Source organism: Mercurialis annua, linkage group LG4 (assembly GCF_937616625.2).
Source record: "Mercurialis annua linkage group LG4, ddMerAnnu1.2, whole genome shotgun sequence".
NCBI classification, from domain to species: Eukaryota; Viridiplantae; Streptophyta; class Magnoliopsida; order Malpighiales; family Euphorbiaceae; genus Mercurialis; species Mercurialis annua.
In genome coordinates, this window is record NC_065573.1 from 23612462 (window position 1) to 23754384 (window position 141923).

The following is a 141923-nucleotide window of genomic DNA, read 5'->3' on the forward strand; positions in this document are numbered from 1 at the left end:
TTAATATATAATTTAACCTCTGAATTTGTACTATTTTTCTCCATCTAATCTCTAAATTTAACGTCTCACTTATCGAATTTCTGAATTTGTTAAGTAATTTAATTTGACCCCTGAACTTGATAAGTACGTAAACATTAAATCCTCCCATGTCCACCCGACACTTGAAACATTCTAGAAGAATTTATGTACGGAGAGATTCAATGTTTACGTATTTATCAATTTTAGGGGTTAAATCAGATTATTTAACAAGTTTAGAGGTTCGACAAGTGAAACGTTTAGTGTAGAAGTTAGATGGATAAAAAAATATAAATCCAAGAGGTCAAATTATATATTCAGCCAATGAGTAAAAGTATCTTGCTTATTTGGTATACATTATTTGAAAAATATTGAATATAAAAATATGGAATTGCATTTTCTAAGAGAAATTCACTTTGTAAAAGCATAGGGTATCTGTGGAATTGCATTTTCTACCATGAGTATATTAAAAACTATTTTATCCTTTAACTTTTTTTAGTTTAGTTTTTAAATTTATATCTGATATAAATATAAATATAAATTATATTTTTTATGAAATTAGTTGACTTAATAAATTCAATTTTTAAGTTTTTCTTTTTGCTTTTAATTTTTTTTCTCTTTCTTTTGAAATTTAAATACTTACAAATTTAGATTAAAAAAATAAAAACATGAATAAAGATATAAAATAAATAAATTGAATTCGCCAATTCATAAAATTTCATAAAAATACAATTGTATATATGCTTACAATAAAAATAAGTTTAACAACTAACTGAAATTTAATTTTGTAAATTTGATTTTTTTGACTTAACCGACTAACATCAAAATAAACAGAAAGACTAAAATATTGATGGAAATGCAATTTAAAACACGTATTGTCTGATTTTCTAATAGGTGTATTGCACAATAAATTATGGTAAATATTATAGTAAACACGTATTGTCTAATTATCTCTTAAGTAAAAGGTGTAAAATATGCCCTTAAATTTTTATGAAAAAAATATATATACATCAAAATATATAGAAGGACTAAAAATATTGATGAAAATATGTGAAATCTCAAAGGCTCATCAATATAATTTAAGTTCTTGTTCTCTGATTTACAATAATAAATATATATATATATATATATATATGTGTATATGTATGTATGTTTGTATATATATATGTATATGTATGTATGTTTGTATATATATATATATGTATATATATATGTATGTTTTGATGTATGTATGTATATGTATGTATGTTTTGATGTATGTATAATGAATATATATGTAGTGAGAGAGTAATTAATATTGGTGGGCCCTCATGTATTCATCTCCACTTGGATGATTGTCTTTCCCAATTGCATCTACATCATTTATTTATGCTCAAGAAAAAATCTGCATTACAAAAACATTAAATTTTCCTTTTGTAGTTGATGAGAATTTGAAGTCACATGTAGTGAAAGGGCCAACAAGAATGTCTCAATACCTTTTCTTTAGCTTCCACTTTAATACAAATCTGTTTTTTGACTCCAACTATTTGCATCTTGAACTAATGGCCAATTGGAATGTGACATGTGTACTAACAATTACATGATTTGAGAACGACAACACATTCCATGCCATGTGACTTATGTATAAGATTGCAATAGTTCCACGATGTTAGAATTATGTAAAATTACCTAAAATACCAACACCCATAATATTTGACATCACAAATTGATAGCTCTGTTGTTTCTCAAGAAACAAACAGAAACAGACTCATACCAGCTAAAAATGAATTGATAGAAGAAGAAATTATAGAAGTATGAAGATTAAATTTGAGAAAGAAAAAAAAATTGAATTAAAAAGAAACAAAATTTGAGAGAACTAGAAAATTCAACCACTAACAAAGATAGAAGAATCAAATAGAAATCCAGAACATTGAGAAGTCGAGAAATAGAAAATCAAATCGAACATTGACTAAAAGAGATATTTAATGAGACAGAACCTGAAATAAGAGATAGAATCTGAAATCGAAATCAATCGGCAATGAACTAAAACTTCAAGAATCGTCGAATAGGAATCTAAAATTGAAATCGTTGATAGCAACGTTTCAACACAGAGATAAAATTTGACTCACCGTGTGATGATCAAACCATAAAACTGAACATGAACTAGGAAGGATCAAATTGATCCAATCAATTAGCCTCCATTAATGCAGCTCCAAACAAGAACATTGAACATAACCGATGAACCTCAAATTGAAGGTAGAACTGATCCAATCAAATCTCCAAATTATCATAAAATCATCTCCATAAACTAAACTGCTGAATTTGAATTTGAAATTTTCAGCCGATACTAAAAGCGATAGAAAATCACCGATAGCGATGAACGAGAAATTGGAGTCACCGATAGCGATGCTCAACAACAAACTGAATCTGAAATCAATCCGGACTGGTGGGACTGGACATCCAGTTCAGTACAACGGAGAAGAAACGATAAAACTGAAACGCGGCGGCAACACCGGAGGCAACGCCTGATCCCGGGCTCGGACCAGCTCTGATACCATATTGTAAATCAGAGAACAAGAATTTGAATTATATTGATGAGTCTTTGAGATTATAAAAACTGAATTAAAACTACTAATCTAAAGCTATTTATAGACAACAAAATGAAGATAAAAAGCTTCCTAATCCAGCTACTGATGAGCTGTATTACAACTGTTATACAGCTGTAATCCAGCTATAATCCAGCTGCCAAGAACACATCAGCAAGTAGCTGTTGGGTTTTATTGGTTCATAACGCAGCGGAATTTCAAAAATTTATCTAAAAACCCAAACCAAGATCCATGTAATTCGAATTAAACAGAACAATTACTTACTTGTATGTCGAATTCAACAGCAATGTAGGAAGGAAGGAGGTGGTTCACTTTGGTGATACCTGGCCTCGGATCAGAAACGCCTCCAAAAGAACGCGTCCTCTACGAGTATCCACACGAACAGACCTTAGCCAAAACTAGTGCTTGTGTGCTAGCACTATTGCTTCACAAGCAATTTCGAATTTTAGTGATTTAGTGAATAATGAATTTCGTCATTCTCAAACCAACTGCTTAATGAGTATTTATAGTGATAAATAACACTAGGGTTTGAGACAAATTCGAATTTCAATCTCATTGCAATTTTACAAGTTTATGTTTATCAAAAACTCCTTTTTTGATAATTATCCATATATATTAATTACTATATTTATTATCTTCCAAAAATAATAAATTAAGGAAAACACTTATCCTTAAATTTCAAATTAATATATATTTATTAATATATATATATTACGAATTATATATATATATATAATTAATCACTTAATCACATTGGGCTTGTACAACCCATAACTGTTTTGGGCCTGTTCTTAGTGTGCGACCCTGTAGGTTCATATAACGTTGGCAGTAGGCTCGAAATCCCTATTTCAGCCCACAAGTCATAAGTGGCCTCTAGCAAGACATTATGACTACCCAAGTTATATGAATATCGATAATCCGATTTAACCATTTACAATAATATTTTAATCCCTTTGTCTCTCGATATCCAGATTGAATATAAGGCATAGTTATGTCATCCTTATAACATTCAATCGTTAGTTTCTTGACTCTAAGTAGACTGAAAATGATAACTTCTTATCAATTAGCATGGCCATGCATTTACTTCAGTCTATCTTCTTCAAGGGGCCCATAGATATCTTACTCAAATAAATGAGGGACAAATTCCTTCTCAGTCACTCACATTTCTCACATAGTTACTTTCATATCCAATGACAATCTATTCCATTATCCTGTTAAAGATAATGTAAGACTGTATCAAAATATGAAATAGCTATGTAGAAATCCATGATGATTTCAAGGTCAAAGGATTATACTAATAGAACTGTAATGAGAATTACTTATGACAGTGATCTATGTAGTATTCTCACAGTGGGTCATCCAGTGTCTTATTTCTCAAATAGCACCTATGATTTGACTTAATATCTCATATACATGATTAGTAAAACATAATCATCAGTCAACATCATACTAGTCTCAATGTTCTATTAAGACTAGGGATAGATGGTATATAATTCTTTTATTAAACCTAAGGGTTCTACTATCAAGTCACATACTCGATGACCTTAGAAAGAATTAACCATTCAAGTATTTTAATCATTAATATAAAATGATAAAAAACTGCCAATCAATAAATAATAAAATGATAAAGTCAAAACATGGTCAAACATGATTGACCTAGTGCATATCACTAACAGTAGCAACAAGAAGAACAACACAGCAGCTCATAAGCAGTAGCAGATATAGAATAGAGAAGCTGCAGTTTGGATATACTCTATTATACATACATATATATATATATATATATATATATATATATATATATATATACGTGTGTATATGTACGTATATATATGTACGTATACATACATACACATACATACATACATATATATATAAATATATATAGATGTATATATATACATATATATATATGTGTGTATGTATGTATATATACATATGTACATACATATATGTGTGTATGTATATATACATATATACATATATATACATATATAATTTCTTTTAATTAAGGTTACATTAATTTTTAATTTTTAATTATTTTATTTTATTCACCTTCTCTGATTATCATTAATCCTTTACCTTTCTTTATTTTCTAATTTAACCTATAATTGTATATAAATAATTTTCTTTTTGATAATTGGATAGAAGGAGCAGTTGTGAAATGAACTCACAACCTAACACTTTGTTGTCCAGTGTTTATATGTTGAACTATAGTTTATAAGTAGTACACAATTAATTAATTTTAAAAGTTACTGAAATTTTGTACTAATTTTTTTAATCATTATACTTTGTTTTAGATCATGACACTTTTACAATAATTCAACATTGATTGCCACGCAAGTGACATCTAATTAGAAATTATATAAAATCTTTCAGTTATAAACAAAAATAAAATTTAATTAAAAAATAAAACTAGATATCATTAATTAATAATAAATAATATAAAAGTTCAATAACTCACAAAATTAAATATTTGATCGCATGTATAATCTCTCAATGCTCACTAGTTGTTTTTTTATTAATTTGTTTTTTTATTTTTGCCCACTATCATACTTATATCCTATCAACCATAGTCTATGCATACTACTAAAAATCTATTCATCATATATTACATACTTTAAATCATTTTCCAACACATTTATAGTTATATAAGTCGGGACTAGTTAGTTCTTGCTATGATGATGATGATGATGATTCGAAATGGGTTTAAATAACTATTTAGCTATCAAATGTTAGGATAGCTATTGAAACTCCTTAAGAGTTAAGAGAGTTGATGGGTATATGATCATTGTTGTCTGAAAATTAGGGTTTGGACCACATAAGGGAACGAGACATCTTTTCAGATGTTGCATTAACAATGTGGGCGCATTTTAAGTTGTGTTATAGCTTTGGTCCCTTTCCTTTTTTTGTATATATTAATATGTATGTCATTTTTGTATTATTCGATCAAAATTTGATATAATCACATTATTAATTATAAGTTTTGTTAGCCCATTCCTAAGTTTAATTTTCTCAATCTAACAATATATATACCTAAGAATTTTAGAATTAAATAAGCTATCAACGATTACTTATAATCCTTATGGAAATCAAAATTTGTTACTAATCCCAATCATTGTAATTTTGTCGATATTTTTTACAAATTTATAAAAACAGTGGGATTTTTTAATAGGTCTAATGGTAAAAAAAACCCAAACCTTTACGACTTGTTGCAATTATATCCAAACCTTTTAATTTTTACAATAATATCCAAATTGCATTTTTTTGTTGCAATAATATCCAAATTGCATTTTTTGTAGCAATAATAGTCAAATTGATGGCTAAACTTGTTGTTTTCAATTAAGATATTAAGCTATTATTATGTTTTGATGTATAATAATATAGTAAAAGTCCCAAAAAATAGCAAAAAACTCAAAAAAATTCACATAAAAAGTGCAATTTGGATATTATTGCAACAAAATAATACAATTTGGATATTATTGCAAAAATTAAAAGGTTTGGATATAATTGCAATAAGTCGTAAAGGTTTGGGTTTTTTTTGCTATTAAGCCTTTTTAATAAAATTTAAGCTATTTTACTAATATACAGATTTTATTAATTAATTGTTTTTTATCGATCAACATCCTTACACAAGTGGATTGGTGGCTAGTGTATTTATATGTATATATATTGACAGAATTTCACACTCAAGCATTCTACATATGAATTATCATGAAAAGGATTGATCTTCTAATTATTGTTATAATTGGATTTACATGGAATTGCAACCATAGATCTATTATGTGTTCTCCATGCCATTATCTTTTCACATGATTAAATTGTGAAATCAAAGTTTCGAGTAGTACCCGTCGTCATCTACTTACATTTCACATTATTAAGTTGTGAAACTAAATTTTCCTTTAGTACCCATCATCATTTACTTCGTTTTTTTTGGTAATTGATTTCGAAAATTATTATACTTTACTTATTTATTTTTGATTCTTTTTATAATTTTATTTTAATAAAAGAAAATATTTTGTCACTGAAAAAATCGAATTGAGTTTTAGTTGATTAGATATGTATAAAAAATATAAAGTATAATTTGCCATAAATACAAACATATGGATAAATGATTGATATATTAGCTCATTCACAAATGAATGAATGGTAAAAGGCGAAAATCAAAAAAAAAATTACAAAATAGAACGATCACAAAATTAAGCAAACTATTAGCAAACATCGTTGCATGAATATGGAAATTCTTTGTTGTAAGCCTTATAAAAATCCACCGCATTGACACATCCATAAACCATAGAAATAATAACCATCTCATTATCGAAGATTCTCTGTTTTTTTTTTTATATTTTCACAACTCCCAAATACAGAAAAATCAAATGATCTTCCATAATTTTTTGAATTTTCTATCGGTAAGAAACAACCATTGACAACAAAAATCTTCCAAAAATATGGGGCAATATAATAAATATTTCACAAAGATGAAATCAACGACCAAGAACACCAAGCATATTGACAATGGATCACAATGTGCATACTCGTTTCCTTCTCTGAACATAGTTGACAAAGAGATTGATTTTAATATAAAATACCTCGCCTTACCAAGGTAGCGTTTGAAGAAATTATATCTTTCGCAAGAAGCCAAGTGAAAAATTAAATATAAGGTGGGATCTTAATCTTCCAAACCTAGCTACACATAAATGGATGACCTATAGATGATGAGTTTTACTGTTGCAATTGAAGAATGAAAGTAGCTGGTTTGCCCAACCACTTGATGTTGTCTCGCCTCTCGAGGAGCTGCTCGACAAGTTCCCCAAGATCGACGAGATGTTGTTTGGCAGAAAGGGAAGTAGTTGAAGCATGGAGGAAAATTGCTGCTTTTCCGAGATTTAAGACGACGATTCAACAAAAATCTATTAGTACAAATGAAAACAAGATATCCACTAGAAAATCTGAAACCATGTCGTTCTTATTTCTGGAAATCTCGAACAAATTACTAAAAAGATATTGAAGCGGTTTATTCATAATCCAAATATATTTCTAAAATCGAATATTTTTACAATTTTGCAAATACATAGTAAGGTTAGCAACAGAACAACTCTGGAATGTATCTTTTCTCACACAACAAGCAACAATTCATTTCCACAAATTAGAAAGTTTCTAGACATTGATGGTTTACAAATTGAACCAAGCATCAATAGACGAGCTATTAGAAATCATAATAGACCATAAAGAGGAGGAATCAGCGTTCAAAAGTTTCCAAATCTACTTAAACAAGAGGCTTTGATTCTTCTTCCCTAAAGGGGTGATATATTAAGACCACCTAAGGAGTGAAAGACATAAATATTTTTCCAAGCTACTTTGATAAAACCCAGGTAATCGGTTGAGCTAGACTAGAGAAAACGATTGAGGAATGTGAAAAGATCACATATAATTAGAGAAATTCTTAGGTAGACTCAGTCCACCACGTCATCCGTGGACTAAGCCTATAATATAATGACACGTCATTAAAATGATGGCAATCTTGTAATATTATTATTCAAATGTGTAAATAAGTAATAAACGAATTTACAAGATTGCCATTATTTTAATGACGTGTCATTATGTTATAGGTTTATTCTACGGATGATGTGGTGAACTGAGTCTACCTAAGAATCTCTCCATATAATTAATAGGTAAATTGTCGAGGACAAAGTTAATTAAAGTAAGCCTTCATGTTGAAGATAGCAAGTTAACTTTCCTTGTATATAAGTGAGAAGAGAAGCTGAAAATAACAAGATCCCCCATTTTAATAGTAACTGATCGATAACAAAGAGATAACCCAAGATAAGTAATCGAAAATTCTTTAATATGATAGTTAAAAATTTCAGAAGCCGCTGTCAGAGCTGCACTATCAACAATGATATCAACAATGGAGGATTTTTAGTAGTTGATTTGTAGACCAAAAACAAGCTCAAAACATTTGAAAATTCTAAGATGACTTTGTAACATGCCTAGATCATTAGATATAAACAAGAGAACATCGCCAGCAAAATTATAAAAGAGAAATTGGATCACTCAACCATCCTATTCAATTCCAAAGATCAACCTCATACTACAAGCCTGTGTAAAAAATGCTTTAAGCCACTCAACCGCTAAAACAAATAGCATAGGAGATAGCGGATCACCCTGAAGAACCTCATTCTCCATTTTGAAGTTCTTCGATGGACTGTCATTTATCAACATTGAGAGTTGTGTTGACTTAAAGAAAACTTCAATTCAATTAATCCATTTAAAATTAAAATTCATGCAACACAATATGTGGATAATGAAATCCCAAGAAATCATTTCAAAAACCTTACAAAAATCAAGCTTCAGAAGAAAAACCTATTTTTTCTGTGTTTGATAAGGTGAATGAGCTCAAATGCTATCATAAGGCAATCATGGATATTACAATCTTGCCAAGCTGGTCTTAGAGATAATTGCAGGCAAATTAGGTGAGAGTCTATTAGCCAAAGCTTCGACATTAATTTGAATACCCAATTAATCAGACTATTGAGTCTAAAATCATAGAAGACTTTGACAATTTTAATATTTGGAATAAGCGGTATTAAGACTATGAGAAAAATTACGATATTGATGAAGAATATGGAACAACTCCATAAAATCGTGCTTCAAAAATTTCCAAGCTTTCTCTTATAAAAAAAGTTGTTGAAACCATCGGGGCTTGTGGTTTTGTTATCATTACTATGTAAAATAGCCAAATGAATTTCTTCTTATTTAAATGGCTTCAAGAGAGTCGAAATTTGCTCAAAAGTAAGATGCAGAATGGACAGGCCATCAAAGAAAAGCTGATTTGTGGCCGCTTCTTGTAAAATTTAGAAAAATAAAAGTAAACATGACGCTTAATATCATCCGGGACTGTAGCACATATTAATATTCACCAACTCAGATATTGAGATTAAAATAGTGCATAGGAGCTACTGTATGACAAAAACTCATATTCTTGTCACCAAAAATATGTCAATTAATTCTTGATTTTTGTTGCCACAACGATTCCAAAGTCTTAGACTGTTTGGAGAACACAACATTAAGAAAAACAACTGAGTTAAATCTGAGTCAGAGAGAATAGGAAAATTAGTTCTACCTTTAAAAGTTGCAATGTCATATTGTATTTTTTTCAACTTCACATTAATGTCACCAAAAGATTCCCGATTTCAAGCTGAAATAATACAACATAGCTCTCTCAACTCAACAATCATATTAGCCTCATAGTCTAAAATGAAAAGAATGAAGTCAAGTGTTCTCAATTAGAGAGGAAAATTCAAATGTTGCCACCAAACATTAATCGATTTAAAAGATTTAGGGTCCTTATTTAAAATAAATGTAAAATATGGAAACCTCGAAATCAATTATTTGGTTTGTCAAATGATTAAATTGTAAAATTAAAATTTCTTAAAGTACACATTATCATCAGGTTATAGTGCTCTTGCAGCTTGAAGTCGTAAATTGTAGTTGTGGCTAAGTTTATCAATGGCTTCTTATGGTCGGGGGATCTAGGGGGGTCAAGGTTGGCCAACCCTCCTCGCCGGAATTGTTTCTAAAGATGCAAATATTTTCTCGTAGAGACGGTTATACTTGCCAAACCGTCCCTACAAGTGTTAGGGGCGGTTTTTTCCTTGTATGGGCCCTACAGGTGTAAGTTACCTCATTTACACCTTGTTTACTATCGTTTAATTTTATAAAATAACTGAATGCATCGACCCTGCCAAGTTGGAGTCTTGGTTCCGCCTCTGTTTATGATGATGTATACTTTAAAATGAATTGAGTGGTAATATTTGAAAATGAAAACGATGCCACAAACAAAGTATGTTTATAATTTTACACAAAAAAAATTGGATTGGGATTCTCTCAAGTTCATTTTGAACTTGAGGGGGTCATGTTCATGATCTACACCGCTCATTATAAAATGAACGGTGTAGATCAAAAAGGTATAATTTTAATCAAATTAATCTACACCGTTCATTTTATAATGAACGGTGTAAATAGTGAACATGACCCCTCAAGTTCATTTTGAACTTGAGAGAATACCTATCCAAAAAAATTTCATTTATTTCATATGCACTTTGAGTAGTTGAGTGGATATAAAGTTACTACAAGGTTTAAGGAAAAATTGATTTTGATACTTCTACATCTAAATAATTCCAATTTTTCACATGCATATTAATTCAGTTTTTAAAATGTATTAAAAATCAATCAAATCATGTAAATATTTTATACTAATATTTCATTTATTTAACCATTGAATAAATATAATTATGACAGTAATCCAAAACTATAAATAAAATATTTTATAGGGTTATTGCTACTATATATCCTCACCTTTCACGTTTTGTTTTTCTTCGGTTTAAACACAATTTAAAAAATAAGGTACTATAAATCTCAATCTTCTATTTTATGTCATATGTAGTTTAAGTGTCTTATACGACATCGTTTTGTTAACTCACACGGCCAAAAACGACATCATTTTTACGGAAATAACGCATAAAACACAAATCGGAGATATATGATGAAAAGATTGAAACAAAAAGTTAGACGTTATAAAATTGTACTTCAATTAAAAAAAAGGCCAAAGATGCGGGTATATAGTGATTAAGGCTGAATCGAGCCGAGCTGAGTTTTAAAGTGTTCATGTTCAACTCGTTCAATAAACAAGGTGTTCATATTCGGTTCATATTCGTTCGAATTTTCATTTAAAATTTATAGTCTTCATTTCGGGTTCAGTTCATTTAACTGTTAAACGAAAAGGCACGCGAACGAGCTCGATTAGTGCTTAACGAACTTGTTTATTTAGCAGCTAAACAAACAACACAAGCTTCGCTCATTTAGCACTTAAAAAAACGAATACTAGCACGAGGGCCGAACAAATGTAAAAAATTATACCTAATAATAAATTTTTAAACACACACTACTTATCCAAAGAAACAAATTTTAAAGTAAAACTGATATACATTATTTTATTTTTATTTGGTTTGTTCGGTTTTCAAAATGTTCAAATCGAACCGAAAACTGAATATTAAACTTTTATCTAATTAACCAAGATCAAAATAACCATTTTCACCGAATAACCGAACTCATAAAATGAACTTTGACTCCCACATGCAAAGCTTTATAGCATACCTCTTAGTAAGGTGGTAAACATAATCAGCCAATTTTAATTATTTTAGTTAAATCAGATTAAATGTTTTTCTATACATGATTTTTTATTTTAAAAACTGTAAAATGTAAATCAAACCAATCATATTAGTTTTCGAATTTATTATATAGCTTTTTTTGGGTTAGTTATTATATATCTTAAATGTTAGATTGTTAAAATGTGACATTGAATGAATGAGTTCAACATTAAAAGCAAAAACTAGCCGTAGTATCTGAACTTGGTAGTTGTAAGTTAACGACGTTCACATGAAAACTGTTCCCTCATTTACTTCTATCACTCGAAATAATTGGTCCACTTCCTGTTATTTTTGATGCTGACACATAATAATACCCATTCTTTTGATTCCATCTCTTTAATTTGTTTTAAAGTAATTACTTTCGAAAATATTATACAACACAACCGTTAGGCCATGTCATCCGTACAACAAACTAATTAATAGTGCGTTAACCACGTAGAGAATTAAATAATAAAAAAAATTAAAAATTTTCTAACGCAAACACTCATTTACTTGTTGTAAAGATGACGTGGCGCAACGGTTGTATGTGATAAATGCTCTTACTTTCAACCTCCTGACGTTTAACATATGACTTAAGTAGCAATTTGTCCCCTCGACTTATAAGTAATGAGAAAATATTTTTTTATTTTTTATTATAATTAATATGTCATGTTGTAATTTATTTTTCATGTAAAATAAATATAAATCGTGCTGTAATAAATATGTATTAATTTTTTTTCGTAGTGCTTTCTATTCCATTTTACATCACATCTAAGAGACTTCTTGGTTCCGGCCGAAATCACAAGACAACAAATATAGTTTTAACCTTTTTTTTATTAAGATATAACTTCTTTAAATTTTATATTATTCGTAAGATAATTATTTTCAATTTATTTTAATATATAAAAATTTATAAATATATTAGTATCATTAATGCAATATTTATTACTATTACTATTTATTTTATATTAAAAATAAATTACAATGCAATACATTAATCATAATTAAAAATAAAAAAAATGTTTGTTCTATTATTTATGTGTTTTTTATGTTATCAAATTTTAAATATTAAACATTTTAAAAAATATGTAAAGGTAAAGTGTATAATATTATAAAATAAAAGGGCCGATTAATATAATATATAAAACTTTAGAAGGCATAGTGTATATTATTTTTCTTGACTAACAGTTGACTAACGAAAAATTTAACGGAAAGATGTTTTAGTATAATATTATAAGACTAGAGGGTGGTTTAATATAATTTTAAAATGTCAGGATCTAACTAGTGTAATATGTCAAATGTCAAGGGTTTGAAAGTAATTGTCTCTATTTTTTTAACTTCAACCGTCTAAGCGAAAATATAATTTGAATTGATTATTTTAATTTAGTGAATTGGACTTAAAAATTAATTTAATTCAGTTAAAATTCAATTATTGCAGGTGGTATCATAGCCGACTCGTGTTTATTTTGAACCGAATATGAAAAAAAGAAATGAAGCATCGATGAACCACAATATTCGGAGTGCAATAAGACTCAACCTGTAGCTAATCGTGATGAATACGTTATAAATTTGAACATTAACAGACAAATTCCCACTACATATATATATTCAATACTCTATTTTAAATTTTTAATTGGAATTAATTTAATTAATAAATTTTTAATAAATTTTACAAAATTAGATTGATTGGAAAATTGATGTAAGGGGATTTATTATTTATGAGAAATGAAATTATGAAACAACCATTTGATGTAAGCCTCCTATATATAAAATGGTTATAAGTCGTGATATAAATCGGGCTGGAACTTCTCTAATATATAGAAATCATGAACTGAAATTATGAAACACATGTTTGACTCTCATATTACCATTTCATATAAGATGCTTACAAACATATAAAAATTGCTTCATATGCATAAATTTAAATAACTCCACAAATAATCCTGCAAAGGTGTAATGCATATATATATATATATATATATGTATTATATGCTTACAAACATATAAAAATTGCTTCATATGCATAAATTTAAATAACTCCACAAATAATCCTGCAAAGGTGTAATGCATATATATATATATATATATATATATATATATATATAATATATATATATATATATATATATATATATATATATATATATATATATATATATATATATACAATTTGCCAATTTGAAGAAGGAGAGTTAATTGCAAATTGATACATAAACTTTATCTTTTTTTTTGATAAATACATAAACTTTATCTTGATTTGCAATTATAACATGAACTTTAAAACTTGGCAAATTAGTATGTTAATTTTTATTTTTTTGGTAAATTAGTACACCGAATTAGAAAAATACTAACGTGAACATTATTATTAGAATATACTATTGCCATAATTAGTTATTCTGTAAATGTGAATGTAATTAGAATGGTTTAGTCAAATATTTGTAATTAATGTTGATTGATCATAGGCTTGATCATAGGCTAGATTACCTACTACTGGGTTGTATTTATATTGATAGTGATCAATGAGAAAAGGCAACAGATTAAACTCTTTCATGGTATCAGAGCAAATTCTGATCTGAGGAAATTTTCTTTCACTTCTTCCGCTATCTCTCTCCTTTTCTTTTTTTGGCAATTACATTGCCTCACACTGGCAGCAGCCCTTTGCTGGCCATTCCCTTCTCCTTGTCTCCAATCTGTTCATCTCTTCTACTATGGCGGACACAAAATTCCATCCCGCCCTTGGTGTTTCTAACATCAAAAATCATATTCAAATCACTCTAGAATTTGAAAATGTGCAATACTCTACATGGGCAGAATTATTCAAGATTTGTGCTCGCTCTCACAAGGTTCTTCACCACATCATTCCTTCGGAGAAGGAAAAGGCTCATAGTGAACCCAAGAATGAAACCGAAGAAGAGTTATGGTCGACCCTTGACGCGACTGTTCTTGGTTGGATTTATTCAACTATTTCCACCGATTTACTTCAAACAATCATTGTTCCCGGATCCACGGCAATGGAGGCGTGGAATCGATTACGAGACCTCTTTGAAGACAATAAGCACTCTCGTGCCGTGGCCCTTGAGCAAGAGTTCTCCCATACCCTTATGGAGGATTTTCCTAATGTTTCGACGTATTGTCAACGCCTCAAAGAGCTTTCCGATCAACTTAAAAATGTTGATGCACCGGTCTCCAACGATCGCTTAGTCCTTCAAATGGTCTCAGGCTTAACTGAAGCTTTTAATGGGATTGGAACTCTTCTCCGACAAAGTAATCCCCTTCCTCCATTTTACCAAGCTCGGTCTATGCTCACTCTTGAAGAAGCAGGTTTGGCGAAAAAGGCTGCTACGGCTTCTAACTCGGCTTTGGTTGCACAACCTCCAGTGGAAGTTTCTGGAAATCCTATGCATGGAAATGGTGGCAGGAGAAATTTAGGGGGACGTAATGGAGGAAAATCTCGCGGCAGTGACCGTGGGAAAAACAAAACCGGCGGTAGAGGAAACAACGGAGGCGGCAGCAACGCTGGTGATCGTCGCCGGCTGCAGCAGTCACCGACGGCAGCCCCATGGCTCTTCCCCATGTACGGCAGAGGTGGTGGTGGAGTCAATAGTTGGGGGTATCCTTCACCTCCTTCATGGCCTTGGCCACCTTGTCCATACCCTTCAACATGGGCCAGCCCCAACTACAACAACAGCAATGGCAGGAAAGGAGAAGGAGTCTTGGGCCCAAGACCACAACAGGCCCAGCAGCAGGCCTTTTCAGCCACTTCTGAATTTGCTTCAACGGACATCGAATCTGCCATGTATACTATGAGCCTCAATCCACCCGTTTCCCCATGGATCATGGACACTGGAGCTTCTTCACATGTCACATCAGATAAAGGTACACTCTCCTCTATTTTTAATTCGAGCAAAAATAATGGTATTTTAGTCGGAAATGGTCAATTTATTCCTATTATTGGATATGGACACACTAAAATGCCTCACTCACATCCACCTTTAGCCTTGAATAATGTTTTGTATGCACCACATATTATCAAGAATTTAATTTCTGTCCGAAAATTCACAACTGATAACTCTGTATCTGTGGAATTTGATCCTTTTGGATTTTCTGTGAAGGATTTTCGGACGGGGAAATGTTTAATAAGATGTGAAAGTAAGGGCGATCTATATCCGGTCACTTCAAGAGAACCTTTAAAAGATGTGTCACAATCTAGTTTTGCTGTGTTAGCTCCTTCTTTATGGCATGATCGGTTGGGTCATCCGGGTGAACCGGTGTTTGAGTCTCTTAGAAGAAATAAAATTATTGAGTGTGGTTTGAATGATAAATCGTCAATTTGTCGTTCTTGTGTTCTAGGAAAACATATTAAATTGCCATTTGTTGCTTCTCCGAATAATTCAAAATTTCCATTTGATATTATTCATTGTGATTTATGGACTTCTCCGGTCTTGAGTAACATGGGTCACCGTTATTATGTTTTATTCTTGGATGATTATTCCAATTTTTTATGGACTTACCCCTTAGCTAAAAAAATCCGATGTTTTCTCTGTGTTTGTGAGATTTAATACCTTTATCCAAACCCAATTTGAACGAAAAATTAAAAATTTTCAATGTGATAATGGTAAAGAATTTGACAACAAATGTTTTTGGGATTTTTGTAACAAAAATGGTTTATCATTTCAATTCTCATGTCCTTACACTTCCTCACAAAACGGTAAAGCCGAACGGAAAATCCGCTCAATTAATAACATGATTCGTACCCTTTTATCCCATGCCTCTTTACCTCCTTCTTTTTGGACTCATGCTTTACAAATGACGACATATCTCCAAAATATTCTTCCTAGCAAGGTTTTAGATTTTCAATCACCACTAAAAATCTTATATCAAAAAGACCCAATCTTCTCTCATCTCCGGGTATTTGGATGTTTATGTTATCCTCTCTTTCCTTCTACTACGATACATAAACTCCAAGCAAGGTCTACACCGTGCGTGTTCTTGGGTTATCCAAATAATCATCGTGGGTATAAGTGTTATGACATGTCCTCAAAGAAAATCATTTTATGTAGACATGTTATTTTTGATGAAACACAATTTCCATTTGCTCATGATATTCCCTCTCCTACGTATGATTTTTTGGATGATGGTGCAAACAAATATGTGCAAAACTTTATTCAAAACCAAATTGTTACACCCACTGCTCCACCTCACACAATTGAGCCCAATCCACCTTTATCAGACCCAACTAGCTCTACTCCTTCGCCTCAACAGCCCTCACACGACCCTCTACCACAACACCAGCTCACTACAAGTCCCAACCCGCCACCACCACCTCCTATTCTGAATAGACCAGTAACCCGCAGCCAACTTGGAATTTATAAGCATAAAATTCCATTTAATCTCCATGTCCAACATAACAAATCTCCCCTACCTCGCAATCCGGTGTCTGCCCTTCGCGATCCAAATTGGAAAATGGCCATGGATGACGAATACAATGCTCTTATTAAAAATAGGACGTGGGAGATTGTACCTCGTCCTTCTAATGTGAATATAATTCGTTCTATGTGGATTTTTGCTCATAAAGAGCGGTCTGATGGTTCTTTTGAGAGGCATAAAGCCCGTCTTGTAGGTGATGGAAAAACTCAACAGGTTGGCGTGGATTGCGGCGATACTTTCAGTCCGGTGGTGAAACCTGCTACTATTCGCACTGTTCTCAGCTTGGCACTCTCCAAATCCTGGCCTATTCATCAGTTGGATGTTAAAAATGCATTCTTACATGGTGAACTAAATGAAACAGTTTACATGCATCAACCTTTGGGGTACCGCGATCCTTCTCGCCCAGATCATGTATGCCTGCTCAAAAAGTCTCTCTATGGCTTAAAGCAAGCACCTCGGGCATGGTACAAAAGGTTTGCAGATTTTGTTTCTACCATTGGCTTCTCTCATAGCATCTCTGATCATTCTTTATTCATCTACAAACAAGGAACCAATGTTGCTTATCTCCTTTTATATGTTGATGATATAATTCTCACTACATCTTCTGAAGATCTTCGGCAGAAAATTATTTCTCTTCTTAGCTCAGAATTTGCAATGAAGGATCTGGGAGCTTTGAGTTATTTTTTGGGGATTTCTGTGACACGCAATTCTAATAGTTTATTTCTCTCACAAAAGAAGTATGCCATGGAGATAGTTGAACGGGCCGGCATGTCCTCTTGCAAACCTGCTGCTACTCCCGTTGACACAAAGCCCAAGTTAAGTGCGACAACTAGCCCTTCATGTGGTGACCCCTCTCTTTACCGAAGTCTTGAAGGTGCTCTTCAATACCTCACTTTTACAAGACCAGATATCTCTTATGCAGTTCAACAAGTTTGCTTGTTCATGCACGATCCAAAAGAAACACACATGCAGGCTCTCAAAAGAATTGTGAGGTATCTTCAAGGGACTCTTGATTATGGTTTGCATTTACACAAGTCTCCGACTTCAAGCCTTATATCATATACGGACGCCGATTGGGGGGGCTATCAAGACACTAGAAGATCTACATCAGGTTATTGTGTCTATCTGGGAGATAACTTGATTTCTTGGTCCGCTAAAAGACAGCCTACTTTGTCCCGCTCAAGTGCCGAGGCTGAGTATCGAGGTGTGGCAAACGTTGTTGCCGAATCCTGTTGGCTCCGGAATCTGCTACTTGAACTACATTGTCCTCTTCAGAAAGCTACGTTGGTCTACTGTGACAATATTAGTGCCATTTATCTTACAGGTAACCCTGTTCAACATCAACGGACCAAACACATAGAGATGGATATCCATTTTGTTCGGGAAAAAGTTGCTCGCGGGCAAGTTCGAGTTTTACATGTTCCATCTCGCTACCAAATTGCAGATATCTTCACCAAAAGCCTTCCATTGGTTCTTTTTGAAGATTTTTGCAACAGTCTCAGTGTTCGACCTTCTCCTGCTTCGACTGCGGGGGAGTATTAGAATATACTATTGCCATAATTAGTTATTCTGTAAATGTGAATGTAATTAGAATGGTTTAGTCAAATATTTGTAATTAATGTTGATTGATCATAGGCTTGATCATAGGCTAGATTACCTACTACTGGGTTGTATTTATATTGATAGTGATCAATGAGAAAAGGCAACAGATTAAACTCTTTCAATTATAATATATAGCTACGTAATGCTGCAATTGTTTTTTTCTCTAAGTTATGGAAATTTAAACTTTCTCCTCGAATTATCTTCTTTTCCTGGCTGCTGTCGAGAGGCAGAATTTCGTCGAATGTCAGTTTAGCTAACAGGCATTATTTCTTGGGAGAATACGGGTTCCTCTTTGTGCTCTATAGAAGAAAATAACCAGCATATTATCATGCACTGCCAATTTGCATGGAAGGTTCGGAACAAGCTTCTATATATGTGCAGTATTAGCTCGGCAATGCCACATTCATTGATTGATTTTTTCAATTTCTAGGAATCGTATTTTATGGAAGACAATTTGATTTTATTGTATTTGGGATTTATGAAAGGTGAGAACTAGAAGGGTTTTTAATGACGAGATTATTGAGGCGGACTTTGTGGTTTTCATGTCGATTTGTAAGGCGGTGGAATTTTTCAAAGTGACAAATCAAGGATTTGCTTATTCCGGAAATGATGTTTATCACAATTTAGTATTTTTTTTGTTAATTTGCATGACTTTCTTTGCCCTTTTATAGGCTTTTGCCAATCACGGCTTTGTGATTGAGCTAATAAACTCATAATTTATCTAAAAAATAAATATACCCATGTGTTGCTACATGATTGGTCGGTGTATCAATTTACCAAAAAACTGAAAGTTGGTGTACCAATTTACCAAGTTTCAAAATTCATGTTGTAGTTACAAATCAGATAAAGTTCGTGTATTAATTTACAATTAACCCAAAAAGTATTGTTACAATTTGATGTATTTATTGTATACATTTAACATAAATAAATATTTAAGAATGTGTATTAGTAGTGAGCAACCAAAAACTAATTTATTAATTGCATGTAAAATTTATTTAATGATAAAAACTTATAAATTAATTTAAAAATAAAAAAAATCAAATCTCGTTTTTTTGATTATAAAAAAAAATTCAAGATCAAATATTTCTTGCAATTGATTCAAATTTTTAATAATTAGTTTGATAGAGATATAAATTCATTTACTTGAAATCTTAAAAAAAATATGGTCCAGAAAATGCCAATATTTCTATTTTATTCTTGTATGTGATTTTAATTTTGGGCAACTGATTAAAATATACAAAAAAGAATTATGAAAATTTCGCAAAAGTCACAAATTTTCAATTTTATCCAATTTATCCTGAAACGTATCATTTCATCTCAATTATATCCAACTATGCAATTTTATTTATGTGGCGCTGATATATGGCATATGTCATATCAGCGCCATATAGACGCACATGAGCAATATCATGTAGTTGGACGTTATTGAAATAAAATCGTACATTTTATGACAAATTGGATAAAATTAAAAAATTATAATTTTTGTGAATTTTTTTAAAAGATTTGGCCTTTTTTAATCATTTGACCTTTACTTTTTGATGTAGCGAGAGTTAATCGAAATAGTTTTTTTCTTAATACCACGACTATGTTTCCTTTCCTAAATCCTTTAAATCCTAACCCATCCTAACTTAAACACATTCAACTCAGCTACAAAACCCAACCAATCAATCCCATCTTCTTTTCAGATTCTTGGTTAATCATCACCCATAATCTTTGACTTTTGGATTTGCGATCACTAAACCCCCTGATATTAAAAAATGACCATTAAACTCTCCGACGTTTATGGCGGGACTTGCTAAATTTCCTGAAAATTGCCGATTTGAAAAAGGTGACTTGGCGGCGGCTTTTTCATATCAGACCCAACAAAAACCTGCTCCCATATCAGGTGTCAGCTAACTCTTCACCACAAACTCAAAAAATTCCAAAAAACCCTAAAATTTAATTTAAAAAAATACCCAGTCCAACAAAACTCAACCTAATTAAATCCAATCCAGTCACTCCACCCCTAACCATCGGCCACCGTCGCCGGGCACCACCACCACCAGCGCACAACCGCCTCAACGGCCAGAAAAACATTTCCGCTTGTTACGGTGGCGGCGGGATGATGGTGGTGGCGGTGGTGCCCGGAAAGCGGTAGAGATAGTAGCCGGAGATCGGTGACGGAGATGGCCGGAGAACGACGGCGGTGGCTGGCGGTTAAGGGTTGAGTATTTGGGTTGGATTTAATTGGGTTTGGTTGGGTTGGGTGTTGTTATTTTATTTTTTAAAATTTAATTTTGAGGTATTTTGGTTTTTTTGGATTTATGGGGAGGTGTCAGCTGACAAAAAATTGTTGGCTCTGACATGAGAAAGTTACCTCCATGTCACCTTTTTAGAAAACAAATCGGCAATTTTTTTGGTTCAAGGGGTTGAGCGCGCGTCGACACTATGATCAGGGGGTTTAGTGATCGTTTTTAAACATCATGGTGTTTAGTAATCACATAATCAAAAGTTCATGGGTGAATATTAGCCCAGTTTCTTCTTCCACTTTTACATTTTTCTAAAGGTATTTATTTAATTAAATCTCTCAAAAAAGCTTTGTAATTGATGGGGTCTTCGGTAGTGCTACCATTATTAAGTGATAAACCATGAACCGAACTGCTTTATAAAGACCTAGAGACAATGACCAAACAGGTCAAAAAGAACACCGGTGGTGTTATCGGCTATCCATTCCGACGCTCAAGTGAGTTTAAGTGTGGGCAAGAAGAGAAAATAATTAAAAAAAAAAATTAAGTGTGAAAGAAAGTAGTTATTTAGAATTTGCACATAAGTTGATTTATACAGTCACATGTACAAACATTCTCCTCCTCCCTCTCTTTTTAGTCCCCATTTTTCTATTTGCCTTAGGTGGATAATTTAATTACACTTCGAGTGGTGTGTCATTGAAATAATCAGCCTAGTTTGCATTGCTAAATAAAATAATTTGAGAATTCAAGCACTTGGAAATTTGAAAACTCATCAATTTGGAACTTTGTAAATAAAAATATTTATAAATAAAACGTTTTTTTAGACTAAAAGATCAATAGGGAGTAATATGTTCTTAGACCTAAATAATAAGATTATATTTATTTATTTTTTTCATAAATAAACAGCCTTTTGATATCCAAAATTCCTCATTTTTTTCAAAGGTAGAATCCATCGATGAAAATTAAATTACAAAAGAAAAGTCATATGATAAGAGTAATATATGATCTTTCAATTTTTAATTTAAAACTAACAAATAAAACAAGACACAAGCGATAAGTAAACAAAGGAACGACAAATCTAGACATAGATTTCGTATATTTTGACCGAACGAGAAATATGAGTTCCGTTGGAGCGGGTACTTGGATTTGTCCTTTTTTCCGATAGACCGGCTACACACACGACCCGCTTGATTCGTTGAAACTTAGTACTTCCCTCATCTTTGTCAATAGATTCTTGGAAGTTAGATCGACAAATTTTAAATTTACAAGAAACTGACCTTAAAGGCCGAACAATCACTAGAGATTCTTGATCGATCTAAGAAAACAAACCACAAAATAAACATACAATCATAAAAAATTCTTTCAGAAAAAAGATAATTCATAACAATATATAAAATTCATATCAAATATATTTTATTAAAAAGAAGATCAAAACTATAAATTATATTATTTATGGGCGGAGAGGAGGTGGTTCCCGATTAAAATCGAAAAATCACCTTCTCCCACCTTTCAAATTACGAAAATGAAGAAAAGTTTTTTAGAGAGAAGAGTAAAATTTTTAAAGAAAATAGAGAGCAAAATTTTTAGAGAGAGAAGAAGTTAAAGAAATTTATATTTTTTTTTTACAATCGAACAATCTTTCATTAATAATAAAGAGCAGGTGTAATAATTCAGAAAGGGTATAACCGTTTCTAATGACCTGACATGTAACAAGATATAAACATTGATTCGCATATCTCCTTATAAAATAAAACCAAAATTACATAACTGCTCTAACACAATAAGATCCAATCCTTTTCTGTTTAACAGAAAACTCACAAACTCTTCATAAAAAAACAACAAATCTTTCATATAGAAAGAACAGCAAAACTTTCAAAAAAAAAAGACAATCGCTGTAAAATAGTTATAAAAAAAATTAATATAACCTATAACGATTTCATCTTCAATCTTGAAAGGTCTTGATCCATCTCTGATTTTTTATTTGTATATATATTGAAATTGATGCGTCTCGTCGATAGATTTACCAACCAAAATAAAAAAGATGAAAAGGTGTCGGTCATTTATTTTATTCTAAAGCAATAAAAAAGAAATGGCTACCGCCAACAGCAAAAATAAACCATTGACGGTAGCCGAAGCGAAAAACAAAAGGAAAAACGCTTGACGGCTAGGGTTTTCTATTTGAGAAAGAGGAGAAATCAATTGAGTGAGGTTAATAAATTTATAGTTTATATTTTATAAATCAATGGATTTCAAAGAAAATGCGATTTTCTTTTTTTGAAATATAGAGGAATACAAATTGTAGCACTTGGCAGGGTCTATATCTATATATGTATAGTAGTTGTCCTTAATTGCACAATGCTCTTTCTTTGGCATCATCATCAAACTATTAAGTGGTCCTAAGTTCTGAAACAAAGTACTCTCTTTTAATTACATGTCTTGTGTTTTTATCTTTTTTTGCACTACTTCCTCCACACATAAACTTTCTTGACTTTTCTTTCCAAATGTTAACTCTTGTAGGCCCTTCGATTGCTACTATTTGATGGAAAAGCATTCAAAACCTTATTATTTTTCTTCTTTTTTCTTTACATTACAATATAAATTCTTAAATAAATTTTAGTTACCATGTCATTAATAAAAATCAACTAAATTCCAGCAAGTCATGCTAGATAAAAACAAATCACTTTCTCTAGTCCGTTTAAGAAAGAATATATTGCATTTTAGAAATTCATATCATATTTTTAGAGTCATTTTATATAAAACTTCCTCTTCTACTCCTTTTATTTTAAAAATTAATTACTATAACTCTAAACATAATTTATAAAATTATTATTAATAAAGGTAAAATAAAAAAAATATAGAACTCACAACTCCATATAATACTATGAGAAAATATTGTTAATAATATGAGATAATCTATATACAAAAGGCACTTGTTCATTCTTAAACGGAATGGAGAAAGTATTGTTAATAATATGAGATAAAAAAATGTATTGATATTATTCACGAATAACGCACATATATGTCTAAAAAATTAAATAATAATAATAATAATAATAATAATAATAATAATAATAAATAAATAAATTAACTAGATAGGTCCTTTTAATACGTCATCCGTAAATATATCTAATAATATTACTTGTGAAGAAATTAAATTCACGGTCTAACAGAGTACTGCTTAGCGCTTAAACCATTTGACCAATAACTGATTGGTTATGATGTAATATAGTTATCTAAAATTTTGACATATTCAATGAATTGGTAAAATATTACTACCTCTAGGATGACATGATGGAAATAGTTTATATAGACACTTTGCTAAATCAATTCTAAAGTTCATGTACTTGACAAGTTTTTTTACTTGCAGTTTCTATACAAAACTATAGCACTCGAGATCTCTGCACTTAGAACTTTCACCTTTCGAGATTTTTCTGTTTAGTGTGTATATTATATTTGCTGTTACTGAGAGTGAAAATAATATTCTATATTTTTATGTATATTTAATGGCACTTTTTTTTATTAAAAAACGGTCCCAATGCTTCTATTTTTATTAAAATAGGACCAACATAAATTTTCTTTTTATCACTATTTAGTCCTTGATATTTTTTTTTTACTTTTTAAAATAGAAATTTAATCTAATCTAAATAGAAATCAAAATTGACAATCCTAATAAAATTGATATTAAATCAACTTAAATTTTTTAATCTAATAATTTCTATATATTCATCACAAGTTTAATAATTTAATTTTATAAATATAATGCAATAATCTCATGTTGCACGTGAATAAATGATAAAACATATAAAATTAAATTGTAAAAATGCATAAATTTGTGATCAAATTACAAAAACGTATAAATTTAATAGTAATTTATATTTATTGTTTGTTGGAAGGCAAGAAGATGAAAAATAAGATTAAGAGTATTTTTAGTTCTTTTATCTTTTTGACTAAAGTTTTAATATGAATAAATTATTCCCTTATAAGTATAATTCTAAAATTTTAAAAATATATAAATATAAAATTTAACATTAATTATATAAATAAATTAAATATGTAAATTTATTAAAATATATTATTATGTATTTTATGCTGTAGTCCATATATTATTAATTAATATATAATAGAATATTATCAAAATAAATGAGATATTTTAGTTTTTTAATAAAAAATATTTAATTGGTTAAGAATAAACTACAAGAATGTCATAGTAAAAAACCATAAAATTTAAGAATCAAATTGGATATTTTTTCAGTATAAATTTAGCACGGTTACTATTTGCATATATGAAAAGATTTTGAGAGGTGAAAGTTCCAACATGCAGGGACCTCGAGTGCTATAACTTTTAAATAGAGATCGCAAGTGAAAAATTTGTCAAATACAAGGACCTGAACGGGTTTGGCCTAGAAACTTCTCTAATAACAAAACTTTACATGAGTACTAATTATAGAAACTAACCCTTTTAATGGCAAATCTTATGTTTTGAGACCCCTCCTTTCTTTTTGCAGGTATTCTTAAGTTTGCTTTTAAAAGTTGGGCATGAAAATTATTATATGCATAGCTCTCAAACTTGTAAACTGCCACTGTCATGCTCATTATCTTGCCTCCTAACTATACCTTTATTCATCACAATAAAATTTTAAAAGTAAGGTTTCATGGGGTCCTTGATATTGATATTCTTATGGTTGAGCAATTCTATCAATTATTACTTACTTTTTTTAGGCATCTCTTAGTTTTATAAGATAACCTAAATCAAGGTACTTTGATTTGGAATGTTAACTAATACCCATTAATCATAAACTTATCCTAGTACAATATGACAAAATAATTTCTAAAAGAGTTTAGGAATATAAAAATAAATTATTTTGTTGGGGAAAGGTTATTTTTGGTATTTTTTACAGCTGGATTATAATTTTTGATGGTTTCAATTTTGCAAAATTTGTGCAATCTTTTGTAGTCCTTGTTGGATTTGAGGAAATACTTAGGATGTTACTAAGAAAAAAAAAAGGTGACCCATCAATTATTGGAATTAAGTGAAGAAAATTTTGATTTGGGAATGACTTATTTCTCACTAATTAAGAGTAATGCCAAAGATTACTTGCACAAACCATATTGTCAGCTGAGCTACTAATTGAAAGTAAGATACATTTAGGACAAAATAATAAATATTACAATTTTTTTTAAAAAAAAAAATCTCCTCATACATGATTTGAATATTTTTAGGATTAAATCATTTGATTAGTATGCAAATTATTTTATCTTCCACCAAACTGAAAATAAAAATTCAGTAAGTAAGTATAACTCATATGTGAAAAACAGGTGACAGTGAAAGGATTAGAACTCATTATTTGTTAACATTAATGATTTTTTTCTTCTAGCATTTACTTAGAATTAATAATTTGATACAATTCTTGAAAAATCAAATAAATAATTTTGGCTTGATTTCATTAAGGGGCCGTTTGGTTCAAGGTTGAGAATGGGAATCGGAATGGGAATGGGAATGAGAAGGAATGGGAATGGGAATGATTGTTTTCATTTTTTGTTTGATTCAAAATTAGTGTAGGAATGGGAATGGATAAAGTTTAATAAAAAAATTATTTATTGTTTATTAAAAATACTTTTTTTAAATATTTTTTTATATAAAAAAATAAAAAAATTTAAAAAAAATAAAAAATATTTAAAAAAAAATAAAAAAAAATTTAAAAAATTAAAAAAAATTTAAAAAAATATTTTAAAAAAATAAAAAATATTTTCGAAAAAATAAAAAAAATTATTTTCGAATTAAAAAAATTATTTTTATAAAATAAAAGTTATTTTTTAAAAAAATTAAAAAATTATTTTTAAAAAAAAATAAAAAATTATTATTTTTTAAATAAAAATTATTAAAAAATTATTAAAAAAATAATTTTAAAAAAATATTAAAAACGTTTTTTTTATTATTTTAAGTATATTTTTTTAAAATAAATATTTTAAAATAGTTTTTTTAATAATTATATATTTATTATCTATTATTAAAATATTTGTAAAATTTTGATTCCCATTCCCAAAAGTTCATTCCCATGGGGTAAGGGGGGAATGGGTGATTCCCATTGAGGGGGTAATCACATTTCCATTCCCTATTACAATTTGACAAAACAAACATAAACAATGGGAATCATTCCCATACCCATTCCCATTCCCCCCTTTTTATGGCGAACCAAACGGCCCCTTAGTATTTTCTTTCAAATGCCTTGTTCCTTTTTTTTAATAGAAGTAGATCATGTTGGAAAAAAGAGCAAATATCAAGGGCCTAGAAGCCCAATGACAGCAATTTTAAAGAATTAGCCCAAATTGTGTAGATAATGCATATAGCTATGTGAAGCATTGCCCATTAAAGCAACCCAATCAAGGTTACCAACTCTTTCATAAAGATTGAAGCCACTAGATATATAGGCCCATTATTTATAGCTAGTTAAAATTGAATGGACCAATTGGAAAGTTGTAGTGTTTGGTAAATATGCATGCCAACAGATTATGCCCCCTCAGTTAATAAAAAATGGGAACCAAAGAAGAGAAGGAGAACTTTAGCAAGGTTTGCCCGGATTGGCCTATAAAGGCTATTTTACATGCAAATTCTAAATGTACTTCCTGTTAAAAAAAAATGTACTTCTTTTTTTCACCATTTTACTGCTTTTCTCTCCTCTCTTCTGCGTCGGAGCAAATAGTCGATAACCCTACCAGCGTTTCTCCTAACCGCTATTTTCTTCTTTTGCCAGTCTATTTGGAGGAGAGTTCATTCGTAATTTATGAATAAGTATCACAACAGTATTATCAACAATACGCCGAAAAAGACATTCAAAAAAAAATTCACACCTCTTGATCCATAAACCATAAATAGAACCACTAAAAATACAGTAATAATTAGATGAGTCACATAAGAAGAATTATCTGAAATAGTTATTGAGACATTCCAAAAATAAATAAGAAAATAGTGTGGAATCCAAGAAAAGAAGAGGCAAAATTAAACAAAAATTGCTTAACAAATAAATTTATTAGGGTTAAAAAACGGCCCGAATTGTAATAAAAATGACAAAAAAATATTTCGCTCAACCCAGCATCTTCATAATCTCAAACTACAAGAGGCCAATTGTTTACAGTCTTCAAACCATCTTCCTCGTGCCCCCGATTGGCATCACAGGCCTCATCCATCTCATATTCCATCTCAGCCTCAAACTGCTTCTCTCTCTCTTAGCAACCATCTTCATCGTATCAAAGTTAAACACAAATATAAAACTGTTTAATACAATCTAGGTTATCACTATTGACTAATGCATCTCTAGATACGAACATAAGTTTTCCATAAATACTTTAAATGAGACTTCTGAAATAAAAGATGGAAACTCGACCATTTCATAATACTATAAACCTGAAAGGTGGAAAAGATTGTGGGTTCAGTTAACACTGAGTGAGTTCACAAGTGATTAATAATATTATATATAATAAGATCGCACATTCACAAGCCACTAGTGTTAATAGTTTGCAGAAGGGGTTTTGCTAGGACTCGTGCAGCGAAAAGCTTATTAGAGATGTCTTCATCAGGCATGTCGAGGGTCGGTATAAAGATACTCTCCACGGGATGAGGCCAGATAAAGGAAGTGTTAGTGATTCTATCTGGGAGTCCTAGAAGGCAGACTGGGGTACGGAGGCAGCAATGAAGAAATCCAAAATAGCGTGGGCTAATTGCATGAGTGAGCCGTCAGGACCTGGTACCGGACTGGTTTGCCATACCGGAGGATCGAGGTCAGGCGCGAGGCACAAGGAAGTAATGGTATGTCTTATAATCTTTATTAAATATAATCGTGTTATTTTGATTGTCTACTAATTGAATTCTCTTATTTTGTCTCCTAGACTGCGGAGCTCGGTCGTGAACCCATTATGGCTGAGTTACATGTTCGTTTGCATTTAACTAAAGTTGATCGGACAGTCATTGTTGATAAGAGATCGAAAGATAAGATTGTAAGTCTATTCTAACTTAAAAAGAAAATACATAGTGTACATGATATCCACGTTTAACCCAATATAATAGAGATGTATAGTTATTTTTGGGTTGGTGATGTGATTGTTGGTGTGTATGAATGTATACATGTTTGCTGGGGGTTATACTAATATAATAGTTCTTATAGATTTTTATAGAGTTATACTAATATATATATTTTTCACTTGTTATTTCAGGACAGTTTCGAAGCGAAGCTTGCCGCTGCGACCTAGTCTCAGACGGCCTGAGAGGGTAGTTCGTCGAAAAGGGGGGAAATTGACGAGAACGAGATGTTTTTGTCTCTCGAGAGGGGTCAAGAAGCAGCGGATCTACGACATTGTATCTAAATAAAAGCCTAACCATTATCTAAATCCAAATCTTTGCGTTATTATCAATTACGGCCAATTGTTTTTAAATTTTTATAATTATATTCAATTTGAAAGTTTTATTTTTTGCAATTATGAACGAAACTTTAAATTTTATTTTTTAAATCCAAAGCTTTCAATTTTTTTATCAATTGCGACCAGACGTTTGTATTAAGAGAAATTCTTAGGTAAACTCAGTCCACCACGTCATCCGTGGACCAAGCCTATCACATAATGACACGTCATTAAAATAATGGTCTTGTAATATTATTATTCAAAAGTGTAAATAAGTAATAAACGAATTTACAAGAGTGCCATTATTTTAATGACGTGTCATTATATAATAGGCTAGTCCACGGATGACGTGGTAGACTGAGTCTACCTAATAATCTCTCTTGTATTAATTCTTTTCAGCAGTTAGACAATCTTATAAAATCTCATCGTAATAGGTAAAAGATATAAATGTTTGAATTTTAAAACAAAATTTAAAAATTGGGTTACAATTATAAAAAAAAACTTTTAAATTGAACATAATTGTAAAAATTAAAAAAATTTAGTCATAATTGATAAAAAATATACAAATGTTTGGATTTAAAAAAATGATTACCTAAATAAAGTGTTGCAGTGCAAAAAATGAATTATTTGTGCTAATACATCCATTATTTATCTAAAATATTTTTTTGGATGAATATCTTAAAGAAAGTTTAGAAAAGAATTTGTATCAATTATGTGTCACACTAAAAAATCTCAATATTTATTTATGTTCAAAGACTTTATTTAAATTAGAAATATGGAATATAATATAATATTTTAAACTACATATGCAAGTATATCATTAGTAACTAAAAAAATTACATTAACACATTCTTAAAATACATTTAACCCGGTAGAAAAGGTTAAAAATGATGAGAGAAATACACCATTTGCTATATTTTAAAATTTATTTATAAAAATATTATAAAATTTAAAAAATTATACTCATACTTTAAAAAAATTACACTTTTAATTTTAGTTTTATTACAAAAGTACTGCATTGAAAAAAAACAACTAAGTCATCTAAAAAAACACTAAAGAAACACTGTTGGAAACACTGTTGGACTCTAGCCGGTTGGCGGAGGTGAATGCCGATCAACACACGATCATTATGTGGTACGCTCACCGTTGACCAATAGATTGTTGGTTTTTGTGACTTTTTATGTACGCTCACTCTTTTAAAATATTTAAATATTTTTAAAGTTGAAGGACTTATTAATATTTTTTCAACAGAAAAAATATACCATAGCCCTTCTATTTAGGTACTGTTTTTAATATTTTCATCCTCAACTTAATTAAATCGTTAATTGTATTCTTATCTGGAGTAGAGGTGAAACCTAAAAACCCAAAAAGGGTACAAACAGTTTTTTCCAACGTCGGGGTATAAATAAAAAAATTAACGTGGGTGGTTTTTAAATAATTAGACCATTCAATTATATGATAGATGAAATCATTTTGCCTATGAGAATTAGGCAAAGAAATTACCAACAATTTTTGTTTATGCACTAAATGATAACAAAATTAAGCAAACATAACAATATAAAAAACTCAAAGTATTGCATAAAAAGTAACAAAAGGCAATATTACATATATAATCAACGTCATCAACATTCACAACATGCAATAAATAAATCAAGAAACCAAAATACATAAATAATCAATAATGGAAGACATAAACATTATACTCAACAATGGCATTATTAGTCTTGAGATCAATGGTGTGTGTCTTTGCCTGAGCATAACCGCGAGCAAATCTGAAAACTTTGCTTCCACCAACAATAGTCATCTCTCTCACTCCTGAAAATATAGCATTATGCCCTAACAGACTCAAAGTGCTGCCATTAAATTTTCCTTCGGTGAACACAAAATTAAAAACCATAAAAAATTCAACATCAGTTTGCGACGCTGAACCGTACATCCCTTGCGCTTTTCCGACAAGCTTCGAGTTTATGTCGGGCTCCACAGTTAATGGATCATCGGCCACGAATATAGTTCCGAAGAGTGTGGATGAGTTTGTTTCTGGTTTGGTGACAGGGATTGCAGTAGGGTTTTTGCTTGTAATTATGTCATGGAAGTAGAAGTGAAGGTGGGTTAATTTCTCTTTTTTGAGGCCTATTGTGTCTGGAGATAATCTCTTTGAGAAACTGTGAGATTGTGCTGGTGAAAGAAATAAGAAAATGAGTACGGTGGATGTGAGAAAATGAATTAGGGTTTCGGCCATTGTGAAGATGATGAAGAAAATTCTTGGAGAATTACTTATATATATGAATGGTATCAGTAATTTAATATGTTTGGATCTGAAAAATAATTGGTTGATCTGTGCACGATTCCTAAGCTTGGAATAAAGTATAATATTTGAGTTTTGAAAGACAAACGAAAAGATTTATATCATTAATACAAATATTTAGAGATTATTTGGAGAAGAAAATGAATAATAGTAGTATATATTATGGGTAGGTAGCTATTGTGGAAATTCAACTATAGTACAGTGAAAATTCTAGTCAATATCTGTGGCTATTTTCCATTCGTTTAATAGTGTCAAAAATTCAAACATTTATATGTTTTTATAATTAAAACTAAATTTGAATTAAAAAAGATTAAAACTAAATTTTTAATTTTTAAAAATATTCTAATTTTGTATTTTCGCTGCAAATTCATTAAATTTTTCAAAATCAATTTAATTTTGCCTACATAGCATGTCACATTGGAATTTACTTACCAAAAAGCCAAATATTTTAGTTGATAGTTTTGTTGCAATTTTTTCCTAATCAATATAATTGTTCTATTTTAGTTGACTTTATATATTAATTCCGTAATTAACAAAAATCATTTTTTAAAATATAAAACCCTAATTTAAAATAAATCAAAAACAAAGTCAAAATCTATATCTATATTTTCTAATTTTTGGCAGTTTAAAAAAAGAAGCAGTTTTTACTGAAGTGGAAGATTGACATAATTAAATTAATTGAAAAAATGGATAAAACTATAATAAAAAAAATTGACAAATCGGATAGATTTACAAATTTTGAAAGTTTGGATGAATTTATAAAAAGTTAAGAAAAAGACTTTTCACTGTTAGACCGATGACTGGAATGCTGTATAATTGGATAAACTTCAGTGTGTCATGTTACGTGGAAAAAATTAAATTAATTTTAAAAATTGAATAAATCGTAAAAAGAAAATGAAATTTAAAAATTTGATTTAAATTTCAAAAGGAAGAACGCACAGTTTTGAATTTTTGGCACTATTGGACATTTTCCATTTAGGGGAAAAACAATTTTAAAATTCTTCATTTAGTGATTTCAAAATTACTTTTCTTATTATTAGAGATATAATTATCTTTTTATTTTCCTCTATCACAAATTACAACGTAGGCTCTGGCTCTCCCAACTTGGGGAGACCTTAGACGAGCACCCTCCTAAGTGCAATAGATCTAGGCCATAAATGATTGGCGAATTATTATTTTTATAATCGAAATTTAATAGCTAGATTATGCCCGCCAGGAAAAAAAACGACGGACATAATTGTTTTTTGCAGTAAACTTTTTTAAAATTCATGAAAACAAATCTTATAATAACATAAAAAAAAACTGAATATCATAGGAACTGGCTGTTTGCCAAAACAATATCTAGCGAACATGAAAAAATCCTGACTGCAGCCCGACGTTATTTGGAGGACAGATTTAGAAAAGAGTATATAAAATTCAGGCCACTATTCTGTTTTGCAGAGTGAAAATTAAAGAATGTGAAAAATAATTTTAATAATCCATAAATACGGAATTTTAAAACTATTTTTTCTAAGTTGGAAAAAAATGCTAATTGCTGTATGAAAGTCAATGAATTCAAACAGAGTGTATATATATTTGATCATGCTACGCGAGGAAGAGTTGTCAGTTGTTATGTGTTGAATAATGAATTGTTTTAGGGTTTGCATGTACTTAAATTTAGTTAAAATCTAATAATTTCAGGAAGCATTTCAAATGACGCCGACCAGGAAAAGTTATTTAAAAATGACAGATTTGAAAGTAAATTTAAATGAATTGACGGGTCCTACAATTATTCTTTTTTTTTAACAAAGGCTAATTTTCATTGATAAAAGAGAAAATAACAAAATTGCCAAAAAATAGCTTCTATTTTCACATAATATCATGTCATTATAAGAAATTTCACCTGTGCCATTTTTTTACAAAAATATTTCAACAGTACCATTAATCTGACGTCAGTGTGCGTCACGTCAGCGCGCCAGCTGGCCTGATCAGGCCAGCTGACGCATTTTAATCTGGTGCACCTGCTGGAGCAGGTGCACCAGATTAAAATACACTGACCCGCGCATGACGCGCGGGTCAGTGTATGAATTGGCCCAGTTCAGCAAGCTGAATTGGGTCCAATTCATTTTGTATCCCAATTCAGCTTGCTGCTGAATTGGGTACTCATTTTTTTAATAAAATAAATAATTTTTTTTATATATTTATTTAAATTTTAAAATATTAATTTTAAAAATATAAAAATACACAAATGATATAATTTTATAAATTATGCATCAGATGTATAGTTGATACAAATCGAATACGGATTCAATGTATAAATATTATATCTACCATGTATATTATGTATCAGAGTGTATTTATTAAATATAATAAAAAAAATATATTATGTATAAATTATTTATCAACGACATATTATTTAATTGTAAAAATTGTATAAATCATGTATAAATCATGTATCATTTATGTATCTATTAGGTGATTTTTTTTATCTATCATGTATAAATTATAAAGTAAAAAATGTTACTATCATGTATAAATTATGTATCAACCATGTATCTATTAATTACATTTGAAATGTATTTATCATGTATAAATTATGTATTGAAGATGTATCTATTATACATTTAAAATGTATCTATTATGTATAAATTATGTATCAGAGTTGTATTGAATAATGTATCGGAAATGTATCAAGTATTTATATCAAGGAGCAAAGATGCATTCCATGAGCATCAAATATATATTAGAGATGTGTTAAATAATATATAAAAAATATATGTAATAAAACTACAAATAAGAAGACGTATAAAAAAACAAGAAAGAGAGTTCGAACGGTCAAATATGTATCAAATATGTATCGTAAAATGTATCAGATATGTATCAAATATATATTGGAGATATATCCGTTATATAAAATTTGACAATGATCTATTTAAATATATTTTTCAAATACCTTGTTTTATATTTGATTATTTCTTAATAAATATATCATGCATGTATCTAATACATCAACCTTTAATTAAGCTCTTAAATATAAGAATGTAACATTATAATAAAAAAAACATTAATAAGTGTTTGCTTTAGAAAAAATCCTACTCCTAAAATGGCAGCAGCTGCATACCACGGGTCCTAGTTATATTTTCATATTTGTCCACTTAACACATTAGAGATCTAATTTTTTTTAATTGAGTTTTCTAAATATTTTCAAGTCTCGGTACCTAAATTCAGTATCTTCAAACTGAAATTGAAACCACTAATTTTTCTCTGTGAATGGATCCAATTTATAATTTAATTAGCTCGCAAAAAAGTTAAATGAAAATAAATATCAAAAAAGTGAAAATAAATGACAAATAGTTTACATCTTTTTTATGGGAATAAAAAAATATATCTTGTGAGGGGTTGATTTTTAAAATGAAAAATCATAGAAATATCCAAAAAGTAGTACAGAGTTGGAAAAAAAAAAAGAATTGTTGGCCGGCCATGTGACTTCCACCTCACAAAAGGAATAGAAGCTATATATATATATATATGTAAGAAGATGGAACAGTTAATGAGTGTGGAGGTTTGGACATATATAAGTTTGAGAAAGATGGCATTAAATGAAAACTAAATGAGTTTTGTGCTATTAATTGAAATAATAATGATAACAAAGAAATACCTTTATCTAAGATGGCAATTGGTGAAAAGCAATTGTGATTTATAAGTTTTCTTGTTATTTTCTCTTGATAAAATTGTCAGAATTACAAAAATATGTGACTTCTCAACAAGCTGAGTGAGCCAGTCTAAAATAAATGATGATACTGCAAAACAGTCATCCACAAGGGCTTATTTAACCGAGTGTTTATCCCACACAACGGATGTGGCACGTCATTTTTACAACAAACCAATAATAATTTGCGATAGGAAATCTTTATTTATTGTTTATTTTTTTATCATTAAACATTTGCACATGGCTAACGCCTCATTAGTTTGTTGCATGAATGACGTGGCGCAACCGTTGCGTTGTATAATTATTTTATTTAACCACTAATGGGTCACCCAATCATAGTAATAACGTATTAAAAAAAAACTATCCCCAAATAAATTTATCATCATTAAAAGAAGAACTTATTTACCATAGTTATAACTTTTTTTTAAATATATCATAATTTTTGAATTTTGTCAACTTAATTCGGCGACATTTATTTATTTTTTGCTAAATATATCAAGACTTATTTGATTTCGCCTAACATATCCAAATATATTCAAGGCTTGGATATATTTGGCATAAATCAAATAAATGAAGGACAAATTGACAAAGACGTTATAGTTATGAATAAATAAGTTTATTTTGTTTTTATTAGGCCATATAATAAAGATACAATTCAAGATATATATTAAATTATGTTTATGTTAAATTAGTCTATATTTAGAGAATGTTTTTATAAAATATCTATAGTAATAATAAAAAAAACAACAAATAAATTTTCATAAAATTAAATACATAATTTTATAGTTTTTCTTCAGTTATGGGCCATTTTATCATAAAAATAAAATTATTAAAACTAAAATATATTTTATGTTTAGATCTTTCATCTTTTTTATTTGTTGTTCGGATATAATTGATATAAACTACAAAATTGCTGAATCAGACTGTCAAATTTGTTTACAATATATTTAATAAATCCAATATAGTTTTAAATATGTGAATTCATTTTTTTCTTTAGAAAACTCAAAATACTACATAATATATATATAAAAATACATTACATCACAGAAAACAAAAAACTAGAAAGAAACACGCAAAAAAAAATCAATTATTAATTAAACAAATTAATAATCATTCATGAATTATCAATAATGAAAAACATAAACATTATACTCCACAATGGCATTATTAGTTTTGGGGTCAAAGGTATGTGTTTTGGCCTGAGCATACCCACGAGCAAATCTGAAAACTCTGCTTCCACCAAGAATAGGCATTTCTCGGACGCCGGAAAGCACCGCATTATGCCCTAATAGACTTAATGTGCTACCGTTGAACTTTCCTTCCGTGAACACGAAGTTAAAAACCATTAGCAACCCAATTTCGGTATGCGACGCCGATGCATACATCCCTTGAGCCTTTCCGATAAGCTTCGAGTTTATGTCGGGCTTCGCAGTCAAAGGCTCATCGGCCATGAATATAGTTCCAAATAGCGTGGAAGAGTTCGTGGCGGGTTTAGTGATAGGGATTGCGGTGATGTTTTTGCCTGAGACAATGTCATGGAAGTAGAAATGGAGGTGGGTTAGTTTCTCTTTTTTGAGGCCTATTGCATTGGGAGATAATCTTTTTGAGAAACTATGAGATTGTGATGGGGAAATGAATAAGAGAATGAGTACGGTGGATATGAGAATATTAAGAGTTTTGGCCATTTTTTAGCGTTTTGATTGAGATGGTGAAAGAAATTAATGAAACATTTTGTGAATTACAAATATATAATGTTGGAAAATTTATTGTTTATTGTCTTTAAATTTTATGTAACTTGATTTTGTTAATATATTTGGTTTGGAATTATATGACAACTCATAACACATTGACTATGTCCATCTCCTAATAAAAGAAAAAGATTCGCTTTATATTTGCACGATCTCAGCAAGAAACTTTAATATATGGAAAATACAGCTAGGGACATATAATTGATACATGTAACGAATCAATACAAAATAATTGGTTTGAAATAGAATAGGATTTGTTTGTTCATAATTTCTACGATTAGCTAGTCTGTCAATTTCGAAAGTCAAATTACAAAAATCTATCCATGAGGGGTGGAACTAAAAAATTTAGTATTGAGGAACATGACTGTATGAAAAAATATATTTTAAAAGATTAATTGTAAGAACATAAAAATATTTTTTACAAAAATCAAAAGGGTATTTAAAAAGGGGGGCTTAGGCCTCAGTCCCAAAGACGTGCATGCACATGGCATCAACTAATTGACTTTTGTTGCCTATAACCCTTAAATTAACACCGTCGCATAGCTTAGAAATAGGCCAGATATCGTAAAAAAGCCAAACTTTTTATAAAAGTTTCACAAAAGTTATGACCTTTTAATTTTGTCGATTTTGGCCAAAAACAAATTATTTGGTTTCAATTGTGGCCAACTCTCAATTTGATTTCAATTTGCCTATGTGACGCCTATGTGGCGCCTATGTGGCATGTCAAATATTGAAAGGTCAGGACTTTTGTGAAACCAAATAATACATTTTTGGCCAAAATCGACAAAATTGAAAGGTCAGAACTTTTGTGAAACCAAATAATCAGTTTTTGGCCAAAATCGACAAAATTGAAAGGTCAGAACTTTTATGAAACTTTTGTGAAAAGTTTGGCCTTTTTACAACATTTGGCCTTAGGTATACATATTTCTAAACCAATTATTGAGGGAAAAAACAACAACGTAAGATGGTGTCAAAAACTCAAGTTTCACTTGTGTTTCTTCTCGCGCTCAGCCTGCTTTGCTTCAGCATAACGACTGGTGCCACAACTTGCCCTAGTGGCGCCTACTCAAAGATCAAATTATGTGCTGATTTTCTTGGCATTATTACACCAAGTGTTCAATGCTGTGCAATTCTCGACCCTCTTGCTGATGCTAATGCTGCTGCTTGCATTTGCGCTGGTATTAAAGATAAAATCTTGCGCTTGCCGGTGCCCGTCAATCTTAATGTTGCTGTTGATTTGTTGCTTCATACCTGTGGCAAGGCTCTTCCTGCTGGATACGTTTGCGCTGCCGTAAATAAATTTACAAGTTGAATAAGAAATAAATATTAAGTATTTCTAATTGTGTACTTTTAATTAACATGGGTTTGAGACTAGAAGTACTAGATGTTTTTTTCTTGATCGCTATGTACTCTGCAATTGGTTTATAAATGATGTCGCTTTGCAATTTATAAGATATTTGGATTGAAAATTTGAATAATGGTATATCTATAATTTGGACATGATGTAATATAATTTAATTCATAATAGAACAACATATAAGCTTAAAAATAGTAACTGATAACAGAGTGATAACGTTTCTTAGAGGATAACGTCTCTTAGAGGCGAAGCAACTTCACTAAAAAAAATATTACTAAGTCAAACGAATAACCAGACCATCACTTAGATACCATGCACAACATAGCATCTCAGTCGGTGCTACCCAGGATATAGTCTAAAGATCTACCTAAACAAATACAAAAATGTCGGACTGAAAGACAGCTCAGAGGTGCTGTGCCAAGCAAAAGAGCATGATGCTCGATCTATGATTATACGAAGAAATATAACTCGGACCTCAGAACATTCATGAAGCGGGTCGGTCGAGATGTAACGCTCGATCTATGATTCAACAGAGAATCATAACTCGGATAACATTCACGTCTAACAGATTTTTGGGACCACAGAAGATTCTTTGACACACGAAGGAAATGTCCCCCGCGCAATGCGCACCTAACCGCCCGCTCTAAACATAGTAGAACAAGACACCTCAACATAACAAAAATGTGGATTTCAAATTAGATTTAAATTAGTTTTACGGAAAAAGAACGCTGAATTTTAACGAGAGCGGAGGTAAGTTTGTTTTTTTTCAACATAATATTAGTACATATTAATTTAATTATTATTAATTTAATTTTTTTAGGGAAGATAGTATTTTTATTTTAATAATAACATTAAGGGCTATTTAAAATATTTGCTAAATTTTAAATATTAGAAAAAAGGTCAATTTGATGCTTGAGAGTGTAATTGAAATCAAAAGCTGTGAATTTTTAAATTTGAGGGTGCAATTTGAAAGTGAAAGATCGTAATTTTAGTATATTTGGTGGTTTTACAACGTGAGAGTGCAATTGAATTGGGCTAAAAGGTGGGAGGTTTTTAAAGAGATTGGCCAAAAAGACTATGAGATATATTATTAAGAGAAAATGTCACATATTTCCTCAAAATTCAAAAAGTTTACTTTATTGACTCATAAAAATATTTTAATCAAAAATCCCCCTTTTCTAAGATTTCCTTTTCACCTCTACCTTTTTAAAATATATGTTACTAATTTACCCCTAGTCCACATTCTTATTGTGTTCTTCATTTATTTAAACATTTGTCCCACTTCTTCTTCTTCCATCTGCGATTTTATTTAATTTTCTACTACTCAACCAAGCTTTCTCATTCACTCCATTATCTCACTCTAACTTCATTTATTCTAGCCCTAAAAATAGTTGCTACTCGTACTGCTAAAGAAAAACGAGCTCCAACAACAACTACCTCCATGAAGAAAAAAGTAACGAAGAAGAAGAAGGCTGAAGTACGAAAGGTTACAACAAAAGCGAAGCAACAAACTGTCCAGTGAACCTTCGATTATCCAATCTTCTTTGTCTCTTAATAAGGGACATGCGGAAGATGTCGCAAGGCCACATAAGAAGCATAAAGGGATTTCAAATTCAGTCCCTGAACCAAATCAGTTCATAGCTAAGGTTATAATACACAATTTAATTTCAATTTGTAGGGTTTAAAGTTTGTAAGTTATATGATTTCTCTTAAATTGATTGAGTATTTGTTTGCATTTGTGTTTTTGTTTGTTTTTTCCTATTCATGCTGTTATATGATCATGATTTTTATTTTTGCTGTAATTAATTTCAAGTTTTTATTTTCTTAATTTATTGTTTAATCCAGTGATTTAACTTCCTTTTATTGTCATTAGGATTTTTTATGTTTCAATTTCAATTTGAGTATCTAGTGTATTTTTCTGTCATACACTGCTGATTTTGTATTATATTGAAAATGACAGTTTGCATTTTAAATTAAAATTAGAATGGTAGAGATAGGGATAAGACGTATACTGCTGGTAAAACACCTGAAGATCCCATTTTATATGATGAATCTAAGCTAGTTTTAAAAGTTAATAATATCTAACTTTTTGCTATTTCAGATTATGCATTTGGAACCTAATATGAACTGTATTTTGTTAAGCAGGTTATCAATCAAAAATAACAACTATTTGGTAGTAGGTAGACATCAAGTGTTGTGAAAGGAGAAAAAGTTGAGTTGCCTGCTGAGGATAGTTTGAAGAAGAAAAACTTTAATGCTAGCTTCATTGGAATTGGACATGTCGATGCGGCCGATAACAAGGTTGTTAATGAAGGCGCAATTGATGGTGACGGTTCTTTATTTAAGCCTACGATTTTGGAGAAGGTTGATGTCATACCATCTGCTCATACTTAATATGCTCCAGCAGATAATGTTGCTAATTATGAAGCTCATGGTTGCTCTAGTGATGTTAGAACTTCTACTAGGATTAATATCTTGCTGATGTTGCGACTCAGATGAATACAGATGTTTGATCTAACAGTTAAGGATATTAAATTTGCGACTCAAATGAATATCTCTTTTAAGTGAATGTATTTAATAGTCTATAAAACCAATAATCAACTTGATGTGAACTTGATATGAACCTATATCAACTGAACTATCTTAATTTTTTTTATATAAAATTAGTCGTGCTGATCATTATAATCTTATCTGATATTTTATATAGAGAGAATTTGGAGATATAGTCTATTATAAAAATTGAATAACTATTTTAAGTGAAATGTAATTGGCAGTCTATAAAACTGAAAAGTAACCTGATGTGAACCGTATGTGAACCTGATTTAACACCACAAACTGAACTTTGATACTACAAAGATGAATAATGGAATTCAAATCAAACCTTCACTTACTTAACGCAGGATTCCAAGCACAAGTCAATAACAGATATTATATATGTGCTTATGCCTTACTTTTTCTTATTCCATCAAATAAATCTTTTATCATACATTTGGATTCAAGCCAATTTTCTATTTTGTCATTCGTATTTCAGTTTTTTATAATTTTAAGAATTGAATAACTATTTTTAAGTGAAATGTAATTAACAGTTTATAAAACTGAAAATCAACTTGATATGAATCGGATGTGAACTTATATCAACTGAACTAGTTTAATTCAATTTTTAATAAAATTTGTCTTATTACTCTTTACAATCTTAAATGACATTTTAAATGAGAGAATTTTAAAATTTAGTGTAATGTATAAATTGAATATCACTTTTAACTGTATTGTAGTTGACAGTATATAAAATCAAAAATCAACCTGATGTTAACCTGCTGTGAACCTATATCAATTGAACTATCTTAATTCATTTTTTTATAAAAATTGTTTTACTGATCTTTCCAATCTTAACTGACATTTTATATTGATAAAATTTTGAGATTTAGTGTAATATACAAATTGAATACCTTTTTTAAGTGAAATGTATTTAATAGTCTATAAAACTAAATATCAACCTGTAATACCCCGTATGCCTGACGTTGCCAAAGTAAGCAACGTGTCTAAATTTAAACAGTTAAAGCAGCCAGAAAAGGAATTATCGGAAAATAATTAAATAAAAAAAAGAGACCCGAGTAGGTCGATATTGAGATTTTAATAAGAAAATCTCAATATTAAAATTCCATAAATGAAATGGAATTATACTCAAAAAGGAAAATATGAAAAGGTGGATAAATTGCACTTAAACTCGAAAATTGGAAAATAAGGCTTTAATTCCCGGAAAATAGAAATTTAATATATTTTTGACGGGAATTAGTATTTATAAAAATAATGTCGATAAATTGATTATCGGTAAGTATTAAAATGAGATTTGGACAAAAAAGTTGGAAAAAGTGCGTTTTAGCTCAAAATTGAATTTTGAGTGTTTTTAGCCGGAAATTGCTAAAATAAACTTACGGAAATAGAATTATGAGATATTAAGGTGATATTATTTATTTGGACATAAATAATATGAAATTTATGAAGATCAAATGATTAAGCGATTAATGGGTTAAATTGGACGAAAGAAAAGTTGGAAATTGAAAGGTATGGAGGTGGCAACTTTAAGGATTAAAAGAGATACTTTGCCATTAATATAAAAGCCTATTTTATGTGATTTAAACTCAGAATAATTCCATTTTCAGCTTCCAAAAACGAGCTCATCTCCTTCCTTAGAGAAATCAACATGAAAAAATTTTCAAAACTCCATAACTTCTTCGTTTTTGATCCGATTGGAGTGATTCTTGCGGCAACGGAAAGAGGAAAACGATACCTACTGATTGAGATCATCAAATCAAGGTAAAAATCTCAGCTATTGGTTAGGGTTTTGCTGTAAAAATTCTGCTTAGATTGAGCTTAGTATTGATGATGATTTAAAGCTTTAAAATGATGATTAATAAGTTAGAATGGATGGTTTATGGCATGAATTATTAATTATGAGCTGAGTTTGATGTTTTGTTGTGAGATATGAGGGTTGTCATATGTATGGGTATGGTGTATGTTAGGATTTCATGTAGGATGAAGATGAATTGGTGGTTGTTTTGGGGTTTTGATGGCCGGAAGTAATGAACCACCGTGATTCGCACGGTGGGGCTGCGTTTCAGCAGCCATGGTGCGTTGCACCATGGCTGGAGCAGCCCCTCCCTGGCCAAAACAGGGGAGGGCTGAGAGATAGTGAAGTGGGGGCTGATGCCACCCTTCCCCGATGGTTGTATCGCTTAAAATCGACGCAAATGCTAAGTGTTACGTAACTAGTTTCGAGCGTAACATAAAAACTGTTTTGAATTAAACTTTGAACTAAGATTTTAATGAGTTTAAGGTGGTGATAATGACATGATTAAAGGCTGTAGTAATTGGTGTAATGTTGAGTATATAGGCTGTTTTAGTCGACCGAAACGTTAAAGAGATAACTTGAGAATTTGACGATGTTGCTGGAAATTTTACGCTGCGAAACAGCCATGTTGCAAGGGCAATATCTCGAGCTATTTAGCTCCAAATTAAGTTCCGTTTGTTGGTACGGAAACTTAAGGATGTCGTCTATAAATGTCTAAGTATAAGTTTCTGCTATTTCGGCCTCTAAGTGGCTCAAATAAATCAGAATATTATGTCGCGCATAGCAGTTTTGAAATTTAGGACAGCCCTAAGTTGTTAACTTCGGGGCCAAATTCCGACACCTTCGGGTACTTATCTCAGTCCGAGACCTAAATGAAAGTTGTAGGCGACGTTCTGAACATTAAGAATGTCAATTTTATTTAGTGGTCGGACTGTTTTAAGTAAACGGTTTCAATAGCCGAAGTTGGCTAGAAACCTAGTTTTGGATTAATTAATTATAGTTAGATTGTAATTAATTCGAGTTATTATCGAAATTGTGTAGACTTGACGAGGCGACTACCAATGGAATCCGAAACTTACAGAACGCGAGATCGCTAGGTATTATCGAAGATTATGGATAGCAAGCGGTGAGTATATTTTACTCACTTTTATTATCGTATTAAAAATTATTTCATATATACTATATATTATTATTATTGTTATTATTAAATGCATCGCATAAATTATATTGTTTGATTTTATTGAGTTGTTCTTATTGGATTGAATTATATTTGAATTGTTTGTTTATGGAATGATTGTTTTGTATAGGGCTGATTGTATTGTTTTGTATATGACATCGATGATTATTTGCCAATGTGAATTTGTATATGATCCGAAGAAACGAGCTACCTATTGGGCGTCAATAGGCCGTGTGATCACCGGAGTTTATGAAAGTCTAGATATTCGTACATAGATACGTTTGATATGAGCTCATTAAATGTTGATCATATTTATAATTATGAAATGGAATATGTTTGGGTATCGGAAAGGAGGATTATAATTATGGCAGATACGAGGTAACTCGGTCGAACTATCTCGGGACCCGTATCTGGTGGGTAACTCGGTCGAACTATCTCGGGACCCACAACTTGGGATTAAGTAGTGGCATGATGTAACTCGGTTGAATTATCTCGGGACTATGCCACGTGGTAGCGGGTAACTCGGTCGAACTATCTCGGGACCCGGCCACTCGGACGATATGATTCGAATATGAAACGGATTAAGAGAGGTTAAGGAGTTTAAGATTAAGGTTTCGATCGGATCAAATACTTGTCTTAAGTGAATTGTTTGCAAATCGCTGTGATTGTATATGTTGGAATTATTTGAAAATGTGATTGTATATATATATTTTAAAAAATGTTTTAAATGCGATGCTTATTTTGATAATATGGTAAGTAAAGTATAACTCACTCAGCTTAATAGCTGACCCCCCAATAGTGTGTTTTCAGGTACCTAGATTCTGAACTTGGCTAGAAGTCCGTCTTTGACCGGAAGTCCCTTTGGCTATGTACAGTCCCGACTTCCATAATTGCTGCAGTAGTATAATGTTTGACTAGTGTCGTAGCCTAGTAAATTAATATGTTTTTCCTTGTTTACAGTTGTTGACAATGTGTTTATGTTTGTTTTGGCTACGATTGTCATATTTATTCCACGGAGGTAAATTCCCGTGAGGTGTATGTAACACTAGTATTGTACGCCGGGTTAGTACGTACAAGGTACAGAAACGATAGGCCCGAGCAAGTTGTAATGTTTTGCTAGTGTATATAAATGCTTCCGTTTGTAAAGTCTTTGTATGATTGTTATTTGCGAAAAAGTTTTAGCGATTTTCAGGCTTGCTACGGGTTTTGGAACTACAATTCCCATTCCCTAGCGCCGGTCGCGGCTCGAGATTTCGGGTCGTGACAAAGGTGGTATCAGAGCAGTTGGTCCAGTTACCACTGCCAGTCTATGAAAACTGTCTGTTTGACCTTAAGTACCTAGGAACTACTGCAGCGTATAGAGTCGAGCCTTATTGACTATATATGTTTGATTGAATTTTGTTAGATGGTATAAGCTGGATATTGCCGAGTAGAACGTGTGTGTGTGAGATTGCTTACGTGTTTAAGTGACTGTGATATGCTTAGATAGTTAGTCAAGCTTTAAGTTAGATAGTGCATATCATATATTAAATTATTGGATATTGTAAAAAGTGATTTGGACAGTATCACATGATTAAGAATTGTTCCTGTTCAGCATATCTGGGCAAAATGGAGCTCAGCTACTTGCTGTATCAGAAGAGGAGGAAGCGTCTCCTATTTATCAAATGAATTTCATGTAAATACTGACAGACTATCGGAGATACACCAGAACAAGTGCTTATCAGACATTGAAGGATCTTTTGTAACTCGAAGTGGGACCATTTTCCCAGAGATGGAAGTTAGTAAGGAGAGTGAGGAAAACCCATCTGAAGAGGAAGCATCAGAAGAGGTTAATTGTCGGTACATTAGGAATTTAGGACCCGACTTTGTTGAGCTATACAACGATGCACCTGAGTATTTTGGAATGTTATTCGCTAGACCTCGTCAGATAGCCAACGATCATGAGTGGAATGACGATTCCATTCCACCTTTCTTCTTTCGACGTGAGAGACCGAAATTCCCTTTTCGTAGGAGTACTGCTCCTAGTATTTGGCATTACCCTGCAATTATGCATAGAGGTAGAGGCAGTGCTAGACGCGCTAGAGGATGCGGATGTGGCATTGCGACCCGAGAAGGGTGAGTCCAGTGAGACGCCCTCAAGTACGAAATGCTTTCTATGCTTATGTGCCAAACATGTTTATGTGATTGAAATGTTTGTATTGCTTTGTTTATTTTGTGATCGATTGATATGGCATGCATTGATAGAATTGTGTATTGTTAGGATAATGCCTATAGAGATAGATTGAGAAACCTGCGCATATAGACTTTATTCTAAACATATACGATACTTGAAAATTAAGAATGCATAAAATACATAACATACATAATATATATAGCGTGAAATGTAATCCCCTATATTACGTTTCCATTACCACAAGGATGGTAAACGATTTTAAAGAAAGTACGCTATGAAAGATTGACACGTGAGCCTAAGGACTACGTGAGATAAGAATATGATTGAGATGGCGAAGATGGGTGAGTATCGAAGACGGGGAAACAAAATATTTGTTGAGCAATGCTAAAAGAGGATGGCATTGACATAAAACACTTAGATAAGTGTTAAAGGATGACGAAAATTCCAATAATCGAAAATCATAATAAACCCCAATAAATAATAATGAAAAGCCATTTATGTCGCAGAGTGTGTAATCTGAAGGGACTTACGATTTTTCAAAAAGATACAAAAATCTTATGATTTTAATAGTGCAATTGTGCTCAGACATCGCATATGGCATATCATGATCACGTTAGGAATGCATAAAAAAAAATGATTTTCAAAAATATAGATCATGCATCATATTTGTATAAACATCAAAGAAAACGTGATTTTATCGAGCAACTCTTTAGTGATGAGAGGTGTCATCACTCTGAGCTACAATTGTACCAATGTTTTCAAACAATTTAAAGTAAAAGTATTTGAATCGAAAGAAAAGTTTGAAAGACTGGTCGACCAGCAATGTTTGAAATGTATCTGTTTTGTAAGAAACTCAGATGTAAAGCCCTGCGACAATAATAATAAAAGATTCTTGACTAACAAGAATGAATATATGTGATAAAATACACCCCAATATAAGAAATGAGCCCTAATAATAATAAGAAAATATTGATATTTATCGATGCGAGACGTGTAAGATATCAGTGAGACACCTATGATTGGTACTTACCCAGGAATGAGATGGGGTAAACATAGAAAGTGTGCATCAAAAAGAAAAGAAAACATAAAAGACCCGAAAAACATACGGGCCACGGGAAAGACCATGGAAGGATGAGAAGAATCGAACAGTAAGTGTATAACGCATAGTACTCGATAAGAACAAACGGGGAAATAGCAGATCATAGTGAGGTAGTCTGACAGAAAGACACCTAAGATGAAGAGTAAAGAAATAAGTTAAGAGGATATGAATTTGGAATAGCCGCAAACAAAAAGAGTCAAATGTAAGAGTTCGACATAAGCCTAAGATCGACCTTACTGATAGATTAGATGTCAGTAAGAGTCCGATATAAAGATGTACGGACGATCCAGAGTGTAATACGTCGACAGGCTCGAAAGAGGAATAGTTTTACCTCCTATTGATAGTTGATATTGGAAATATCAAAACAAAAGTGCAAGAGGATCGGGAAAATGATAAGACAAAGATAAAGAACTTAAATGGACGATAATAAAGGAATTATCGGTCTTGCGTACATTAGGACCAAGAGAGGTCATGTACAATAGGCACATTGGAATAAGAGATAGGGAGATCGGAAAGCATTGGGTTAAGATAGACAAAGGATCAAGAAGTATTGGAATGGGATCGATGATATAATCGAGAAACATAATAAAAAAAAAAGAAAGGATTACGTCGGACGATGGTAAAGACGCTACCAATCCGATATAGACGAGTAAAGTTAAATGATTGAGAGATAAGAAGTACAAAAAAAAATGGATGTGAAACACAAGGAGTAATGCTTAGTGAGTATTCAACTTCATGAGATTCAATATTAGGACACCACAGAGTATGATATTGGTATAAAAGGAAAGATTTCCTATATACCATTAGGCTTTAATAAGGATATCAGACGAATAATCGTCTAATTCTAACTGTTGACTAAGTTAGTAAATAATTAAGTTAGAGTGTCGCATCAAAAACGTGAAAGGAAAAGATAAGCATAGACATGACCGGATACGTGAAAGACACGAGGAACGTCAAGGAAAGATGACATTAGATTTCGATAAACTCGGAAGTTTATGTGATGCGAAACAAAGGTAGAGACTATCAAGAATAGTAACACCTAACAAGAAAATGTTAGGATTAAGATTAAGATTTGAGAAACGATTAAAAGGAAATCGATAGAATTATTATGGAATAATAATTCATCATGAATATCGAAGAATACAAACAACTAAAGGACAAGGAAAAACATTAATTTGGAATAAGAAGTGCCTAATGGTCATAACATATCGAGAGATAAATCGAGATTAAGAAAGGAAAATAAAGGAACGACGTTAGTCGAGTGTAAGATAATAAGTTACGCATTGTTTGGTCCAGAAAAACATGGTAACCCGAAAATCAAGGACTAAGATGCGAGATAAAATAAAGGATAAACCTTATACTTAGTATGAACAATATAAATGCATGTTAAGTGGAGATGTTAAGAAGGAATTTCCAAAGCAAGGTATATTGGGATTGGCAACGATATAACGCAATTCCAAATTAGCTCATGAAGCTATCTTTCGGACCCCGAAACGTCAGTGGTTTTTTTTTAAAATCAAAATCAATGGATATAAGTAAATGATATTGCATAGATAAAATTTGGATAATCTAATCATGGCATTATTCAATTGGATTAGTTGTTTTTCAAGCTCAAAGATGAGCCAAAAACATGAGTTAACCTAAGGGTAAAAGTATGGCTAGTAGCCAATTTTGAGGACGATTTCAGACATTAAGGGATTGTCGAAAGGGAATTTGGTCTTAATGAAAGTTGTAGACGGGATAGCAAAATATAAGGATACTGAATTTAATTTAGAGTTAAACGTTTTTAAACGCTTGGTTCATCGACTTGAATAACGGCCTATAAGACCTACAAGTGCAGTCTCAAAACTACCTCAAGAAGGCGGTTTCAGCGCAAGTTTTTGACTTCATCGAGCATTATTTTGACTCGATGTTCAAATAAAAGTTGGAGATAGCATTGCGGTCTATAAGTTTATCAATTTTATTTGACAAACGAGCTACTCGATATAAGTGATTTTAAGGGTCAAAATTGACCAGAAGAGCAATTTTGGATAAATAACTTAAAATATTAAGTTATTTAATTAAACTATTTTAAATTAATCAAATACGATTTTGATTAATAAATAAAGGTATTAAAAGGACGTCTTAAGGTTGTATCAAGTATGATACAATACAAATACGACATGCAGAGTAATGAGGAAAGAACGATGAACATGAGCATATTCAAACGAGACATTAGCAGATGGCGGGAATAAATTTCCAACCTATAATAAGTGAGATCCGTTTATAACGGAAAGTGTGTGTGAAGCAGTTACGTGAGAACGCAGGAGTTATGCAATAGTTGTAGTGACAAGCATACACGCCACTAATGTGATAAAGCGGACAATATAAGGAGATGGTAAAATCTTTACCAGAATAAAATAATTTAGCTATAAGAAAATTCGAGGACGAATTTTTATAAGGGGGGAAGAATGTAATACCCCGTATGCCTGACGTTGCCAAAGTAAGCAACGTGTCTAAATTTAAACAGTTAAAGCAGCCAGAAAAGGAATTATCGGAAAATAATTAAATAAAAAAAAGAGACCCGAGTAGGTCGATATTGAGATTTTAATAAGAAAATCTCAATATTAAAATTCCATAAATGAAATGGAATTATACTCAAAAAGGAAAATATGAAAAGGTGGATAAATTGCACTTAAACTCGAAAATTGGAAAATAAGGCTTTAATTCCCGGAAAATAGAAATTTAATATATTTTTGACGGGAATTAGTATTTATAAAAATAATGTCGATAAATTGATTATCGGTAAGTATTAAAATGAGATTTGGACAAAAAAGTTGGAAAAAGTGCGTTTTAGCTCAAAATTGAATTTTGAGCGTTTTTAGCCGGAAATTGCTAAAATAAACTTACGGAAATAGAATTATGAGATATTAAGGTGATATTATTTATTTGGACATAAATAATATGAAATTTATGAAGATCAAATGATTAAGCGATTAATGGGTTAAATTGGACGAAAGAAAAGTTGGAAATTGAAAGGTATGGAGGTGGCAACTTTAAGGATTAAAAGAGATACTTTGCCATTAATGTAAAAGCCTATTTTATGTGATTTAAACTCAGAATAATTCCATTTTCAGCTTCCAAAAACGAGCTCATCTCCTTCCTTAGAGAAATCAACATGAAAAAAATTTCAAAACTCCATAACTTCTTCGTTTTTGATCCGATTGGAGTGATTCTTGCGGCAACGGAAAGAGGAAAACGATACCTACTGATTGAGATCATCAAATCAAGGTAAAAATCTCAGCTATTGGTTAGGGTTTTGCTGTAAAAATTCTGCTTAGATTGAGCTTAGTATTGATGATGATTTAAAGCTTTAAAATGATGATTAATAAGTTAGAATGGATGGTTTATGGCATGAATTATTAATTATGAGCTGAGTTTGATATTTTGTTGTGAGATATGAGGGTTGTCATATGTATGGGTATGGTGTATGTTAGGATTTCATGTAGGATGAAGATGAATTGGTGGTTGTTTTGGGGTTTTGATGGCCGGAAGTAATGAACCACCGTGATTCGCACGGTGGGGCTGCGTTTCAGCAGCCATGGTGCGTTGCACCATGGCTGGAGCAGCCCCTCCCTGGCCAAAACAGGGGAGGGCTGAGAGATAGTGAAGTGGGGGCTGATGCCACCCTTCCCCGATGGTTGTATCGCTTAAAATCGACGCAAATGCTAAGTGTTACGTAACTAGTTTCGAGCGTAACATAAAAACTGTTTTGAATTAAACTTTGAACTAAGATTTTAATGAGTTTAAGGTGGTGATAATGACATGATTAAAGGCTGTAGTAATTGGTGTAATGTTGAGTATATAGGCTGTTTTAGTCGACCGAAACGTTAAAGAGATAACTTGAGAATTTGACGATGTTGCTGGAAATTTTACGCTGCGAAACAGCCATGTTGCAAGGGCAATATCTCGAGCTATTTAGCTCCAAATTAAGTTCCGTTTGTTGGTACGGAAACTTAAGGATGTCGTCTATAAATGTCTAAGTATAAGTTTCTGCTATTTCGGCCTCTAAGTGGCTCAAATAAATCAGAATATTATGTCGCGCATAGCAGTTTTGAAATTTAGGACAGCCCTAAGTTGTTAACTTCGGGGCCAAATTCCGACACCTTCGGGTACTTATCTCAGTCCGAGACCTAAATGAAAGTTGTAGGCGACGTTCTGAACATTAAGAATGTCAATTTTATTTAGTGGTCGGACTGTTTTAAGTAAACGGTTTCAATAGCCGAAGTTGGCTAGAAACCTAGTTTTGGATTAATTAATTATAGTTAGATTGTAATTAATTCGAGTTATTATCGAAATTGTGTAGACTTGACGAGGCGACTACCAATGGAATCCGAAACTTACAGAACGCGAGATCGCTAGGTATTATCGAAGATTATGGATAGCAAGCGGTGAGTATATTTTACTCACTTTTATTATCGTATTAAAAATTATTTCATATATACTATATATTATTATTATTGTTATTATTAAATGCATCGCATAAATTATATTGTTTGATTTTATTGAGTTGTTCTTATTGGATTGAATTATATTTGAATTGTTTGTTTATGGAATGATTGTTTTGTATAGGGCTGATTGTATTGTTTTGTATATGACATCGATGATTATTTGCCAATGTGAATTTGTATATGATCCGAAGAAACGAGCTACCTATTGGGCGTCAATAGGCCGTGTGATCACCGGAGTTTATGAAAGTCTAGATATTCGTACATAGATACGTTTGATATGAGCTCATTAAATGTTGATCATATTTATAATTATGAAATGGAATATGTTTGGGTATCGGAAAGGAGGATTATAATTATGGCAGATACGAGGTAACTCGGTCGAACTATCTCGGGACCCGTATCTGGTGGGTAACTCGGTCGAACTATCTCGGGACCCACAACTTGGGATTAAGTAGTGGCATGATGTAACTCGGTTGAATTATCTCGGGACTATGCCACGTGGTAGCGGGTAACTCGGTCGAACTATCTCGGGACCCGGCCACTCGGACGATATGATTCGAATATGAAACGGATTAGGAGAGGTTAAGGAGTTTAAGATTAAGGTTTCGATCGGATCAAATACTTGTCTTAAGTGAATTGTTTGCAAATCGCTGTGATTGTATATGTTGGAATTATTTAAAAATGTGATTGTATATATATATTTTAAAAAATGTTTTAAATGCGATGCTTATTTTGATAATATGGTAAGTAAAGTATAACTCACTCAGCTTAATAGCTGACCCCCCAATAGTGTGTTTTCAGGTACCTAGATTCTGAACTTGGCTAGAAGTCCGTCTTTGACCGGAAGTCCCTTTGGCTATGTACAGTCCCGACTTCCATAATTGCTGCAGTAGTATAATGTTTGACTAGTGTCGTAGCCTAGTAAATTAATATGTTTTTCCTTGTTTACAGTTGTTGACAATGTGTTTATGTTTGTTTTGGCTACGATTGTCATATTTATTCCACGGAGGTAAATTCCCGTGAGGTGTATGTAACACTAGTATTGTACGCCGGGTTAGTACGTACAAGGTACAGAAACGATAGGCCCGAGCAAGTTGTAATGTTTTGCTAGTGTATATAAATGCTTCCGTTTGTAAAGTCTTTGTATGATTGTTATTTGCGAAAAAGTTTTAGCGATTTTCAGGCTTGCTACGGGTTTTGGAACTACAATTTCCATTCCCTAGCGCCGGTCGCGGCTCGAGATTTCGGGTCGTGACACAACCTAATGTGAACTTGATGTGAACCTATATCAACTGAATAGCTTTAATTCATTTTTTTTTATGAAAATTGTCTTGTTATTCTTTATAATCTTATCTGATACTTTATATTGAGATAATTTTAACATATAATCTATAATAAGAATTGAATAACTATTTTTAAGTAAAATGTAATTGACAGTTTATAAAACTGAAAAGCAACCTGACGTGAACCATATGTGAACCTGAAATAATACCACATAGGGTTTAGAGGATTCAGAATTTAATATTTTTTTAAAAAATTATTTTTAGAAAAATTTATACCATCAAAAATAAACTAATAGTAGTTTGAAAATAATTTTTCAAGTTTTTTCATGGAGTTTTGCACAAATTTAATGTAAATTCAAATGTCGACTCAATGTCAACTCAATATAACCTAAAGTAAATTAATAATTTTTAGTAAATTGATTATAAAATTAAAATTAATTTATTATAATTAATAATGTATTTAAAACTATATTATAACTTATAACAACACGATTACTTTTTTTTGAAATGCAAAATGATGCCAATCATTCATCAAATAAGTAGAGAAAATCATAATGTTCATAGCAGTCACTATTGTCATCTCCTTCGCCACTACAATCCACCACTGTCACCTATTTCCACCACTACCCAGCACCGTTCCCTCCATCGCCACACAAGCCCATCACCATCGCTTCCATTTCTGTCACAGCTCAAATTTGTCGTCTCTTTCATCGTCGCCTCCATCGCCACTGCTTTTTGTGCAACACCAACCACCTGCAATATTATAAACACCACATGCAAGAATTGCAACCACCATTAATCCCAAATTTTCTTTCCAATTTCTTGCAAAATATTACAATTTAGGCTTAATTACTTAAAAACCACCCACCTTATAACTTTTTTTCATTTATACCATGACCTAGGAAAATTTTTAATTGTACCCTATTTTTGATTTTTATGTTTCATCTCTACCCTAATGAGTTGAATTGACCTATTTTTTTTTGAAAAGAGTTTAAATTAGTCCTTTATTTTTAACCTATATTCTAATAAAATGTTAATGTTAATCATTTATGTATCTTATTTTTAATATTTTCATCTTTAAATTAATTAAATAATCAAAAAATTTACTCTTGGGGGGTACAAACGAAACATAAAAATCGAAAATAGGGTACAATTGAAAATTTTCCTAGGTCGTGGTATAAATGAAAAAAAATTACAAGGTGAGTGGTTTTTAAGTAATTAGGCCTATAATTTAAGCATCTGTTTACACTTTCTTGCAATAACAATCATTAGCATATCAAAGTTTATCAAACTGGACAAGATCATTTACACTAACCAACACAATCATAAACAACAAAATGAGAAATACAATTAGATTGACAAATTAGAATAATTAAATCATCGCCGCCAATAGTCCGTCAATTTCTTCTCTGGTTAGTGGAATATTGAAAAGAAGGGACATAAGTGCCGAGGACATAATTGTCCTATTTTCTCTTAGTTTGAGTTAATTTTGGGTTATGGGGGATTTGTGAAAAGTTTTCAATTTTTTTGAGAGATTATTGCCAAAATCAATATTGTGAGGTAAAAATATAACACCTAAATGATTCCGACATTTCAATTATGCGTTCCACAAAATCAAGGTAATATTTATATTATTTTTGTCGTTATTAACAGTAAGCAATTTTTATTTTTATGTTTTATCATTCTATATTGCTACCGTTCGTTTGACAAATTATCCACATATGGATACTTTAATTTGTTAAACGAATGTGTATTTAGATGGCTCAATGAGTAGCTGCTAACTCCATTTTTATTTTTTTCGCCTAAGACTGATTATCACCTTCATGAGATGGTCTTTCTTTTTATATATTTATATATTGTTATCTCTGGCAAAAAAAAAATGAAAAAAAGGCTCATTTTTTTAGAGATTTGTGTAAAGGTGAAACGAGGGGCCTTGTTTAGAAAGCCCAGACCCATATGAATCCCAACTCATGTAATTTTGACTGTTAGTTGTCAATTTCATTCTTCCTCTCGCGAAACAATAACAACTCAACTGCTCAAACTTTCTTTTGTTTTTCTTGGAATCCAAACAGACCATCAAAACTTTGGAAGAAACAAATTTTTTAATCCTCCTAATGCTCGATTCTCCAGGTATATACTTTCTTTTGCGTTCTTGATAAAATTCCTCGCTGTGATTGTTTTTTGAAGAATAATTCTACTCCTTTTCTGTTTGTGCATGTTTTTTTGTTTTACTAGATTGAAAATCACACTGAATTATTGAATCATAGCTCATCCTGTTAATTTTTTTCAATTTCGTAGTTATTGTTGAGACTTTCTATGAACTTAAAATTGTGAGAAGTTGATTGTATAGAATCTGATTAATTTTGTATCTTACTGAGGATGGGGATTTTCTTTATCAGTTAGGGTTTAGTAGTCATTCAAATTGGAAATATTTCTATCAATTTGATTCACAATGATTGTTATTTGTTTATGTGAAAATGATTTATTTGTTAATATATTCTTCTAAGTTTGTTTCGGTACGCTTGTTTTTAGGCATTAGTTGTATAGTCTGGTAAGATATGAAAGAAAAGAACACTACTTCAACACTCAAGCGCATTTTAGTGAACTGTACTGCCCAGGTTTGTTTCTTAAGCTTTAACATAGTCTTTTGCTAATGGCCGAAAATACTATTGAAATTAATTTGAAGTTACAATGACCAATTATGTTTTCTTCTTTCCATTGGATTTGGAAGCATACCACTTGATGGATCCAAACTTGTAGCTTTTTTTTAGCTTGTTCAGCTGAATTTTGGAGAAGAGATGTTCAGGACTTGCTATTTGATACATGTGAATTTTGCTTGTCTCCATGATGCAGTTTTTTTTGGTTAAATTCCTATATTGCAGGCAAAAGATTATGGGGGATGTGTTGCAGCTAAGGTTCCGGAAATTGAGCGTGATATGTGCCTGAAAGAATTTCTTGCATTGAAGAACTGCATGCAGAATACGGTAGCGTTCTTTTCTGGTTGATAAGAAAATAAAATATTGCAAGAGTATTTAAAACGAAAGATAAAATGATTTGATGGAGGAGAAGAAGAACGAATGAAATTTAATGTTTGTATTCATTTGAGTATGATTTGATGTTCTAAGACCTTTCTTTTTTTTACTTTTTGTTGACAGCTTCGTGGAAAGGTTTAAGCATTTATCTTCAACCTTGAAGGCAGTAACTGAAGCAAACTCTCTTTTCAGAATCTTAAGAGTGTAGTAAGAAAAATCCAATAAACGTTTAGTTTAAATACAGAAAAGAGAATCCAACAGTCTTTTTGTAATGGTAATGCTTTTTCTGTTTATTTTATTCATGGGTCTATAGTTTATCGCTGCTTTATGAATTTATTTCTTTTTCCTTGCAGGGATTGAGCGTATAAATCGGGTCTAGGGTCTCTCATTTTAGCACATTCTATATTTCTGATTTGGTTTTCAAGTCTGAGAGGCAAAGAAGTCGAGAATGTCTGTGAAAGCGTCAAGTTCACAGCTAAATGCTAGCTTTAGTGGGTCTGGTGGACTGTCACATGTTTTTGTTCAATATCCACCTTTAAGATGTTGTATTCCAGGATCAAGGGGTTTATATTATGATGATGGGAGCAAGCTGCTGCTTTCCCCAACATCTAATCAGGTAATACAATTTTGAAATAAATAAATTCGGTAGGCTAAGTTCAATTGCATTAAAGCTTTTTAATGTTGATTATTACAAGTCAAACTTTTTTTAACTAAGAGGTCCTGGATATTTCTCTCTTTATGCATTTTCAGGTTTTTTCTTGGAAGACTGCTCCATTTGATCCTAATGTTGCTCCCACAGCTGATTCAATAAGTGAAGGGCCTGTTTTATCTATTCGATATTCTTTAGATGCAAAGTTCATTGCAATCCAACGCTCTAGTCAAGAACTACAATTTTGGCATAGAGAAACAGGGGAAACCTTTACTCACAAGTGCAGATCAGAGTTAGAGAGTATACTGGGATTCTTCTGGACTGATTGTCCCCTCTGTGATATTGTGCTTGTAAAAACAAGGTATGGATAAGACTTCTATATGCACATCACTCTATATCACATTGTGTTTCAACTGATTATTTCTGTTGCAAAACAAATATTATTGTTTATTTAATTGGAACTCTTTCAGTTCACCTGTTAAAAAATTAGAACCTCTATTCAGCTATAGAATATTGCAGTAAACCATATAAAAGGAAGATCTAGCCTTTATGCTGCACTTGATCGTAATATATTGATAGCATTTCTAGTTACATAGTCCTTAAAAATATAGAGAAGATATCCCTCAAGTAATACTTGCTCTTTCATCTTTTTTTACTAATCATTATTAATGTTTAGACCCTGTATTTTCTTTATGTCTTGACATTTTTCCTTTATTGTTTCCCTTAATTTTGACCTCAGTGGGCTCGATTTACTTGCCTATGGTCATGATGCAAAATCGCTTGGCTTGGTAGAGACGAGGAAACTAAATGTCAATTGGTATGTCTATACCCATGAAAGTCGCATGGTTCTTCTTGCTTCAGGGATGCAATGCAAAACATTCACTGGATTTCAGGTAAGCCGACTATCAGTATTGTAAATGCAAGTTCGATTTAGTCGATTCTCAACTGTCTGAGGTTAATCAGCTGTAGTTTGTTTCCCTGGAAATTTGAATTACGCAAAGCTACATGACATCTATGCATTTTATTTTGGTTTATGTGGTCCCAAAATGTGTGCAAAGTGATATTCATGGAAGAATACAATGTGTTAGCAACTCATTTATATTCTTTGGAGATGTGCTATTGCAGCACATGTGAAATGTTTGGTTGTAAAGTAGTTACAGCTTCTTGACATTATGAACAACTACGATGACTTTCAGGTTCGTTAATTGCTCTGACAATTTTTTTATCTATTCAGCTTTCATCTGCAGGAATTGTCCGCTTGCCAAAGTTTGATATGGCAATGGCAAAATCTGATGCAAACAGTAAGCCTGTCTTAGCTGCTGAAGATATCCATATTGTGACTGTGTAGGTTTCCTCGGTTTGGTTTATTTTTCTTATACAAATTACTTACCACACATATAACTGTAAAACCGCTCAATAATTTCAGCTATGGGAGGATATACTGTTTGCAAATTGATAGAGTGGCAATGTTAATACACTCACATAGGTTTTATCGAGATGCTGTTATACAACAGGTATATTCATGCTTAAAATTCCTCTTCCACTCTTTTCTGTTCAGGCCTCTATTGAGTGGGGATATGCAATTGCTTAGAGCTTTGCCAATGTTACAGATATATTGTTAGGCCTTTTTAGGAAACCCCTCCTTGTTTTAATGAATAGTAAATGCAAGACCATCAGTATTTGGTATCGTTGGTTGCTATTTGATGCTTTGGGAAGTGGTAGTTTGCCAAATTCTTTCTTTAGTACATTATTTTTCTCTTTTTGTACTTGGGTTGCATCTTCCTCTTGCTGAAAGAGTAAAGTTTTGCTACATTTATTTTTACAGCTATCCCCTAACTTTTTCTTAAGTAACAATAAAGTTGTGCAACATGCTATACTCTAATATGCTGCTTGAGTTTAGAATCAATCCTTTTTAAGGCTTTGGTGTAAGCAATTGCACTGGTGGACAAGCTAGCTGCTTATTCCTCAGGCTATTATTTGATATGCTTTATATATTTCCTGAAGTGACCTTGAAATGGAAAAATAAATGTGCTCTTGAACCTATGGATATGCTGACATACTTCAGTTGCTGGATTCTGAAATGGTTTAATGCTTTTGTAGGGTTCTTTGCCAATTTATTCAAGCAAAATAGCTGTGAGTGTTATTGATAATGTCCTGCTCATTCATCAAGTGGATGCAAAGGTTGTTATCCTATATGATGTATTTGTTGATTCGCGAGCACCGGTGTCTGCTCCACTTCCTCTACTGTTTAGGGGTTTCCGTAGGTCCACTACATCATCCTCTCGATCTACTGACAAAGATAGTGAAAGCACAGAGGCTAACACAAGTGACTATGAAACAATCGTTTATGGAGACGACTGGACATTTCTAATTCCCGACCTCATTTGTGATGTTGCTAACAAGTTGTTGTGGAAAATCCATCTAGATTTAGAGGCAAGTGGTATTGGTTTTTTTTACATGTAATATCATCTAAATAAACGCTTTCTTTTTAATTAGTGTTTTTCTTCCACTAACAGGCAATTTCTGCTAGTAGTTCTGAGGTTCCTTCAGTTCTGGAGTTTTTGCAGCGACGGAAATTGGAAGCTAATAAGGTGGGAAGTTTCATATTTTGATCTACTTGCATCATTTTGTACATGAGGCAGAGAATGGAATTAATGAATTGGTTATATTGACAAGAATAAAATTTGTGAAAACATCAATGAAGAAATTTAGAGATGTAGTTTGCTTCATAGCATTTAATGGGATGATTTATTTATGATGTAATCTTAAAACAACTTTATTAATTATGACTTTTGCATGGTTAGCTTATGGCTTTTGTTTAACCCTGCTATATCAGGCTAAGCAGTTATGCCTGGCAATAACGCGTACTGTCATTTTGGAAAGGAGACCAATGTCCATGGTTTCAAGGGCAATAGATGTACTGGTTACTAATTACTCTCATTCAATCAAAACCGGCAGCTATTTCAAGGGAATAAAAGTGGAGAAGACATTAGCATCCAGCGGCGCTCGTTTAAATAGTCCCAGATCCGATGCCAATGTATCAAGTGTAGTTGACACTCTTGGAAAACCGTTGAAACAGAAATCTGGTGATCGGGCTGAGAATGAATCACACAGCAGATCTTCAAATGTTTCCACTTCCGATTCCGACAACGAGACATGCTATAGATCACGCAAAATCATCACAGACAAGGGAAACATTTTTGGTGTTGAAAGCAGTAGCACTGAAGTTCAGCCATCATCTTCTCAATCTCAGAATCATAGGAGTAGTAGCAACCTATTAAATGTTAATGTGTTGGAGCCGCAGGATTTACAAGTTTCTTCACCAGCAGTTTCACCTGATGAAATGTACAGCTTTGTGTTTGCTCCAGTTGAGGAAGAATTAGTGGGAGATCCATCTTACTTGGTTTCCATTATTGTGGAATTCCTTCGCAGGTATGGCATCTTACTATAGCTTGTTGACTATGCACCGATACTGAATAAAAAATAGGAAAAATTAGAATAGTGGTGTCTGAACTTTTCATGATATGCTATTTTTGTATCTAAATACTTATTTCTTTTAAATTTATATATCAACTTTTTAAAAGCATATCCAATCAGTGGTTTTGGCTATTTTTCAATAACCGAGACTACTGACGAGGCAAAAAAAAAAATATAATTCGTTGATATGGTTTGCCATTTTAATTACACATATATATACTAGTGTATCATTGCACATACATTCATAATTTCTTTACTGATATGACACATAAATTTATATAAAAATGGGATTTTTTTTCTTCTCAAAGACGACTAAAAGTGCTTGTTAGATACATTTTAAAAAAGCTAAAACACTAATACAAAAGATGTAAAAGTTCAGACACTAACGTAAATTTTCCTAAAAATACTAGGGTGTTCTCTTGCTGTAGTTCTATACATATTTGCCTCTGAATTATTTGCTAATGCAAAGGTACTGCTTAATATCAATTTGAGGAACTAGTATACGCCATGACTTCATAATGAGCTAACGGGCATAATGCAAAACAGCACTGCCCCTGCCCTCATTTATAAAATTATTGTGATGCTAAATCTTCAGTTAAAAGCATGTCAATTGAGATCATTAGCTTTTATACAAAAATGACTAGGAATTAGTAATTATCCTTGTTTTGGATCAGTTCCAGAAGGTATCCTAGCTAGCGACTGTTAAAACAATGTTAAAAAGAAATTGTGAACATTAATTTTCTTTTATCTGTTCATAATTCAAATTGCTGTGTGTACACATTCAATTTTGCGCCCATGACATTTTTTTTGTAACATTGCAGCACAAACTTGGAAAAGATTAGAGTCCATCCAAATCTCTATGTGTTGACAGTACAACTTCTAGCACGCAATGAGCAATATACGGAGCTTTCATCACTCATCATAAACAAGGTAATAAACCGTCTCTGTTGAAGCTTTAATTTTGTTATTTACTTAAATATGTTCCATTGCAGGTTCTTGAGCCCTCAAAAGAAGTAGCAATGCAGCTCTTAGAGTCAGGTCGACAGAATTTTCAAATCAGAAAGCTGGGTCTGGATATGCTGAGACAGCTTTCCTTACATTACGACTATGTGGTACAGCTGGTGCAAGATGGTTACTATCTTGAATCATTGCGCTATGCAAGAAAGCATAAGGTAATTTTTAACTAATGTCAATTCCTTGAGAAGATACATTTTATATCTATAACGCTAAAAGTTGGCAGCGTTTTTTTTTGGTCAAAATTATAATTGCATCTCTTATTTAATCCTATCTATATAAGTTTCACTTGCTGTATGGTGGCATTTGCTGTTATATTGCAAAACAATTTTTATAATTTTGCTAATTTTTACTTTGCTGAAAGTGTTGAGACTGCTCTTGTTGAAATGAATCTATAATCATTAAATGCGCCATTTTTTTTGCTTGCTTTCTCTAATTATTTGTCATTGAAGCTATTTTAAGAGAAATTCTTAGGTAGACTCAGTACACCACGTCATCTGTAAACTAAGCCTATCACATAATGACACGTCATTAAAATAATGGCAATCTTGTAATATTATTATTCAAATGTGTAAATAAGTAATAAACGAATTTACAAGATCGCCACCATTTTAATGACGTGTCATTATGTGATAGGCTTAGTCCGTGGATAATGTGATGAACTGAGTCTACCTAAGAATTTCTCCTATTTTAATACTATATGTTACGCAAAAACAGAAATGCTGGAACACTGAAATGAAAATTGGCGAAATAAATATTTTTCGCAAGAACAAGTTATGAAAAGATTTTAAATTTTGGAATTTTATAAGCATTATCAGAAATGAAACTGAAACGCTGAAATTTAGGACTTGGTAAGTTTTCATGCAACATATATTCTAATTAAACATATGCCTAGGCGAGATATGTTAGTTGCACGGAATGACAGATCATGGACATATACCACACCTGAAAAATTGCATTTATTAAGAAATAGATTGATCTGATGTCACTCTTCCGGGTTCATTCCGTTCTAAAAATTACGTGGTTTGTTTTTACTCTGCATGTATGGCATTTTCTTGTTCAGATAACTGAAATCTTAGATGCAATGCAACATATTTCTGAGATGTCAGTGACAAAAAAATGAATTTATCTGCAGGTCAACACTGTCCAGCCTTCGTTGTTTCTTGAAGCAGCTTCGGCTTCCAGAGACTCACAACTTCTTGCTGCAGTTCTAAGATTTTTTTCAGACTTTCTTCCCGGGTTTATGAACACGTCGGATCACCATACATATTTTCGTATTCTTAATGAGATGAACTCAGCCATAGCAACATGACAGTTGGATATCTGACTGGCTTTTTTGGGGGAGAGTTGACATATAGTAGGAGAGAGAATAATCTACGTTTCGATTTTTAGCCGAAATGAAGAATGTTTTTCCTTTGCTTTGGCAGGGAGAACAGTCGAACTGCTCTATGTAAAATGCAAATGAGATGCCTTGAAATGGAAAATGAAAAAAATAATTTTTGAAAAAATATATGTTTTAATATAAGATTTTTAATTTTCAGAAGTCTTTTTGAAAATAAAAATAAAATGCAAATGTAGGATTAATAATTTTTTTGCAATGTAGATTATAATTTTAAGAGCAAATTATGTTGTAATTTTAAGAGCAGATTATAATTTTTATATATATTATTTCTCATGTTTGAAAGTTAAATGATACGGATTTCCCTTTTTATTTTCGACAATGGTGTAATCCTGCATTCACTTTTTAATGTTAGTCGACTGAGTCAAAAAAATTAAATTAAAAAAATGTTCAATTTAATTTTAAGTGAGATTTTTAATATATCTGAATAAAAATTATATTTTTGTGAGATTTAATATGTTAATGGCTCCAATTTAATTTTAAATATCTATAAATGTTTTAAATTTTTGAAAAAAAATAATATATTTTTTAGTTTTAAATATTGTTGGTTATTAAAACTAAATGAAGTAAAAAAATAAAGGAGTAGTGAAAATTAAATAATTTAATTTATTAAGCTACTGAATTTTGTAAATTAATATTTATATTTATATCAAAAAAAGTTTAAAAACTAAATTAAAATTACTAAGTTGTTTGCCTTAGTTAACTAACAACAAAAATAAACGAAGGGATAAATCTATATCAGAAATAAAAGTGGAGAAACATATCGTTTGATTTTGAAACAGAATGGACGAAAAATGTGAATTATGACATATATTAAAGGGCTCAAAGTAACATGGATGAAAAATTTCGAATTAAAAGACAAAAGTAAAGAGTGAATCTGATTTATGAACTTATGATACAAGATTAAATAACTTGTTATCAGCTATTTTGATCAATTAAGAGCAAAATTATTTATTTTTAGATTATTTAAGGATTATATTATTTATGTTAGGTTAATGAAAGATAAAACTGGATCAATTTTAGTTTTTAAATTTATTCATATTATATAATTTTATTTTTAAATATTTTAAATTTAAAAATTATTGTCCTTAATTCATCAAAATGGCTAAAAGTGAATTATTTGATTCCGAGATATGAATTTAGAGACCGGATTTACTTATAGTATTATTATGGAGCGGTTTATAAAAGGGTTAATGTCATAAAAATTCACGAACTTTACACGTTTTCTCATTTTAATCACGCAGTTTCAATTTTCTCATTTTCATTCACGAACTACCACTTTTTCTCAAATTCATACACGGTGCTGAGGTGTCACGATTCCATTGGTGTAATTTGCTGAGGTGGATGTCACTTTACACCAATGAATGAGTGCCACCTCAGCACCGTGTATGAATTTGAAAAAAAGTGGTAGTTCATGTATAAAAATGAGAAAATTAAAACTACGTGATTAAAATGAGAAAACGTGTAAAGTTCGTGATTTTTTTTACATTAATCCTTTATAAAAATGCTCTTGTGGAGGATTCAATAGGTATGATGATCAATCATCAATCCACCACCCGCGGGTCAGTCATCCATAATTTACATCAACACTATTGACATGAATCGTTTTGAAGGTTTGCAAAGCATACTCCTCTTCATTATCTTTTGCTTCATAATTATGGGTAATCTTGACAAATAGCATCTTAAGCAAAACTTGATGTTCAAGCTTGAGCTTCCAATGATGGACTAAGAATTAAAAGAATCTGACCCATTTTATTATAGAGTTTTTAGAACTAAAGTTTTTTTTATTATTATTATTATGAACATGAGATTCTCATATATAAATTTTTTATGTTAAATTATGTACGTGGGACATAAAATTAAAGTTAATTACTAATAAGTGGGTTGGTCCTCAAGAGTAGGACCAATAGCATTAAAAATAAAATTGTATTAGTTGGAACACACCGTAGTTAAAGAATTACATATATTATCATCATCAGTTCTGTATATTGGCTGGCCTAATTATTCTGAAATTATTATGATTTTGCTGATATTTAAGATTTTAGAACAATATATGTTAGTGGAAATTTTGTCTCATTGGCTTATTTTTGCTTTTTGCTAAATATATATTTTACAGTAATTAAGTATATTCATTGAGGTCTTGAATTATGAGTGTTAACTAATGACGTATGGTGTGAAAGAAAGATTTCCTCTCTCCCCGCTTCTTCTCTTAAAAAACAATCTAGCCATCAGTAGTTTATTATTTATTTTTTCTTCGACTGTCGTCAATAATTTAATTCTATCATTGTTGGTAGTCGTCTTCTTTTCTATTTCACTTTAATTCTATAAATTTAACAAATAGTCGACTCCTTTTTATTTTTATTCTTGATGGGTTAATATTTATCGTCGAAAAGTCAGTTAAAGATAAATTGAAGATTTTTCAACAATAAAAATGGAATCGTTTATGGACTATAATAATTTTTTTATTGTTGTTTTCTATTGTTTTTTGTCCTTCCTATGTGAAATGTTTGTTGTCCTTTCTTTATAAAAGGTTTGTTGCCCCTTTTTTTAAGGGGTTGGTCGGGTGGTGATTGATCGGAGGCAGAGACGGAGGTGAGGTAGGGCCAGGCAGGGCCTGGGCCCTACCTCACTTAAAAATAATAATTATTAAACAAATATTCGGCTAACTTATTAGTTACTACATTTCTAATTAACTTTGCAAAACAGAAATAATAAGCACTATGTAACTTAGTATATAGTCTGGGTTAACTTGATAAAGACAATTTATGGAACTTAACGTAAAAACTATTTTATAACTAAGCCTAATGTGAAAATTGAATTAGTTAATACCATTCTCTCTGTTTTTTTTATAATTATCGCTTTAAACAATAGTTCTTATATAATCATTTCATTAATTCAATTTTCAAAAGTAAATCATTCAATAGTACTGGCGTTAATAACTCTATTTTTAAAATTAAATTTTTTAGTTGTGGAGTTTATAAATAGTGTTATACTAGTCTTTACGTAAGTAATTAAAAATAAAAACACACTTATTTAATACTAGCAATTTATCCAAAAGCGACAATATAAAAACGGAGAGACTAGTAAGATTAGAAATTATGCAATAAAGCCTAATGTATAGCAAACACTAATCATTATATAAATAATTTAAAAGTTTCGTCAGATTGCCGTCTTTATCTAAGTTAAACTCTAATATCAAAATTTTCAGCATTTTTCTAATTCAAAAACACTCAATTTCTTTAATTCTTTTTTAATATGTGAATTTAATTTTTATAAATACACATAATGTGCATTAACAACTTAACAATTTGACATCGGCTTGAAGATTAGAACCATTTATCGGACTTCAGCTTAAATGTAAGCTTTTTAATATAAATTTATAAATTTCTCAACACGTTTGTTTACTTTTCATATTATTTTATATAAAAAATTTAATGATTATATGTTTTGATTAAATTTTTTATGGTATTGTATTTTAATTTTTTTAAATGGATTTTGTGCCTTACCTCAATTTTGGGGTTGGCTTCGTCACTGATCGGAGGTTATGGCTGTAGTTTCTGATATCAAAAATCAGTTAGCGGACGTTGAATAAGTTTGATCAAAAACTGCACTTAATTAACAAAAAAGTTAGTAAATTAATTTTTGTTTTTGTAAGTATATCTGAAAATCAGAGTATGTTTCATATTAGGTCGTCGAGTTTAATTTTTGAATTTTCTGAATTTCTTACAACTATAGCTGTTTAATAAAATTTGACGTATCAAAAAAAGAGTATATTCATTGAGAGACCAAATTGATTTTGAATTTTCACAGTTAGCTATTTCTCTTAAGGGCCGTCGAAGCCGCTTCGGGTACAAAAAAGGCATAATTCCGTCTTTGATTTACGAAATAAATAAAGTAACAGTAAAAATATTAGTATTTTACCTCGCCTCAAGAACTTATTTTCACTATTTTTCCTAAAGATTATGAGAGCTAATTCGGACCTACAAACAACACCTTTTTTATTTAAATAAGGCTAATAGGCTGAAAAAATCCTGATCTTTATTTTGGTTTTCAATTCCACCCCGACGTAACAATTTTTTCAATTTTATTTTATTTCAGATTTTCGGTTTTCAATTGCAGTACCTAACAGTGAAATAAAAAATAGCTTGAAATTTTTAAAATAAATGTGACATTCTTTTTAAATGGGTATAAAATATAAATAAAGTAAAATCCTTCTCCAAAATCCCACATGCTCGTAATTATTTGTATGTTTTGTATTATATTACAAAATAGGAACAAATTTGTTGGAAAAAAAAAATGTGAACAAATACAATGATGATATTGACAAGGGGCTCAACACTATACAAAGCTAATGGAGATAACATTATTTATTATCTTTTTGTGTTTGGTCAACCTCTTTATTCTTCTTAAGCAAAACTTATATATAATGACAACTTTTCCATTTTATTGTTTCTTTTTCGTTGAGGACCATCTCACTCATTACTATTTTGTCATAAGAGATATAACTACTCTAAGTTAGTTGTTAGTTCGAGTTAGCGGAAATTAGTTAATATTAAATTTAAAATTTATTTTCTAAATCAGTCAAACAACAGGCTGCGGAAATTGAGATCGAACCCCCAACCTCACACACATAAAGACTTAATCATCACATCTAAGTGCCAAAGTGCGTACTCATTATTATTATTATTATTATTATTATTATTATTATTATTATTATTAATAATAAAATGTACCTAGTTTCAACCGTATAATATTTCGCCATATAAATGCATAAACATTTTAAATAAATATATTATTATCATCATTTTATAAAATATCGGTAAAATCTGTATATAAATGATGTGACAGAGTCTCTATAATATTTTTTTTAATTTAATTTTATAACCCTTTTGTTCATAGAAATAAGATATTTTATTGAGAAAATTACTCTAAGACTCCTCACGCTTGCCATAATTCACATTTTGGTACCACTTGTTTGAAAAACAAACGATTTGGCACCTCAGTTTTGATTTTGTAATTTATAAGGCTCTTCTGTTAGCTACGTTAATAATTTGAAATATACTTTCAAATAATGTGGTACCTCAGTTTCAATTATATAAACGATTTGATACCTCATTTTCAATTACGTAAACGATTTGTTACCTCATTTTCAAACGATTTGGTACCTCACATTTTATTCCGTTAACGATTTAGTATTTATATTTAACAGAAGGGCATTATAGTTTATAAAATTAAAATTGAGGTACCAAATCGTTTGATTTTCAAATAAGGAGTACCAAACTGTAAATTATAATAAATATGAGGGGTCTTAAAGTAATTTGCTCTATTTTATTTACAGGTATTTGTATGACCTTTTGTTTATTAAGTCCAGCCATATATTGGTCCAGGTCCTACTTGCCAATTGCATTATATGGGTAGTTGACCTCTCATTTCATGAATGTTTATTACTAAATTTTGGAGAAATTCTTAGGTAGACCGAGTCTAGCACGTTATCTGTAAACTAAACCACTCAGAATTGCTTATTGAGGATTGCTTAGATTTGGAAAACGGTTTAATAATATTAATTTTGTTTTTGTGAGGTGATCTGCGAATCAGGCGGCACATATTTTAGCGCAATACGTCAATTTCATTTCAAGTTATCAGGAGTAGTTTTGTCACTTTTCTGAATTTTTTATTAATATAATTGCCTCCTATTTGATTTAATAGAATCATTTTTCCTATCAAAAAAGCTTTAGTGTTTAGATTAATGTCTTATAATGACGGAGTTAAAGTTCTTATTGAGGATATATATGATTCTTTAGATTTATACATATAAAAAATTAGTAGTTACAAAAGTGAAATAAAATAAAGCATTAATTTAGATTTTTATTTTTATCTTTTGTTGACTGATTTCTAGATGAGTTAATTGACGAAGTAATTAATTCAGAAAATGGCATATAATTGTCTTGCTGGTGATTTTTCAGAAAATGGCATATAATTGTCTTGCTGGTGATTTTTCAAAACAAATTATTTGAAAAATAAATCATCATTTTATCAAAAAGAAAAATTATTTGTAAATAATTGTTTAATGTTTGCCTACTGAGAAGAAACAAGGTGAAGGAGTACCACCTAATTGCATAAATTCCCTGTAATGGACCATTGATAAAGATAGATGTTAGGTCGCTGATGAAGATGTTAGCTGTTCCTGGAATTTTGTGTTATCGTCCATTTTTTTTGATTATCTGATTGAAATTGTTTAGTTATATTTTAACATATAAATATGTAATTATATTCAATTGTTAGGTTAGATATAGCTTTCTCATTGTCATTTTCATCATGTATCAAATAATAGTTTAATAATGATAAAGATGATAATGATGTAGATCTTATAACTAACAAAATATACATAAATCTACGGGCTCAAACAAATCTTAAAGAAAATATACATTTAAGATAAAAAAAATCAATATTAAAGTTCGATCTTCATCACTATTGGGTCATACATCGTACCAAGTGAAATTTATGAGAGGCAATATTATTTTGAATACCCATTCTATCACTATTGGGTCATAAATGAATACCCATTCTATCAATGAGGCAATATTATTTTGAAAATTTAGTAAAAAACATGAATCTCCTCGGCTCGGTTATAAAATTTAAAGATTTTACTTTTTAATTTTTAGTTGGTTTAAAATTTAAATAATCCAAAGTAACTGAACAGTGCCAAATCGGGTCGGGATAATTGAAAATCAATATTTTAAATTTCATACCGGAATTGTAATCCAATATATATATATATATATATATATATATATATATATATATATATTTATAATGTAGTTTACACATAAAATGGGTAAATGGATGGGTTAGAGGGTAGGCTAGTAATTTTTGACGCAATCCGTTTACACGACACAACACGAAATTAAGCGGATTTAAGTTGACCTTATATGAGTTTCGATCATAAACATGTCAATCCATTTATGAGGTCAAATAACATGTTAAACAGGTCAAACCTTTAACCTGTCTATCTCGTTTAAGACACGTTTAAATATATTTATTAACTATATTAATTTATTAAATTATTACATGTGACCAAATATATTCATATAATTCATATAATTTATTAATTGTTGCTTGTTGTATTAAAAATTGTGGTTATTTTAGAGGTTTGTTGTTTGATTATACTCATTCAATAAAAAATGTGTTAAATTGATAAATAGGTTATTAATAAACGTGTTAAACAAGTTAAACATGTAATCCATTATAACATGTTTTAGTAAACGGATTACAGAGTAGACAATTCGACACGTGTTGATCCGTTTAATGAAAGTTTCATGTTTGAGTTTGACATTTTAATACAATTAATTAACCGGATCGTATTCTGATTGAAAAATATGTCTATTTTCAAATGAGTACATAATACATTTATGACGCGGTGGCACGAATTGCGAGACTGAGATTAAGCTAAATAGAAATCAATTCGGGGTGAATCAGATTGGTGGATAACGAATGCCCCTATCGGACTTTGCATTTAAAGTTAACTTTGATGGTGCATTTCAGATAAAGACCGATTCAGGAGTCGGTGCTTGTATGGTTAGAACTCACTCAGGCAAAGTATTCAGCACTTACACAAGGTACTTGTCACAAATTGGGTCTTCGGCTATAGCGAAAGCATCGGCACTTAGAGAAGCTATTAAGCTGCCAAAATCAAACTGCCTCAACCAACTTCCGAAGGAGATGCAAAAGAAATTACTGATGCAATAAACAAAATAAGAATAGTTTATTTGGACCATGAGATTAATCTATTGGATTATAGTGAACTTTTTCAAAATTCCGATTCGCATTCCTTTAATTTTTCTACGAGATCTTCATAAATGAGTGGCGTAAATATGAGTTAAGAAAATCTTTGAAGATCGCCGTTTTTTTTCTTCTTTAGAGTCTCTAACTTAAATGGTGTAGTTAGATGCGAAATTTTTATACCCGAAACTTAATTAATGAAGTAATCTTTTGTTAAATAGAATATTCATCCATTTGCCATCTCTAATTTTAATCATAAAAATAGCCGTAAAATAGCTCCAATTAATATTAATATTCTTTTATAAAGTTTAACTTAATTATAATTTGGATTATAACAGAAAAATCATAAAATTATAACTATAGACTATAGTAATTATACTTTCTAATATCTGTGTTTCTAAAAAGGGAGACTATATTTTAGCACTATGGTAGTACTAGTACAACCCTTTTCTGTTCCAAACCCATAAAAATTAAACTTTATTGGATGAATAAACTATTGGTGTACACCTTAAGATTCTAGCATGTTAGAAAGAAAACAAGGAGAAGTAGTTTTAGCCTAAGTAAAATTGCTAGCAAAGGGCTACCCTAATAATTAGGCCTTTCCAATGAGCACCAGTCGGGAGTGCAGTTTCTTTAATCCCTATACTATAACCTATATAAAGTTAATATACATTTTTTCAGCCTCAATTGAATCATCTATTTTATGTTATCACACAGCTTAACAAAATTAATATTATAAATTATTATAATATTTTTTCTATTTATTTTACCATATTCCTACTTAATATATCTACTAACTCTTATTTTATTTTTATATAAATAACAATAAATACTAACTTATTAATGTATTTTAAATAAAGGTGATGTAAAAAAATTTAATATTTGTTATTTACTAGAAATAGATAAGAATTTTGAAACAAAAATATAGAGAAAGTGGACAATTCTATTGAAATGGAGAGAATATATGATAAAATTACACTTTAAATTTAATTCTTTTATATTTTTATTAATTTTAATCAACTTTTTAAATTTTTAAAATTATTTTCAATTTGAAAAGTTCATTAAAATTTTGTTTAAACTTTTATGTCTCACTTTTAAATTAAAATGTGCCTTATCAATTGCGACTAAAATTTTAAAATATGGTCTGATTTCAAAATGATATTTATATTTTGATACTTTTAAATATTATACATGTTAAGGAATATATTACAATATATAATATCTCCTAAATATATATAATATTTAAAAATATTAAAATATATCATTTTCTAATGAATTTTAAAAAAAGTTAAAATCATAAATAAAAGTGAGACCAATATTTATATTTTTAATTAAAAATCAAAATAAATTTTATTTTCAATTTTTTTCTGAAATTATTCAATTTCAAATAACTAAATATCATATATATTTAAATATAAATTTTAAAAATTATTTAGTTAATACATGTTCAAATTTAACATAATTTATCATTAGTTTTATTTAAGTTAATGTTATAATTGATATATTGATATATTATCAATATTTTTAGCTATAAATAAATAATTTAAACTTTTGAAGAATATTGAATAACCAATGAATATATAAAAATTACTAAAGAGATTTAATATCGACAAAAAGTATTTAGTAAACTTAAAATACGAAAATGGATAAAAAAAATATATTTCAATGTTATTAGAAGAGAGTGTACTTTTTATTCCGTGATTGATGACTAAATATTTTAAAAATTAAAATTATAAAGGCTTAATATTGGCAAATAAAAGTGAAGGATTCAATTCAAAAGATGCATAAATGTTGGGACCTAAATGTATATTTTGCCATAAAAATGATAAATCCTATCTATTTTTCCCCATACCCAACAATGCCAATCATTTGATATTACATCATTCTATATGTTACCAAACTTTTTTATATGAAAATTAAATACTCCATATATATGCCTTGATCAAACTTGATAATGCAATAAAAACATATTTGGGGAAAAACAAAATTCCTTTTGTAGCATTCGAGTATGCTCCAAATCCATTGCACTAAAAACAAAATTTAGTGACCACTAAATTCCATTTTCCAATCAATCAAGCAAATATATTGGCCATCGTTTGCATGGAATGGTCTTTTTCCATTAAATAAAAGCCCTTGAAGTTGTCACATGAAGAAGAAATCATCACGTTCAACGGCTAGGATGTGTTTATTTTATTAGTTAAATATTTATTCTTGTTTTATACAATAGTAAAAAGTAACATAAAATATATAAACATATTTAATAAAAATATTTTTCTCCCATGAAATACGGGTTCTATATTTGGGGCATTTAAATGTAACAATAGGAAGTTTCCATACTTATATGTATTACATGTATGATAAAAAAAGAGAATGTATTTTTGATATTATAGACTATAGAGGGATGATGGACATTCTATTAAGGGAAAAATTTATTTCAAATATTGTTTGGGTTTCACAATTATATACTAATAAAAAAAATACATGTAAGTATACGATAAAATTAGTTCTCAAAAATTTTATCATATCGATGATTACAAGTATTTGATTTACAATCGGGATATAGTTTTTGTTAACAGTATATGCTCAGGATCAGTGCTAAAGTCAGACTACAATTTCAAGTAAGACATAATTTAGTTAAAAAAATAAAAATAAAAATAATATCACAAAAAATATACACTAAAGAACTTGAGATAGAGCATTTTTATATAATTTATTTATTAATTCTTTTAAAAGTAATTTTAATTTTTTTTTTGAGGTAGTGCTCAGTCACTGCCTGTCCCTACCTTGTCTCCGTCACTGCCTAAGGCCATTTGATCTCTTGTATATTTGTAGAACTAAATTCATTATTAGAGACATATTATGTTTTATTTGAATTAAATATTTCATAAGCTAAGTGTCCATTTGGACATGTTGTCCTTATCACATTGCGAAATAATTCTATTTTTAAGTGTTAAGGATATGATTAACAAATTCTTTTTTACAAGTGATATAACTAACTGTTTGCGATCAATGGAATCTTATGAAAACGACATCGCAGTATTCCGATAAAATTGTCACCTCTGTTTATTCTTCCATTTATAAAGAGTTACTAATTAATGAGTGGAGGTTTTTTTTTCTTATCTATGTTGACAACATTCCTGCATAAAATAGTCCAGTTCACATTTTGTCAATTATTTTCACTACTCCCTCAAATCCAAACAAGAGTTATCTCTCAACTATGAGAAACCAATCTCGGATCCCCACATTGTTTTAAAGCACTATAGGTGGCCTGCATTATCTATCAGTTAATTGCCAGCCCTGATGTTAATATATTGTGTCAATAGAATACACTCTTTCTCTCTCTAAAAAAATTGCCCTCCCTTCTCTCTAAAAACTTCTTCTCCATTTTCATATTTTGAAGGGTGGGAGATTAATCGGAAACCACCTCCTCTCCGCCCATGAATAATATATATTATATAGTTTACTTTTGTTTTCAATAAGACCTCTTCGATTTGAAGGCTATCGCTCCGGTAAGGATCTTATCTTTTTTTGTAAGAATTTCTTTGTATTTTGTAGGATTTTGTGGCTTGATTTCTTAGATCGTTCAAGAATGTTTAGCGATTGTTCGGGCTTTCGAAGTAATCTCTTGTAGATCTACGATTTGAAAAGTTATTGATCTATCTTCTTAGAATTTCATTGACAAGATGATCGGAAATACAAACTTTCAAAGGAACAAGCGGGTCGTGTATGGCCGGTCTATCGGAGTAAAGGGCATATCCAAGTCCCGCTCCAACGGAACTCTTGCTTCTCGTTGCGTCAAAAATTTATGCGGAATCTATGGCTAGATTTGCCGCTCCTTCGATTTACTTAACTTGTATGATAGTTTTGTTAGTTTTCTAAATCTACAAATTGAAAGATCATATTTTAATTTTGTGATATGACTTTCTTTATGTAATTTAATCTTGATTAATGAATTCTAACTATGGGCCTAAAAACCCTTTGGTAAAAAAAAAAAAATAGAATTTCTGAATCTATGCACAATCCTCTTGATGAGCATAGTTTGACACAAAACGCATAGTGTTATTGGTACACACTTGATGATGGATGCTACTTCATACAGAAAATTTTACTACTATTTCTGCACATTCAGACAATAATTGAGCAAGCTTAATGGATACGTCACTATTATAAAAAGAATATTAAAATTCAAATCGTTATAAAACGGTCACTAACTTATCAAATTATTTTTCAGAAAGTTCACCGTTTTAATAAAATATCATAAAGTTTATCGCAAATTACAAAAAGGTATTAAACTCATAAGATACTCAAGTATCAAACCTCAAAATACTCTCAAAATACTACACGATACGGAATAAATTAGAAACACAACGAAAACATGCCAAAAATGTACGGGATATTACAATCTAGCGTCACATGTTCAACCTACTCAACCATTGAGTGTCCACGTGTTTATTACGATCTCCATTAATTATCATAAAACTCACTACCTTTTGAATCTATTTTATAATAAAAATACAACAATTGACAGTTTTTAAAACAAGAATCCCGAGTTGTAGCAAGGGCGAGGACAAACACTTGTATCATTGATGTGAAGCTTGCTGTAGTTTGTATAATACCATTAAAAAAATTAAAAAATATAATTAAAAATAACATTTCTTATAGATGATGTATTGTTATGTTATTTAAAAATTATATTTTAAAAGTTCATTTATATTCATTTAAACAATAAAAATCTTAAACTTTTATATTTAAACAATCAAAAAACATCAATCGTTAGTAAATGAATCATATTATGATATAAAAAAAAAAAAACAAACCATATTGTTATAGGATGATATAATTCAAGTTTACTTTTATTATTATTTTTAAATCGCTCCAAAGACCTAATCCATTTTTTTATATAATTTTTAATTAATTTACTTATTTGTTGTTCTATTTATAGCCAATCCAATTAATATATAATATAAATAATGTAAAGTTTGAAGGGGTTAGTAAGAATTTTGACAAAGTTGAGGGCCTTGCTTGGCTTGCCCCTGTTCGTGATAATGAAATTAAAGAAGTGAAATGAAAGTATGACATATTCATACACACTTTAAGAAATTTCGTGATAAATGTATTTATGCATTTCTTTTTCTTCATATAACTGTATTCGTGTTTCTTGTTTCTTTATACATTTGATGCATTTTGAATCTTGTAAACTACGTAACAATACAAAGTTTATAATTTTATATACTATAAACATAAAAAAATATGATCTCAGAACCTATATATTTTTCTAAAAAAAGTATAATAAAAAACATTAAAATTGTAATAGTTTTTATCTCGTATACCTCTAAAAAGGGTTAATTGCAAATCAATAAACGAACTTGTAGTTACAACATAAATTTTAAAATTTAGTAACTAACACACCAACTTTCATTTTTTTTTAAATCGGTACACCGACTAATCATACAACAACACGCAGCTTTATATTATAATATCCACGTTAGTGTTTTTCTAGTTTGGTATACCAATTTGCTAAAAATAAAAATTGATGTGGTAGTTGTCAAGTTTTAACGTTTGTGTTATGATTACAAATCTTGGTAAAGTTTGTGCATTACTTTATAATATAACCCTCTAAAAAAACATATTTTAGTATATGAAACAAATTATCTCTAAAATTCAAATATAAAATTTAGTTACAGTACAATTTAATTATTTTTATTATTCTTTTAAAAAATAGTTTTTATATAGTTTTGATTTAATTTTAAAATAATCTATAATTTAGATTAGGTTTAATAAAATTTGATTTTTCTCATTTAGATTAATTCAATTGGATTCAATTTGAACTTATTCTTCTAAATCCTCACTCCTAATTATAATTTTTTTTTTATTAATTAGTGTTTTCATTGAGAAAAATGGTTTAGAATTATTAAATTATTTTATGATGCTATAATATTTCATTTTTAATATATTATCAATTTATTTGGTGTCTTTTAGTAGATTTTTAAATTACTTAAAATAAAAAATAAATATTATTTATTGTTTTTCAATTAAATTTATGGACCAACTTATAAGCTAATTTTAGCAATTAACTCCTAATGATAGAGTTGATTAACATAGGCATAAAAAGCTATCTCTTGTTTGGTTTAATAATATTCTTAAATTTATCTTATATTATATTTGGTATAAATATAAGTATAAAATTTTAAATAAAGTTTATAAAATCTATTTGAACTAAATATAACATTAAAAAAAGTTAAATACAACAGAAAAATTAAATATTCCTTGTATTTAGTACAATAGAAAAATTAACTAGTATTATAAATTAAACTTTCTAAGGAATTATAGTAATTAATTTATTATCATTAACAATTAAGTTTATTTGTTTTAAAAAATTAATTATTAATAATCTGTATTATAAAGTTACTTAATGTCTAACACATCGAGAGGTAGCTAATAGATTTTAGCTTGAAGAGGTGACAAATAAGCAAGTATGGTATGGCCAACAAATACATTTTCTGTATTATCCCACACACTTACACGCGACTCCTGTGATCCGCTGCCACTCCTTACGCTCTCCTCCTAGTAATAATAAGGGTTAATTATATATAAAATCACCACCTTTACACGAAATTGCAAAAATAACACAATCTTTAAAACGTGGCAATTTAGGGCACCACCTTTCATTTTTTTCAAAAACAACATAGGCACATTTTTAATGGCGTTTTTGCTGACGTGGCATGACACATGGCACTCCCATTGGATGTCCAAATCAGCAAAATTTTATCTAAAAACATGCCCATGTTGTTTTTGCAAAAAAAATGAAAGGTGATGCCCTGAATTGACACGTTTTAAAGGTCGTGTTATTTTTAAAAATTCGTGTAAAGGTGGTGATTTTATATGTAATTAACCCTAATAATAATAATAATAATACATTTTAATCTCATTTTAAAATAATTTTTCAGATATTTAGTTATTTTGTTTTTTAACTTTTTAAAATTTGTACTTCTATAATATAACTAATGTACTATGAAATAGACTAGAAATAAAAAATATAAAAAGGCAGAAAAATACTTTTTTTTCACATCTTATCCAATAGTAAACTATGTTTTTTTTTTAAATTGAGATAATGTAATTAATTTGTAATATCTCCATTTAGATTTACTTATATATAGCTTATAATAATAAAGGTTAATATAAAAAAAATCATGAACTTTACACGTTTTCTCATTTTAATCATGTAGTTCAAATTTTTTCATTTTCATACACGATCTATCACTTTTTTCCAAATTCATACACGGTGCTGAGGTGGCACTCATTTATTGGTGAAATGACATCCACCTCAGCGAATTACACCAATTGAGCTGTGACACCTCAGCACCGTGCATGAATTTGAGAAAAAGTGGTAGTTCGTGCATGAAAATGAGAAAATTTAAACTGCGTGATTAAAATAAGAAAACGTGTAAAGTTCGTGAACTTTTATGACATTGACCCTAATAATAATAATAATAATAACATTAATAATATTTTAGCTAAATATACATATTGGACCCTCATGTGTTGGTTCGGTTTTGAACTTGAATCCTAATAGATTTTTTTAATAGAGGTAGCTTAACGTTATAATTTTTTTTTCAAATCGGATCTTCCTAACCTGAAATGCCACATGTCCGTTAGTAACTAGCCAATTTTGCACTGACGTATTAGGTTCGATGATTCACATTGGCCGTCTCTAACAGGCACATGGCATTTTAGGTTTGGAGGGTCTTATATAATTTTTTTTATAATGTTAAATACCTCTATCAAAAAAAAAAACTCATCAGGTTCAAATTCAAAACTGAACCAAACGTGAGGGTGCAACATATACATTTGGCCTATTATTTTTAAAAACCAATGAGTTATAACTCAAATGGTGTAAGCGTTACATATCAATATGTTAGGTTGTGGATTCGATTTTTCATACAAACGTTACTTCTCACCGATTATCATAAAATAATATTTTTAAAAGAATCATAACAATACTAATAGTAGTGAAAATCAGCTCACTCTTGTTGTGTTGTGCTAAAAAAGGCATGGGACCTGGTTCACTCCGGTCCGGTTTAGATTGAAAAATGCAGTTAACCTTTGATTAAGGGCATCCCTTCCAAGGCAAGAAAATAATAGAATCTATCAAAGGTAAGTCTAATTTATTAATCACCTTTCTAAAAGGGAAAAATATAATTTTAAATTGAATCCACATGAGCAAAGAAAAAGTTTTTACTTCTATTTTTTTATTTGATATATCACAAACAATTAAAAAGAATTCTTTACACACTCTAGTCTATTGTATGTAAATTTAAAAATACTATAGATGTATTTTTTCTAAAAAGTTAAAAACTAAACATTAAAAATACCGTTCTTGATAAATAAAAATAAAAAAACATGTATGACTTAAGTCACCTAACCATGTTCAGAAAATATGTGATTGGAATGAAAAAAATAGTCAAAAATAGAAAATATGTGATTGGAATGAAAAAAAAATAGGCAAAAACTGAAAAAAAATCATAATTCAGGCTAACTAATTTTAATCCATTTGAAACAAAAAATCATATGAATCAATAAATAATTAATAGATTAAACCTAAAAATCAATTAGTTTTTATAAATCAAATTAAATTCAATTATAATTTGTTCTACTCTATAAAAATTACTAATATATAAGGCCTAGTTATATCCTTGATTATTTTAATAGAAACTGGTGATTCACCAGTTAGTCCACTGGTTGTGTTTTAAAAACACTTAACCAGCTGTAAAATTCCCCTAACTACTAAGTAAATTTATAAAATAATAAAACACACATATACATCTCTCTCTCACCAGAGAAAAAACTGATGATTATGTTTTTTTTTTCTTCTTCTTCTTCAACTTCTTCTACACTCTGTAGTTAGCTAGATCTAATAAACACACACTCAGTACTACTTCTTCTTCCTCACCTACCTCTTTTTTTCTTTACTCCACAACAATATTAAGGTCACTCGATTTTTTTTTCATGTTGAACGCTTGTATTTTTCAATTTCGTGTTCTGCATTTTCTCTGATTTTTGAGCTAATTTGATTTTGCAGTTATTTCAATAATGGCGACTCGACAAGCAACAAAATCGAAGAGAATCAGCAGTAAAAACAGTACTAATTCAAAGGCTGTAACAGTAAATTCACCGTCGTCTTCAACGACATCATCATCTAAACAATTTGTGGAAACATCTATAGACTGCGGTCAAAGCTCGCCTGCGTCGTCCTCTGCTCGGAGCAAACCGCCGCAGTATTTTTACTCGGAGAATGTTGCTGCTTCTGATGTTGAAAGATCCAAAGAGAACGTTACTGTTACTGTTCGGTTTCGGCCGTTAAGGTCTGCATTTTTTTTTTGTTTACTTAAGTTTGTTAAGTAATTAATTAATTTTTAATAATTTTGTTGTAGTCCAAGGGAAATTCGACAAGGCGAAGAGATTGCTTGGTATGCTGATGGAGAAACTATTGTTAGAAATGAACATAATCCTTCTATTGCTTATGCTTATGGTAAATTTTAAATTATGTTCATGAATTTTTTAATGTCTATGTTTTTTTTTTTTTTTCTGAATTACCTTTTATTAATCCTTAAGCAATCACTTAAAAGTTAAAATTATTGTCTTTTATATATAGGATAGCAACTGTTATTCTTATCACCCAACAAAAATCTACAAAATATTAGTTGCCTAATATTATTTTTGTTTGGTAATACACAAGTGATGCTTTGATCTCAACTCTTAAGTATAAGCATAATTGATTTTAAAAAAATCAATGCTAGTTGTTTCATTAATTTTCTTGAATTCATACTAGATCGGGTGTTCGGCCCTACTACTACAACTCGCCATGTTTATGATGTTGCTTCGCAGCATGTTGTTAGTGGTGCTATGGAAGGCATCAATGGTAAGTATCGTCTTGCATGACTCTTTGCTTAGTATGCCTTTTTTCCCCTTATTTGCAGGTATTTTACTTTTTGCATTTACATGTGCTTTCAGGAACCATTTTTGCATATGGTGTAACAAGCAGTGGGAAGACTCATACAATGCATGTGAGATTAAGCAACACTATACTAAATTACTTGAAACCTCCGTTCTTATGTACTTTATAATACATAGATAATGCAAACAAAATTCAGTAACACAAGGCAAAAGGGCTCAAAAACTACCGAGCTTTCAATTTTTTTTCAATAACACCCTCACCTTGTAATTTTGTCAATAGCACCCTATTTCGTATTTTTCAATTTCAATAGCACCCTAATTGAGAAAATTAGATGATTTGATTACTATAAGGATGAAAATTTTCAAAAGAACTAAATTTAAAGGTGAAATTATACTTTTTTCTACTTGAACACATTTAAACAAGTCCTTTTAACTTAAAAAAAATTCAAATAAGTCCTCGATAAATGAGTTTAATTTGATGATTTAGGGTGCTATTGAAATCGAAAAATACGAAATAGGGTGCTATTGACAAAATTACAAGGTCGGGGTGCTATTGAAATCCAAAAATACGAAATAGGGTGCTATTGAAAAAATTACAAGGTCAGGGTGCTATTGAAAAAAAAATGAAAGGTGGGTAGTTTTTGAGCCCTTTTGCCCGTAACACAATAACCATGCATTTCTGTAATCTGTGCTTTTTTGTTCTTTTTTATAGATTCCTTGTCTGAAAACTTTCTGATGTCAGTGAAAGAAAGTACAAAATAATTTGTCCTTACCCTGCTTAGTCTAGGCTAATGTGCGTCTAATTTGTTGTTCCACCACATGGCATGTATATTTTTTTCTAATATGATTTCATGTGTAAGGCTAATCCATCAACTGAATTCATATGTCTGCATCCTTCACGAAACCTGGTCCATTTATGATAAGTTAAGCTATGTTGTATTGTGCATAAGTATGATAGAAAATGAAACAGTTGATTTACTTATAGTAGAATAGATTTCTAACTCTGGTTCCGTTCCAAAAAAGACTTACTTTGATAATAAAAATGGCAGGGTGATCAAAGGTCCCCCGGAATTATACCATTGGCAGTTAAGGATGCGTTTAGTATTATTCAAGAGGTACTTCATATGAAATATGATTTGAGTTGACGTGATTATTTAAGAAAACCTTTTTCCAAAACTGTTATCTTGACATTTTCTCTTAATGCCTTAGACACCAAACCGCGAGTTTCTCCTTCGCGTTTCATACCTAGAGATTTACAATGAGGTTAGCTTCTTCTATTTTCTCTAGCATCTTGCCTAGTCTACATTTTTTGTCATTTTCCCCTCTTACCTTGTAGTTCTGATGTAAGTACTTCTTTCGTTTGTTTTAAAACTTCAACATCAATAGGGATTTATTTATTTCAGGTTGTCAATGACTTGCTAAATCCAGCAGGACAGAATTTAAGAATTAGAGAAGATGCTCAGGTATTTGTTTAACTATTTGTGCATTTGTATCCCTATGCTACAGTCTATGCCCCTATACAGCTTTCGATGATGTTTACTGCATTACTTTTTAAATTTTATTTTTCATTAAGCTATAAGCTTCACGTGGTGGCCTACAAGCATGGATATCGGTTACTAGAACTATGGTATATATAGTAGTCCATCCACACAGTGAACGTTCACCAGCAACCCCGACAAGCATAAATCTCTCTTGCGATGGATCCTGATGTCATATTAACGAATAATTCACCATGCTTCTTCCTGAACATGCAGTAGATGCTGCATTGAAGACTTTATTGATTGCAGACTAATAATATGGTCTTACGATGTAGACTGGAGGTAGTTCAATGAAGTGGCCTTAAGTTGGTTGAGGTGTTTGACACAGATTGTTGGCTTCCATAACACATTATTTTCCAGTCTCAAATGACACAATTGGCACTTGTTGGAGTCTTGAAGGAAATAGCTAATGGTTAGTGCCTTTCTTCTTCGCGAAAGGTTTAAATAGTAATCCCATGCTCTCTGAGTTGCTTCTCTGTTACTTGCTGGTGCATGTTCATGGGAGAATATCAGCACAAAGTTGGACATGCAATTGCAAATATTTTCTGTATCATTCATCGGATACATGAGCCAAGGCACAGCTTTTGACAAAGATGGTCTGTGTCTCTTGTGAACTCTCTGTTTAGCTTGTGATCTCTTCTGTATTTGCCAGATTTGTTACATTTAAATTATTCAGAAGGATACCATAAGTTACACCCCAGTTCTTTCATTGAGCTTACAACCTGCTGAAGCTGTCTTCTCAATTTTGTTAGAATGAGATTAATTAATAAAGAAACGAGGCTATCATCTATAAATTGAGATGTGCCGATTGCAAATAATTGTGAGGAGGTGTGGATACATTTTACCTTGCAGATTAGCGCTTCAAGTAGTCAATTTTGTCCTAACTTAGTTTGACCAAAATGGTTCCAAGTCTAAGATGTAAAAAAGTTGAACAGCATAAGCTTTCTTGGTGACAAATCATTTAATAAGCAGAGGTGATGGTCATTTGCTGAAGAAGTTGAGAAGTTTGAGATGTAAAAAGGTGCTTAAGAGACGCTGTTAGTAAATTCCTTTGGTATGAAGGGCTGCACTAACCAAGCTTACTAGTGACCGCAAGGTCTTCATTATGTAATAAAGATTATGGCATGGCAACTTTGTTTCTGTGCTGCAAGTGCAACTTTGATTATTCTTTCATCAGATTGGTTACTGGATGTCTTTAGCATAATTAATGCTTGAATGATTTAGTTTCAGCTTGTTCGCATTGTTGATTGTTGGTTTAAGATCGCAAATTAAAATTCAGGTCAGCTTCTGATTTTAGGACCATGCTGCTTGTAATGGTGGGGCTCAAAGTGTCTGCGACTAACTTGGAGATCTTCATCTGTTCAAGGGCTGGGGGATGTCTTCATCGTGGTCGGACTTCTCATCACAATGAGTCATGTTTGTTGAGCATTCTCTGCATCTTTAGGAGCTAACCATCTATTAATAGATTGACTTCAGTAGGGATTAAGAAAATATCATGTGTGATGCTGATATGTGGGAGCTGGTATGGGATTCAATCAGATGTTTCTTAATCTTTTTTTTGACGGTGATATGTTTAACTGCTTGTCTGTGGAATTACAAATGCTGTATGTGCACGGTCATATGCTGCCTAGTCTCCTAAGCTGACAATTTAGACATTGCTGCAATATATTTAACATTTGGAGCACTTGAGAACCTTACTTCAAACTTCAACTCACCTTGGTATAGTTTAAAATAATAATAATAAAAGAAAACTCTCCATAGTAGGACCCCAACTTTTTTTTTTGTTTTCTGTATTCTTTTTAGTGATATGGCCTGTTGATTTCTGTAACTAGCATCTCTCTGATTTTGTAAAGATCCTTTATTTATCACTCTCAGCTAATGTCTGTAGGGAACATTTGTCGAAGGAATAAAGGAAGAAGTGGTATTATCCCCTGCTCACGCCCTTTCCCTTATAGCTGCTGGAGAAGGTACTTTCATGTCATGTCAGTATGCTGTAAACAAATGCAAGTCATGCTATGCATGGAGGTTTTTGCTCTCATTTGTGTGAAAACAATAATCATTAGGTAGAGTACTATGTATGGTGCAGCACGTGTCCATTTTCAAATTAAAATTCCTTCCTAAGAGAATATGATAAAAAAAACCCTTGAATAGAAAATGCAAAAAAAGCATGGAGCTACCATTCTCACTTTAATCTGAAGTCTGAAGGGGTTTCCTCACTCTCAAAGGCTTCCTATTTGTTCCATAGAAAATACCCTCTCATATATACTTGTGTTTTGCCTTAAATCGGACCCTCTTCAAACACTATTCTCTGTTTCCAGTTTTTTGCTTAAAGCCAATTATTTCGTAGAATTTTATTAACCAAACAATGCATGGATCTCACCTACTCAAAATAAAGGAGCTCATTATTTTCCATTTTCCTTGGGGGTGACTAGTTAGTTAATCATTAACCAAACAACAAATTCTCTTTTTCATTAATTTTTTTTTTTTCAATTCTCTGTTAAGTGGTTTTTCCAGAAAGGCGGACTGAAGCATCATGGAAAGATTACTTCTATTATGTGTAAATTTATATCATAGATCCATTAGTATGCTTATTGAGAATATCTGTTGGCAGAGCATAGACATGTTGGGTCCACAAACTTTAATTTACTCAGCAGCCGGAGCCATACGATATTTACTCTGGTAATCTTACACTATCTTCATATAAGCAGAATAAAACGTAATTTTTTCACATTTTAGTTATTTTGGATGTATTTTTATTTATCTGTACATAATTTTACAATCATTTCTTTGATTTTCTATCTACTTTATATTAACAATTTCAAATTACTTTTGGTACAGACAATAGAGAGTAGTCCATATGGTGAAAACTGCGAAGGAGAAGCTGTAAATTTGTCTCAATTGGTAATTTTTAAGACTTGTATTCAGATACCAATGGCGGCCATATTTGCTGCTTACCTGTTTACACATCCAATTTGCACTTTTGCTGTAGTTTGATTTACAGTTAGTTGTCTGTGCAGTTAAACACCAGTCTTTTATTTGTACTTGTATACTCCAATGTTAATGATATCCTTTTAACATGCACTTACTTATACGTGCAGAACCTCATTGACCTGGCAGGTTCTGAAAGTTCGAAAGCTGAGACTACTGGCGTGAGACGAAAAGAAGGATCCTACATTAATAAGAGCTTGCTAACACTTGGAACTGTAAGGCATCATATACCATATCTGTTCATGAATGCATTTCTTGTTGATCATCTTTCATGTGATTGACCTTGTATGACATGCCCATTTACAATGGTCGAGTTACCTGTCTTGTCTCTAGTCTTCCTTCTTGTTTAGTGATATCTATTCCTTATTGTAATCTTGTTCTCATACATGAATTTGAATGAAGCCCGAAACATACATGAGGTAAAAATCCTATTCAGTCCATTGCTATAAAAAGCCTATTCAGTCCAGTGCTCATTCATTATTTGTTTAGTTATTTTTATTTGTCTATATTTCACATTCTTCATTTATGTAGTTATTTTGATTTGTCTTTATTTTTCATGGCCTGTATCTATCTGGATTGAGATTAGGCCTAGCTCAGTTGAGTATTTTTCACAACTGAGGTATTTCAATTTATTTCTAATCTTCATGGGTTTGTGTATGGTGTTCTGATATTTATTGCCCTATGGACTAATTTGTAAAGAAAAGATTTATATATGTATCCTTTATGCCATGTCATTCATTTGTGTAAAATTGTACTTAATATTTGTCCTACATTCATCCTCCAAAATATAGAGAAGTCTGTTAATTTCCCTTTTTCTCCTAGTGATGTTAACATAAAATGATGAGCTGACTATCAACCACCATTATGTTGTGCAAAAAGTACCATGTTGCATCTGATGATCCTAAGTTAATGTTTACTGGAAATCAATGTTTACTTATTATGTATAAACTTATCTTGAATTTTCTATTTATGACCTCTGTAGGTCATATCAAAGTTGACAGATGCGAGGGCCTCTCATGTTCCATACAGGGACTCCAAACTGACCAGGCTTCTTCAGTCTTCATTAAGTGGTCACGGGCGTGTATCAGTAAGTACCAAAGTTTTTTTTATTGTTGTATTTTATGGGTAAACACATTGCATATTAGCGGTATGAGGTGTACTATAGTTTGCCCAAGTGTACTTGCAATCTTGTATCATTAGACTTGCAAAATCTATTCATACTTATAGTCCCCGGTCTATTTATTTGTTTAACTTCCAGCTTATCTGTACCGTTACACCTTCATCAAGCAATTCTGAAGAGACACATAATACATTGAAATTTGCTCATCGTGCCAAACACATTGAAATTCAAACATCTCAAAATAAGGTACTTTTTCCCTGTAGATTGTATCCTTTGTACAACAGAAGTGCTTGGCAAGATTTGAACTAATAATGTGTATGCAGATCATTGATGAGAAATCACTTATCAAAAAGTATCAAAATGAGATCCGTTGTTTGAGGGAAGAATTAGAACAATTGAAGAGGGGTATTGTGACAGTTCCTCAACTGAAAGATATGGGGGAAGACGATTTCGTCCTCCTAAAACAGAAGGTAGACTTCTGGAGCTTTTTTCTGCGGTTAAAACATGTTTTTTAAAATTGTGTTTATTCTGACTGGCAGTATTATTTGAGAACTCTCATCTCTTAACATTTGTAGCCGAGTTATCTTTTCATCTATAACTTGAGCATCACTGAAAAAAAAAACATGAAAGTTAAAGAGGCAAACAAAAAACAGAAAATGATTTTGTTATGCCGAGATACATTCTTAACTTTCACATATGCGTCTTCAATGGATTGTGTTTGTCTGCATATGAAATAAGGTTGTGCATATATACTATGTTCGTTATATCTTTCAGCTGACAGCATTTGATGATACATGGTAAATTGTTTTGTGATTTGTGACACCTTGGTTTCTTCTGTATTTTCGAATTGATGCAAAATGATCTGATTCGTTGATATGTTTAAAGTTAGAAGATGGTCAAGTCAAGCTGCAATCTAGACTGGAACAAGAAGAAGAAGCCAAGGCTGCTCTATTGAGCAGAATACAGCGCTTAACAAAGTTAATTTTGGTCTCCACTAAAGCTTCACAACCATCAAGGTTTCCTCACCGGCCCGGTCCAAGGAGGAGACATTCTTTTGGAGAAGAAGAGGTACTAAAAATAATTTGATCAATTTGTTTATATATGTATATATGCACACAAATTTCTCTCTTTTGGACCATGATTATGTTTTACTTGTTACACGTTTCTAATCTGACATCGACTGGCTATGAGATTGGTCATGGTGTCAACGAATGAGGGTTCCGCACCTTCTTTCTGTATTTTATTTGATCTGACTATAGTTGCTTATGCATGATGTGCAGCTTGCATACCTACCATTCAAAAGGCGGGACTTGTTGGATGATGAAAATGTTGACATGTATGTTTCTCTTGAAGGAAATAGTATTGAAAATACAGATTATACACTTAAGGAGGATAAGAAATCCCGGAAGCATGGTTTGCTAAACTGGCTAAAGCTACGGGTATTTTCTTTTTCTTTTTCTTTTGTGGATTTGGTTATCAATGTTAACCAGGAATTTGTGAATTTGGATTAGCAATGTTTTTCCGGGGATGTTGCAATTCAAATGGCAACTTTTGAGTTTGATTGTAGTAATGTTTGAACAGGCGACTGGCTGATTTGGCATCCTTTAACTTCTGTAATTCATTTTTGCTATTTCACATCTTAGATATTTTTGTTGTGCATGCATCCACACACATATTTTATCAATTTTTCAATTGTCTGTGTTAATGGAGTTACGGTCTGTAAAAAGGGCATGGAATTGACGGGTGCATGCTGATTTAGGATCAGAAATACCAAAACAAACGATAATGGTCTCTTTGTTGACATGATCAGTTCCATGAAATTTTCTCTATGAGATTTGAGTCGCTGTAATGGCGTTAATTAGTATCTTGCTTTTTGTGGCATTCATTCTAGGAATTTTGATAGAAATGATCTTTTTTTTAGTACTTTAGTGTGACTGTCTTGTAAATAAATCAGACTCTTAATCATGTGAAACACGGTGAAGTACCTGAAATTCTGAATGCAAACTTAATTTGTAATTATGCTTAGGTACATATTTAGGATAAAAGATTTGTGAAATGAAAACTACACTTGTTTGTAAAAGGGAACACTATTGTTACTACTTAGGTTTTGAATTTGAGGAAGGGGTTATCACGTTTGTTTTTATATATCGCGATAAGAACTTAAACTGTTGTAAATCAGAAGTTTTTTCATATGCAGATGAATTATAAATTTCTTTTTGGGGCAGTATTTTGGATGCTCTACATTCTTGAATTGTCTTTCAATGGCATTTTGTTGGTTTACATTCTCCCATTGAAGACAATAAAAAGACCACACATTTTTAAAATTTTAATGAACTTGTCCGCATTACTTATACCACACTTCATTTCTGCCCAAGAGAAGTGCAACTTTACTCTTAGTGATTGAGCCTTACTTTGATCTTCATTTACTTGTAGTATTCTCATTGAAACCAAGTTTTCTTATCATCAGAAAACTGTTTAATGGCTGTAACATATGCAAAACTGGTCCATGTGAAATTTATATTTTCACTTGGAAAAGTACGTGCATTAATTGCCAGATGCATTATATGCTGTTAAAACATGGAATAATTCATTTTTTATCATTCTTGTTCACAAGTTGACCTTCATTTTTTTCCTAGTTGTTACTGAGTGAGGGGGCATTTCAATCCTTTCTGCTTTCATTAATACTTGTTCACCTGCCTTTGAGAGGGATAGAGTAAAACTTGTTTTATACTCATTATTGTAGCTTGTACAGCTTACTGAATGTCATATATAAGCAATAATCACGAAAATACTAGTAATTGTTAAATTTTATGAAAGATTATTGATCTATGTTACTGAAGTAACGATATATTAACTAAACTTTAGACATGATGTTTCTCTATTTTGATGTTAAAGTGTTTAATTTTCTTTAGCAGAAACGAGATGGTGGCACGGGGACAAGTACTAGTGATAAATCAAGTGGTGTAAAATCTAATAGTACGCCTTCAACACCTCAAGCAGAAAACAGCAATTATCATACAGAATCTAGATTTTCAAATCCATTGCTTACTGAAAGCTCTCCATCAGCTGATCTTCTATCTGATATTAGACCAGATATAGATGTTCCTGAGGACAATTTCCTTGGACAAGAAACTCCTTCAGTATGTTGATGTTCTTTTCACTTATTTGATTTACTTGTCCTTTTTTCTTTTTGTGAGGAAGCTTTGTATATGATTTCCGTGTCTAAATTTCTTTTAGACTAGCATAAAAACAAGTGATCAGATTGACCTTTTAAGGGAGCAGCAGAAAATTTTGTCTGGAGAGGTGGCATTCCATTCAAGTGTTTTGAAGAGATTGTCTGAAGAGGCTTCAAGAAACTCCCAGAATGAAAATATTCATGTATAAAATGACTTTCCCTAACATTTCCTCATTGACTGGCCTGGATAATTAATTTGATGGTCATCTTTTGTATTTTAGGTGGAGATGAAGAAGCTGAATGATGAAATCCAGGTCAAGAATGAACAAATTTCTTCACTGGAAAAGCAAATTGTTAATTCCTTCAGGGATTCTCACAACCAGATGGACAAATTAGATGCTTTACAGGTACATTTTCCTTCTCTTATCGTTACAAAAGGTTCTTGTCTATTGTTGTAAGTCTATCCTTAAGCTATTAATTGTTTATGCTGCAGACAATTGCTGAACTGACGGCACAGTTGAATGAGAAGTCATTTGAATTAGAGGTGATCTATCTTCCACACTTTGGCATGGGAATGCTTTATCATCCGAGCTTGCTTCTTGTTTTTTAGCATTTATTTGTAACTTTTTTTTCAATTATTAATCGACATATTACCTCAATTCTTCTTTTGATTTTATTTTTTTATTTAACTAGTGTTGTCCTTTTCCTCTTCAGGTTAAAGCTGCAGATAATCGGATAATTCAGGAACAATTCAACCAAAAGGTCCGAAAGGAACTTAAATCTATATGTATACCTGTGTTTTAGTTTCTATAACTGTAGCTCAACTCTTCCTTTACATCAGATATGTGAATGTGAAGCATTGCAAGAAACCATCGTCTCTTTGAGGCAGCAACTCTCGGAAGCACAAGAATCAAGAAATTCTAGTTCCCTACCCAGTTACTCACAGAGGCTTGCTGATTTGAAAAGCCTTCATTCACAAAATCAGGTGGACAAGGAAATTGCAGCAATAAAAGATAGAAATGAAGATTTGCTTCGACAAGCACAGGTTTGCTGTTAAAGCATTTGACTGGCTTCTTGTGATTTGAAATTGCATCATATCTTTTTCTCCTTTCCCCCATTTAAATAATTTTTTTTGATAAAAATAAAATAAAATTGCATAATGATGTCAAAGTGGTGATCATGTTAACAATATTATCCAATTTCGACTATTGACATAAAGCAAAGTAAGACTCATGGTCGGCTTTCCCTTGTGATACTATTCCATAAAATTAGATTATCCTTATAAGTAAACATTACATTTGAAATTACAGTATGTTACCTGGGAATCATGTTGATGTGGATATAAGATGTTGGTGTTAGAGATAATAAAATCATAGTTGGAGTCTCATCTAACAATTTGAATTTTTGAGTTGGATTAGTTATTTGACCTGGTATCATATTTTCTATTATTGAGAAGTTCAGGATTTGTTCTTTGGCTATCCTTATGTGATTAATTAAATATTTGAGAACGAGTAAGATCGGCATGTGTTTGTTCATATTTTAAGTCCAATGAGTTGTTAGATGATAAAACCATAGTTGGAGTCTCATCAAACAGTTTGACCTTTTGGATTGATTATTTAACAGTTGGCAACTGCATAAACTATATTTCATTGTGTCTTGTTGAATCAATTATGTGAAATAGGTTTATTTTGCTCAATTATGCCTGATTATGTATTTCATCTCTGGGATTACTAATTTGGAAGCAGGATATATATTGTAAGCAACTGAGTTAACATTGGTACACAACGACATTTTTTTTCATCTATCTGAAATAGAATTGGAGACTTGGCTTGCCATTTTAAAAAATACTAAATATAAAACCTATTGGTACTTTAATTTATTTTATTAATTATTTTATCCACTTCAAATCTTAATTTTGATAATGACACTTGGAAATCTGAGGTTGTTTCATATGAATAATTCAAAAGTTCAACAATTATTGGGATCCATTGCTCGATTTATTACCTCTTTCTGAGGTAAAGTTACTTCAGATTTCTAGGTGGTTATCTCTGAAATTCAGCTAATTTCTTTCTGATTGCTTACGACTCAATTTTTTTTTTTTTTTGATGATTGGGGTGCTTACGACTCAATTGGCCGGAACTTTTCATTTAAAACATAAATTGACATTTGTACTGGTTTGTTCTTTTTCATCTAACAGTCCACTAAGATCGAGGACCTGGAGCAAAAAGTCTCAGAATTAACAGAGTCAAAAGAACAGCTAGAAATTCGGAACCAAAAATTAGCAGAGGAAAGTTCGTATGCAAAAGGGTTGGCCTCAGCTGCTGCTGTGGAGCTCAAGGCATTATCAGAAGAAGTTGCCAAGCTCATGAATCAGAACGAAAGACTGTCTGCTGATTTGGCAGCAGTAAAGAACTCACCCACGCAGCGTAGAGCTAATAACACACTGCGGAATGGCCGGAGAGAGAGTCTCGTGAAACGCCAAGACCAAGTTGGGCCAACCTCAGAACTAAAAAAAGAGTTAGCCGTAAGTCGAGAAAGAGAATTTCAGTATGAGGCTGCTCTTATGGAGAGAGAACAAAGCGAAGCCGACCTTCAAAGAAAGGTCGAGGAGTCCAAGCAAAGAGAAGCCTATCTTGAAAACGAACTTGCAAACATGTGGGTTCTTGTCGCAAAGTTGAAAAAGTCTCATGGAGCTGATATTGATAGTTCGGACTTGACGAGGGAGAGTCCGAAAGTTGATGGTTTCGGACTTTGAAGTAGTCTGGAAATGATCATAATGTGCAGGTTACTTTGTTGTGCATTTCAAATAACACTTTTTTTTTCTTTGAATGAATGAGCCTATTCACTTATCCTTTTCATGTTTTTTTCCTCTTATTTTTAACCATACGAGTTTTCGATGCCGTCAATATTTGTACGAACTAATTACCCACCATTGTTTGACATGTGGGTCGCTTGTGAATTCTTGTTCAATTAGTGATTTGTATGTACAGAATTGATAATGTAAAGGATTCGAGTAGCTGATCAGAAATTTGAGGTGTGCAGAAAGCTCCTAGAAGGAGAACATCGCCGTCTTTTGCACGGTAAAGCTTGTATATGAAAGTTAAATGCTCATTTCATAAGCTTAATGGTTGTAAGAATTCTTTGGGAAAGATTGTACTAATATCTTTTAGCTCCGGATATTTGCACATTGTATGATGATTATTGATTAGTTGAGTTGGGTGATTCTGTAATGGCTGAGTATGAAAAGGGTTTTGAGAAATCTCAAAGCACACATCCAGTCTGGTATAATTTCGAGCTCAGTCCAAAGCTGCAAGCTGAGTTCCACTAAATTCAGATTACTCAATTCATAGATCGTCCTGACCTTCTTGTGTGAACTAAATTTGCCATGTAAGATTATAAACTATTCATTCATTGTATGACACGTGGTAATAATAAATGTGATTACTAATTTTTAAATACTACTTTAATTAAATAATTAATATAGTATTTAATGATTGGTTATCACATTTATTATTATCACGTGTCACACAGTGGATGGATAGTTCATAATCCTACATGGCGAACTCCGTTCACATAAATATTTATTCATCAATTAAGCCTCTAATGATAGTAGTCTGATCCAATTGATAAAAATTATAAACCTAAGGGGTAAACTGTTAAAACAAAGTTAGATAAAAGTTAATTTCTCATTGTCTAAAAGTTGAAAGGGGCAAACTGATAATTAAGTGTTGGCCTCTTTAGATAAATACCAAAAAAGATAAAATATTCTCAAAAATACTATCTTAAAGTTTGTTTAAAAAAATACAATTTGTATTTTTTTTTTTGTAAAACTGACTTTTGTTATTCTCAAAAATATTTTTTTTAATTTCAGAAATACGATTTGGTTAACCAGCTGTATACTAACAGGCTACTAACGATATACTAGAAAATAATTTATATTTTATATACACAATTCAAATTTACTTAAATAATTAACTATAAGTTTATCAGCAGTTTACTCACGGTTAACTAACGGTATTCTAAAAATAAAAATATAAAAAGGGCCAATAGACTTTTTTACACAAAAAAACTACAATTCATACCCATATATTCAAAATAAAAATTATTACACATTAACCAACGGTTAACCCAACATCTACTAACAGTGTACTAAAAACAAAGTTATTGGTGTACCATTAGTACACCATTGTTAACTATAAACTAAATAAAATTCAACAACAATTACTAACGATTTTATTAATAATATATTCAAAATAAAATTTTACAAAGTTACCCAACGGTTTATCAACGTTAACCATTGGTTATCCAATATCCAAAAACATTACAATTCTCATAAGTATTTCTTCAAACACCTAGAGTGCAGGCTGTGCAACACCAAAAAATCCAGCCACAGCAAAAAACAGAACAACCCCAACCGGAACCAAATCGGGCTCGAGATAACGATCAATCTCTATGCTGTTACCTCACATGGATAACGCCTGCTCGCTCTTCTTCTTTCGACATGAAGAAACACCCGCCGGTGGTGGCTGTTGCGGCGGTTGATTGTTTCCTGTAATCTCCATCTTATCTTGCTACACATGAATCGATTCCAATTAATTTTAGGTTATAAATAGTCGAGGCTGTGACGTATCATAAAAAAGTATAAATTTAATAATAAAAATACTTATTAAACAGAGGAAATTATAATCTGTGTAATCTTTTGGAGACGCTTCGATCGACGAGTTCGGTGGAGAGGGAAGTAACCGATGCTAGATTCAGATTTATGTTAGGGTTAGCAGTCTGCTAAGATCGTATTTATTAAATTTATAAAGCATAAAAATAAAAATAAAAAAACATAAATCTCTAAAAGAAAATTTAGCAGCGTAAAAAAACCTAATTATTGTGGCTAACGACTGTATTTTCTCTAATTAAGTCTTAATTGTTTACTGCTAAGATTTTCTGTTCGGCCTCCAATAAAACACAGGACTTACTCATTCATCCGACAAATTATTTAATAAAAGAAGAAATTACGGAAAATTATACAACACAATCTTTACATCATTTTATTCGTGTAATAAACAATTAATGCGTTAGTCATGTGAAACATTTAATGACGAAAAAATTAAAAAAAATTAAAATATTTCTTATCGCAAATGCTCATTGACTTATTGTAAAAATGGTATGGCTCAACAAATATATAGGATAAACACTCAAAAATTACACTACACGTTATTTCTTTAATTTTTTTTTATAAAAGTATTTTTTTTTCTGTTTATAAAAATATGTTTTTTTAAATCTACCAAACATATATCAATAAACTACCAAAATTTACCAATAATTTATCAAAAATATATTTAAAAAATAAAATATAATATAAAAACAGCTTAATTTTAAAAGAAAAAGAGGGGATATTTTTGCTAAAATATTGTGGAAAATAGATATTTTTATAAGAAATCTTAAACAGAAAATAAAAAAACCATATAGGATCGTCACCATGATGTAATATTATTGCCCGTACATAAAACTATTGTGAGTGATGTGAGTTGTAGATAAAACAAGAGCATTAAGTGGAGGTATTAGTATAGAGATGATGCTGAATTTATGAAAGAGTTAACAATAAGTCCAAGCAAAAGTTGGTGGTGCATGGCTTAAAATTGAAGCTAACTAGCTTTCTCATTAATGTCTGCTTTTTTATTTACTATACAAACAAACAAAACTACCAACCTTTACACTAACTTACGCCTGCTTTTCTTTCTACTAAACGTGTCTCTTCAAATACACAAGAGAAGAAGAGGGGGAGACCAATGCTATGATTCTTTCTTATCTCTTCAGGAGATTGTTTTAGGAGTAAATCAGTAAAAAGAACATAGATTTTCATATCCTACTCCTAGGATATGAAAAATGTTTGGTTCAATCAGTTGTTACTCGCAGTTAGAGGTGTAAATGAATCGAGTCGAGTCGAGTTTTTTAGTGTTCATATTCAGCACGTTAAGTGGACAAGGTGTCCATTTTCGGTCCATGTCATACGAGCTTTAAACAAAGTGTTTATATTCGATCCATTTAAATTTTATAGTGTTCATATTCGGCTTGTATTTTGTTCATGTTTGTTTATTTAACTGCTTAACGAACAAACTCGAGAAAAAGCTCACAACTTGATAAATATCAAACGAGCTCGTTCGCGAGCCTATTCGGAAGTGTGTTCGTTTAACAACTAAAACATCTAAAATTCGCCGACACAAAACTACGTTATTTTTTTTAGAATTAATAGCACCAAAAATCACCGATTTTCGGATGTTTTTGGTATTTAACATAATTTTTTTTTTCTTGGCATATTTAACATTAACTTCCATTTTTTTTTTGCATATTTGTCCACGGGACCTTTTTGGATGAAAAATAGCGTCGTTTTGAATGTAAATGGGCGCCATTTTACATATGAACCGGAATAATTTTTCAAAGAAAAAGAAACCGTGGACAAATATGACAAGAAAATGAACACCTTGTTCACTTAACGTTGGTGATTTTGTTAAATATGTTAAATATGCCAAGATAAAAAAATTATGTTAAATGACAAAAACACGCGAAAGTTGGTGATTTTTGGTGCAATTAAGCCCTTTTTATATCAAAATTACGTAATTTTGATATAATATATCAAAACCGTAGTTTTGTTAAACCTATGCAATTTTTTTAGAATCATATAATATATTTATATAAATTAATTTAACATGCATCAATTCGCAAACACTTAATTGAGTTTATAAACGAGATTGTTCATAATCTCCTATTCAAGTTCGTTCACGATTTCTTATTCAAACTTGTTCACGAACCACAAATCGAGTTGTTCGTGAAGATAAACGAGCCGAACACCACTATATTTATGTTCGGTTCGTTTAAATTAACGAACATAAAATCAAGTTATTCATAAAAAAAACATAAAATCAAGTTCGAGTTTGTTTCGGTTAGAATACGAACGAACACAAACCGAGCTCTTATCGAGCCGAACACCGAGCTGCTCTGTTCGTTTACACTCCTACTCGCAGTAAATATTCCTAAGAGAAGTTATACTTAATGGAAAAGTTATATTCTCACCGGAACTGAGTTAATATTGAAACTCGTCGAAAGAAATGGAGAAAAAACAGAAATGAAAATACTTTCAAAAGTCATTTTAGTTTAATTATATGGTCTGATCATTGATAGTAAAAATTTCTAAAATAAAAGTAGCTATTATAGCTAGTTTCTGATAGCAAGTAAGTATAAAAACGTCTAAAACTTGTCAATACAAATAACATAAAAAAAAACTAAATGGCACATAACTACGAGTTTATTGCCTTAATTTTACCGGTGTCATTAATAAAATCTGGAGGCAAAGAGTTGAGTTGATTCATTGATCTCATACAAGCATCCAATTCTATGAGTTTTCATCAATACCACAATATCTTTTTAAAAAAAAAGATCATTTTTGTTGTTAGAATAATATTAAAAATTCTATTTGTATTAGAACTCTATTGATGGAGTACTTGGACATGATAACTGTGTTGTCATTGAACAATTATAAAGTACAATCCAATTAGGATTAGTACTTATATGCTACAAGGAGAATTTATTTTTTATATATTGTACCTTATTCATCTTTTAGAACTGAACCAAAAGAATCGAATATACAATATGGATCAAACATTAATGTGAATATTCATCAAAAAAAAGGAAAAGGAGAAATGCGTATGATGTAAGGTATAAAAGTTAATTCTAATCATTTTGGATTACTTCTTATAGAAAGTTAAACACTCTATAAGTGCTTCTCCTAAGGGTATATCTATTAGAGATATTTTCTATTGGGCGATTTTCCATTAATTTTGTACTTATTTTGATGACTAGTGGATGGTTAGATTCATTCGCCTGTTGATGTAAGTGTAATTGCCAAATCACATAAATATTATGTTATTTCTATATTTTGCTATATTATTGTCGACGTACAATAATTTCTATATTGTAATATCCCGTATTTTTAAATTATTTTTTTTAATAATTTTAAATATAATTTTTGCATTCCGTCAAATTTTAGCTAATTTATTTTATTATTATTAAATATTTTTATTCAATTTTATTTGAGTCGTTCGTTGATTCGGTTGTAATACGATTCGTGTTTTGTTTGTATTATTAGATTTAAAAAAAAGGAAGCCCATGCATTTTAATTTTAATCACAGCTGAACAAGACCCCTTGTGTTGCCATATTGAGACCTATTTTGTCTCCCTATTTAAGTTGCTTTCTAAACCCTAAATCTTTCCCACATTTATAATAAACATTAGCCGTCTCTAGGATCTTGATAAACACTGATTATTGCGTCCAAATTCATCCATTCCTTAGCTGCAATCTTGGTAAGTTTCACAGCTTGTTTTCAGTTTTGGTTAAAAATCGATACTTCCGTTTCTTGATCCGTTCTCTCTCGTTTTAGCATCAAATTGAGAACCGTTTCCCCGCTGCTATAATAGACATCATCCTCTTCAATCCCGAAGCTTTGGAAATCGAAATCGGTACATTAATCTATCTGTTATACGCGCCGTTGTTTTATCGTTTTTGAATGTTATAGTTAATTGTTCGTTTTGTGTTTTCTGCCGATGTCCCTTGCTCCAAATTTTGATGATTTTCATGATATTGTTATGTTATAAACTAAATTGAATTGCTATCATTTGTTAATTCCGATTTAGAGTTGAACTCATTGTTTGATTGGTATTTGTTGGTTGTCACACTTTTTCCTACTGTTCATTGTTGATGAGTTATGAGCAAAGGTTATTTGAATTTGAATGATATTTAAAGGGAGGTTGTTTGATAGTTGGGGTCTGATTTTAGAGTTTGTTTTTATGATTATTGTTTGTTGATTCAATTATGATTTTGGTTAATGATATTGAAATGGCTACTGTGATGGGTAAGTTCATAGTCTGAATTCATTAACGGGCGGGAATGTTACTTTCAAGTGTGAGTTGGCCATTTCTGCCACTATTTTAAAGTGTACTTTAATGATTCATCATGGCTTGCATGGTTTGTTAGAAATTGTTGATTTCTTTCCTTGATAAATGGCGGCAGTATTATGTTTAGAATGCCATGGCCATTTAATTGTTCCATTATATTTGATTGGTTTCCTTTTTATATTAATTTAAGATTATAGATTATTATTTATCGATTTTGACACCGTATCTTTGATTGTAGTTTTAATTTCTAAATTATTTATTATATTATTTTGGCTTGACGTGCCAATTTGAATAAATTACAATTTAGCTTTTAAATTATCTTATTAATTTATTTTAGTTAATTACTTTGTCGGAAACTATTGGTTACTTGTGTTTTAAGCTATTGAGTTCCGTTTTTATTATAATTCTTTATTTTATTAAAATTATTATTCTTGGAATTATAAACTATGGTTTATATTTTTGATAAAATATTTGGGTCGGGTTTGACTTGGGTCACCCGACATGTGAGGTAGCTTGGTAGTTATCGATAACTCGGCTAACTCACTATTTGAAAATTAAATTAATTTAATGATATTTCTGAGATGGATTTTTAAAGCAGGAACTCAATAGACGTGATTGTTTATGGCTTTATTATTATTTGAGTTTTATGATTACTCTGATTTGGATTTACCTTTACTTGTTGTTGTGCTAGTCCTATGTGGTGTCTAGTACTCTTTAGAGTTAGGGTCTGATTTTAATTATGATTTTAATATTTTATTTAGACCCGTCGACTGTTCGTACTTCAGAGGCGAACCAGAATTAGATTGCTTGTCAGGATCACGTGGATTTAGCAAGCGGTGAGTTTATATCTCTATTTACCTCTTTATTAAGAAATTGTTGTATTTTGTATATTTATATGTATAAACAGCTTTCGAACTGTTTTTCGGCATTGTGGATTTGATTTGGAACGTGCTACTCGATGGGCATCATCGGGATTGCGTGCGCACCGGTAATGATTATGGTATTGAGGTAGGTTTGAGATACGTCTCACCTTAGTGAGGGCACCGGTGGAAGATACGTCTCCTGGGCTCACTATTTTATTAAGTGATAGTCGGGGATCGGTTATTGAGATACGTCTCACCGACACGACAATGGAATTAGAATTGTGGTTTAGGGTTTCATTGATAATCCATAATGAAATTGTTTTATTAAACGTTTTTAAAGGTTTTCTACTTAATAAATGTAAATGGTTATATAAACTCTACTCAGTAAATCTGACCCCGTTGTTTTCCCAAATTTTCCAGGTTTATGATTTGAGCATTTGTCAATCTCCGTTTCTTCATTCACGGAGGTTCTTTATTTATTTCAGAATAAGAGAGTCGAACTATTTTAACTCTTAGACCGCAGTAGTAGTATTGGATTATTTATGTTTTAGTCTTATACTTATATTTTTAGACTTTTGTTTGTTGATATAGTTCAACTATGATTTTATCAGCTTTGGCATGATTACAGTAATTATGGTATTTATATTATATTGCCATACTGTTGGAGTCATAATTTTAAATAAGTATACTTTCAATAAATGCTGTTTATCTGTACTGCTAGATTAGGCTGAAGTCTCGGTTGCCCCCGAGCATGTGGTTTTCTGCAGGTATATTGTTTTAAATGTTATAAATGGGTTATCCGCAAGGCTAGCTACGGGTTTTGGTACAACCATACCCATACCCTAGCGCCGGTCCCGATTCATGAAAATGGGTCGTGACAAACTTGGTATCAGAGCTTTGGTTTCAAACCAAGGCCTTTTATGCTTTAAATGTTTAATTGTTTTGGCATGTTAAGTGGTTAACTTTTCCTAGGAACTACTGCGGAATTAGGATTCGAGTCTTGTCTTTGAAACGTCATCTGTTGTTTTCAAAACTTTCTGCCTACTCCTATAAGAATGTTGTGAGTCAGTCGTGTGAATTTATTGTTTTATTATTTATTATATGACTGCTTTCATTTGTGATTATTTGTTGGCTTTGTGCTTGGATAATTTTAATTATATTGGATTACTTATGCCTTGTTGGTAAGCACTTTTAGCTTTGGCCTTAATCATTAAGGGTTTTAACGATAATATGATAGGCATTGGTTTTACTTTGTTTTTAAAGAAATAGTGTGTTAAATCATTAAACATTTTTTTGTGGTTAAATATTGTTTGGCCACGTGTAAATTTTTATATTAATTATTGAAAAAAAATATTTTTGAACTTATTTATACTTTGGCACAAGAGCCATTGAGTAGTATGGTTATAAAACTTTAAAAATGTGATTTTAGTTATTTTTCCAGTAAAATAATTTTTTCTCGTATTCGAAACTTACTTTTGACAAATGATTTCAAAAGAGTGGTTTTTGTAATAAAATTATTTTGAAAGGTGATATCGCTTTTAAAATTTAATATTACTTTTGTAATGTTTACCATATTTGGTTGCCAACACTTTAGTGTTGTTGGTCTTATACTCGATTTATTAATTTTGACTAAAACTTGTGTTTTTGATAAGGTTGTAAAAAAAATAATAATTGTTCTCTCACTTGGGTGATGTGTTGATGTTATCATTTGGGTGACGTCGAGCTTCCTATTTTGAAAGGATTGGAATTTGTTTTAAAACGCGTTTTTTCCGGATATGAACAATGTTTTGTATACATTTTACAAATGGTAATTGCGGGTTTGACTTGGGTCACCCAAATTTAGAGTTGAGCTTGGAAGTTGTAATTACTCGGCTAACTCGATGATTTAAAATTGAGGCATTTGGAAACAAATTTTTAATCAATGTTTTGTAAAGAAATTTTCTAGAAAATGAATTTTAAAATAAAGGGGCTCGACATTAACTTGAAATCTACTTTGTAAATCTTACCTTTTGGAATGAGTTTTGATAAATATTGTTGGTTAATATCTTTATTTATTTGATCTGATTTGACGTTTTGAGCATGTAGTTTCATGATTTAATGTTTTAATCATTGTTGGCTTGTTTGAGTTGTTACCATGTCGGTAGGAATTCGTTGATCATATAAGATGTTGCATGCTCAATTCTTTTGGAATTATATTGGTTACCTTCCCTAATGAGTAATTGTTTTACTGCAAGATGCTTAAGTGCTTCTTGGTTTTGTGAAAATTCGTGACCTATATTATTGCATTCTTGTTAAGTCTCTCATGTTTGGTTAAGTTATATTATAGTAGTTATCATTCTTGTTTGCCTCATTGTGTGGAGTATCACGTGAGGACATTACTCACATATTTCTTTGGCTTAACTTTGGCATTGGTGTCGATGTGCATTTCGAACCTTTGTTTTGACCCTGCGATTAGTTTAGATGTTCTAATGGGTTTAGTTGGATCGAACGTTTGGACTCTAAATTCGAAGTGATTAATTTTGTTATCAAGAAATTTGAGGAGCGATTTTCAAGATCTGTTTTCAGATTCGAGTTCCGAATCTGTCCTGGCTAGAGGAAGGCGATTTGAGTTATATTACTCAGCACCAGTAGAATAATTCTACTCGTGAGTGTTTGCCTCGTGTGTGGAAATTTTGAGTGTTATGCGTTTTTACGTCGGGCTCGTTTGTGATAAATTGGTGTATCTAAATCTTTCGGCTTTTGGCATTCTGGAAAAGAATGTGGAAACTGCGTTCGAGGTTGATCAGTGTAGTAATACACTGGCATCTTTCATTAGGTAGATCGGTGAAATACCAAAACTGATAGTGGAGCTGTGAAGGCGTTCGTGTTGTTTGATGCCTTTGGAAAATTTTCAATTGGATTTGAGGGGAAATTTGTTGTTAGGTAAATTTTAGTTTCGTTGTTGATTTTAGTTATTTCGTTAATGACGATGCAAATTGGTGGTCTAGTATAATAGAGATGGAAAAATATGTCAAGATGGACGAATGCCCGTCTCACAGAGTGTAATGTCTAGAAAAATGTTTCGAAGGAAAATTGATTTCAAATGTTAACTTGTTAAAGTAATTGAAATGATTTTATCACATAATTGAAATGCCACGAATAGGAAACTGCATTGAGCATTGAGTATGATCACTAATTAAATGAGAAATAAATAATTGATACATACATTTAGTACATTCATCACGACATTAAATGATTAGGGTTGAATGCAACTCTTTGGGGATGAGAGCTGTCATCAACCTAGCGCACAATTATGTAAAATAAATTTTAACAGTAAGGCTTTTCAAGAAATATTTTTTTTTTTTTTTGTTATAAACTCGCGGGTTATATTATGAAAATGGTGTTTACAAAGTTGACAAATTTCAAACGGTTTTGATATTTTTTTTTTGGTTGGTATCTAGACAAATACTATGTGATGACGGTGGTGAATTAAAAGAAATTGCATTATAAGAATTTGTTTTATATTGTTATAGTATCCGTATTTGGTAAAGAAGAGCAATGGTTATAAGGTTGTATTCGAGGTTTAGTTGTGGTAAGTGCGAAAAAAAAAAATATTGAGTTCAGATTAAAGAATTGTGTCAGCTTAGAATATATAATTTGAAAATTTTTGATTTAAGGAAATTGGTTATGCTCGGCGTGTTTATTTACACGGAAAGCCTTAAAAAGAAATTTTATTTTACAGATTCGATTTCTGTCCAAAAAAAAAGTTTTGACACCGTTATGTTTTTTTCTTTTGTAAATAAAGGAATTATTACTTGCGAAATTTTAACTTTTGAAGAAGTGGTGAGACTTGTAAATTTTGATTTAAAAGAGGATTTTAAGATTTTTTTCAAGATGAACGAATTTATAAAATCGTGAATTTACTTTGAAAGTAAGGTTCGGTTGTGATTTCAATTGAGAGTGTTTTATTATGTTGATGTGTTACGAAACTAGAAGATTTTTCACCGGGTTAATTATTTTCGGTTGAAAATGAAATTAAACTGGAAGTGCTAGTAATTTCAAATTTAAGGCGGATGGTGTTATAATATATTTGTGTTTGCGGAAAGCGTTTTTTTTATAAAAAAAAAATTGTTTTGGGCATAACCAATAGAACGATTAATTTGGATCTGATCTAAATGATCTTCTGTATGATTCGAGGTTATAGTGATTGACAAAAAAAAAAAAAAAAAAAAAATTGCGGATAAAAAAAAAATTCGTTGTCAGAAGTTTAAGTTATGCATTCCTTAAAATTCTATATGTTTTCTTACGTCTTAGTTTGCGAAGTTGATGGTATTGTTGAACTGATCTTAGCTAGTTGAATCGAGATGATTCTAGTGGTATTTAGTTTCAGCTGTTATTTTTGTGAGAGCGTATGTAAGCAGGACGATATTTTGAATTGCTTGTTGACATGAGTTTTAAGTTTTCTCATATGAGGTATTTGGTGTTGTGACCGCTATAGGTGATATAATGCGTAGGGGTTAGGAATGTAAATTTTTTCCAGTCGAGAGTGTGTGTATAGGGCTTTTCCTCGTATAACGTGTTGGTTATTCACGGGTGGAGAATAAATTTTTAATTCGTTCACACGTGGTGTTGGAGAATCGTTTGAGGTACCAGATTGTTGAACTCAGAATTTTCCGCGTATGCGTGTGGTGCTCTTTCAAGTTTTCAAATCAGTTTTAAACTTGAGATCGAATTTCTCTAAGTTGCGGAAAATGTAACACCCCATATATTTTTAGCGTGTTTTAGGTTAAATTATGTTTCGTCTCGTTTGACTCTCCTCAGTTTTCATTGTGGTAGAATTATCTTTTGGTGAGAGTTTGTCTAATCTTTTGAGATTGCGATTTTGTTTTTCTTAAGTTTAGTTGCGGTTTTTATTTTAGTTTCCGTTGAATTGTCACTCGGTCGTTGAGCGATTTTGAACATCAGAGATTGTTATACGTAATTGTTTTCTTTCGTTCCGTTGAGGATGCGTTGCTCCGTATTTTTGAGTTACGTGTCATTTTATGAGTGCTATAATTGTTTTTATATTATTTTTGTTTGTTTTAAATTCGAGACGAATTTTTAATAAGTTGGGGAGAATGTAATATCCCGTATTTTTAAATTATTTTTTTTAATAATTTTAAATATAATTTTTGCATTCCGTCAAATTTTAGCTAATTTATTTTATTATTATTAAATATTTTTATTCAATTTTATTTGAGTCGTTCGTTGATTCGGTTGTAATACGATTCGTGTTTTGTTTGTATTATTAGATTTAAAAAAAAGGAAGCCCATGCATTTTAATTTTAATCACAGCTGAACAAGACCCCTTGTGTTGCCATATTGAGACCTATTTTGTCTCCCTATTTAAGTTGCTTTCTAAACCCTAAATCTTTCCCACATTTATAATAAACATTAGCCGTCTCTAGGATCTTGATAAACACTGATTATTGCGTCCAAATTCATCCATTCCTTAGCTGCAATCTTGGTAAGTTTCACAGCTTGTTTTCAGTTTTGGTTAAAAATCGATACTTCCGTTTCTTGATCCGTTCTCTCTCGTTTTAGCATCAAATTGAGAACCGTTTCCCCGCTGCTATAATAGACATCATCCTCTTCAATCCCGAAGCTTTGGAAATCGAAATCGGTACATTAATCTATCTGTTATACGCGCCGTTGTTTTATCGTTTTTGAATGTTATAGTTAATTGTTCGTTTTGTGTTTTCTGCCGATGTCCCTTGCTCCAAATTTTGATGATTTTCATGATATTGTTATGTTATAAACTAAATTGAATTGCTATCATTTGTTAATTCCGATTTAGAGTTGAACTCATTGTTTGATTGGTATTTGTTGGTTGTCACACTTTTTCCTACTGTTCATTGTTGATGAGTTATGAGCAAAGGTTATTTGAATTTGAATGATATTTAAAGGGAGGTTGTTTGATAGTTGGGGTCTGATTTTAGAGTTTGTTTTTATGATTATTGTTTGTTGATTCAATTATGATTTTGGTTAATGATATTGAAATGGCTACTGTGATGGGTAAGTTCATAGTCTGAATTCATTAACGGGCGGGAATGTTACTTTCAAGTGTGAGTTGGCCATTTCTGCCACTATTTTAAAGTGTACTTTAATGATTCATCATGGCTTGCATGGTTTGTTAGAAATTGTTGATTTCTTTCCTTGATAAATGGCGGCAGTATTATGTTTAGAATGCCATGGCCATTTAATTGTTCCATTATATTTGATTGGTTTCCTTTTTATATTAATTTAAGATTATAGATTATTATTTATCGATTTTGACACCGTATCTTTGATTGTAGTTTTAATTTCTAAATTATTTATTATATTATTTTGGCTTGACGTGCCAATTTGAATAAATTACAATTTAGCTTTTAAATTATCTTATTAATTTATTTTAGTTAATTACTTTGTCGGAAACTATTGGTTACTTGTGTTTTAAGCTATTGAGTTCCGTTTTTATTATAATTCTTTATTTTATTAAAATTATTATTCTTGGAATTATAAACTATGGTTTATATTTTTGATAAAATATTTGGGTCGGGTTTGACTTGGGTCACCCGACATGTGAGGTAGCTTGGTAGTTATCGATAACTCGGCTAACTCACTATTTGAAAATTAAATTAATTTAATGATATTTCTGAGATGGATTTTTAAAGCAGGAACTCAATAGACGTGATTGTTTATGGCTTTATTATTATTTGAGTTTTATGATTACTCTGATTTGGATTTACCTTTACTTGTTGTTGTGCTAGTCCTATGTGGTGTCTAGTACTCTTTAGAGTTAGGGTCTGATTTTAATTATGATTTTAATATTTTATTTAGACCCGTCGACTGTTCGTACTTCAGAGGCGAACCAGAATTAGATTGCTTGTCAGGATCACGTGGATTTAGCAAGCGGTGAGTTTATATCTCTATTTACCTCTTTATTAAGAAATTGTTGTATTTTGTATATTTATATGTATAAACAGCTTTCGAACTGTTTTTCGGCATTGTGGATTTGATTTGGAACGTGCTACTCGATGGGCATCATCGGGATTGCGTGCGCACCGGTAATGATTATGGTATTGAGGTAGGTTTGAGATACGTCTCACCTTAGTGAGGGCACCGGTGGAAGATACGTCTCCTGGGCTCACTATTTTATTAAGTGATAGTCGGGGATCGGTTATTGAGATACGTCTCACCGACACGACAATGGAATTAGAATTGTGGTTTAGGGTTTCATTGATAATCCATAATGAAATTGTTTTATTAAACGTTTTTAAAGGTTTTCTACTTAATAAATGTAAATGGTTATATAAACTCTACTCAGTAAATCTGACCCCGTTGTTTTCCCAAATTTTCCAGGTTTATGATTTGAGCATTTGTCAATCTCCGTTTCTTCATTCACGGAGGTTCTTTATTTATTTCAGAATAAGAGAGTCGAACTATTTTAACTCTTAGACCGCAGTAGTAGTATTGGATTATTTATGTTTTAGTCTTATACTTATATTTTTAGACTTTTGTTTGTTGATATAGTTCAACTATGATTTTATCAGCTTTGGCATGATTACAGTAATTATGGTATTTATATTATATTGCCATACTGTTGGAGTCATAATTTTAAATAAGTATACTTTCAATAAATGCTGTTTATCTGTACTGCTAGATTAGGCTGAAGTCTCGGTTGCCCCCGAGCATGTGGTTTTCTGCAGGTATATTGTTTTAAATGTTATAAATGGGTTATCCGCAAGGCTAGCTACGGGTTTTGGTACAACCATACCCATACCCTAGCGCCGGTCCCGATTCATGAAAATGGGTCGTGACATATATGCCTATTGTGGATCTGCATCCCAAATTCATAATTAAATACTTACTATATGGTTTTAATTCCGCTGCACATAACTTCAGTGACAACCGGTCACAACAATCGGTATCAACAATTTAACAACTGGTATCAATGTTCCAACAATTATCATAAAATTCGTATCCATAAATTTTTAAAGTAGATAAAGATATGAGATTCTTACGAATTTCAAGAACATGTCAAGTGCTAATAAATGTTCCGACTCTTCCATTATACATCTTAATCTTGACTGGACCAATATTTAAAATGTTGCTACTATGACTGTTTCTCATTACTACAATTCCTCTATTAATTTTGTAATTAAAACTGGCATAAGTGTAATATGAACAATTTGAATATTTTTTAGATCTACATTTTTATCTGCACTTTTAGCCTCCATCAGTTGTACAATTAGTGCATTGGCATAAACGAACTGTTTCACTCTTCAATAAGAATCGACTCACAACCGGTTCTATCAGTAGAATCGGCTATAGATCTGGTCCAGACCAATTTCAAGTTTGAAAATTTTGATTTTTCAGCAAAAATATTCTAGCACCTCGCAATAATGGTCCTTGTCTGATCCATTTTGAAGTTTTTGTCAATAATCAATCTTTAAATACCCTTTATTTATGTAATAATCAATTTAAATTTTCGTAATCAACCATGAATTAGACATAGTTTTAATTTTCGTATGGCTCAATAAATAAATTTTTACAGGACACTAATTTTATAATGTACGCTAATATATGAAACCAAACTTAATTATATGTCTTTTATTTTTTCTAGTATTTCATGGTTCTTTTCTATAAGAGGGGCCTTATAAGTGGCCCCTCTTACTTCCGCTCTACAGGGACATTTGGTGGACCTCCTCTAGTATCAGGTATGTTTAAATTTACTAAATATAACCTTGAATCAAATATTCAGGTACTCTATTCTGGTGATTATCGATCTGGATGATCTCGACATTTCATTTTTTCCTTATCTGCAAATTCAAGGTAATATATACTTATATCACATTAGCCGTTACCAACGGTAAGTAATGTCTTCAATTTTTCTGTTATTATTTTTGATTGTCACTTAATATTGCTACCGTTCGTTTAGCAAATTACCCACTGGTATTTAATTTGTTAAACGAATGTGTAATTGGATGGCTCAATTAGTAGCCGCGAAGTCCACTATTAGCTCTTTTATTTTAAGAAGGCTCATCATCTTCATGAGATGGCCTTTCTTCTTATTTATATATTATTATCTTTGGCAAAAACAAAAATACTCACTGTAAAGACGGCAAAATCAAAAATCCGACTAATATTTGGCCTTAATTTATTAAATATTAAAGATAATAATATCTTAATTAAGCAATTAAAGTAATTAAATTTTAAAAAATTATCATCTTTTATAACCATTTAACTAGAAAAATAGAACTTATCTTGGTTTATTAGAAAAATGCACCTTTTTCTAGTCAAATGAAAATCAGATCCCGTGATTTATAATTAGACTGTTGGGTCAACCGAATTTTTTTTGATTTAAATCTTTAAATAACAATCATTTCAAAACGGTTATATTCTAAAGGAGTTATAAATATACATAATATATATATCAAATAAATGATGAATTAAACTGGCATGATTTTAAAATCGTAGTATATATGACAAATGGACCATATTATTAGGTATATAAAAACATTTTACCTTAAATTTATAACTAATCATTACTTAAATATTAAATTTTAGATTTTGGATTTCATTTTTTTATCCAAACAAAAGACTAAAATTCATAAATTTGAAATATGAAATTTAAAATGTAAAATTTCATTTCAAATGATTTAACTAAATGTTTTATGTCTATAATTCTTGTGATGTATAAAAGTCAAATAATTTAACTGTATATGTTCAAAATCAAATTGAAATGAAAAGATAAATCTGCTATTAAATTTATTTATCATTACAATTTTTAATACTTTTTAAAATATTAAAAGCTTATATAAACTACGTGCAAAAAAAAAGCACAATATTTTTTAATATTAAAAAATAAATATAGTTGAAATTAAAAATAAAAAATAAAATTGATAATTTTAAAAATTTAAAATATAAATATAGTGAAAAGAATGAATTTTCTTTGAAGGATTTGCCCATCTGTAAAAGATACTATAATGTCATGTGAATGGATTCATGTTTTACTAAACTGGCTTAAGTTTTTCAGTAATTCATTCATCAATTTTATGTACTCATTATATGAACCACTCTATTCTTACAAAGAGAAGCTCTCAATCACAATTTTGCTTTTAAACTCTTTTCTATTATTATTATTATAACTTCTTTGATTCTTCATGTTTTTTTTTATCGGTTGATTCTTCATGTTGATTTTTAAATAAAAAAAAATAGTACAAGTATATGTTGCATGTATTTCTCTAAATATAGACTTTTTTCGCTTTAACCCTAAATAAGTAAATATAGCATATCATCCTTACTCTATTCCACGTGTCCCTTGTTGACTTCAACATCTGCAGACTGCACTCTCATTTCTCTTTCGCACATTCTACTCTTGCCCTAACTCCCCAAAACCTAACCCTATTTCCTCTTTTTCTTACTTCAATGCCCTAATCTCCCATAAATACACAAAAATTATTACCCTTTTCAACTTTTTTTACTGATGAAAGATGAAAATCCAATATTTACAAAGTTACACCCTAATTTTTACCTCAATATTATCTATAAATACCCTTTTCATTTCACTCATTCAAACCCACCCCACTTCTCTATCTTTTTAGCCATCTTCAATATTCTGTTATCTCCTTTTTGCTTCTTGTCGCCATGCAGCAGCAGACCAAAACTAACTCTCTTGAGAGTTCAACCACCACCGCCGTCGGTTCAATCCAAACCGTCTCCGTGGGTTCTCTGCTTCAACTGAACCAACAACCTGATGTTTTTCACTGCAGCCGCTGCTCAAGAGGCTTCCCGTCCTCTCAGTCCCTCGGCGGCCACCAGAATGCTCATCGGCGCGAGCGAAATGCTGAGAGGATTCAGATGATGGAACAGAGGAAAATCATCCTCGACAAAATCAAGAAAGCTGAGGCCACCATTTTATCATCATTGCCACCCACACCGCCACCACCACCGATCGTGCCGACTGGTAACTGTCACCACCAAAACCTGATGATACCGCATCATTTTGGTATCAGCGTCAATAGGCTGGAGAGTGATTTTAATGGCTCTTTGGCTGCGCTAAGAGCTTTCTTTGCTAATCAAGCCAAGATTGCAACTTCTGCTTATTCTGTTGCTAGAGCTTCAACTGTTCATGATCATGATGTTCTTAATCTTGATGCACTTCGTCTGAACAACAATATTAACGGGGATGATGAGGAAATTTCCGATGGAAATGAGAACAATTCCGATGATGTCAAGGTTGAAGAAGAGAAGGAAAGTGATGAAGGCAGCACCAGCAAGAAGAACTTGGACTTGAATTTGAAGCTCTAATTATAAGTCAAAACTATATAATAAAGACATGTCATGTTATGAAATAATCTAGTTTTATTACATATACATGCATGTAATATAATTGTAAGTTAATTATGGTAAGTAAGTACTGCTTAATTTGTAGTTCAAGGTTGGACTATATATAATTAAGTAGTATACTCTTTTAAGTTTATTTAATTTTCTGTGTTGTTGTTTTGATGTTGTAGTATGTAAGAACTAAGAAGTTATGAAATGTTACTAGTATGTTTGTTTTATGTGAAACTCGTTTGTCTTATTTTTGTTGTGTTTATGTTTTCTATATAGACTTATCAACTTTGTTTGGGATTTATTAATTCCCATCTTCCAAAAAAGAAAAAAGAAAAAAAAAAAGAGAATCCGAGTTCAGTTTCTTTTTGTTGGTCAACTATTAAATTAACCTAGCTAAAATCAGTTTCATAAATGCTTTTAGGTACTCTCTCCATACTATTGACAAATATTAAGATTATTTTATAAATAAAAATCTATTTTTATTTCTATGATATTTATATTTTCTTACTTTTTATATTTTACTAAACAATGTTTCTCAAAAAATAATAATAATATTCATAAAACATAATAATAATTAGAATGAATATATTATTAAGATGAATTTGATAAATAAAGTATATTTTCATTTTTCGATTACATATGAATAAATAATTTTTTACTCATCATATATTTTACCACAAGATTTTAACTTTAGAAGATAAAAAAAATGAAGAAAAAATATTTTAAAATATATATTATCAATTAAAGTAGGATATTAAAAATAAAAAAATTATCAAATATAATGAGATATAGAAAATATACCAAATTAATTTCAATCTCTCAATTAGATTCAATATGTATGCACATTTTGATTATTTTGATAATCAAATGAATTAATCAATTTAATATTTTTTTTGTTGAATGTCATTGTATAAAGTAGAAATAGTAGATGTTTAAATTTTAAGATTTGAATCCCAGAAATATACGTTGGAGATATATCCAAGGTTTCACAAGGAATAATAGATCTGTCGAGGTGAAAAAATTAATAATGATAGCACAGCTTTAATTATTTTTATAAATAAAAATTCTAAGATTGATTGAAAATAAACTATTTCGTGGATTATTTATACATTAAAAACTTCATTTATATGTTATTTTTTATAATGATTTATATGTTACTTTAGTTTGTAATTACCTTTTATTTTCTGCTGTGAAAATACCATAATTAGTTTATGTAATTTAGTACCTAACTGCAGTATGTCTGCCAGCTTCTGAAATTTACCTCTTATTGCTTACTTTACTTCTACCATTTTCGCTTTATTTATTATAATTAGCTTAATTAATTGAGTGCTTAATGGAAAATTACTAAATTAAAATTAAAGTATTTGATGAAACGTTGCGTTCATGCAACACATGGGGTCAAGCATTTGCCAGCAAGGAAATTAAATTTATTGGTGGATTTCTAATATCATTAAATTTACTAAAATGTGCTCAAAAATTAATTAAAATGTCTAAATAGTCCTTTACATATTTCATAGTTTTTATTTTTACAAAATGTTTTTTTGTCAAAGTTCGATAAATGGTTTAAACAATTTGTATTTGAGACATAAATATATATATAATAGCGTTTTACTACTTTCATAGCGTTTTTATATTTATTATTTGATACAGTATTTGAATGCAATATATAAAAACTAATAATAATTTTTTATAATATGAAATAGTTAACTATTTTTTAATTATTTTTTTCATATTTTTTTCTATATTTTCTCCATTTCAATACAATTATTCACGTTTTCCTTCTTTCCCCAAATACTAACCCAATGTTAATAAATTATAATGTTAAAATTAATCTATATATAAAAAAGAGTTCACTATACATTGTCATTAATTTGAGGAATTAAATAAGTTATAATATTTAATAAGAATACAAAAAAATACATATACATTTATTAAAAATTTATAAAATTAATTGTATTTTTTAAATTTTATAGAAAATTGTAAAGTGGACAATTGTTTTAGAACGGATGAAGTATTTTTTTTTAGAGTAATTATTTCACACAATAGTTATGTCACGTCATTTTTAATAAGCTGATAAAAATTTACGATATTCAAACGTTTTATTGATTTGTTGTACAAATGACGTGGTATAATCGGTGCTTTAAATATTTTTTCTTTTTATGGGTACCCCACTATGCCAAAACACCTACAACTCAGATTTGTATTCGTCTTTTACTTATTTGTTGCTATGTTTAGTAGTAAAATTTAGATTTAACTTAAAAGCTAGGTTCAACTTCAGTATATCATAAGTTTAGCATTTGATGAATACTAACAACAAATACCCTTAATTCACCACCATTCTCAAAATCCAAAATCTCTTTTCTTTTTCTCTGTCACACAGAAAATTCTCCTTGTTTTCAACGTCAATTAATCATATTTCTTCTTCTAATATATGCATATATATCACTCACATCTCTCTCTCATTTCTCACTCAAAATTTTCTTTAGAAAAAATAAATTAACCAAAAATATGCCTAGAGCTCCATCACCATCAAGCTCTGAAGAAACCACAGCCACTTCAGCTCCTAAAAATGGATTCATTTGCACCATTTGTTTCGAATTTTTCCCTACTGGTCAAGCCCTGGGTGGTCACCAAAATGCCCATCACCTTGAAAGATCATTTAGGCAAACTACTCCTAACATTTTAGGTGCTGTTTTGAATCATCCTCTTCCTCAAGATGATCTTCAGGCTTTGGCTTCTAACTTGGCCGCCTCTGGCCACCGCCGCCATCTTCCACCAAAGAATCTGTCTAAAAGAAGTGGAAAAGGCGGTGATGATGATCGCCATGATCACCCACTTGAGGGTAGAGTCAGATATGGATCTCCTCATCGTCATCCTTATGAGAGGAGGCCACCATCGGTTGGCAGCGGAGTTGGAGTCCGTCGCGGTGGCAGCGAAGCGCCGCAGAGGAAAAGAATGACGAAGAATTTATTAGGTAAGTGGAAACCAGTGAGGAATCAAGGTGAAACTGTGGCTACTGCTAATGCTGATATGGAGCTTGAGCTCAGTTTGAAGAGAAATGAAATTATGGACTTGAATTTGAAGCTAGGGTTTTAAGTTTAAAGCTTTTTGTTGGAGCTGTCAGTTCTTGATTTCTTCTTGGTTTGTGATTCTGGGTTCAAGATAGGATTTGAAGGTGGTGGCAATGATGGTGATGATGACTGTTGATGTTTTAGATGAAAAAAAGGGTTTGCAAATATTGTAGATGACAATGGAAATTTATGTTTAATATTTTGTTCAACTTTCTGAATTTCTTTAACTGCTTCTTTGTGTTCATGCAACTTAAATCACCTAACAAAAAGATAAAACTATATGAATTTTATTAAACCTCTATAGGACATATATATTTAATGCCTCAAAAATGAATTTATCATTTTTAAATTTTGTTTATTTATCAGAAAATACTAATTAATAAAAAAAAATCATAGTAAAAAAAAAATCATTTTCATTTCTTAAAAAACTAAATGGATCATATCGGAGTTATATGTAAGAGATGATATTATTGCTAGAGTCTTATGATAATAATTTGAACTTTGGTCGAATAATTAATTATAATTTGACTTGTTACTAGAGTTTCTATAATCTAAAGTGTTCAGAGTTTGATTTATAACAATTTCATTTTGATTAGCTAAATATCAAATATTTAAGAAACCAATGAGCTATAACTCAAATGGTATAAGCGCTAGACAGCAAACTGCTAGGTCGTGAGTTCGATTCCTCCCACAAGCGCTTCCCCTCCCCAATTATAAAAAAAAAAAAATTAAGAAGGCATTTTTTTTGGTAGGATTTGGAAATTAATGGATTAAAAAGGGATCCTAGCTAGCACAAAACATGATGACTGACAAGTTAAACCATACATTTTTATCCTATAAAAGAATCTATCATAAAACACATGTATTTATTTTTATTTTATTTTGAGAACCCAAATTGCACATGTATTTAATTTTAGAATATTTATTAATACACTAAATAAATTATGAAATGTCAAATTTGATCGAGCTCATACTTTATTGAATTGCACGTGGAAAAACTCATAAATTTTTGGATGTTTAGCAAACTTATTATGTTATGCGACGAATTTAATAATTATACATAATCAATCTAAAAGCTAACGATCCCGACAAATTTGAGCTTTTCAAAATATCTGTATAGAATTTATTACAATACACGACAAATTCGATAAAGTTAAGTTTATAATCTAGCATATAAGATAGTGATACTGATAATTATAGTTTGACTTGTTATTAGATTTTCTACAATAAAAAATGTTTAGAGTTCCATTTGTTATAATTTTAATTTGATTAGCTAAAACATCAAACATTCAATAAGGCATTTTTTGTTAGGATTTGGAGATTAAAGGGTTAAAAAGGGATCCTAGCTAGCACAAAACATGATGATTGATAAATGAAAACCATACATTTTTATTTTATAAAAATATCTATCATAAAATATAAGTATTTAATTTTAGAATATCTATAATTAATACACTAATTATGTAACAAATTATAAAGGATTAAATTTGATCGAGTTTATAATTTGTTGAATTACACGTGGGAAAACTCATATTCTCTTTTTGGAAATATATGTTTACCAAACTTATTATGTTACGCGAAAAATTTAACAAATAATCAATTTGAAAATTAATGATGACGATAAAATTGAGCTCTTTAAAATATCTGTAAAGAATTTATTACAATACACGACAAATTAGATAATCCTAAATTTTTAATCTAACGTATAGGATAATAATACTAATGAATACAATGACCTAAAACAAAATAATAGATGATAATACATGTGCATTTAATATTATAAAAAAGATTTGTATAAAGAAAATAAAATGTACACTTCAAATCGATCTATCAATATACTTAATGTAATTGAAAATACTAACTGAACATTCTTATAAAATTTGAACTTGGACAATATTTTTATTTAATTGATAAATTAATTATTAATAGATAATTTTTATTTATTTTCTATTTATTTCCAATTTTAATAAAATATTTATTTAATTTCTAAAATCTACTATTAGTAGATAATTATTATAAAATTTTAATTAATTACCAACTTTGATAAAATATTTATTTAATTATCAAAAGCTATTATTAAAAGAATATCCTTATAAGTTCTCAACTAGGAGAAAAAAATATTTTATAATTAATTTTCGTTATTTTTTATGTCATATAAACTATTTAATTATTTTTAATTATTTAGTATAAAAAAGTTTATCACTTTTTTATTTATTTTATGATTAAACTTATTATTTTTAAGAATATCATTCTCATGAATACTAATTTAAATTAACTATTTAATTAATTTTAATTTTTTTTTATTATAACAGTAACTACTAATAAAGAATTCTCATTAATGTTTTTTATATACATTCTCGTGAGTTTTCAAAATGTACAAAAAAATTATTTAATTAATAATTTTACTCTTCTTGTAATACTATTATTAAATAATAATAAGCTCAATTAATATTTGAACTTTTATTTTTTCAATATATTGTATCGTAAAGAAATTTAGAGCGTTCTCACAAGTTTTAAATTTGTCTAAATATTTTCATTTGAATTTTTTTAATTTTACAAATTAAAGTATTTAATTTTAGAATTATATTTCATAAAAATATCTAGTTTAAATTTTTTGATTTAAAAATTATTTAATTTAAAAATTAAAATTCTAAAAGTAATTTATTTTATAAATTATCATATTAAAAATTATTTAATTTAAAATTATTATTATAAAATTCATTTAATTTAAAAATTATTATTGTTAAAATGATTTAATTTTAAAATATTATTTTAAACTAATTTTTTATAATTACGAGTTTGAAGTTTTTATAATCTGTTTATTACATTTTGTATTGTTATGTGTTATTACAAAAGGTATTTTTTTTAAATTACTTAATTTTTATTATAAAAGTTATCATTTCTAAAATGTTATCATCTATAGGATTTTCTCATGAGTTTTAAATTTGTGTATTTTTATTTTTTATAAACATTTTACTAATTTAATTTTTTATTTTAAATTAATTAAATTGTTAAAATCTTCCAATTTATATAAAATACTTGTTAATTTTACTTTTAATTATTTTTCTTATGAAAGTTATTAAATCCTTTCACATTAATATATCCAAATGTATTATGAAAATAAAACAATTATTTAAATTCATTATTTAAAAATTTCTATAAGTCTCCAATTTATTAAATATTATTTGCTTATAAAATAATTATTTATATCAGTACATAATTTCAAGAGTATTTTAAATTATAACTATTACTAATGAGCTCATCAATTATATCTATTAAACATATTATTAAATTAGAATTTTTGAACAAATAGTAATTTTTTGTTACCACATGGGTTTACCACTAATACATATGAATAAAATCATTATAATACGTGACACATTTCAAGTTTTTTAGATATTTTATCAAATTTATTACATTACGAGGCAATTAGATAATTATCATAATCCATATCTAATTTAAAATTCGACAATGGTCATGATAAAAATTGAGCTTTTTGAGATGTTTGTATGAAATGTTTTATAATACACGACAAATTCGATAATCTCAATAGAGCAACACGTAAATAAACTCATTACAAATTTGATAATATTAAATAAATATATAATACATTGGATAATAAAACTAACAAATACAACAATCTAACACAAAATTATAGATAATAACACATATATATAAAATATATAAACACCTCAAATCGATTTATTTGTCATGTATTTAGTTAAGCAACAAATGACAAATTTAATGATCAATAAATTAGGCAGTTTTTATATAAAACTGAATTCTCGAAAATGGATTAACTCATTATAAAACATGAATTTGAAATTTATTAGATGTTTGATCAAATTTATTACATTATGCGACAAATTTAATAATTATACAGAATCCATATATCCACTTTAAAAATTAATGTTCACAACAATATTAAACTTTTTGAAATGTTTGTATAGAATTTATTATACTACACGACAAATTTTATGATCTTAAATGAATATTGATAGCAACGGATAATATAGTAACATATACAATGACCTAAAAAAAATCATATATGATAACACGTGTGCATTTTAACGTCAAGAAAGATTTATATAATTCACATCTTAACATCAAATATGATTTATCATATATTTAGTTAATAGCTAATGACAAATTTAGTGGCTAATAAACTAGGTGTGTTCAATCTAACTCTATCAAGCAACATTTGGATAAACTCAATATAATACATGAAAGATTGTATTTTTGAGAAGTTTTATTGAACTTATTACGCTACACGACAACTTTAATAATTATATATAATCTATATATCTAGTTTAAAAATTTATGATCACGACAAAATTGAGATTTTTGAAATGTTTGTATGGAATTTATTACAGTACACGACAAATTTTTTTAATTTTAAAAAATCTATCATAGTGGATAACAATATTAGCAAATAAAATAATCTAAATATAACGATGATCCATGTGCATTTTAATGTTGAAAAAGATTCAAATTTGAATATCACACTTAGAATCAATTAATTTATCATATATTTACTTAATAACTAATGACAAATTTACTGATGAAAAAAATTAGATATCTTTTACCATAATCAATGACCGAGCAACACGTGGATGGAGTAATTATATATATGAAAGAGTTAACTTTTTTAGATTATCAAACTTATTATATTACACGATAAATTTAATAATTATTTTTAATTCATATTTTCAGTTTGAAATTAACGATCACAACAAAATTGAACTTTTCAAAAATTTGTATGAAACTTATTACAATGTACAACAAATTTGAAAATCATAAAAAAATATCTAATAATGGATACTATTACTAACAAATATAATAATATAAAATAAAAATAATAAATGATAAACATTTGCACTTTAATTTTTACAAAGATTTATATATAATATAAGGTTAATGTTATAAAAATTCACCAACTTTACACGTATTCTCAATTTAATCACATTCTTTAAAATTTCTCATAAAAATACACCAACTTTCATTTTTTTTTTCTTCTAAATGCATACACATTGTTAATATGTCATTTATTTATTGGTTAAAAATGATTTACACCTCTGACGATTAATGGATTCGATTACATTTGGATAATAATGTAAGGATGTGGCTACCATTTTTATAATGGATGCGTATAAGATCATTTCAAACCCAACACCAAAAAGAGAAATTTGAAACCAAAAAGAGAAATCTGAAATTTAATGTAATGTTATCTCAAATCTAATACTATTTCCTATTTTAGTTTTTTTTTTATAAAATTATTTTAAAGAATCACTGCTTTGCCTTTGCTTTCATTATTTCATAATATTGGATTCTTTGTAAAGCATATGCTGCAGTAAATGTTTAAGATTGTTTAATAACAAAACATATATTTTTTTGGATGAATGTGTAAGAAATAAAATTAAGTTTGAATATAATTTATGAAATAATAAATTAATAGATAATTGATATTAATAATAAAAAATATAATGTGGAAAAGATATCTAGAGATTATCATTTTAGTATTAAAAATGAAATTAATGGCTGAAGATTAATTTATTATGGTTAAGTTATTTTATTGTTATAGGTTGGAGATGGCCTAAAAGTAATTTATTTATTTTATTATGAATCAATTTGAAGAATAAACATTTCTCAAAAAAATAATAATATCTTTATTTGGTCAAAAAATGATGATGTTTTGATTTAATACATTTTTTTCTGATGGAAAAAAAAAAAGAAATATGACTAATTTTTATACATTTAAAATCAAATACTTTGAAAAATAATGACTTTTATAACATAAAAACTTAAAAAAATTAACGATAAAATAATTAACTTATAAACTATATAGCTTATATTAGTAGTTTCAATTTCTTTAAAATAAAATCTGAAATAATAACTATATATTGATAAAATTAGAAAAACTAAAATAAATAAGTGTGTTATAAAAAATAAAAGCTCATAAAAATTACAAACTAAAGGATTTATTTAAATTAAATTAACTCTAAATAAGTAATTTTCAAAATATAAATTTTATTTATTCTTAAATATAAATAAACTAGATAGTTCAATAATTGATAACTCGTAAGTATTGAAAATCAATGAGTAACCAAATTTTAGTTTTAATTTCATTTAAAATATTTACAATTAAGTATTTTTAGAAATAATAATTTTTATAATACAAAAAAACAGTATTTTAAACATATTAGAATCACCAATTAACTTTATAATTAAGTTTATCCTAAAAAAACCTTTATAATTAATTATTTTTAGAAATAATAATTTTTATAATACAAAAAAGTATTTTAAACATATTAGAATCGTCAATTAACTTTAAAATTCAATAATTTTAAAAATAATATATTTCTTATGATTTTTATTTCTCGTAAAATTTATGAGATAATAATTTGTTTAATGACCAACAGATCATGTATCTTTTATCAAACTCAATAATCAATCAACATATATGGATAAACTCATTATAATACATGAAAAAGTTGAAAATTTTGAGACGTTTTATTGAACTTATCACATTACATGATAAATTTAATAATTGTATATAATCCATATATCTAGTTTAAAAATTAATCACGACAAAATTTAGCTTTCTGAAATGTTTGTATATAATTTATTATAATACACGGCAAATTCAGTGATCTTAAAAAATCTAACATAGCAGATAATAATATTGACAAAAACAATGATCTTAACCAAAATCATAGATGATAAAGTTGAGAAAGATACATATAAAGCATATCTACACCTCGAATTAATTAATTTATCATGTATTTATTTAATAACTAACGAAAAACTTATTGATCAACCAAATTATATATCTTCTATCAAACTCACGAGCAACTTGTGGATGAAATAATTATATACGTGGAGAATTTCTTTAAATTATCAAACTCATTACATTACACGACAAATTTAGGCTTAGTCTTTACTAAAATCCTTTTACTTTTTCAATAATTGTTTAACTGACCTTAAGCAGACTTTTTCGTTGATACAGTCCTTATATAACCGTTTATCTAACCAAAAATTTTGAACAGAACTGAAGTCTATGATATTTAATAGTTGTTAACTAATAGATTCAATTATAATAGATGGATAACAGAAATAAAAAATAAGGCTAAAACACTTCTATTAAAAAGACTGGCTGGCTCGACCGTAGTCGCACTACATAACCATCGTCAAGGAAAGCATGATCGTAGTTGCACTGCAAAACCATCGTCAATGGTTATTTTTTCACTCCATGTGGTCGTAGTGCACTCCACGGGACCGTGGTCTATACCACAGAGTTATCGTTGTATGGATTACGCCTAAAATTTGCTACAGTTACTTGTTTAATTTTTTTATCTTTCAAAAAGTATAAATTTAGTCTTTAATATAAGATGTTTTTAAAATAAAAGACATAATTTATTCTTTTTATTAATAATACAATATTACATTTTGTTCTATTTAAACTAACTATTCTATTATTTTATTCTATTTATCAATAAATGAAAAAAATATAATAATCAAAATATGTATGTCAATGGTTTATAAGGAAAATATTTTTTAAGAGATTTCAAGTTAAGAAATAATAAATTAGGAAAACAATTTACAAAGAACGTTTTTATATAGATTTTTTTTTTTGAATAGAGAATTTTTTAGTGAAGGAAAGTCAGATCCTTAGTTTCTCGAGAAATAAAAATATATAAGACGAACCAAGCAAATAAAGTGTATAACAAAGGTAGAAGTGGGCAAAAGAACCCCATAATCGGATTGCAACTGAAGGATGGAATGACCAGTTGGAAGATGGAAGTCTCTTTGAGAACTTCATATTCCATCAAAGGTTAAAAAAAATTCCTTAAGAGTTTTTAATTTCTGGTTACTTGCCTACTAGGTTTTGATGGAATATGAGCTCCACCAAAATAATATAGATATATTATTTCCAAATTGTCTCCAACACAACATTATTTTTAACACCAAAATAATATTTTTATAAATATATCCTCTTCTCTTTCCTTTTTATTACTTTTTAACTTGAGAAAAATTAAATTACTACGGTGTCACGCCAAACAAATTTCATGTAAACCTATAACACATTTTGGTGTTGGATTTGGCAGTGTGTTGGAATACAGAGAAAAAAACATTTGTAGCCCCTTTCGGAGTTGCTCCAATTCTCCAAAAGATGGAGAAGAAAAATCAGAACAGCAAGACAAATCAGTAGAGCTGAATGCATGGATTTCTACGCAGAATACAATGTAATACAAAAACTTGAAATACTTCACCAACAAAGAAAAGGGCAAGAACGACAATTACTAAGGCTGAGCAAAAACCGAATCAAACCATTAATTCGAATCAAATCAAACGGAAATTTATTTTGATTTGGTTAAAATGGATATAAAAAGATTGGCATTAAAATTGGTTAAAACTAGAAAGAGGCTGAAAATCAAATCCAGCAACCTCGAACCCTTATATAACAAAATCTATCACAGCGACTAATTTAACATAGAATAAAATATATCTAACAACTAACCTAGATTTGGACTATCTCTGGAAAAAAAAATGTATTAAGATTTATTTTATTCTTTTAATGCTTGGTCTTTTTATTGTTTTATTTTAGATAAGATATTGGGAAACAATAAAATTTCAGCTTTATGCTATTCTGAGTTGTGTTGATTCAATTCATAACCCTAGGCGTAATTGCCTTGGACCCCTTTGAAGTGTAATTGCATAAACCATTCTAAGTATGATTCTTATAGTTCAGATTTGAAATTCTAAATTTAAAGTTAGCTTCCAATGTTTTGCTGTTTTTCTACTTAAATATGCTTGGAATTTATTTCTCAAATATTTCCTAAATGCAAATTGTCTTTCTATATCTAAAAGACTACATGACAATAGCTCACAATCTGAATGTTCGTTTTTCTTTTTAATTTAATGTTCTAGTTCTAAGGGAAGGCCACAATACACAAATTGAGATCAAATAATATATAGCACTCACCCGGTACGAAGTGCTCCCAGGCCATTGCAGGGTTAGGAGGAGGATGGATGCACTTGTATGCAGCCTCCACCTTGTTTCCACACATGTGATATCACAGATTCTACTTAACACCAACTTTTTAATTGTGAAACTGATTAACACCTTATGCGTTGGATTCAAAGTTAATCAAACATTTAAAACATACTGTTTTTACATTAAAAAAGGAGTATTATAACACTAAGACAAGTCGGTAAAGTTTACAGTAATACAGTTATATGATTTCATGAAATTCATAGTTCCCATAACACAGCTAAACTTTCTAAAGCTATGATCATAGAATATAGAAGTACAGCAATGAAAAAACGTTAAAACTAGACTCACATTTATGCATTCTACAGATATGCTTGAACGATTAATCATGACGATTATTAAGTATAGCGTCTAGCCCTATTCAGGCTATTCTACACAAATCATCAAGGGTTTGACCACTAATACAGCAACTGAAGCAACAATCCTAGCCATTATTCATCTCAACTATATAAGTAAACATGCGCAATACATATCAAGTGGGACTTCACATGCATGCATCTGACAAGCTGTAAAGATTAGTAATTTCAAGAATGGCAGCATGTTAATAACCCGATTCAATTATTTCTCTTCCCCAAAATCTCAAAACCCATTGAATGAAAAAAAAAAAAAAAACACTCCGTCAATGCAGAGCATACAGTACCCAGGAAACAGAACTCAGTTTGAATCTCTAATTCTATTATCATCCGCGGCACCATGCTATGTTTGAAATTGAATGTCAAGATTTAATCCATCAACAAGGATAAGTAACAATAAATCTCCAATTGCTTTTGCCTGCAGTCAAGATTCTAATAATTGAAATCTAAAATTTCAAATTCAAACACATATATCCAAATCAAACTCAAGGCTAGCATCAAATTGTGAGCATATAGAATAAAATTAACCGAATTTCATTGTCATAAAAACTTGTCAAAAATAACCTAAATCTCAAGTTCTAGAGATGCATTTGTCATCAAATTATTATCCACATACTTGATTCCAATTTGATCCTACTTGAGCTAGTTCTTAGTAGTTGGTATAGAATGCGGATAAAAATTAATAAAAACAACAACAAACCGAATCAATTCGTCTTGGGGTCCGGAATAGGAAACAATCCAGCACCAGCAGCAGCACCACGAGGAGGCGAAAACCCTAAAAACTTCTGAAGATTGGTGCGAATACTAATCGAACACAAGAAATACAAAAACGCCATCGAACAATCCGTAGCATCATCCCCTTGCAAGCCTCTATGGCTCATCTTCCTCACAATAGCAATCGGACTAAACGGCAGTTTCGCAACCACTTTACCTTCAAAAAGCGAATTCAACAGTCCAAAAACAATAAAGAGAACAAAAGCAACAACCGCACCTGATTTAAACTTGAACAGCGAGAGATCGCGGCTCGATTCTTTCAACGAAGTTTCGACCCGGTCGATTTTCTTGGTTTTCGATTTTTTGGTGATGATTTTGTTCGTGGATTCGGTTTTCATCGTCTCGAGCTTCTTTGAAGCTTTGTCGATGGAGGATTTGAGGGATTTGTATGAATTAGTGCGGTAGATTAAGATCCATGAGATGGCTTCGCAGAAAACTGCGGTGCAGATTGAGATTCCGACGACTCTTAAGCTATCGGAGTATCTGAATTGTGAGAGGAATTCCTGTATCGCCGTTATCATGATTTTGTGAAGAAAAATATTTTTTGTGACTGACTTTGAGTTTGAAGGTATTGATGTAAATTGTAGAAGAAGGACTGTGATTGTGAATTTTATTAGGCCAGGTTAGTAACGGGTCGGGCTACATTTAACTTGGACGTTTCAATCTGTAAACCCGACTGATGTATTATCCGGATAATTAGACACGGATCTTTGATCAAGCCCGGTCATATATCAGTTTCTTTTGAGGAATTTAGAGAAACTATTTCCTTTTCTAATTTATTTGTTATGAATATCTCATTTATAATTTTTTTTTATTTTTCTATTGTTTTCTCTTTTTTAATATTTATGTACACTTTATTTTTCTTTTTCTTTTTTTTTCTTTTTGTTCTCTCCTCTTTCTTCTTTTTCTTTTCTCTGTAATTTTCTTTTCTCATTTTTTCCATTTCAAAGGAATTTTTTAGCAAATTATGTTTAAATTTTCTATAATTTATCTAATATATTCGATATATAACACAAATAGTCAACGATCTAAAACAAATAAAAAATTAACGATGAAAGAATAAATTATATTTATCTTAAAGAATTTGAAACAACAGAATATGCCGCTATCGCCGCCATCATATCCTCTTATTCTGGATCTTCTTTTTCCTCTTTTTATTTTTTAATGTATTAATTGTCAATTTTTATTGATGAGTTTGCTCATACGTTTGAAACTATTATAAATCGTTTGAAACTGTTTTTAGAAACCGTTTTAAATTGTTTGTTTGAAACTTTTATGAACTGTTGAAAACTTTGTAGATTGTTTTAAACGGTTTTTATAACTAATTTATTTTTTATCTGTTTTTAGAATTCGTTTGAAACTGGTTAAGACCTTTGTAAATTGTTTTTGAAAATTTTGTAAGTTGTTTAAAACTGTCTTTTTAAAAAAAAAATTGTTTTAAACATTTGTAAACTGTTTGAAATATTTATAAACTATTTGAAACTATTTTTAGATAAAGATTGAAAATTGTGTTTTTTGAAACTGTTTGAAACATTTGTAAACTATTTGAAACGTTTGTAAACTGTTTGAAATCATTGTATAAAAAAGTTTTAAATAATAATAAAAATGTGTTTTAGAAATCTTTTAAAATTGTTTGAAACTGTTTAAAACTGCGTTTGAAACTGTTTGAAATTGCTTGAAGCCGTTTTTAATAGATTTTCAATAAAAAAAAGTAAATCAATATTATTGTTTTCTTTATTTTCAAAGAAAGTTATGATCGTTTGAATTTGATTTTGAAGTAAAATTTAAAGTGTTTTGATTACGAATTAAAAATTCAAGCGGATCGAAAATTACATTCGAAACTCACAATAAATTTCTAAGGAGTCATGACAGAATTAGAAAAATCAATCTATTTAATTGTTATGAGCTGAAAATTTTGAAACTCATAATAAATTTTTAAAAAGTGATGATAGAATTAGAAACATCGATCTATTTAATTGTTATAGGCTAAAAAATTTGTATTTATTTGTTGAATTGTTAGTTATTTCATTATAATGAACTAGAAAAAAAGATGGAGTAGAAATTAAAATCGGCAAAGTATGTATACAAAAGAGTAGAGTAAAAAAATAAAAAATAGACACAGTGAAGTATAAAAATCAAGTTGGAAAACAATGGCTAAACAATGCTAATATGTTTTTTAGGTGTTCTCCTAATTATCCTATTTATTTTTGTATTGAGAAGTTTACGTATTTATGTAAAAAAAAATTTGTAATTTTTATCTCAATAAAGAAAAATTAGAAAAAAAAACTTCACATTTTTCTTGATTTTATGTTTTTACTTTCAAAAATTAAAAAATTATGATTTTACTCCGTTATCATATTAGTATCATAAACATTATAATATTGATATCATACTTTTTATGTACAATGCTTTTACATAACTTTTTTTAAGGCTGGCTAAGGCCAAAAGGCTAGAAATTTCTGCTCATACGAGCAAGGGCGATCCCAATGTCTTTCGAGATGAAACAAGAAATATAGCCAGAATTAGACTCATAAGTAATTAGACCAAGGTCATGAGAAAACCCAATATTTGTCATCCAATCTGCACACTGGTTCCTTCCCTGTACGCATGACAGGTATTCACTTGTCAACATCTTTAAGTATATTTTTAATATTACAAAGTAGGTATGTATTGGCATTAAAATGGCCATCGTCTTTGAGGAGAACTCCAACAGCAAGTTTACTATCCATCTTAAATATGATGTGTTTGTAACCTTGATTCCAAGCAATATCAAACCCATCAAAAGCTCCCGAAAGTCCAGCTTGAAGGACAGAGCAATGACTAATACACCGGCTAAAACCAAACATTCAATCTCCATTATTGTTTTGAGTTATACCACCTGAAGCTGCACTGGTGGAAGGAGAGCAGACCGCACAATCAGTGTTTACTTTAATCCAGTTTAACGGGGGAGGGATCCAACTTATAAGCACCTCCTTCTTGGGACCCAGACTTAGGTTGTTGAGAAGAACATAATTTTGAACTTTGTTTATGTAGCTCACCATTCAATTAACAAAATGAACGATCTCCTCGGAGCTGCGGTAATGTTGTTGAAGATGAAATTATTCCTTTGCGGCCACAAGCTCCAACAGGTAATGCCGAAGCCAACTCTCCAATTATCCTTGTCTACTTCGTTATGCACCTGAAAATTCCCCATAAACCAATCAGAAAAAGAAGAATTAAAAAAAAGCAACATAATGGTTAGGATGGATCATTTTATGCCTCACTGCCGTTGCAATAATGCAATGCCGAAGCACATGGTCCTTGTTTTCAGCTGGGTCACCACAAATTATACAAACGGTATCATTGCACATATATTTCCCTTCTCTTTCTGGATTAGTCAGCAATTTATCCTTAGCCGTAAGCTAAAGGAAAGACCAAACTTGTTAAGCACTAGGCCATTTCAATATATACTTCCAAATAGTCTGCTCCTCTTCCCACATGTCAGTATCTGAGGTTCAATATCTCAATTTTAATTTAATGTCCCTAGAATTAAAACGCAAGTTAAATAAAGAAGATTTGTTTATAAACGCAGGTCATCAAATTAGGTTTCCAAAATTAAAGGGATATCACGACTCAATCGGTGCTAGAGAATGGGAGTGTTAGCTCCGAAATCCGTAGCAAGCCTAAAATTATAAAAAGAAATTCGCAAATAGCAATCATATAAAGACCAAACAAACGGAAGCACATACACAACATATATACATATATATATCAGTGTTTTAAAAACCGAACCGGCAGCTGAATCGGTATAACTGCCGGATTCCGGTTCGACCGGTTTGACCTGTTTGACCGCCGGTTGAATAACACTGTAAACAAATGAAAATAAATCAACCACCCAACCTGTATTTCAAAGAGCATACTTGATTTACTAAATCAAAAAAATTAAAATGGCTGTACCATGCCTATAGAATAGGGTTTCTAGAAAGATCCCACGTGCTACTGTCCCAAAATTGAATTTTTATAGCCTGACATCTACTTTTCTTTTTGAAAAGAAACAAAAGAATTTATTTTGTTTTCTTCTTAACGCCTCACCTTCACCTCCAATCTTATTTACAACTTCTACCACTTCCATAACCACCACCGACTCCAATATGTAGCCACTATTCTCCATGTTCACCTCTATCTTTCACGGCAACCATCTCCATATCTCATTTTTGCCTCTTTTTAATAGTGCTTTCAAGACAATAAAATACCTACAGATCTAAGTGTTAAATGAAGTTGAATTTCAAGATCTGATTTTTAAATGAAGTTGAATTTCAAGATCTGATTTTTAAATGAAGTTGAGTTTCAGACTGAGATTGTTTCTTTATCCAAAGAAATCGTTAGATTAATTCTCTTTTCATCTTTTTTTTTCGACCAAGTGTTTTGAAACCGGACGATTCTTTTAGTTTTCCGGTTCTCCGGTTTAGTCCGGTTCTGCTGGTTCTGTCCGGTTCATTCCGGTTGAATCGCATTTCCGGTTTTTAAGGTTAAATGGACCGGACAGATGGCCGGTTCCCGGTCCAACCGGCCGGTCCGGTCTGGTTTTTAAAACACTGATATATACACTAGTCGATCGATCAAACATATGGGCTTCTAACTTCCGTACCATGTACGTACCGGCCCCACAATACTATATACATACTAGTATATCTAGGTCATATCACATGTAACTAGTACCATGAAACTAAACTATAACAACTAGCGTAGCCTACAAAAAGATATAAACAAGGATAGCAAATATATACAACAAACATAATACACTGCTGTCAAGGCCATGACTCTGTCAACTGAGGACTACACTACTGCAGCTCTACTCACGGAATTCGGGAGCTATACCCAAAAAGATGGACTCTAACCAAGTTCAGACTCTAAACACCTGAAATTGTTAAACACAACAGGTCAGACTATGCTGAGTGAGATTACATATTACTAACGGTATTATAAAAATAACATCGCATTTAGAACAATCATTTATACAATATACAATATAAGTCAAGCATTTGATCCGATCAAAACTCTAATCTTATAACGATCCTAAACTAGGTATTTCCTAGTATTCGCAACTGATAATAATTTCTCGAATCCTGTTGGTAATGTGCCAGGATAGTTCAATCGAGTTTTAACCTTTACCAGGTGGTACAGTCGGGGATAGTTCAACCGAGTTTTACCAGTAACACTACTCAATCCAAACGATCGATCGATAGGTGGGTGACGGGATAGTTCAACCGAGTTCAACCCACTATACACAGGTTCCGGGATAGTTCTACCGAGTTTCAACCTTGTGTCTAACACAAATAAGTTAGTTTAATTCTATTTGTTAAGACTTACCCAACACTAGTGATCACACAGCCTATTAACACCCAATAGGTAGCCTGTCCCTCTGATCGCACACCAGATTCTCATACTTAAAAACAATCAAACAAACAATATACTATACAATCAAATCATATAATATGCGATGAAAGCGATAATATTCTTATAGTATATTAAATAGGTTTTAAGAATAATATACGAAAGTAAAATGTAACTCACATGGACCGTTATCCAATCTACTAGGTTATCAATATGATAATAAACTTGTACTAATCCAAATCTGTAATACCCCGTATTCTTATAAGCCACGTGTAAAGGTTTTATTAGCCAGGAATATGTAAATAAAATTTAAGCGCAAAATTTAATTTATAAGTATCCCTAAAATTATATCGTAATAATAGAAGTTTAAAATTTAAATCGGGGATTTAAATTTTAATAAAGGGATATGAACGGAACTAATCGAATAGGAAATACGACTGGAGTCGTAAGATAAAAAATATATTGATAATTAATATATCAATATACCATTTTAATTGTAGAGTTTAATATTTCGGATGAAACCCCGAAACTAAAATGTCGAAACTCGGAAGTTTCGATGTGTAGGTAACGAATATAAGTTAAGATATATATATATATATATATTAATAAAAAAATATATATATAAGATGATAAGAAGAGAGTGAGCGTGAGAGTGGAGGCCTAAGGAAAAAGGGCAACTTTAATCTCTAAACTTTTACTTCAATTAGTTTTTAATTATAAACTAATTAAGTATTATTCGTTAGTTCAAATTAAAATAAAATAAATTATAAGTCCCGAGCGAATAATTTTGGTGTCATTATTCGCGAAATAATTTGACGAAGCTATCGTCAAAATTTCATGAAATTTGGACGTAAAAAGTTTAATCAAGTGGGACTGATTTGTACCTAATAAATATTTAGAGATTTATTAAGAATAAAATATAAGTCGGATAAGAATAAAAATTATATTTTTATTCTTTTTATATTTTATAGGATTTTTGGGTAAATTTTCACGAAACTCGAAAGTCGTTTCCGTTTGAGTTACGGACGACTAGTTTAGAAGTTAGTTTAAAGTGCATGATTGAGCTAGTACTAAAGAGTACTTTAGCCAACATTATATATATAACATTTCATATGTAAATTAGGGCATCAGAGCCCATTCTTTCAAGTGAAAGAAAAGAAATGAGAAGCTTGCTCACAATGGCGACGGCGAAATTGAGTTTTGATCCGTTTCGTCCGTTTCTCGATTCTAACTCCATTTCTTCGACGATTACTCAAGTAATCGAGGTATTAATCCCGTATTAAACGTTTATTTTGATAAATTTCGATATATTTCAAATATATATTCGTTTATAAACGGTTACCGTATCGAATCGAACATATACCTATTATTTTTACGATTCGAATGTGAATTTGGATATATTGGATTGTGTATATGTGTTAGGAGCGGAAAAACGAGTTTGAAACACGTCGGAATGCCCCGGGAATCGAGTTTTCCCGGGGCTGTGCACCAATCTGGAGGTGCACGAACGTGCACTATCCAGGGTGCACGACCGTGCACAATGGTGCACGATCGTGCACTAGCAAGGGGTGCACGAACGTGCACCAGGACGACGCCGAAGGGGATTTTTTCCCTATTCGTTTGACGTGATTTCGTCGAACTAAAAGTGTTTAAAAACGATATTTGCTTTTAAATTCAAATGAAAAGAGATTTAAAGTTAAATCTAGATACTTTTAAAATGATATTTTAAAAGTAAAGTTAAACATTTAAAAAGGACTTTAAAAGAGTTAAAGTCGATGTTTAACCGGTTTAAAAGAATTAGCAAACGATGTTGCTAAATAATTAGTATACGACTGCGAATTGTTTTGACAATCAAGTCGATACTATTAAATGATTTTAATTAGCTATTGCTATACCTAAATTGACTTTTAGAGTGAAGTCTAAACGTTTTCTCGAGGTGAAAACAGTTTATATGGTTTTTAAAAATAAAGAGACCATAAGTGTTATGTGTTATATGAATTAAATGTTTTGTGTGAACCTAGGTTTCAGGACCTAGATGTTTATACCAGAAATAGGTATTGATGTGTTGTCTTGTGTGTTTTGTATGTTTGATCCGACTAGCTGTCCAGCAGTCAGACCAGGACTCAAGGGAGTCTGTCACACAGACGGCGGTGCTAAGTAGTAACTTAGCAGTACTGTGAGTTTACGTGTTTACTTTTGAATATCAGTATTCAATTATTTTAAATCCATAAATCGCAGTAGTATAACTTAGCCAAGAAAGGTCCATTGGAACGAGCTACCTATTGGGCAGCAATAGGGTTGTGTGATCACCAACACCGATTTCTAGATGTACTTCTGTCGAGGTATAGAGGTATGTCTGTCGTGTAAGTCATTGGGAAAGTAGATGCCCTGACTTCACGGGTAAACCCTGAGACGACAGTAATACAGTTACGGTCGCGGGTAAACCCGCGATGGCAGTTTCGTGATTACGGTCCAGGTACCAGAGATACAGAATTGGACGGCAGTGACTCGGGTCACGGTCTTTATTCTGTTTTCCATAAGCTCGAGATAAGAGTGTGTCTGTAAGGAAAATTGTGGACTAGGGTTTCATATGGATCAACGTATTGGTAATATTTTATATATATAACTGTTTTATATATATTATGCGATTTTGGTATTTATCTGTAAACTGTCTACTCACTCAGAAATATTTATATTTCTGACCCCGTTGTTGTTTCCCCATTTCCAGGAAACGAGCTTTGAGGTCAGTCGAGCTTCCACATCCCTTCTTCAGGAAAGCTCTTTTTTGGTAATGTACATAGAATTTTGTACTCTTAGTATGCTGCAATAGTATAAGTGTAATATGCCAGCAGCCGTGTCACTAGTCCTTTGTTAGATACTCTGATAGGATCTAGTGCATGTGTATACCTTCTGGGTGGCTGCTTAGTGGTATATTATATCTAGTTACCGAGTCGGCCTCGTGTGTTTTTGTGAGGGTCAAAAACAGTATATTTTATATTCGCCGGCTACTCTGCTGTGTATTTTAATATGTTTAATACCACCGTTGCGAGACGCAAAGGTGTCCGCATTATTTTATTAAACATATTAATGGTGGCGTGTGGTCTGGAACAGGGAGGCCTATGTGTTAAGGCAAGCGAAAGATAAGTCCCTGGTTTCCAGTAATCACCACGTCAGGTTTTCAGAAGGAAGCGAGGGTTGAGATAATGAGGTTATCCAACCAGTACTTCTAAAACCAGATTTCGCCTATATGTGTGTTTTCAGAAATGTGTTTGGTTAAAAGAGAAAAGTTTTAACGGTATTTTCTGAAAACGGATCGTACGCGAGGTGCGATCTTTTAATAATATTTGCGAAAAATTTCTAGAGGTTCTAGGCTTGCTACGGGTTTCGGAACAACCATTCCCATTCCCTAACGCGGGTCGTGACTTGGATTAGGGTGGAATTCGGGTCGTGACAAAATCCTTCGACCTCGTAGCTTGCTGATATGTTTGTTACATGTTCAAATAAAATACATGTTTAGTATATAAACGTGAACCTTGCATATCTAAGCAAAACTCTAAGTTACAAACTAAGGTTATCCCAATTCGATCCTAATACGGTTCGTAAACTCGATAATCTTCGATCACATTCTTACACTTGGTTAATACCATCCGTGGTATGCAACCAATCGATTAAGCTTTGTTTGATGTATCCCTTTCGAAAACCTAACTCAAAACGTCAAGTTCTATACCCACTTTCATGCTTTTCAGAGCACAAAATGTGGTATCGGGCTAGGGTACGTCGTGTCGGGCCTCGGCACGTCGTACCCGGCTGAAAAACCCTCTGAATGAATCCAACATGGTACCACTTCATTTTAACACAAAGCCCAACACGAAAGTCATAAAAAAACAACTATAACAATGTGATTCTGACGTGTTCGATTCAATCGCAATATAACAACACAACAACAGCCATTATATTCACTAAAACCCTAACCAAAACATTAAGTTTACTTTGATACGAAGCTTGGGGACGATAGAGAACGGATTTCTTAAGATAACAGAATGAAAATCACGCGATTCAGATGACGAACGATGAAACCCTAATAATCGCAAGTTTTTCTTTTGAATTCTCTATTTGTTGCTTCCTTTTATTATGAATTCATATTCATATGAATTCTCTTATATGATTTGGTAAAGATGCTTCTTTGGTCCTTCAATTATTTAACTCAAACAATTTCTCTTTTAACTTTTCTTTTAATCAAACGGTCAATTGCGCACTTTAACTCGAATACATACGTATTATTTATACCCAAATAAATAATACTAGTCCATAATAATTATTTTCCGTCGATAATCTTTTATTTGCAATTTCTGAGAATTAATTTATTATTTACCAATTTGGGACTTAAACTTTATTTCAATAACTATTTTCACTGTTTCTTTTACTCCCAAATTCATTCTTTTAATTAAATTCTAATACCAAACTTTTTGTATTAAAATTCTCAAAACCGACCTACTCGGGTCTTGTCTTTGCTATAAAGCTTCGATAATCCATCCCACTAGCTCAGGTTATCGAAAAGTGACAAATAGTATACTTTGACAACGCCCAACATATGGGATATTACAAGAGATTCTTTATATTATTTTGTAAAAACTAATCAAAACGAAGTCGTATTACAATTTCGGTTTTTGGTTCGGTTAACCGAAGCCTAATACCAAACCAAAATCAAAAAACAAAATTTTTAGAAATTATAAATCAAACCAAATGGCATTAACCATTTTAACCAGTCATTCTTATTTTTGGTTTGATTCGATTCAGTTTTAGAGTTTGGTTTGGTTTTTGCTCACCCAAGAGGCAATAATTGCTGAGTTCGACCGCAGGTGAAGGTGGAGGAAAATTAAGAAAACTAGGGTTAGCTTATTAGGTTAATTAGGTTTTATTAGTTTAGTTAGGTTAATTGATTAGGTTTAATTGTAATTTTAAATTAAAATTTAATTAGGATTAATTATGATATTTATGATTAATTAGGGTTAATCAATAATTAAGAATATAACAATATGTAAAGGGGCAAAAAAAGTCCCTATATTTTTAAATAAAAATTTATTTATTATTTTTAATTTTTTAAAAAATATGTCAGCCGATGAGTAAGCAGAATTGGCTGATATGTCTGCCTAAGTGTCAAAAAATCTAGGTTATGGTAGAATTGAAAAGAAAGATGTAGATTTGAATGTAATTAACAATTCTATAATATTAGAGTGCAAATAAAAAAGGATTAAAAGGTGGGTTTTTTTTTAAGATTATTAGCCTTTTTTTACTATGAATTATTACATCTTTTACGTTTACGAATAAAGTTTTATTTAATTTATTTTTACGATAATTGCATTACAATTGATCATCTTAATATTTTTATTTTAGAGTTTATATGAGTATTTGGCCATGAAGTATAAAATTAGAACTAGATAATTGTGATGCCCTTAATGGAACTGATTAGTGTCTTTAATTAATTAACTTTAAATGTCAAATATAATCAAATTAATAAAATATGATTTTATATTTTAGGAGAGGACAAAAATAATATAGACATAATTGATATGAAAAAGTTTTGAGATATAATATGAGTTTCTCCAACTGTGATGAATTTGAAATTTTAATTATTTCAATTTTGATTTATTTCTAAAATATTTATTAATTGATTAATAGTTTAATTGTTTACTTATAGAATACAATCAAAGTAATTAATAAACATTAGTTAAATAATGAGTCTAGTTGCAAGATTCAACTTGCAAAATTTAGCAATCGCTTGTTAATTCTATTTTGATATTTTTGAATTTTGGTTTGTGTTTTTGTTTTTGTTGATGAGTCAGAAAAACTTGATGCTTTTTAAACTAAATTAGCTTAAGGATTAATTATTATTATTATTTTATGAAGTTTCGTTTGAATTACTATTTTTTATGAGTTTTAAAACATTGATTATTTTCTCTTTCAACTTTATATTTCAGCTAATTAATATCATTTTCATAAAAAAATATAGTTAAAGAAAACTCAAATGTAAAATAAAAATAGTTATTTTTAAAATTTTTTATAAAAAAGTAGTATTTCTGACAAAATCTCATAAAATTAATAGTAATTATCCTTAGTTGATTTTTTAAAAAAATAATAAATATTTCATTAATAGATAAATTAATGTACAACATGAAATATTAAATAAATTAATTTAAGAGATATAATAATAGAACATCAGTAAAATAACATAAAATTAAACTTAATTTTTTTAATCACGTTAACGAAACACTTTAATTATGCAACTCGGCGATCCCTGCACTCTATTCGAAGATTATTTTAACACAAATCGGTTTTTTAATTTTGAATAAGTTCGATTGAAAAAATATCAAAAATAAAATTTCAATAACACTTCAAATCTACGTTCCATAAATATTTTTATCAGAGAAATAGCAAAATTCATAAAGGATAAGAATAAAAAAATTCACCAAAAAAGACAAAATATCTATACCAAATACCAATAGATCTCATATTTGTAATTATTGATGCAAAATAACTGGAGAACGGAGGACTTTAAATTAGAAAATGAACAAAATCATTTCCGTCTTGCTGTTGTTGTAGATTTAAAAAAACAAGAAAGAGTTTTTTTTAGACACAATTTAAAAGGCTCCAAATGATGCTCTCTTAGTTGAATTTATTGATTAACTAGTATTTGATTAACCAAACAAAATTATTAATTCCAAATTTGATCGGTGCAGGTTTTATTTTCTTTTGGGGGTTAACTATAGGATTCTTGTGTATTGAGATTCGTATTAAACTTTTATTTTAATGATTCAACTTTTTAGGTTTAATTCAATTGGAAGGAAATCGACCAAATGCCATCTTCTTCTAAGTTTGATAAACCTAACCTTTAAAAAGTACTAAGTTATTTCAACCTACTCAATTAAATAGATTTTATTATGCATTAACTGTTAAATCTCTGTCACATCTAAAAAAAAAAAATTATTGTCGTTTTTATGGTATCACATTGAAAAGGAACCCATAAGACAATGTGTTATAACTCAAATGATATAAGCGTTAAGCAGCAATCTGTTAAGTCGTGGGATCAATTACTCCTATAAATGCTCTCCTTTTCTAATTATAAAAAAAGTCCAATATCTTAGCATTAAATATCTTAAAATGCTAATTCTTTTAAAAAATCAATTCTAATCAATTTTTGAAAAAAAAAATACTAATCTTAATTAATTTTTAATAAATAAGTTTCAATTTTGACCGGTCACTCCTTTCTCTTTTAAAAAGTATCATTTTTTTAATAATATTTTCAATTCTAATTAAACATAATTTTTTTTTCAAAATTAGGATATAAATTATGAAATTGTCTTAATTGAAATAAATTTCAAAGTGTTGGCATTGTTTTTTAAAAGAAAATTGATGATTGGTTAAATTTAAATGTACTTACAAAAAAAATAACTAAAACTGCCAGTGCTCTTGTAGCACAGTGGTAATAGCCATAGACATCTTGGTAAGAGGTCTCGTGTTCGAACCTCACTCTCCCCTGATTATTAAATAAAAAAATATAACTAAAACTGAAAATTAAAAAAAAAATGGTAAAAAATATTCTTATCCGAAAAGTGTTTGATATTTTAAGACAGTAAATCCACTTAAAATGTCTCATTTAAATTCTTAATAGTTTTAGAACAAATTGCTCTGAAACTCCCCACATATGTCATAATTTATACTTTGGTTCCTTTTATTTAAAAATCAAACGATTTGGTCTTTCATATTAATTTCTGTCAACAGTTTAATCCTTCTATCAATTTTTGGTGTTAGTCAACCGAATTAAAAGACTAAATAAAAACAAACAATGTGGTCCTTTATTTTTATTTTTGTCTGTAATTTCGTCCCTCAAGTTTAAAATTAATATTCCTTTTAGTTCTTTAATTTGGTTGACTAACACTAAAAAGAGACAAAGAGACTAAATTATTGACAGAATAAAAAATGAGAAACCAAATCGTTTGATTTTCAAATAAGAGAGATCAAAGTATGAATTATGACAAATGTGAGGAGTTTTAAAATAATTTGTTCATATTTTTATGGCTTAAACTTTTTTTATCCTTTTCTTTTTAATATTTGACAAAATTATTATTATTATTATTATTAAGTAGAATTTTAAAATAACTAAAGAATAAAACCAAAAAAAATTACTTATGTGTAAATTTAAATTAGCCTTTTTAAAGGGAAGAATATTAATTAATGAGTATGCAATTATGAATTGCTTACATCCATCATGACTTTCAACAAAAAGCCACTCCATCAATAATTAGCGTTAATAATGTATGAGTAGGTAAATACCAAGTGCAAATCCAATCATCTTGATTAATTAGTTTTACCAAAACATTCATGATAATTATGAGCAAATATATCGTAATTGTACTATTTATTTTAAGGGGGAAAAAGCAAAATGAGAAATGGATTATGGAGGAAATTGTAGCGATTTGAGCTATAATTAGTTAATTATCAGATAGTTTTTTAAATAGACAAAAAAAATTATAAAATACATATAAAAAATACTTCAAAAATACTCATTTATAAAATTTAATAAAAATTAACAGTTTACTGGTCAATAATGACGTGACATGTGGTGACCTTGTGTCAATTGTTGGCTCCATTTAATTTTTTTATCCAAATTCGGGTGACCAACATATCAACTCTATCTCTAAACTTTTCACTCTCAACTCTCTCTTTCTCTTTCACAAACCCTAATTGCCTCTTTTTTTAGAGAGGTGGTTTTTGGCACCTCCTCACCACTCAAATCTTCTTATAAACAGTATAAAATAAATAATTATTTCATATAAATTAGTTTATTATTGTTGTTTTTATTTTGGATTCCTACTCTCTATGAGTTCATCATTTTTATGGAGTATTGTCTTCTTCAAAGATGGAGTTTTTGCTCGTCTACTTGAAAGGTTAATTTGCAAATTTAGATCTTCTCAACTTGATTATTGTTCCTTAGATCTTAGATCTATGACTTTTCTTGTTGTAATTATTTAAATTTATAATTCATTATTGTCTGTTAACTAGATTTAAATTTTAAATCTAGTTTTTTTGACTTATGTATTTGGGTGACTTTTGGTGGTTAGATTGGCCCTATTCGATGACTGTATTTTTACAGCTCTCGTCATCCTCTTTAGAATAGTTTACTCAATATGTTGAGAAACCGTTCATGTAATTTTCGTTATTATTAATAGAAATTTTAGCCTTTGTAAAAAAAATCAGTGCACTCTGACAATGTTTTTTTAGTGTTTTCTATGTTTTTTCAAATGCGCTATTTTAAAAAGGTTAATATCTAAAAAAATCACGAACATTACATGTTTTTTTCACTTTAATCATAGTTTAAATTGCGTCATTTTTATTCACAAAATACCATTTTTTTCAAATTCATACACGACACTGAGGTGACACTCATTTATTGGTATAAAATAACCTCCATCTCAGCGAATTACACTAATGCAGCCGTGACACCTCATCGTGTATAAATTTGAAAAAAATAATTAATGCACGAAAATAATAAAATTTAAATTGCATGATTAAAATTAAAAGACATATAATGTTCGTAATTTTTTTAATGTTATCCCTTTTATAAATAAATTTTAAATGATAATAAATGATGTACTTTTTAAAAAATACTGTAATTTTTAATGTATTTTGTAAATACGTTTAAAAAGATAGTAAATGATGACATGAACAGAGTACTTAAATAGAAAAAATCAGCACTGTTTTTTTTATAGTAAAAATGGACATATTCTAATTATTAACAGGATTAAATATTAGTGTTAAACTATTTTTAATCATGCCACTGTCTGGGAGCAGTGGCGTAGCCAGAATATTAAATTAAGGGGGGCAAAATGTAGTATTTTTTTATATAATACACAAAATTACAATTTATTAAAATTATGGGGGGCAAAGTGTGCTATTTTTCTACATATAATCTAAAATCTAAAAAAAACTAGAGCTGGTAATTTAACTTTTTTCTTAAATTAAGAGGGGCAATTGCCCCTCTTGTGCACTGTGTGGCTCTGCCACTGTCTGGGAGGATTGTAAATCAAACCCATAACCTCAGATACACAACAAGAATTGCTTGCCAAATAGGCTAAGCATTCAAGTGTCGATAAAAATTGAAGTGTTGACTGTCAAATATCGATTATATATATATAAAATTAATGAGTCAACGAAATAAATTAATTCAGCTGTTAACCTCCAGGAAAGTGCCGATAAAAGGATGTTTTATGGTGGAGGTGGAGCTTGAAAAATATATATCAAATAAATATACAAAATCATTTTATATCACTAATATACTAAATTCTTATATATACTAATTGTTTTACCATATATAACAAAATAATAATATTGTATCATCGTAAAAATATATTTTTTTTGTCAAAAGATAGTAATATTGATAAAATTTACAGAATACACCCTACCGTCGAAGTACATCGTAAAAATATATATACTCTAATTATTTTATATATATATACGTATATATAAACTACAATTTTATTTTATTATTAGAAGTCATAGATAAATATAAAGTGGGTATATTTTTTTTGAAAAAATTGCTACTAACTATTTTGGCACACCTACCGACGGTAAGCACATCAACATCTTGTACATGTGAAGTACTGACATGTAAATGGGTAAAACCTTGTCTTATGTTCTTTTAATACAGCATAGTGTCACAGCCTCACATGGTGTGCAAGGCTTCTATTTTAGGAAAATTTGAAAAATATCCTTAAATGTCTTCATTTATCCACTCATTTTTTGAATCAACATAGCAATACATTTTTTATTTTCTTTGGTAAGCCATCCGGTTTCCAAAGTTTTGCCCTGACTAATCCGAATTCGACCCGCGTCGCGCACTTGGCATGGTGGGTGAGTCTGCCAATAGGAATTTTCTGCAATTACAAGGACTCGAACCCGAGACCTTATTTAAGCGATACCAAGCCGCTTATATAATAACTCATAAGTCATAATAATAGATTGCCTTAAAAAATTTAAAAGTTAAAATAATATAACTGGGAGAACTAAATATTTTTTTTTAATTCTTTAAGAATTCACAATAAACAAGCCTGCATCATTGCTAAAAATTACTCAATTAATAAAATCTGAAAAAAACAATCACAAGTAACTTAAAATGAACCAAGAAACAATAATCACATTGGATTCAACAAGAATCGGTACAAATGATTATCTAGAGCTATAAAATCTTAATACATCTACAAAAATATTGACAAACCCATGAAAACATACATCACAATCAAAATTCAACTCCATAACGGATAAATTTTTTCATACAAGTGTTTCTTTTTGGATGGTTATATAAAATCTTAAAATCATTCGCATTTTTTATTTCAAATAAAAATATTTTATAATTTTCAAATTTTATAATTTTATAATTTTTTTTATATAACAATAAATACTATTATATTTTAAGCGATTTGGTAATTTAACGAATCCGGTTTAATTTTAATTTTTATTGTTTTCAAATTTTCCTAGTTTTTAATTTTTTAAAACTAAAAAAATTAAAAATTAAATAGTATTACTAGAACTCAAAACTAAAAATAAACTTAATTATTAAACTGAAATGTAATTTTATTAATTAAATAATTAAACTTAGCTCACTAATTATAAAAATAAAACTTAGCTGACTAATTATAACAATGTCCATACAATTTTATTACCATTTAATTATAATTATATATTTTATTTTTGTGATAAAATAAGTATATACTTATTATGGATACAATGCTAGAATAATTATATTTTTTTTATATTTATATTTTTATTAATTTTTTTTTAAATTTTTACGATTATATTTTTAATTGTATCTAAAATTTAAAAAAATTATAATTTTTTATCAACTACGACCAAAAAAAATTTCATAAGCAAAGATTCAAATTTACAATGTTAGTAGGTCTAGGTAGTATATCATTCTACAAGATTTTATTTATTTGTAATAATATATACTCATCCGTCTATAAAAATAGACTTAATTTATTTACACACATATTGAGAAATTCAGTTTATTTAGTTAGTATAACTTTCTATAATATCTTTATTAGATAATTAATGATTTTTTTTGTATTTTTAATTAATAATTCAAAATCATATATAAAATATATATAAAATTATTTGTAATGTTAAAAAATATTAATTATTATTGCTATCAAGACATTGTCAGTTTAATTTAATCGATTAAAATTAATTCATTTAAAAATATTTTAAATATTTACTTAGTTAACTAGAAAATAGAAACAGTTCTATAATTTGAAACCCCTTAAATGAAAGGCCTAATTACTTAAAAACCACCCACCTTATAACTTTTTTTCATTTATACCATGACCTAGAAAAATTTTCAATTGTACCCTATTTTCAATTTTTATATTTCGTTTATACCCTAATGAATTGAATTGATCTATTTTCTTTTAGAAAATAGTTTAAATTAGTCCTTCATTTTTAACTTATATTCTAATTAAACATTAATATTAATTATTTATGTATCTTGTTTTTAATATTTTCATCTTTAAATTAATTAAATTATCAAAAAAAATACTTTTGGGGTACAAACGAAACATAAAAATCGAAAATAGTAATGTAATGTCAGCTCTTTTTGTTTCACATAATTCTTCACATATCATGCCAGTCTTCACTACGTCACTTTGATTTTTTCAATAGAAATATATTAAAATTCATAATTTTATTAGTATAATAAAACTTTGAAAACAAAATTATATTATTTAAAAAAATCATGTAATGAAAATGTATTTAAAATAAATTATACATGTAAACTTTAAAATATTTTATTTGAATACTTGAATTTTTATTTCTTTCAAATTAATATTTTAATTTTTAAAAGTGGATATTTTTAGTCACTTTTCAATTACCGACTACCAAT

At 30.2% G+C, this 141923-nt stretch overlaps 7 protein-coding genes and 3 long non-coding RNA genes across 12 annotated transcripts; 7 read left to right on the plus strand and 3 right to left on the minus strand.

Moving 5' to 3' along the window:
• Nucleotides 1-14179: 14179 nt before the first annotated feature.
• LOC130015417 (uncharacterized) lies at nucleotides 14180-15585 on the plus strand (the record flags this gene model as incomplete). The annotated part of the gene is made up of 1 exon (XM_056105514.1): nucleotides 14180-15585. A coding segment is annotated over exon 1 (1089 nt), but the record flags the coding sequence as incomplete, so codon positions are not given.
• A 15434-nt stretch (nucleotides 15586-31019) lies between these two features.
• On the minus strand, nucleotides 31020-31688 carry LOC126678157 (dirigent protein 22-like). Its single transcript, XM_050373046.2, has one exon. The coding sequence runs from the start codon at nucleotides 31670-31672 to the stop codon at nucleotides 31109-31111; it is 564 nt and encodes a 187-aa protein (XP_050229003.1). The 5' UTR covers nucleotides 31673-31688; the 3' UTR covers nucleotides 31020-31108.
• A 4797-nt stretch (nucleotides 31689-36485) lies between these two features.
• On the minus strand, nucleotides 36486-37163 carry LOC126678186 (dirigent protein 22-like). Its single transcript, XM_050373080.2, has one exon. It carries the CDS (start codon nucleotides 37109-37111, stop codon nucleotides 36551-36553), a length of 561 nt encoding a protein of 186 aa, XP_050229037.1. The 5' UTR covers nucleotides 37112-37163; the 3' UTR covers nucleotides 36486-36550.
• A 975-nt stretch (nucleotides 37164-38138) lies between these two features.
• Nucleotides 38139-38486, plus strand: LOC126678464 (putative lipid-binding protein At4g00165). The gene has a single exon (XM_050373362.1). It carries the CDS (start codon nucleotides 38139-38141, stop codon nucleotides 38484-38486), a length of 348 nt encoding a protein of 115 aa, XP_050229319.1.
• A 1234-nt stretch (nucleotides 38487-39720) lies between these two features.
• Nucleotides 39721-41079, plus strand: LOC126679448 (uncharacterized). The gene is made up of 2 exons (XR_007640866.2): nucleotides 39721-40177; nucleotides 40677-41079. It is a non-coding gene; the product is annotated as an uncharacterized LOC126679448 (long non-coding RNA).
• Nucleotides 41080-42663: 1584 nt separating this feature from the next.
• LOC130015373 (uncharacterized) lies at nucleotides 42664-45202 on the plus strand. The gene is made up of 3 exons (XR_008790525.1): nucleotides 42664-42845; nucleotides 43921-44005; nucleotides 44856-45202. It is a non-coding gene; the product is annotated as an uncharacterized LOC130015373 (long non-coding RNA).
• Nucleotides 45203-50449: 5247 nt separating this feature from the next.
• LOC126676567 (uncharacterized) lies at nucleotides 50450-52955 on the plus strand. Its single transcript, XR_007640350.2, has 3 exons — nucleotides 50450-50598; nucleotides 51674-51758; nucleotides 52609-52955. It is a non-coding gene; the product is annotated as an uncharacterized LOC126676567 (long non-coding RNA).
• A 2149-nt stretch (nucleotides 52956-55104) lies between these two features.
• On the plus strand, nucleotides 55105-62963 carry LOC126677480 (uncharacterized). The gene is made up of 15 exons (XM_050372123.2): nucleotides 55105-55231; nucleotides 55634-55719; nucleotides 55984-56085; nucleotides 56257-56407; nucleotides 56487-56749; nucleotides 56884-57143; nucleotides 57522-57675; nucleotides 58017-58126; nucleotides 58209-58296; nucleotides 58883-59215; nucleotides 59299-59373; nucleotides 59619-60214; nucleotides 61081-61189; nucleotides 61252-61431; nucleotides 62409-62963. The coding sequence occupies exons 5-15, from the start codon at nucleotides 56582-56584 to the stop codon at nucleotides 62583-62585; spliced, it is 2250 nt and encodes a 749-aa protein (XP_050228080.1). The 5' UTR covers nucleotides 55105-55231; nucleotides 55634-55719; nucleotides 55984-56085; nucleotides 56257-56407; nucleotides 56487-56581; the 3' UTR covers nucleotides 62586-62963.
• A 16272-nt stretch (nucleotides 62964-79235) lies between these two features.
• LOC126676914 (kinesin-like protein KIN-7K, chloroplastic) lies at nucleotides 79236-92399 on the plus strand. Of its 3 annotated transcripts, none has more exons than XM_050371248.1 (24): nucleotides 79236-79438; nucleotides 79531-79813; nucleotides 79883-79980; nucleotides 80281-80370; nucleotides 80463-80515; nucleotides 81455-81520; nucleotides 81615-81668; nucleotides 81809-81868; nucleotides 83832-83910; nucleotides 84555-84622; nucleotides 84782-84844; nucleotides 85042-85146; nucleotides 85914-86018; nucleotides 86190-86297; nucleotides 86375-86521; nucleotides 86937-87119; nucleotides 87332-87490; nucleotides 88964-89191; nucleotides 89289-89429; nucleotides 89508-89633; nucleotides 89720-89770; nucleotides 89941-89988; nucleotides 90068-90271; nucleotides 91424-92399. In XM_050371248.1, the coding sequence occupies exons 2-24, from the start codon at nucleotides 79542-79544 to the stop codon at nucleotides 91979-91981; spliced, it is 3066 nt and encodes a 1021-aa protein (XP_050227205.1). In that variant the 5' UTR covers nucleotides 79236-79438; nucleotides 79531-79541; the 3' UTR covers nucleotides 91982-92399. The 3 variants fall into 3 exon arrangements, with proteins under 3 accessions (XP_050227205.1, XP_050227206.1, XP_050227207.1); XM_050371249.1 differs by having other exon boundaries at nucleotides 79236-79380; XM_050371250.2 differs by having other exon boundaries at nucleotides 79237-79438; nucleotides 88967-89191.
• A 30964-nt stretch (nucleotides 92400-123363) lies between these two features.
• Nucleotides 123364-124214, minus strand: LOC126676231 (uncharacterized). Its single transcript, XM_050370392.2, has one exon. The coding sequence runs from the start codon at nucleotides 124138-124140 to the stop codon at nucleotides 123550-123552; it is 591 nt and encodes a 196-aa protein (XP_050226349.1). The 5' UTR covers nucleotides 124141-124214; the 3' UTR covers nucleotides 123364-123549.
• Between the last annotated feature and the right edge of the window lie 17709 nt (nucleotides 124215-141923).

What these genes read in the sequence shown, in the direction of transcription:
- LOC126678157 (XM_050373046.2), bottom strand. Translation starts at nt 31,672, where the DNA reads ATGGCCGAAACCCTAATTCATTTTCTCACATCCACCGTACTCATTTTC.
- LOC126678186 (XM_050373080.2), bottom strand. Translation starts at nt 37,111, where the DNA reads ATGGCCAAAACTCTTAATATTCTCATATCCACCGTACTCATTCTCTTA.
- LOC126678464 (XM_050373362.1), top strand. Translation starts at nt 38,139, where the DNA reads ATGGTGTCAAAAACTCAAGTTTCACTTGTGTTTCTTCTCGCGCTCAGC.
- LOC126677480 (XM_050372123.2), top strand. Translation starts at nt 56,582, where the DNA reads ATGTCTGTGAAAGCGTCAAGTTCACAGCTAAATGCTAGCTTTAGTGGG. An exon ending in TTTCCCCAACATCTAATCAG is followed by an intron (nt 56,750 to 56,883) that starts GTAATACAATTT and finishes ATGCATTTTCAG; the next exon opens with GTTTTTTCTTGGAAGACTGC. An exon ending in CATCACTCATCATAAACAAG is followed by an intron (nt 61,190 to 61,251) that starts GTAATAAACCGT and finishes GTTCCATTGCAG; the next exon opens with GTTCTTGAGCCCTCAAAAGA.
- LOC126676914 (XM_050371248.1), top strand. Translation starts at nt 79,542, where the DNA reads ATGGCGACTCGACAAGCAACAAAATCGAAGAGAATCAGCAGTAAAAAC. An exon ending in TTCAAACATCTCAAAATAAG is followed by an intron (nt 86,298 to 86,374) that starts GTACTTTTTCCC and finishes ATGTGTATGCAG; the next exon opens with ATCATTGATGAGAAATCACT. An exon ending in ATTCTTTTGGAGAAGAAGAG is followed by an intron (nt 87,120 to 87,331) that starts GTACTAAAAATA and finishes CATGATGTGCAG; the next exon opens with CTTGCATACCTACCATTCAA.
- LOC126676231 (XM_050370392.2), bottom strand. Translation starts at nt 124,140, where the DNA reads ATGATAACGGCGATACAGGAATTCCTCTCACAATTCAGATACTCCGAT.